Source organism: Lithobates pipiens, unplaced genomic scaffold, assembly GCF_037356315.1.
Source record: "Lithobates pipiens isolate NorthernLeopardFrog02 unplaced genomic scaffold, aLitPip1_a1.2 Scaffold_25, whole genome shotgun sequence".
In the NCBI taxonomy this organism is placed as follows: domain Eukaryota; kingdom Metazoa; phylum Chordata; class Amphibia; order Anura; family Ranidae; genus Lithobates; species Lithobates pipiens.
Window position 1 is genome coordinate 38,405,558 of NW_027507787.1, and position 144,179 is coordinate 38,549,736.

The 144,179-nt window shown below is 43.7% G+C and overlaps 1 protein-coding gene across 1 annotated transcript; it reads right to left on the reverse strand.

Moving 5' to 3' along the window:
• Positions 1-2,804: 2,804 nt before the first annotated feature.
• LOC143930210 (hexokinase-1) lies at positions 2,805-110,956 on the reverse strand. The gene is made up of 18 exons (XM_077454278.1): positions 110,707-110,956; positions 80,027-80,189; positions 51,783-51,931; positions 47,071-47,190; positions 44,639-44,734; positions 41,054-41,153; positions 40,792-40,975; positions 38,406-38,561; positions 34,291-34,524; positions 26,131-26,435; positions 25,539-25,687; positions 25,064-25,183; positions 20,369-20,464; positions 17,805-17,904; positions 11,274-11,457; positions 9,451-9,606; positions 6,191-6,424; positions 2,805-4,426 (listed from the first exon to the last, which is right to left on the reverse strand). The coding sequence occupies exons 1-18, from the start codon at positions 110,767-110,769 to the stop codon at positions 4,282-4,284; spliced, it is 2,754 nt and encodes a 917-aa protein (XP_077310404.1). The 5' UTR covers positions 110,770-110,956; the 3' UTR covers positions 2,805-4,281.
• Between the last annotated feature and the right edge of the window lie 33,223 nt (positions 110,957-144,179).

Consider the following 144,179-nt stretch of genomic DNA (forward strand, 5'->3'; position numbering starts at 1 on the left):
CAGGGTTCCTCCAGAGGTGGCTAGGGATTCCTTGAGCTGTGGCTGGTTTACCACCTATTTGATGGTGCCTACATAGTTTTTAGCCAATGCCACTTGGAGGAGCCAGTGGTATGACGCCAATGATATTTATAGCTCTCTGTAAGGGGGCCATTCTTACCACCACTGTAAAAAAGGGCATTCTTCTCACTGACCATCAATGTAAGGGGCATTGTTCCCACTGACCCCCAATTAATGGGTTTTTATCAGGGGTTCCCCAAGACCTGAAAATTACTTTAAGGGTTCATCTGGGGAAAAATGGTTGAGAAAGGCTGCTCTAGGGTCTCTGCTAAAAAAAAGTATATAATATTTGGGGCTAATTTTCTAGCAGAAAAAGGTTTAGCCTTTGTGGTTAAACTTCCCTCATTTATACACCAAAGTTCATTCCTTTCATCTAAAGGACAAAAGGTCACAATGTTTATAGTTAGTTTAGCGGCTGAGCAATGTTGTGATACTTGGCAGACTGCCTGTTTTTTTTTTTTTTTTTGGATGGCTGTCAGATTCAGCAGAGCAGAGGATTCTCTGCATAGAAAGAATCGGGAAAATGCTTTGTCACGATCCTAAGGGGGACAAAATGGTGATAACGATTCTTAACGATTAATCATGCAGCTCTACTTCCAAATGTGTTCACAGAGACTTTCTAGAGTGCGTATTGTGGAGAATAGAAATAGGGGCCATTCCTGGCAAAGATAATAAAAGTGTAATTAAAGTGTATTAATGTGTATCTAAAAGCTCACTTTTTTTATTTGAGATAGGGAAGGATTAAAACCCTTTTTTAGGTTCTTTTCTACAGCCTATGCCTGCTTGGGAGAATTCCTTGAACTTTCTATCCTGGAGACGCAGGAAATCTTTCCAAAAAGAATACAATTCCCGTGTCTGTCCTGATTGTTATTAATCTAAACAGAGAGGGTGAATCTCCACAGTAAGAGCACAGAGAGCATTAAAAAAAAAAAAAAAAAAAAAGACAAATGGGTCTAACCCCTCTCTATGCTATTCAAGCTAAAACAAAAATTGTCTTCACATACATTTTACCCTTTCCAATGACCAAGCATGAAAACACCAGTGTTGAGATGCACCACCGAGGGTAACTGCTCCACACCCAATGGACAGACCCAAAACAGGGTGCAGGCCCAGCTTGCAACTGAGGAACACTGTAGAAAAAAATGGATGGCCACACAGTAGGGATTCAAGTAGAAGTCTTTATTGCAATAAAATCCACCATACACAGTCACAGGAGCTGGGAACAAATGTTAACACGTTTCACGCTGATTTGCAATTAATGATATGATTAACATTTGTTCCCAGCTTCTGTGACTGTGTATGGTGGATTTTATTGCAATAAAGACTTCTACTTGGATTTCAAATCCCAGTATGTGGCCCTCCCATTTGCTCTCAATCAGTGATTCTCAACTCCAGTCCTCAAGGCATCCCAACAGGTCATGTTTTCATAATTTCCCTCAGATGAAACAGCTGTGGTAATTACTAATGCAGTGAAACTGATCAAATCAACTGTGCAAAATAATAGAAACCTGAAAACATGATCCGTTGGTGTGCCTTGAGGACTGGAGTTAAAGCAGGAGTTCGCCGGGAGTCCGCCGTTTTTTTTTTTTTAAAAGCCAGCAGCTACAAATACTGCAGCTGCTGACTTTTAAAATAATGACACTTACCTGTCCAGCGCGCCCGCGATGTCGGCCCCCGAAGCCGATCTCTCGATCGTCTCTCGGGTGCTGCCGCCGCCATCTTGGGTATGGGAATCAGGAAGTGGAGCCTTTCGGCTTCATTTCCCAGTTCCCTACTGCGTATGCGCGAGTCGCGCTGCGGAATAAGGATGGTCCCCGCTGTCTCTGGGATCCGTGTGTTTCCCAGCAGGCAGCGGGGGACCTTCGGAAAGGGGCGTAGATTCTGCGGAAAGGGGCGTACCTTCTGCAGAATCTACGCCGGAAGTGGGTGCAGATACCTGTACTGTACAGGTACCTGCACCCCCCTCCCCCCTGAAAGGTGCCAATTGTGGCGCCGGAGGGGGGGAGGGTTCCAATGAGCGGAAGGTCCACTTTAGGGTGGACCTCCGCTTTAAGAAACACTCTTATAAAGTATGAAAACACAATACCTTCAGCTGTTTCAAGCACATTTTTGTATATATTTACTTGAATCCTGGTGTCCTTTGACTATTTGTAGATCTTTGCAGTAATCCACCAAAAAACATCTCCTACACTGTGTCTCTGAGCAGGAAAAGAGACAGGTCACTGCTGCTCTCCCTCCTTGTGCAGGGTGACCGGTCTTGTGTCCACCCCTTCCTGCGGATTTCTACAGGCAGCCTGTAGTACGAGGCCCTGCTGAGAACCATCAACAGATCTTCTCTCTGCACAGGTTATGTATGGCACACTGCTGATATCACCACTACTATTACAGGGTAATATCTAAGTTTTGTAAAGGCACTTGGTGAACAAACAGTGAGTTTATATCCATTAGGCTATTGAGGAATATATCTAAATGAGTGTTTTTGTTCTAAAAGTAAAGCTTTAATTAATTTTACAAAAGGTCAAAAATGAACGGGTTTACTCTTATATATGCCCAGAAGACTATTGTCACTGGCATCCTTCTTTAATGTTATAGTCATTCCAACGGCTGATCACATTCATTCAGCTTTAAAATTCTGGAATTAATTTGCCTATTTTTTTTTTCTTTTTTTTACTTTTTTGGAATTTCTTATCATACATAGAGAATTTTTTTATCATACATAGACATGATCAACAGACTAAACCAAGGGACACATATTGGAAAAGTTTAATAAGTTGATAAATAACATTAGTGACTCTAGTGTGGCATAATATGGTTCTCTGGGCTAAACTGATTCTGTCAGTATATTTTTTTTGTTTCATACAGAGACATTTAAAACAGAAATGCACACATATCTCAACACACCCAATCACAGTGCAACAAAATATTCATATAAAAGTGTACAATCTCTTTGATTGTGGGGTCATGGGGCTGTTAAGCATAGCAGCTACAAAATAAAAATCTGACCCCCCCATGAGATGTAGGTTGATTCTTGTCTGACATTAAGAACAAAACACACGTGGAATTGATGCATACTAGTAACACAACACTATTCATACAAGCAATGAGAAATGCCACTGACACCAGAATTACCAGATGTCTACTGTGCCCTATGCAGCTTTGTTCTATAAGCTCTCTGTTGTCTAAACCAGTACTGCCCATAGTATCCCAAGTCCCAGTACTACATCAAACTATAAGATGCTTTTTATGATAGTTTGCAGTACTTCAAGCCAAACTGTTATAAAAAAAAAAAAATCCCCTCCCCCAACTTACGCTAGGTACCTTTATTACCTTTACTGCTTCTCCGCCGCATCTTCAATCTTTGTTGTTGCACTGTATAAATACCAGTACTTTTAGATATGGAGTGTGAGACAAGCCATATGTCACCCACAGTGCAGCACTTGGTGCCTGAGTGGCCAATCGCCAACTTGGTGCCTGAGTGGCCAATCGCCAACATGGGGCAGGGAGCCTGCGCATTTACTTTCAACACTAGATATTGTTGACAACTGCTGGTGAATTTGCAGGGATGGTGAAGGGGGTGTGTATAGGTAAGTAAAGCAAAATCAGGGTGTCTGGAGGGTATGGAGTTTTATTTTCCCAACAGGTTTTGTTTAATTAAGAAAAAAACATAATACATGTAGATGCGGAGGTTGATTTACTGCTAGAGAAGGTTCACTTGACAATCATTAGCTATGTGTGCTGTGGAATTTAACAAAATGCACACAACTGGAGGACTAAATACAGATTTACTTTATTACTAAGCTAAGTAAAAAGGATGAACTTTGCAAGCGAACATTCTGTTTTGGAAATCAACCCCTATGTACTGTGTAGACTTGCTTTTACTGCATGGTTGGTAAAATCCAGTCTCAGAGTTAATGGTAAAGCTGGTGGAATCAAAAAAATGTACGGATGTCTCTACAAACTAATAAATAATGTATAAAACAACAGAATAAATTAGAAACATATTCCAATGGTATACAGTATGTATTAATAGATGGAGATTGATGCAAAGAGGAGTCCAGAAGCAGCCGTGGCTGCAGGTAACACTCTTTCCTACAGTGGTCTCCTATCTCCCCATGGTTAGAATCCTATGGACAGTGCAGCTGGAGGGACCCAGCCTTATTACAGTTACTGCTTGAAATGAAAGTGCTAAAAAGGCAGGAAAACACAAGCAAGATGATTTGATCCTTAATTCTGCTCATTCTCACGAAGTCTGCATCCTACAGCAGTGATAAGAGCTGCTCCTTTCCCGCTGCCGTCCTCGGAGAGAAGGAAGGAGACGTTGCACTTGGGAGCGAGTTCTACCACTGTCTGATGCATGATTCTGGAGAAACTGTAAGAAGGAAATATATAGGTAAGAAATGGGAAAGTACAAGAAGCTTCAGCTATAGAAGTCCACAAAATTGTCCTGACAGGTAATTTTTTTGATGTTCTCTTAAAGCAAATCCTCACTGAATCTGAGCATAAAAAACACTATTTAACGGTAATTTATTTTTAATATTCAAAGCAAACTCCCCCATCCATCCTTGTCTCCATGCTTTATTTTGGTCAGAAATCACTTTGAAAAAACAACCCCTAGCATTTCTGGCTTTGGCCATCTCGAATAAGGGTAGATGATTCAGGTAGCATATGCTTCTGGAAATCAATCTGCCCTCAGTTCAAGCATACATGCAGGAGAGTATCCTTATGCCACGTACACACAACTAGACTTTCCAGCAGAAAAGATCAGACGGTCTTCCCAACGGAATTCCGACAGAGTTCCGACCAAACGGACTTGCCCACACAAGGTCACACCAAAGTCCGTTCATTTTGAACGTGATGACGTAAGACAGGCCCACACACGATCGTAATATCTGACGGAATGATTCCGTCTGACCTTTTCTGCCAGAAAGTCCAGTTGTGTATACGCGATATTAGATGAGAAAACCCCTCCTCCCCTCCTGAAGACTCCTGGGATGTACAACATCATTTGCCTAAGCAAGAATACAGGAAGTAACTAAAGAAATGTAAAACAAAGTTTAAAAATAAGTAAATTATATTCTTTCCTATCTATTTACTAATGCTAGCAGCAGGAGGATTAAAAATAATCAATGTTGTTTGGGAGAGTTGGGTTCCACTTTAACAACAAGAAAAATACCAAGGGAAAAGATGTACACAAGTAACTTAAAGCTCAAGTACCGGAACACTAGAGAAGATCACCGAACACTCATTCTTTGATCAAAATTTCAGACAGTGAGATTTTAGTGTTTAAAGCCCAGCTTCAGGAATTTTGCTAATTATCCCTTGCAGTGGGGCTATGCTGGCTCATTTAGTCTTGGAGAGAGGGGAAGAACTTTAAACTAATCTGGTGCTCCGCATTGATGGACACCGGTGGCAAGAAAAAGCACCCAGAGGCGATTCAGTTCGTATAGGTAGCGCTATATAAGTCATTCATTCATTCATTCATTCCCCATGCTTCGGCGGTGGACAGTCCTTCAGCATCATCAGATCCATCGCAGGGCTATGAACCCTGGATTGGCCTTGATGACATCAGGATCTTAGGCCACTGGAGTGTATGGGAGAAGTTACTGTGGGGACCGGTCTAACAGCACAGGGGATTGGGTAAATAAATATACTTGTATCATAGACCTAAACAAGCAATTCATTCTTGAGTGCAACCCTCCCCTGCAAGGGATCATTTTTACATTTCCTGGAGTTGGGCTTTAGCTTGAACTCTACTTCTATGATAGAAAGAACATAAGGTTGTGTTTAGACTGAGCTGTTGCATTGGGGTGCAATACCGCAAGCATTTTAACATGCACTGCAGTAAGCCAGGCCATTTATTTTGAATGGACGGCCCAAGCACCACAACAAATATTTTAACAGATATGCATTTTTTTTAACAAATCACACCACAGTGTAGAGATGGTTCACATCTCTGTGTTTTGGTGTTCTGTGTTGGTGCATTGGGGTAGCACAGACAGTCATGCATTAATGCAGTAAAGCATGCATTTTACAATGCTTTACTGAATAAGGACTAGATCCATGTCACTTTGCACCAATATTGTATCAATATTAGCGTATATACAAGTAAAATGTTTGAAATTTCAGCACTTACTGTGGATGAAGTTTATAGAGTGTTCCATCAACGCCAACCGTAACCTCCAGATGCTCCAGGCCTCTGTTTTCCCTTATCTTATCCACTACAGCTGCCATCCCAGCACCACATAGCTGTGCTGCCCTTCTTGATACCACACCACACACCTCTTTAACAATTATACTGTCATCACAGGTGCTGTTCAGACCCAGCTGCTGAAGGATAGCTCGCACTTGCAGCAGGGCTAGTCTGTCACTGAAAGAAGGAAGACATGTTAGGTTAGCATCCCTTAAATCTGATCTTTACTGCATCTGAGCACCACAAACCAAAAACAATATTTGAATCATTTTTAATATTCAGAGCAAACACCCTCATCCATCCATGTGTCCATGATTTATTTTGTTGGAAAAACACCTCCATAGCATTTCTGGCAGAAGCCATCTCTAGTAAGGGCAAATGATTCATGTAGCATTCACTTTCTGGAATCCATCTGCCCTTAGTTTAAGCATGCATGCAGGAGAGTGTGCTTAGCTGAGAAAACCCTCCTCCTCTCCTCCTGAAGACTCCTGAGATGTATGACATCATTTGCCTAGGCAAGAAACCAGAAAATGACTGAAGAGATGTAAAAAAAAGTTTTAACTCCTTCCTGAGCAGAGCACTGTTTACAATTTGGCAGGCACTGCGTCGCTTTAACTGACAATTGCGCGGTCATGCAATGCTGTACCCAAACAACATTTTTTCCCACAAATAGAGCTTTCTTTTGGTGGTATTTGATCACCTCTTCGGTTTTTATTTTTTGTGCTTTAAACAAAAACGATTACTGTGTAAATGTGACTGGAAGGGGCTAAAACAAGTAGATATGCTATACTTTCCTATTTATTTACTAATACTAGAAGCATGAGGATTAAAAATTATCAATGTTGATTGGGAGTGTGAAGTTCTTGCAAGAGTGGTCATCTCTTCTGCTGCCGATCAAAGTGATCTTGTGGCAAATCTGCCAAGGAGACCTCTTTTATTTTAAAGCGGACCGCCCGCCGTTTACGAAAATACCAGGGTTATGGCCATAACCCATTTTTTTTCCTTACTCATGCTTTTATTGGAAAACTGTGCTGGAACAATCAAGGGCTGTTTCAGTCCATATTTCAAAAATGAATTTCTTGATAACATTTTCTACAAAGTATTCTGAGCACAGGGAGTTGTATAACTGTCTGGCTGTCAGTGATACAAAGAGGCATCTATATTTGAATGGATGCCTTCTTTCATTTATTGTCACAATACTGTATATTTTCTGTCTCTTCTTCACTACCCTCAACACATTTGTTTATGTCTCTAGGCAGTTTATCAGAAGAACATGAAATACGGAATGATAAGTAGGTCTGCTGGCACTGAATTATTCAGGTAAATGTTTCATATCTTATCAACTTCCAGTTAAAGTGGTAGTAAAGTCATTGGGGGAGAGGAAGAAAGGGGGAGGAAGTCAAGTATAAAAGTAATAAAGAGAAAAAATAAAATAAATACCAAAACAAAAACAACCAGCACTATAACTGAGAAAATGAATGATAATTTCAGAAATATTCCATGGATCTGAGCAAGTATGCCCCAATCTTTAACAGAACTAAGCTAAATCAGTTCCCTAACTATAGGGATGTAGAGGACCCAGAGGCTGATGGCTATGGGGTCTGTGAGGCACTGGAAATGTAATGTATCCATGTGGCCCAAATCCCATAGAACTTTTCATGTCGGCCCTTATACATTGCCACCCACTCCTCCGCAGCCAAGATGTTGTTTACCAAGTGGATCCAATCGACTCGCCCAGGAAAATTAGCTATTTTCCACTGAATGGGGATCAAATGCCTAGCTGCATTCAAAAGATGAGGTAAAACTGAGTTACGGTAATGGCTGAGAGGAATAGATGGCACGTGGATCAAAAACTCTAATGCCGCGTACACACGACCGGACTGTGACAGCAAAGGTCCGACGGAACAAATCCGTCGGACAATTCGATCGTGTGTGGGGTCCATCGGACCTTTGCTGTCCAAAAATCTGATGGTCTTTAGAAATAGAACATGTTTTTAATTTTTCCCCCGGAACTCCGCAGGCCCAGTTCCTATGGAGAAATCCGTTCGTCTGTATGTTAGTCCGACAGACGAAAACCAACGCTAGGGCTGCTATTGGCTACTGGCTATGAACTTCCTTATTCTAGTCCGGTCGTACGCCATCACGTTCAAATCTGTTGGACTTTGGTGTGATTGTGTGTGGCCAAGTCCGTTCATTCGGAAAGTCCGTCAGAACTCCGCCAAAAGTCAGTCGGGAAGACTGTCGGACCTAGTCTGCCGGAAAGTCCGGTCGTGTGTACGCGCCATTAGGGAGAATCAGACATCTCAATATCTAGATTCACTTTGATCTGGGCAATAATATCTTGCCAATACGGTTTAAACTTTGGGCACGCCCACCAAATATGTAGGTAAGTGCCCCGCAGCCCACAACTTCTCCAGCAGTCATCAGAGATTGCTGGAAAAATCCTAGCCAGGTTAGCAGGTACCCTATACCAGTGGGTTAATAGCTTGAAAACGACTTCCTTGCATCTTTGTATGTACAGAACTCGCATGGGTAAGGCAATACAGATGGTCCAGTTGAGCCTACATAAACGTATGCTGCAAAGTCTCTCTCCCACTCCCGTATACAGACTGGCTTACCCCTGCTGACTGAAACATCTCATAAAGGACTGAGATAGAGTGGGGAATGGGGACAGCTGACATACATAGTTACTTAAACAGAGTCAGGGAGGATGGGGGTCTGATGGCCTGAGGCAAGCTGCGGACAAAATGGTGTAACATCCAGTGAGAACTGGCCCAATTGGTCACGGAGCCAATCCAAGGACCAGACCCTATTCCTGTATGAACCTTTCACAGCACACCTCTCCACCCCTTGCCCATGTATGAAAATAGGAGAGATGTTCCCCAGGAGTGAATCAGGGTAAGCCCCCCAAAGGCGCAGGGGTTGACCTCTACTAGTTCCCTTGCTGTCACGCTGATCCTCAGCCAGAGATAGCCAAGCAACTAACATGTTAAGAAGCTCAGCAATCACAGCTTCTCTCAGTGGAGTTTTCCTTAAACTCTCACCAACCTCCTCAAAAACATGTGAAAAATGCCTATATATGAAACAAAGTTAATCCTAGAAAATGTGTAGAATAGTTTATCAATGTCAAAAAGGTTCAACAAAAATAATTGATAAAATAACAGATGATATGAATATAATTTGTGGTTATATCTGTTACTTACCTCTCAATCTGTGAAAGAAATTTGGTTTCAAAGATGCTTGTTGTTTTCAGTGCCTCTGAAACCTGACCTCTAAATAGGAATCCTCTTTTTGTAAAGTCCATTAAAATATTACGTACAATTTCACCTAAATACATTCCACTGATCATCTTCTCATACCTAAAATCATAACAATAGAAATAAATTATATTTAAATACTGTACATGACAGCTGTCTTGATGAAGGGATCCTTAGATGGCTCCAAAACATTGAATGTGTTTATTGTGACTGAAAAGCTTTATTTGTCATTCTGCTTTCACATGTCCTAAATGAACTAGATTTATTCAATGACCACAGCTGATCACAGTTAAAAGTCAAATGGCTTTGTGTGCCATTGAGAAGGTGATTAGCTAAACCTGACTGAGTTTACAGGTCATTTTTAGTAGAGGGGTGATCCTTTTTCCAACTCAGTGACTCTGTTTTTGATTTTTTTTTTCTGACATGTTGGTGTTATATCTTTCACTTGGATGTTATAAGTTGCACTAAGTAAATACAGCTGGATAAAACAAAAACTTGTCTGTCTTCATTTCAGACTGCAAAGCAACAAAATGTGATTATTTTAAAGGGGGTGATTCTTTTCTATACCCATTGTACTTAGATCCTTTGGTCTGGCAAAATAAATTTTATTGTAACACCCATTTTTGTTGTATGTCACATTGGATTTAACTATGATGTAGATTTATTTCTGTATATGTCTTTATTTTTAATGTAAGGAAAAAAATATATCAGCTGAGATCATATGGTCATTTCCAATTCAGAAAAGCGCACTCATCCAGCACTCGTTAGGATGGCTGTTGTAGTCTTTCCTCCTCAATAAACAGTAAGCTTAGGTTCACTCTTGTGTGGACCGGGAACGATCCCAAACCTGCTGTTTAGCAGACACGCAGGGGTGCCTTTAATTCTTAATGGACCCAAAGCATCAGCAAACTCTGCGCGTTTTTATTTGTGCAAAACCACATATGCAGCAGCACCAAGCGGATTATGTGCGGCCGTGTTTATAAGGGTCCATGCACACTGGTCTTAAAAAAACACCAGTTCTTTTTGGCAAAGAAAAACTCTCATATACAGGCATACCTCCCTTTTATGTACACAATGGGGTTTATTTACTAAAGATGGAAAGTGTAAAATCAGGCTCACTTCTGCATAGAAACCAATGAGCTTCTAACCCCAACTTGTTTAATTAAGCTTTGGTAATAAAACCTAGAAGCTCATTGGTTTATATGTGAGCCTGATTTTGCACCTTCCAGCTTTAGTAAATAAACCCCATTGTGTACTTAAAGGTGGGGTATGCCTGTAGATTATTTTTGTACAGGCTTATATCTTTGGAGCCCTTTCACACCACACTGCCCATAGCGTTGGCGGTAAAACGCCGCTATTTTTAGTGGCATTTTACCGCCGGATTTGCGGCGCATTTCGGCCGCTAGCGGGGCGCTTTTACCCCCGCTATCGGCCGAGAAAGGGTTAAAACCGCCGGCAATACGCCGCAATAGCGGCGTTTTGCCGGCGGTATTACAGCGCTGCCCCATTGATTTCAATGGGGAGCGGCGGTGGAGGAGCAGTAAACACACCGCTCCTTCACCGCTCCAAAGAAGCTGCTGGCAGGACTTTTCCTGAGGTCCTGCCAGCGCACCGCTGTAGTGTGAAAGCCCTCGGGCTTTCACACTACAGACAATGGTGCAGCTTTTTTTGGGCGGATTGCAGGCGCTATTTCTAATGCTTTAGCGCCTGCAAAACGCCCTGGTGTGAAAGGGGTCTTAGTCTTTCCTTCTAATAACTGTATAACGCACCTTTGTTTTCCTGAGTTTAGTGAAAGTTCATCAACAGCTTTGTCATATTTTGTTCTAATGTCATCCAGACACCCATTATCACCGAAAGCTCCCCATTCCATATTGACACACATTCTGCCTTCATCTCCATCCACCATTTCTATGTTTTTTGTCTCCTCCATGTAGCATGCATTGCTGCCAGTACCTGGAATGTATGAAGACATGCACATTTTATATAAAAATACATTAAGGTGATTTATAGTATACAGCTATATATAAATAATTGTCTTGTAATCAAAAACATTTGTCAAGGAACGCCTCATTTGATCAGAGGGCACATTTTCTTTAAAGCGGAACTCTGGGAAAAGTAGAAGTCCTCCTTTGCAGTGGGGCTGTGCCTGCATTGCAAGGCTTTACTGCTGTTCATGTGTAGGGGACTGGGTGCTACAAATTAAGCATACGTCTATTATTAAAGTGCTACTCCAGTTAAAACTTTTTGCAAGCTTCAAATAGCATGAAGAAGAGTTACGCCGCATACACACAATCAGACTTTTCGACGGACTTGGTCCAGCGGACAATCCGCCAGACTTTCAAACAAACGGACTTGGCCACACATGATCACTCCAAAAGTTAGACGGATTCGAACATGATGACGTAGAATAAGGAAGTTCATAGCCAGTAGCCAATAGCTGCCCTAACATTGTCCGACGGATTCCAGTCCGCCGGACCAAGTCCTTCGATAAGTCCAGTATATACAGTAAGCCACTTAGCAAAACACAATCAAGGCATATCTAAAACCAAAATCAGAAATTTTATATACAGGTATACCCCAATTTTAAGTACAGAATGGAGTTTAATTTAATAAAGTTGGAAAGTGCAAAATCAGGCTCCCTTCTACATAGAAACCAATGCGCTTCTAACCCCAACTTGTTCAATTAAGCTTTGGTAATAAAACCTAGAAGCTCATTGGTTTATATGCAGATGTGAGCCTGATTTTGCACCTTCCAGCTTTAGTAAATAAACTCCATTTTGTACTTAAAAGTGGGGTATGCCTGTATTAGAGCTTACCAATCCTTAGATGTAGTGACTGCATTTGTTTTGTTTTGTTTTTTTAGGGCTAGTTCACACCAGACGCAGTTCCGTTCAGTTCAGTGCACTTTTTTTCTGCACTAAAAATGCAGGCACAGTGTTTTCCATGTATTCCAACGGTTCTAGTTCACACCATGCAGTCAGTCTCTGGTCAGTTTCCGGTGCAGAAACTGACCGGAACTGACTGTATTGGTGCAGAAAAAACGGAACTGCACAGAACTGCATGGAACTGCATGTGGTGTGAACTGGCCCTTATTAGGGTTTTTTTTTTAAACACACACTTTCTGTTCCTATGGGTCTACACTGATTTCTTCACTGTAGATGTTTTTTATGGGTCAGGGTTTTTAATTTTATGTACTAATAATTTCCATATAGCAATACATCTTTTGATACACAATATATACTCCTCATATTTTTGTAAATATTTTATTATATCTTTTCATGTGACAACACTAAAGAATTGACACTTCACTACAATGTAAAGTAGTGAGTGTACAGCTTGTATAACAGTGTACATTTGCTGTCCCCTCAAAATAACTCCACACAGCCATTAATGTCTAAACCGCTGGCAACAAAAGTGAGTACATCCCTACGTGAAAATGTCCAAATTGGACCCAAAGTATTAATATTTTTGGTGGCCGCCGTTATTTTCCAGAACTGCCTTAATCCTTTTGGGCATGGAGTTCACCAGAGCGTCACAGGTTGTCACTGGAGGCCCCTTCCACTCCTCCATGACAACATCACGGAGCTGGCGGATGTTAGAGACCTTGCGCTCCTCCACCTTCCGTTTGAGGATGCCCCACAGATGCTCAATAGGGTTTAGATACAAACAAACCCAAGGATAAACCGAGGAAAAAACCAAGCTTTACTTACCACCAGCCCACAGACAACCTAACAATTAACCTGTCTAACAATATGCGTTAAAAACAGGGGTTTAGTCTGCACACATTTGCAAATGCATGCGTAAGCCACAGAGCCCCGCCAAGGCACCCCTATATCTGTGGTACCTAACACTAACTTATGAGTGTCCCCACAGTGGAGGCACATGCATTCTGATGGATAGGTGAGAGCAGGTGGACTGAAGGGGAGCCACCCCTTCTTAAAGGTACAGGAGCACACTGAACACCCAGCACAATGGCAACACAGGTGTCAGTGGGATGCCTGACCAAAAACGCAACCTGTGACGCAAAAAGACGCCACCCGCTCACACCTTTCTTACTGCGATAGCCAGCTATAGGTGTGAGCCGGTGGCGTCTTTTTGTGTGTGCTCCTGTACCTTTAAGAAGGGGTGGCTCCCCTTCAGTCCACCTGCTCTCACCTATCCATCAGAATGCATGTGCCTCCACTGTGGGGACACTCATAAGTTAGTGTTAGGTACCACAGATATAGGGGTGCCTTGGCGGGGCTCTGTGGCTTACGCATGCATTTGCAAATGTGTGCAGATTAAACCCCTGTTTTTAACGCATATTGTTAGACAGGTTAATTGGTTGTCTGTGGGCTGGTGGTAAGTAAAGCTTGGTTTTTTCCTCGGTTTATCCTTGGGTTTGTTTGTATCTGTTGTTAGCCTTCCAAGTTTCTTACTGCGATAGCCAGCTATAGGTGTGAGCAGGTGGCGTCTTTTTGCGTCAATAGGGTTTAGGTCTGGAGACATGTTTGGCCAGTCCATCACCTTTACCTTCAGCTTCTTTAGCAGGGCAGTGGTTGTCTTGGAGGTGTGTTTGGGGTCATTATCATGTTGGAATACTGCCCTGCGGCCCAGTCTCTGAAGGGAGGGGATCATGCTCTGCTTCAGTATGTCACAGTACATGTTGGCATTCATGGTTCCCTCAATGAACTGTAGCTCCCCAGTGTTAGCAGCACTCATGCAGCCCCAGACCATGACACTCCCACCACCATGCTTGACTGTAGGCAATACACTTGTCTTTGTCCTCCTCACCTGGTTGCCGCCACACACACTTGACACCATCTAAACCAAATAAGTTTATCTTGGTCTCATCAGACCACAGGACATGGTTCCAGTAATCCATGTCCTCAGTCTGCTTGCAGGCTTTCTTGTGCATCATCTTTAGAAGAGGCTTCCTTCTGGGACGACAGCCATGCAGACCAATTTGATGCAGTGTGCAGCGTATGTTCTAAGCACTGACAGGCTGCCCCCCCCCCCCACCCCTTCAACATCTGCAGCAATCCTGGCAGCACTCATAGGTCTATTTCCCAAAGACAACTTCTGAATTATTATTATTGTTATTATTATTATACACGGTCTATATAATGCCAACAGTTTACGATACACTCTACAATGTAGAGGGGGGGGCAGCACAATTACAGAACAGTTCAATACAGAAGGGTACAAAAGGGAATAGATGCAGGGAATGATTTGATGGGGGTTGCTCAGGTACAGTTGTTAGGTGGGTGTGGGATAGGCTTCCCTGAATAAGTGGGTTTTCAGGCACTTCAGGAACAGGTTAGGGGCTGATCGGATAAACTGGGGCAGGGAGCTCCAGAGGATGGGAGAGGCTCTAGAGAAGTCCTGAAGGCGAGCATTGGATAATAAGGGAGCTAGAGAGCAGGAGGTCCTGGGAGGAGACGAGGGGACGATTTGGGCAATATCTACAGATGAGGTTGGTGATGTAGGTGGGGGCGATCTTGTGGATGGCCTTGTATGTTGTGGTTAGCATATTACATTTTATACGGTTGGGTAGGGGAAGCCAGTGAAGGGATTGGCAGAGAGGCAACAGTCATGGATCGATTAGTGAGGTCTAGAAGCAGCATTCTTAATAGACTGAAGGGGGGATAGCCTGCGTAAGGGTAGGCCATTAAGGAGAGAGTTGCAGTAGTCAAAGCGGGAAATAATCAAGGAGTGAATAAGCTCAGTTTTAGAAAGATTGAGTTTGAGAAAGTGATGTGACATCCATACCGATATGTCATTCAGTAAGTTTGAGATCCGTGAGGAGATCGTGGGGGTTAGTTGAGGAGAAGAGAGATAGATCAGGGTGTCATTGGCGTAGAGGTGGTATTGGAAGCCATGGGAGGTTATTAACTGGCCCAGGGAAGAGGTATAGAGTGAGAACAGGAGGGGCCCAAGGATGGAGCCTTGGGGTACCCCAAAAGAGAGAGGAAGAGGAGCGGAGGAGATGGAGTTGTAAGTGACACTGAAAGAGCGCTGAGATAGGTAGGAGGAAAACCAGGATAAAACAGAATCACAGAGGCCAAGGGAGTGTAGTCTGCTGAGGAGGAGCAGGTGGTCTTAGCTTGCTGAGAAGGAGCAGGTGGTCAACTGTCTCGAAGGCAGCAGAGAGGTCTAAAGCCCCGTACACACGAGCGGACTTTTCAACATCCAAAGTCTGACGGAATGATTCCGGCAGACTATTCGATCGTGTGTGGGCTGCAACGGACTTTTGATTCGCAAAAGTCTGACAGACTTTAGAAATGGAACATGCTTCAAATTTTTCCGCCAGAACTCTGCCGGACCCAGTTCCTACCGAAAAATTCGCTCGTGTGTGTGCTATTCCGACGGACTAAAACCGACGCTAGGGCAGCTATTGGCTACTGGCTATGAACTTCCTTATTCCAGTCAAGTCGTACGTCATCACGTTCGAATCCGTCGGAGTTTGGTGTGATTGTGTGTGGCCAAGTCCGCTCATTCGAAAAGTCTGTCAGAACTCTGTCGGAACTCCGTCAGAACTCCGTCGAAAGTCTGCCGGACTTAAGTCCTGTCGTGTGTACGCGGCATTAGAGTATGAGTATAGCGTAATGGCCATTGGTTTTAGCAGTTAGTATGTCATTGGTGATTTTTAGTAGGGCAGATTTAGTGGAATGTTGTGGATGGAAGCCGGACTGTAGGGGGTCCAGAAGGTTGTTGTCCGTGAGGTAGTGACTCATTCGGTCATGGACAGGATATGACGCTGAGTACGTGCACTCAACTTCTTTGGTCCGCCATGGCAAGGCCTGTTCTGAATGGAAGCTGTCCTGTTAAACCGCTGCATGGTTTTAGCCACCGTGCTGCAGCTTAGTTTCAGGGTCTTGGCAATCTTCTTATGGCCTATGCCATCTTTTTGTAGAGAAACGATTCATTTTTTCAGATCCTCAGAGAGTTTTTTGCCATGAGGTGCCATGTTGAACTTCCAGTGACCAGAATAAGAGAGCGAGAGCGATAACACCAAATTTAACACACCTGCTACCCATTCACACCTGAGACCTTGTAACACTAACAAGTCACATGACCCGGGGAGGAAAAATGGCTAATTGGGCCCAATTTGAATATTTTCACTTAGGGTTGTACTCAATTTTGTTGCCAGCAGTTTAGACATCAATGGCTGTATATTGAGTTATTTTGAGGGAAAATCAAATTTACACTGTTATACAAGCTGTACACTCACTACTTTACATTGTAGCAAAGTGTAACTTCTTCAGTGGTGTCACATGTGTACTCACTTTTGTGTGTGTATATATTGTGTATTTTGTTTTTCTTGAAAGGAAGTGAAGGTAAATCAGAAAACATGTCAGATATTTTACCTTTTCTATACTTATATCCAAAACCAAAAGTTTGAGGGGGGGTTGGAGTTACACTTTAAATGATAACTGATTTCCCATTATGATTACTAAAAACTATAGCAAGGAGGAGAGTAATTTAATGCATTATAGAATTTGATAAAATGAAGGATGAATGGGATTATAAATGGTGCTAAAACACTCCCACAGAAAGCAACTTAGAAAGTCATATTAATAAAAACAAAAGTTTTATTACAATTCATTGTTAAAATATTTCTGGGGAAATAATCCCCTAAAATACATGCAAGATAAAATGTAACCAGCACAGGCACCCTGACATGTCATCCTCCCCCTTCAAACAGTCACAGATATAGTAAATGTATAATAAATGTATGATACATAGATAAGGAGGGAAGATGATGAATAGCCCATCACCTTTCCTTACAGCCACCTGGTATCGGCTGGGGTGTCGTACTTTCCACATTTGAAGTGAAAAGGTCATTTGTAATTCAAGGCTACTTGTAATGACTGGATATCCTTGGTTTATAGAAGTGCATCTTTTGAAGCTAAAAGGCTTCCATGGCCTTTTGTGTAGGCTCTATCTCTTGTGATCTTTTGCCACATACCATTTTCTGACCAGGTTCTGCAAGGCTTCCACCAGCTTGGACTATATATCCTTTTCGGGAAAGTGTCTTAGCCCTGCTCAACAACACCCTTTTAAACCCCCGAGGAGGCTACAAGTGTGAAACGCATTGGGTTATTACTGTGACTGTTTGAAGGGGGTAGGATGGCACTTCAGGCTGGCTGAGCTTGTTTTATTTTATCTTGCATGTGTTTTAGGGGATTATTTCCCCAAAAATCTTTTAAATTCTATACATATAGGAATGGGGTGCTGATATGTTCAATTGGACCTAATACTTTACTATTTTATGCGCTATAAAATACATACGTTTATTTTATTTTTTGCAAACTTACCCACAATAAGACCGATTTCACAATTAGGATCTTCATAAGCACAAGTCATCATTGTTCCAACTGTATCATTTACTATGGCAACTACATCCAGGTCAAATTCCTTAAAGGGAGGATTACAGTTCAATTAATCATTTTTTAATGAAGCCAACACGCATCTGCAGTTTACACTGTACATTAAAACTGGCAGCTTTAGAGGTGATTTCTGTACAATGCCCATGTGACCTGCAGCAATTCATGTAACACAAAATCAATCCGCTCCAACCAGAGAAGCCAAAATAATGAGATGGACGGTGGCACAGCTAGTCCAAGTGCTCTGGCTCAGGATGTCCAAAAGCCATAAATATACATGGAAGAGCCAGTACCACTGGAAATTCAGTCTTCAATTTTATTGTTATCATATGACCATGATAAAAGAACACGCATTGCAGCAATTGCCCCTGAAGTTCACTGCTTCTCCGGACTCAACCGCCCATTATGTACAGGTATATACACAGCTGGGTTTTTTAAACTGTACTTTAGTAAATATTGCATTAAATATATTTACAGTACTTTAGTATACTGTATATGGCATTACCGAATATACTCAAGTATAAGCCGAGTTTTTCAGCACATTTCTTAGGCTGAAACCTCCACCCCCCCTCGGCTTATACTCGAGTGTGGGTGCCCATCTGCATCTACAGCATTGTATCAGTGCTCCATCTATCATGAATGAGAAGGAGACGGGGCTTTGTTACAATTGACGCCCGCTGAACAGACTGCATGACACAGCGGGAGACACCCGCTGTTTTAGTTATCACAGGTACAGCTTCAGATTGGCACAGTGAAGCTGCAAATGGGCACAGTGAGGCTGCGGACGGGCACAATGAGGCTGCAGATGGGCACAGTGAGGCTGCAGATGGGCACTGATGATACAGGTGGGCACAGTGAGGCTGCAGATGGGCACAGTGAGGCTGCAGATGGGCATTGTTTACCTAGTAGCTGCTGCATTTCCCACCCTAGGCTTATACTCGAGTCAATACGTTATCCCAGTTTTTTGTGGTAAAATTAGGTACCTTGGCTTATATTCGGACCCGCCTATACTTGAGTATATACACAGTATATATATATATATATATATATATATATATATATTTATTTATTATATGCCATTATTGTAAGGACTGACAACAGTAGGAAATAAAGATTAGTTGGCAACTGAACCATAGTTATAACTGAGGCTATTAAAGGCAGCTATGAATTCTGTGATAGATGCGCCATTGCAAGGCAAGTACTGCTAGTGTGTTGCAATGTGGAAACACTGAAAATGCTGACAAGCCTCTTTCAGGAACTCAGATCTAAGTATAAGCATACACACTCACTCTTACTGTATATCTCATAGATGCTTAAAAGTAGTATGATTTTAAACTCTAACTCCGGACAAAACTTTTCTGTTTTTAGTAGAGTCAGAACTGTCAGGTTTTTATTGCAGTCTACAATAAAGGGTGAACAGGTTTCACCAGATTATGAAGACACAAAAAAAACAAAAAAAAACAGATGTCGTAACCCTTTCACACTCTACTAAATAACTGTGCTTTATTTTTTTATTTTTTTTAGCTGTTCCTGTCCCCACATCTGGGTGATATCTCATCACTCCCTGCCCTGGTGACACCTTGTCACCTGGACAGGATGTGAGGGTAAATCTCCCCTATGGAAACACAGAGAGCAAAAACAAAAAACCCTTACCTACTTTGTTTTAAAATAAAACATATTTGGGCTATACAAAAGGTCTCCAGATGGGACTTTCCCCCTTCTCTATGGGTCTGCCTGCTGAATTTGGTGGAGAAGTTGGCACCTATGGTGGCGGAGCAACTTTGCTGGGACTTCTCCTATACTACACCAGGAAGGCAATAACTCTTGCATGGAAAAAGTCCACTCCTCCAACAGTCTCAGCCTGGATGAGCTCTGCCATACCCTTCTATAAGGACACTTACTATAACAGAGGGTGTCCAAAGAAACTTAAAGTCTGGGATAAATGGCTTAATGACGACTCTATGGTACACATGTCGGATGTTTCTCATTAAGGGATAATTTTTCATGCCTGCTATATCTTGGTCTAGTGGGGAGGTGGACAAGGCCTGACCGGCCTACTGGAGATGTTTTTTGTGTTTGTTCTACAATTTAGTGCGAGGGTGAGCCAAGCACACACACACTTGAGTTGTAATGTTTTACTATATTTTTGTTGTTGATGGCTGTGAGGTGGTGCCAGCAGTCTGCCAAGGTTTGACCCCTACGTGGGTTATTTTTGTTTCTCAAAAAGAAAAAAAAAAGATTTGGGCTGGAGTTGGGCTTTACAATTAGTGAAATACTTTGCCTCATTCTATACATAACTTGCTAATTCTTCTAAATAAAAACACTCAAGAAGTCACATAACTTTGCTACATTTATAATTGTTAGTAAATGGCTCATCATTAAGTGCATTTATGCTGTAATTACAGTAAAGTGCACAAAGCACTGCAAAGAATCAGGCTGTTATTACTTGTGCTCTGGCTGTATTGATGTGACAAATGAGATATAGTCCCACATACCTCTCTCCTCTTGATCCCTTCTCTTAGTAAGCTCACCACATCTTCGCCCACACAGTCAGTTGCCTTGAAGCCTTTGGTCCAGGTTAGCAGGATACCCTGTGGAGTTATGAATCAAATGCCAAGACATTAATAAATTCAGGTTAAGGGCAGATGGAGCGTATTTTATAAAATAAAGAGAAAAGGAGAGGTGTCAAACGGAACTGTCAGTTAGTTTATTGCCACTGAAAATAAGCAATTTGTCGTTCGCTCTGGAAAATTGGAAACTGTACATTTGCTCCAATCATTTAAATTATTGAACAGTAAAGCCCTGCAATCCTAGCAGCACAACACAAAATTCCTCTGTAAATGGTGTTGGTGAACATTGATATAAAGGCATAATTGTAAGCAAACTTTACGTAAATGTAACCAAGCTAGACAGCTGAAATATGTCTAATGGAGCAGAAAAAAATGTAGGCTCCATTCACACTAATGCGATTTGTCATGCGACTTTGGACATCAAAATTGCATGTCAAGTCTCACCCCATTCTTTTCAATGGCAACCGTTCAAATTGGTGCGACTTAAAGTTGGAAATAATGCGATTCTGGAGACACATGTGAATCGAACCTTAATTCTGTCATTCTGTCTTTTTTTTTTAGTCCAGACCTCCCTAATAGGCACCCTAACCAAGACTTGACCATTTTCTCTTTACTGAAGACAAATGAATACACCTTGCTCAAGGCTGTGATTGGATAGTGATGAAGAAGCAGCTCAATGACAGGGTCATCTATTTGCTCTCTCCTCCAATCAACCAGCTCTATTTGTTAGATTCACAATATCTTGCAATGAAGCAAACCCTGACTTGCAAATAGTGCTGACCCTCTCTTTTCCAGCCTGAACACTTATGTGCAGAAGATTACAGACAAAATGGAGGGCATTATTACCTGTCTGTGCTTCACATATATGCATTACGTGTTACCACAATGCATGTAACGCACCATGCATGGGTTAGTGCAGGGGTGCTCAACCTTTTGAAGAGCGAGGGCAATTTAGGTGATTTGATAACCAGTAGCGGGACACAATTAAATAAAATGGTTCTGAATTTCACATATTTAATTTTAAATAGAATAATGAGCATTTTCCTCCTGCAGCCACTAAATGGCAGCAGGAGGAGAAGCCGGTTTGGAGAGGATCGGTTCCTGTATATGCCAACCCGGCTGCACCTCTTGTCCAAGTGTAAGGCTGGGTTCACACTGGAGCGGCTACGAGAACCGGATGTGATTCGCACCGCACTGCAGTGCAAATCACATCTGATCTCTGTGCGATGCGAGTTCAGCCATACAGATAGTATGGCTGAATTTGCATCGCACCCGCCGCAAGCTCGCACGGGACCCTTTTTTTGGTCCGCAGCAGAATCGGATCGCATGGGTGTTCACACCATGCGATCCGATTCCTGTCCGAGTTTGCAGATCGCACTGCGATATGCAAACTGATCTGGGGGTGTCATTAAGGTTTCACTGACACTTCCAGCAGTCCGCATAGGGCAGTGTAAACTGCCGGCGGGAGGTATGCGATGCGGGAACCCGCCGCGGATTCGCGGCGTTCCCGAATCGCTTCAGTGTGAACCCAGCCTAAAACAGATGGTGACTGGGAGGCCACACAGGTCCCCTGGAGAATGGGGCGATGTCCCCATTTTGACCCCTGATGCTACACCAGTGGTTGGAGAGTGTGGAAAAAATACATCTCAACTATGGGGGTTTTACCACCCCCCCAAACCGCAAATGTAAACAAGCCCTTACTGTCCTGAGCCCCCTATAAAGCTGCTTTCACACTGATGCGCTTTCCTGTGGGTTGGCTAAGCTTTGTTATAGACATTTATTATATCTTGTGAGTGTGGTGCACTTTCTGAAAGTGCATCAAACTCGCAGAATATAATAGAAGTCTATGGCTCAGTAAAACTAGCCCACAGGAATCCTGCAGGTGCACTGCACTGCACCCGTGGATCAGTGTAAAAGTAGCCCGATAGTTGTTAACCCTTTTAATAGGTGCTAATAAGCCTATTGCAAAAGCATACTGTATGCGTTGTTTAATACACTGACCTTCTTTTCCTCTTCCAGCTGCTGGTGGCATCATTCTCCAGGCTTCTACATAGGATTAGAGGCTAAGTGAACTTGGTATCACTCTGCCTGGGACAGCACCTGACGCTACAGAGGAAGCATTGCTCCCTCCATGGCCACCTGCTTCCTCTGCTGCTGACGCAGGCTTGATGCACTCTGATGCTGTGGGATGGCAGGTTGGCAACCCCAGATCGTGATCAATGGGTTGCTGACCATGGGCATGTGCTTTCCTGTAAGGGCCACATCAGAAGGCTTCGAGGGCCACATGTGGCCTGTGGGCCACAGGTTGAGTGCCCATGCATCTTTCCCTACAGTACCATTCATTTTCAAGGGAAGGCACATGCGTAGCAGCACACCACAACACATGGTAATGCACTACAATGTGTTGTGGTTCACTGCTAAAAACGTTACATGTCCATTTTGGTGCTTTGACAACTCATTTAAATTAGAGGGCAACTTACTGTAGTGGATGTTAACACATGTCATTACATACATTAAAGCAATGCACTACAACAGAAGGGTGTTTTGCATAGCTTCATTAGTTCCAACTCTCCATCATATATATAAAATGTTGCCTATCTGGTCTTACTTTTCTAGAGTAACATTACTGTGCAGTTACTACATTGTGAAATATCATGTAACTCCCAACCCCCATTTCTAAACATGAAGATATTATGCTACCTTAACATTGTCATACTTCTTTTGGTTTTCTTAGATAATGAGTCAATGAGTAGTGAAGGAAGAGTACAAATAACAGCTCTGGAGCTTTTATCTTGAAAACTAAGTAAGCAATAGCAGCTCCACTATTTGTATAAATAGAAAGGGGGTGTTTTATGTGGCGCTAACTAAAATAACACTCAATGTGTACTAATCAAAACCATAAATATATAAATAAAAAAAATCAATAATAAATGTATACAGTGTAAGGCCCCTTTCACACGGGGTGGATCAGTAATGATCCGCCCCGTGATGATCCGCTCGCTCAGCGGGGATCGCTCCGTTGTCCCCGCTGAGCCGGCTGCAGACAGGGCGGTCTCCGCACACTGTGCGGGGACCGCCCTGTCAGCTCTCCGCTCTCCTCTATGGGGATCGGATGCGCACGGACCGTCTGTAGGTGTTCATCCGATCCGCTCTGCAGACAGATAGAAAAATAGGATTTTCCTCCGTCTGCAGAATCGGACAGTAGTGGAGGCGGACGAAATCGGGTGTCTGCGGATGTTCATCCGCAGACACCCGCTATCCCATAGGGATGAATGTATGCCCGTATTTCATCCGCAAACGGATGGATAAAATACGGACATATCGTCCGCATGTGTGAAAGGGGCCTAAAAAATGTGCAAAAAAGTAGCAAAAAATGTGCACAGCAATAAAGTGCATGAAATATCAATATGGCATAATCACAATAATATAGTGCATCAAAAATACGATCAACAAGTCCATGTAATGGTGCAAAAAGTGCAAGTCGTACAAACGTATTTATACCAAAAACAATCTTCAAAAACTCCAGTAGATATAAGTCAATCCAGTGCAAGGTGCAAAAATATGTAAACAGTCCACTCAAAAAAACATGTGCACTCCGTCCAGTAAATGATGATAAACATGCGGATGTGAGCAATAAGTGCAATATACACCATTCCTTCAACCTTCAGTGCTTTAGGTGCACCCACTGTTTCCCCCAGCCTCTCACCTCTAGTAAAGGTCCCTAAGGACCGGATCACGCTTGAGGGGTGGTTTAGTAAACAATCTTCCACCTCTTATAAATAAAACCTTCGGGTCATCAGTAATTTGTCCAATATCCACACACCGGTTAGTATATATAAGAGAAAGGGGGCTTACAATGAGTAGTACAGTTTAATCCAGTTTATTAATAAAAAATATCCACTTACATTTAAATGTAGCCATTCACAAATACAAGGTGAGAGGCTGGGGGAAACAGTGGGTGCACCTAAAGCACTGAAGGTTGAAGGAATGGTGTATATTGCACTTATTGCTCACATCTGCATGTTTATTATCATTTACTGGACGGAGTGCACATGTTTTTTTAAATGGACTGTTTACATATTTTTGCACCTTGCAATGGATTGACTTATATCTACTGGAGTTTTTTAAGATTGTTTTTGGTATAAATACGTTTGTACGACTTGCACTTTTTGCACCATTGCATGGACTTGTTGATCGTATTTTTGATGCACTATATTATTGTGATTATGTCATATTGATATTTCATGCACTTTATTGCTTTACACATTTTTTGCTACTTTTTTGCACATTTTTTACACTGTATAAATTTATTATTGATTTTTTTTATTTATATATTTATGGTTTTGGTTAGTACACATTGAGTGTTATTTTAGTTAGCGCCACATAAAACACCCCCTTTCTATTTATATTTTGAGTGTAGAGAACACTTATATATGTGTGCAGCTTTCTATATATATATTTTTTACTTAGTTCTTCTAGTGAGGTTGTGCGCAACAGGAATCACCCATTTTTTCCACTATTTGTATGGTGTATTTTAATTCATAATAGTACAGTGAAATAGTAAAAGCATAACACATAATTTCAGAGGTAGATACCTCCACATCATCCTAGTGGACTTACAGCATCTAAGCTGGTCTGCTTGCAGGGGAAGGAGAAGGTGAATCCCAAGGGAAGCCGGGCTCCTTTTATCCCCATGTAGTCAAGGAAATCTGAGATGCAGTGAACAATGTGATCGAAGAGCTGGAAAACAAAGGTAACATTATTAAAGATTTGTAAGCTCATTGAAACAGTTTCAATTACATATTTTTCCATACTGAGACACTGCCAAAACAGCAGACTGTGCATCTTTGTATGAGTGGAAATAATATAACATATGTTTATAAAAGCAGAGAACTGCCAGCTCCAAGATGGCTGCCTCTGGTATACTGCTTTCGCTCTTCCCATGATTGTCATTTATTCCACATATGTAAAAGAAATCACAACCAATTTATAAAGTATTTAAAAAGGTAAATTGTAGGGTGGGATGCCAAGTAATGTGACAAGTATAAGCTTAAACCAGAAGAAAAATGATTTATAAATAATATATGTGACATACCTCCTCTCCAGTGCCTTGCATGACATCTACAGGAATGGCATAAATTTTATTATGCATTTCCACAGTTCTTCTTTTACCACTTCTTATCTTTACAAGTAATACTCTAAAGTTTGTTCCTCCAAGGTCCAGGGCCAGAAAATCACCATTTTCTAAAACAAAAAATAAACAAAATGATGACATTTATGATTAGCAACTCCTTAAATAGCACATATACTTACTTATAGAAAGTAGTTAAGAGTTCCTATCTTTTGCTAAATGAAGCTTCCCATTGAATAAGTTCAACTAAAATGTAATCTTACAATTATAAATGTGTTGTTTCTGTATGCTGAACTATATCATTGCTCAGACACTCTACAAATAGTTATGGAATGACACCACAAGAGGGCACCAGAGAAAGCAATGGGTAACTGTAATGTACTGCACTGGAATCGTTTGCCTGTGTCAAACATCACAACTGCGCACACAGCTACCTGTTTATGAAAAAACTTCCATTAATGGTGGATGTTGCTCTTCAGGTTTGACAGAGCTTTGAGAGCCTTCTCTGTATTTCCCTTGCTTTAAGTTTCTTAGGCATTTAAATATTAACAAGTACCTGTGCCATCTGGTGTGCTGCGAACAAATGTTGGCAGCATTTTCACTTTAGCAGTTTCGTGAGTTTTTTTCTTCAATCCACATTCTATCTCGATTCGCATCCTCTTCTTCACCTCCTGCAATTGCTCTTTAGTTAGATTGAATTCCTCAAGCGTCTCATCAATCTGTCGCCTCTGCTCAGCCAGCCGATAAGCCACTGCCGTCACCATAGCAGCACCCTTACCACTGCCACTTTCTGACAGCAAAAAACGCACATCACAGTCAGGGACCAAGCGTCTCACTGTTTTATGCAGACGTCGGGAATACCTAAAGAGAACATATGAAACATTAAAGAATATAAAAAATAAAAAATAAATAAGGGGATGAATCCAGTTGGCTGCTATGAGTAATGCAGTTACCTTTTTAGGCATGCTTGATACCAAAAGCATATGGGTCCAAGAGAAATTGGGCTAATTTATATATAAACTGAGGGTAAAAAAATGAAAACTATCAAATTCTTCCCATAATTTTTCATCATTGGTGCCTATCAATGGCAGTTCTGTTTGTAACCCCTCCCTCAGGACCAGTGAATAAGTATGCCATTCTGCTATAAAGATTCAGACTGAGGCGGTTACATATGCTGCCAAGGATAGGTACTAGGAAAAGAAAAGTAATGTTTTATAATTTACAATTTTCAATTTTCCTTGTGCCTACATGGCAGCATACTAGTAATACATAACTAATTGACAGTGTGGAATAAATGAAAAATGATAGATTTTAATTGCCTTTCTTCTAAACTCCACTGTGGTCAATGCGCCAGGATCAGTTATATAATGTTTTAGGAAAGAGTGATTCAATGAGCAACTTGTCACTCTACATATCTTATCCATGGGAACTCAAGATGCCGCAATAGCCCTCATAGAATGTGCCCTTGCCATAGAAGGGGAATCCCGATTAACTGCCCTGTATACCCTATACATCAATTTTACTATCCAAGACACCAAGGTTCTTGAAATGGCCTCCCTTTCCCTAGATTTTCCTGCCAGCAAAACAAAATGTCTGCTGTAGCCCATTTCAGACTTCCATACAGAGTTCCTAAAACATTGAGCTCATGCAAGGCCTTGGCCTTCGGGTCCTAGAGTGTAAGCAGAGGCCAACTGTATGCAACTAAATTCCAGGGGCTCTTAGACTCCTTTTTTTTTTCATTCAACCAGTGGGCTGAATGAAAAAAAAAATGAGGCAATTCCCCCATTGACACATTTGAGGTGGATGACAGCGAGGAACCATCCCCCGCCATCAGAATACGATGATCAGTGTTGACGGCTATAGCCAGCACTGACCATTCGGGAAAAACCCTACAGGCTGGCTGTACACAAGTGGATTGATAGACTGACTTCTGTACAACCAGCTAGCCTATACATGGATCAAAATGAGTCCCTGCTGAGCCGGACAGATTTTGATCCATGTATGGGCAGGTTTAATCTTTCACTTTTATATATTTGCTGGTCCTGAGGAAGGGATTAGAGGCAGAGCTCTATCACTAGTATGTAGAAACCGAGAAAGTATCTTTATTGTTAGAAGAAAATGGATGTCAAATTGGAGTGTCATTTATAAATACAGTGGATTAATCTGATGTGTGGTTTCTATAGGAAATACAACGTAATACAGCATTTCAATTTTATACTGAAGAACGCAGATACTGTGAATAAATACGCCTCTCGCCTCTGCATATCTCCTCCATAGCAGAGAAGGCATGCAAAGAGAAAATCTAATAGTGCATTAACATTTTATTATATACACAAAGAGCTAACAACATCCAAAAGATCTGCTCACTAGGGCTGCAACAAACGATTATTTCCATAATCGATTTGTTGGCTGATTATTGTTTGGATTAATCGGATAATAACCTTGTGTGGTGTACAATTTTGTTAATATGTAAAGTCTAAAAAAAAAAAATTTTAAAAAGGCAATTTATTCTTGAAAATCTCTATGCAGTGGTAAATATAAATAACCAACTATATGTCTAGGGAGCAAAATCTCTAAACCACTCTGAGAATAACAGACAGAAGAGATATACTGTATATACTATTGGAGGTTGAATCTGGTAAATATAATCAGACTCAGACTGTGAAACAGTGAAAGTAATAATATATATTACTTATATTTTTTACAAATAAATATCTGAAAAGTGTGGCGTGCATTTGTATTCAGCCCCCTTTACTCTGATACCCCTAACTAACATCCAGTGGAACCAATTGCCTTTAGAAGTCACCCAGTTAGTAAATAGGGTCCACCAGTGTGTGAATTAATCTCAGTATAAATACAGTTGTTTTGTGAAGCCCTCAGAGGTTTGTTAGAGAACTTTAGCGAACAAATAGCATAACAAAGGCCAAGGAACACACCAGACAGGTCAGAGATAAAGTTGTGGAGAAGTTTAAAGCTGGGTTAAGTTATAAAAATATATCCCAAGCTTGAACATCTCACGGAGCACTGGCCAATCCATCACCTGAAAATGAAAAGAGTATGGCACAACTGCAAACCTACCAAGACATGGCCATCCGCCTAAACTGGCAGGCTGGGCAAGGAGAGCATTAATCAGAGAAGCAGCCAAGAGGCCCATGGTAACTCTGGAGGAGCTGCAGAGATCCACAGCTCAGGTAGGAGAATCTGTCCACAGGACAACTATTATTTGTGAACTTCACAAATCTGGTCTTTATGGAAGAGTGGCAAGAAGAAAGCCATAAGAAGTCCCGTTTGCAGTTTGCCAGAAGCCATATGGGGGACACAGTGGAAGAAGGAGCTCTGGTCAGATGAGACCAAAATTTAACTTTTTGGCCAAAAATCAAAATGCTATGTGTGGTGTAAAACTAACACTGCACATCACCCTGAACACTCCATCCCCTTGTAAAACATGGTGGTGGCAAAATCATTTGTGGGGATGCTTTTCTTTAGCAGGGACAGGGAAGCTGGTCAGATTTGATTTTGATGGGAAGATGGATGGAGCCAAATACAGGGCAATCTTAGAAGAAAATCGGTTACAGTCTGCAAAAGACTTGAGACTGGGGCAGAGGTTCACCTTCCAGCAGGACAACATACAGCCAGTGCTACAATGTAATGGTTTAGATATAAGCATATAATAAGCATACAGGCATACCCCACTTTTAAGTACACAATGGGGTTTATTTAGCTGGAAAGTTCAAAATCAGGCTCACATCTGCATAGAAACCAATGAGCTTCTAACCCCAGCTTATTCAATTAAGCTTTGGTAATAAAACCTGGAAGCTCATTGGTTTCTATGCGGAGGTGAACCTGATTTTGCACTTTCCAGCTTTAGTAAATAAACCCCATTGTGTACTTAAAAGTGGGGTATGCCTGTATTCATGTGTTAGAATGGCTCAAAGTCCAGACCTAAATCCAATTGAGAATCTGTGGCAAGTCTTGAAAATTACTGTTCACAGGCGCTCTCCATCCAATCTGACACAGCTTGAGCTATTGTGCAAAGAAGAATGGGCAGAATGTCACTCTAGATGTGTAATGCTGGTAGAAACATCCCCAAAAAGACGGCTGTAATTGCAGTGAAACGTGGCACTACAAAGTATTGAGTCAGGGGGGCTGAATACAAATGCACACCTCACTTTTTAACCACTTTCAGACCGGACCATTTTGCTGGTAAATGACCAGAGGTCTTTTTACACTTTGGCACTGCGCTGCTTTAACTGGTAATTGCGCGGTCATGCAATGTTGTACCCAAACAAAATTTGCGTCCTTTTCTTCCCACAAATAGAGCTTTCTTTTGATGGTATTTGATTGCCTCTGCGATTTTTATTTTTTGCGATATAAACGTAAAAAGACCGCAAATTTTGAAAAAAAATGATATTTTCTACTTTTTGTTATTAGAAAAATCCAATAAACTCAATTTTAGTCATACATTTAGGCCAAAATGTATTCAGCCACATGTCTTTGGTAAAAAAAAAGTCAATAATTGTATATTTATTGGTTTGCGCAAAAGTTGTCACATCTACAAACTAAGGTACGTTTTCTGGAATTTACGCAGCTTTTAGTTTACGACTGCCTATCTCATTTCTTGAGGTGCTAAAATGACAGGGCAGTACAAAACCCCCCCAAATGACCCCATTTTGGAAAGTAGACCCCCTAAGGAAATTGATAAGAGGCATGTTGAGCCCATTGAATATTTTATTTTTTTGCCTCAAGCGATTGAATAATGACAAAAAAAAAATTTTTTTTTTTTTTTTACACAAAGTTGTCACTAAATGATATATTGCTCACACATGCTATGGGCGTATGTGAAATGACACCCCAAAATAAATTCTGCTGCTTCTCCTGAGTACGGGGATACCACATATGTGGGACTTTTTGGGAGCCTAGCCGCGTACAGGGCCCCAAAAACCAAGCACCGCCTTCAGGCTTTCTAAGGGCGTCAATTTTTGATTTCACGCCTCACTACCTATTACAGTTTTGAAGGCCATAAAATGCCAAGATGGCACAAAACCCCCACAAATGACCCCATTTTAGAAAGTAGACACCCCAAGCTATTTGCTGAGAGGCATGTTGAGTCCATGGAATATTTTATATTTTGCCACAAGTTGCGGGAAAATTACAAACTTTTTTTTTTTTTTTTTTTTTTTCACAAAGTTGTCACTAAATGATATATTGCTCATGCATGCCATGGGCATATGTGAAATGACACCCCAAAATAAATTCTGCTGCTTCTCCTGAGTACGGGGATACCACATATGTGGGACTTTTTGGGAGCCTAGCCGCGTACGGGGCCCCGAAAACCAAGCACCGCCTTCAGGCTTTCTAAGGGCGTAATTTTTTGAGTTCACTTCTCACTACCTATTACAGTTTTGAAGGCCATAAAATGCCAAGATGGCACAAAACCCCCACAAATGACCCCATTTTAGAAAGTAGACACCCCAAGCTATTTGCTGAGAGGCATGTTGAGTCCATGGAATATTTTATATTTTGCCACAAGTTGCGGGAAAATTACAAACTTTTTTTTTTTTTCACAAAGTTGTCACTAAATGATATATTGCTCACGCATGCCATGGGCATATGTGAAATGACACCCCAAAATAAATTCTGCTGCTTCTCCTGAGTACGGGGATACCACATATGTGGGACTTTTTGGGAGCCTAGCCGCGTACGGGGCCCCAAAAACCAAGCACCGCCTTCAGGCTTTCTAAGGGCGTTACAGTTTTGAAGGCCATAAAATGCCAAGATGGCACAAACCCCCCCCCCCCAAATGACCCCATTTTAGAAAGTAGACACCCCTAAATTTAGGGGTACACTAGTGAGACTAGGTAATAAATGGCGGGTGCCCTGAAACTATAAAAAAATAACTAACCAACCAGCGTCACCTGTAACAGTTATATGGTGATCACTGGTGAAAGGGTTAACTAGGGGGCAATCAGGGGGCTTTATTCGGTAGTATATGGGGGTCCCTGGCGCTATAAAAAGCTGCGGCGAACCTAAATACCTACCTGCCTAACTAGCGTCACCTGTGACACTAATACAGCGATCAGAAAAACGATCGCTTATTAGGCTGGGTTCACACTGGAGCGATGCGGGAACGCCACGAATGCGCGGCGGGTTCCCGCATCGCATGCCTCCCGGCGGCAGTTCACACTGCCCTATGCGAACTGCTGGGAGTGTCAGTGAAATGTTAATGACACCCCCAGATCAGTTCGCATATCGCAGTGCGATCTGCAAACTTGGATCGCATGGTGTGAACACCCATGCGATCCGATTCTGCTGCGGACCAAAAAAAGGGTCCCGTGCGAGTTTGCGGCGGGTGCGACACGAATTCAGCCATACTATCTGTATAGCTGAACTCGAATCGCACAGAGATCGGATGTGATTTGCACTGCAGTGCGGTGCGAATCACATCCGTTCTCATAAACCGCTGCAATGTGAACCCAGCCTTAGTGACACTGGCGACGGGGGGTGATCACGGGGTTAAACCTTTATTGGGGGGGTTAGGGGGGTACCTTAGAACTAAAGGGGGCTAACCCTAACTGCCCTAACAGTTATTAGTCACAAATGACACCTGCCGGGTGATCAGGGGGTTAAACCTTTATTAGGTAATAAATGGCGGGTGCCCTGAAACTATAAAAAAATAACTAACCAACCAGCGTCACCTGTAACAGTTATATGGTGATCACTGGTGAAAGGGTTAACTAGGGGGCAATCAGGGGGCTTTATGCGGTAGTATATGGGGGTCCCTAGCGCTATAAAAAGCTGCGGCGAACCTAAATACCTACCTGCCTAACTAGCGTCACCTGTGACACTAATACGGCGATCAGAAAAATGATCGCTTATTAGGCTGGGTTCACACTGGAGCGATGCGGAAACGCCGCGAATCCGCGGCGGGTTCCCGCATCGCATGCCTCCCGGCGGCAGTTCACACTGCCCTATGCGAACTGCTGGGAGTGTCAGTGAAATGTTACTGACACCCCCAGATCAGTTCGCATATCGCAGTGCGATCTGCAAACTCGGATCGCATGGTGTGAACACCCATGCGATCCGATTCTGCTGCGGGCCAAAAAAAGGGTCCCGTGCGAATTTGCGGCGGGTGCGGCGGGTGTGGCGGGTGCGGCGGGTGCGGCGAATGGCTGAACTCGAATCGCACAGAGATCGGATGTGATTTGCACTGCAGTGCGGTGCGAATCACATTCGTTCTCATAAACCGCTGCAATGTGAACCCAGCCTTAGTGACACTGGCGACGGGGGGTGATCATGGGGTTAAACCTTTATTGGGGGGGTTAGGGGGGTACATTAGAACTAAAGGGGGCTAACCCTAACTGCCCTAACAGTTATTACAGTCACAAATGACACCAATGCAAAAAAAAAAAAAAAAAAAAAAAAAATGACATTGGTGTCACTGTGACTGGGGGGCAGGGGTAATTGGGGGGGTGATCGGGGGGTAAAGGGGGGGTGTGAGTGTGCCTGGCATGTTCTACTGTGTGTGGGATGTGTTGGTGCAACTCACTGATCCGCTCTCCTCCGTGTCGGAACGAAAAATACCGACACGGAGGAGAGAATACATCACTTCCTCTCCTGTGTTTACATTACAGGAGAGGAAGTGATGTCACCGGGGATTTCCATTCGTCGGGAGCGATCGCGAGGGGGTGGCCATGAATGAATGGCCGTCCCCTCGTCCGGGATCGCTCCCGAACGAAAACCGACCGCCGCAGGCACCGGGCGGGGGCCCGATCGGGCCCCCGACCCGCGGGAGGCAAAGGACGTACATATATGTGCTTATGCCTGCCCGTGCCATTCTGATGACGTACATCGGCGTGAGGCGGTCGGCAAGTGGTTAAATATGCATTTGTAAAAAAAATTGGAAACCATTTATCATTTTCCTTCCACTTTACAATTATGTGCCACTTTGTGTTGGTCTACCACATAAAAACCCAATAAAATACATTTACATTTTTGGTTGTAACATGACAAAATTTGGAAAATTTCAAGGGGTATGAATACTTTCTTAAGGTACTATAGGTAGTAAGAAAAAAGGTTAGGTAACAGACAGTGGGTACTTAGCAGTTTACCAGAAAAAAAACATGTACCAATAGAAAGTGCACCAGATGAGATGAAAGATAAGTCCAAACTGATTCATTGGTTTGCACTAAAACCCATCCAACATGTTTCAAGGGACAGAAAAAAACACCCTTCCCACCTTTTGTCAGAGCTTCAGTTAAAGTCGGCAACTTGAAAGAACTCAAATTAGGGCCTTCTTCTGTAAGTATATGCAAGGAAGTTATTTGCTGGGAGTTACTAGCCAGAAGCACTTGTGTGAGCAGCAGTATAGATTGGACACAGCACTATAGTAAACAGCGTGTGTATTCACCAGGATAAAAAAAAAACACGTCTCTCTCTGTTTACCAGACAGCATCTCCAGAACAGTTCCAGCGTGCATGGGATGTCACGGCGCTACATGCTGACATCACCTGCTTAGTCCCACCAGCAATGAAGTGTGCCTCCAGCACAAACACAGAAGAGCATATATGCACAGCCATAGAAGAAGGCCTACCTCCATGACTCTGCATATATATGTGTGTTGCTGGTAGAAACAGGTTAAGAGATAACTTTGTTTTGAAAACAAAATGGGTACATCAGTAGGTGACATTGACACTACAAACATAACCATAGCACTTACTGTGGATGCATCTTGTAAAGTGACCCATCAATGCCTACTGTGGTTCTCAACCTTGGAACTCCTTTATTGTCCCGGAGACGAGCTAAGATGCCACCCAGTGTAGACGCTATCAGGTTGGCAGAACGGAAGGAGACGATTGTACACACATGTTGTACGGCAATACAGTCTTCATGGGAAGGTTCCACCCCTAACCTTGTCAGTATATCTTTGGCTTTGCTTAATCCTTCTTTACTCCTGAAAACAAAAAGACAGGATTGTGTTTATGCAGCAGTGTTAGTTACCAAACCATAAATCCTGATTTAAATCCTGAAATTTGATATACCGTAATCATAATTCTCTTTTGCATTTTGGCATATTCTTTGTATTTCTGTTGTGCTGGATATATGTGATTTACTGAATATACAACAAAATACTGTAGCATCTTTGAACATAGAAAGCACTGTAAATTTTAAATAATTCTGGGAACTTTTTTCAACTTTTTACATAGAAAGAAAAATGCAATAAAGTACTTTGCTAAAAGATAGGATCACCTTTAGTAACATGTTTCTAAGTTCCCTTCCTCCTGATCCCCCCCACCCTGTGACAGTTGGCAGGGGATCTTCTCCCCAAACCCGCTGTTACAATTTAAAAACAGCAGGGCCATCAGAGCCACATCATTCATTTACAGGGCTACATGAATGAATGAACTACAAGTCCTGTCTCGCATTGTGGCACACCATTTGTAGTTCTAAATGAATGGTGAGGGCACTGGTGAGCATTCACATAGTTCATTGACACATTCTACAACTTCCAGATAGAAGCTGTATTCAGTGTTTGCAGGTATCTGACATTGCACCCATGATCTGCTGTTTTTGTTTTTTAACATGCAAAAGTACGTGCATTTATTTTATTTGTTAAAAGGTGAACTTAGCCTTAAATCATTATATTCTTCTGTGTGCATTTTTACTATGCTATGAGGAAGCTTCCCCTCAACCTGCAGCTCTTTTATACCATGTAAAATAACTTTAGTTGCTGAAAGAGAGCAGTACTAAAATCATGTGAAAAATGGTGGCAGGAAAACTACATGTTGGTATTTGCAGGTTATAGGGCTGATTTACTAAAGAGGTAGAGAACGTTCACTTCAAAGTGGTTGTAAACCCTGTAAAAAAAAAAAAAAAAAAAAACAAAAACCTGCAAGACAAAGGCATAATGAGCTAGTATGCATAGCACATGGGAGCCGCTGGTAACGGCACAGTACAACTGAAGCAATGGCATGTACTTTGCTTCAGTTTGCTTAAGTGCGCATGTGCCGATGATGTCAGCACATGCAAATACAGGGATATCTCCTAAACCATGCAGGTTTAGGAGATATCCAGTGTAGCTACAGGTAAGCCTAATTATAGGCTTGCCTGTAGTATAAAGTGGTTGTAAAGGGCTTACAACCACTTTAATGTTCAGTTTAATGAATAGATGTGCTTAATAAAATCCCCAATCCAGATTATAATAAAAACTTTACAAAGATTCTAATCATTCCCTGAGGAAAAACATTTCAAATAAAAAATGAAAGAGAGAAAACCCCTAGGGTGGGATTTTGATGGCACAACCAAAAGAAAAATAGAAATTTACAAATATCATATAAATTTATTGTAGAAAAATACATAGAATATAAAGCTTGTTTCCAGAATTCAAGCTTATGCCTCATACACACGATCAAACAATCCGGTGGAAAAGTATGGCGGACTCAAGTCCGCCAGACAATCCGCCCATGTGTAGGCTCCGGCGGACTTTTTTTTACCCAAAAGTCCGGTGGACTAAGAAAGTAGTTTTGCAGTCCAATCTGTCCACCGGACTCGCATTTCGGACGGACAGTACGGGCGTGTGTGTGCCAGTCCGCCATACTTTTGAAATGAACGGACTTTTCCCACCCGGAGAAAAGTCCGCTCATTTTGAGCGCGTCTCCAGGTAAGGAGGCGTCGCTGGCCCCATCACCTGGTATGGACTTAAAGGGGAATCCCTACGCCGAAAAATCGGCGTGGGGGTCCCCCCTAGGTCCATATCAGACCCTTATCCGAGCACGCTACCCGGCCGTCCAGGAAAGGGGTGGAGACAAGCGAGTGCCCCCCCTTAACATGGCCCTCAACATGGGGGGGTGCCTTGGGGAAGGGGGGGCTGCCCCTCCTTCCCCAAGGCACCCCCCCATGTTGAGGGCACGTGGCCTGGTACGGCTCAGGAGGGGGGGGGCACTCGCTCGTCCCCACCCCCTTTTCTGGCCGGCTGGGTAGCGTGCTCGGATAAGGGTCTGATATGGACCTGGAGGGGGCCCCCACGCCTGAAGGGATTCCCCTTTAAGTCCATACCAGGTGACGGAGCCAGCGACGCCTCCTTCACTGGTCCCGGTTACCTGGAGACGATTTCAAAATGAGCAGACTTTCCTCTGCGTGTGTGGGCGAGTCCGTTCATTTCAAAAGTACGGCGGATAGTCCGGCGGACTTAGTACGCCGTATTAGTCCGCCGCAAAAGTACCGTGTGTGGGCAGGTAGCTCATTCGGAAAGTCCGGTGGACAGTCCGGCGGAAGTCCGCCAGACTAAGTCTGCTGGATAGTCTGCTACGTGTGTACGCGGCATTAGTCTTGCCGACATAAAAGCAGCCCCAGTCGCATCTTAGCATATAGATCACACCAAACAATGCAATTTGCAAAAGCCTGGAGATATGACCATGCCGGTGGGACGTGGGTGTGTTGCGTCACTCAGCGGTGCGCATGAAGTTTGTTGCGAATGCGTCGTGGTGAGGAGCGACGCAGGCGCGACTCGGTTGGCCCATCTGGAGCCCTGGGCAGTCTCCGGCCACATTGATGTGCATTAGATGGGCTGCACCAACTGATTTTTACACAGATACTTAAACCCCAGTTTCGCGGCAGACAGACATGGCGACTGGGGAGACATGTCTCGAGATGCTGAAACCTGATACAACACATTCACACTAACATGGAGCACCCTCTTTTTTCTTGCTCTATTATCAAATGCAATCAAAATACCTTACCTTTAGGGATGGCCATTGACTCAAATATTTAAATATTTTTCTGTTTTCTTCTTATGGAGGAATTTACATAGTTTCAACTACATCAGTGAATGTCCGATTGGACCGATCTACAGCATCTCCTGATTTTTTCGATCCCCCCAACCTGTCTGCCGTCTGTGATGTGACTGTACATTCTGGGTATGATTAATCTAAGTCATTTGTTTTTGATCATCAGAGATATACAATTATTTCTTTATTGACATCTTTTTTATTTTAGATACATTCTCAATTCAGTGCATGTTGGTTCCTCTCTTCCGTCCCATTGGCCCCAGTACATGAGTTTTTTTGCTGCATTTAAGAATACAATTGCCCGTCTTCATTGATCTGGGGTTCAGTCCACATATATAGATCCTTTTCTATTACCATCATATCTTGGGCTGGAAAACTTTCACCCATGGAGGTTTTGGGCGAGCAGTCATAACATGGGCGGGACAGGTGGAGGACTTCATGTGACAACATTTTCCCCTTTTTAAACAATTGTGGATATTTCTATGTTTATGCAATTAATCAAGATGTAAGTAATCAAGAATTTATGGTCTTTATTTTGGTCATTTCTGATTGAATGGAGATATTAACTCATTGTTAACCATTTATATTTGAATCTTTTAGATACTATTTTTCCTGTTAACCCCTGATGAAGGAGAATACACTCATCCCCGAAATGCGTTGGGTATAGGATTCTGTATCCTCAATATTGTATATGCCTGATTTTTTGTATCCATTATCATGTTTTATATTCTATGTATTTTTCTACAATAAATTTATATGATATTTGTAAATTTATATTTTTCTATTGGTAGTGCCTTCAAAATCCCACCCTAGGGGTTTTCTCTTTTTCATGTTCTATGTGGGATGTGGCACACATTTGAAATCTTTCTATATCAGAATTTTCCTTTCTTTAAAATAAAAAGGGATAGGGAGATAGAGAGATAGATAGGTAGATAGATAGATAGATAGATAGATAGATAGATAGATAGATAGATAGATAGATGGGTAGATGGGTAGATGGGTAGATGGGTAGATGGGTAGATGGGTAGATAGAAAACAGTGCACTTACTTCTCAATGGCAGACACATGCTTAGTCTCAAACTTCCCTCTAGTTAAGAGTTCTGGAGTGATTCTTCCTTCAAACAGAAGACCTTCTTTGGCCATTTTTACCAATATAAGTCTGACTAATTCTCCCATATACATGCCACTCACCATCTTTTCAAATCTGAAAAGAAAAATGACAACGTCAATTACAATCCCAAGTTGAATACATTAAAAAATGCCCAATTGTCCCTGGTTATTCTTACAATCAAACCTCATAATTGTGATAATGGTAGTCACAGCTGCCAAATTATATATAGGCAATCGTGGAAGCTTTAAAAGTAATTAAATGGCTGCTGGAATTATCAGGAGTATAATTAGCACAGTAGCAATAAGCTGCTGTCATATCCGCATATCCACAAAGTCTAAAATTACAGAAATCAGTCGGCCTTTTGAGGTAACACTCCCAGACACAAAGGATTTCTTTTTATTGTAAAAGCAATATATTTGTATTGTACATAGATTCATAAAATTGTAAAACAGGACTATTTAAAAAAGCGAAGCAGACAATTAGAAATTAATTTTGTATTCTCATATAATTATATTTATATAATTATATTTATCTATAACAGTGGTCTCCAAACTGTGGCCCAGGGGCCAGATGCGGCCCATCACTTGATCTTATCTGGCCCTTAAGGCATAGATCCTCCCACTGACACCAATGATGGGGCACAATTCATACATGTACATGTCCCACGTTGTAAACCAGTCCTATGCCTCAACATTTGCAAAAATCATGACAGTGAAACAAGTCCTAACAATTTCTAATCTAATATACTTTGCATCTCTATGATTTTTCCTCACAATGTGTGCAGAAGTAAGCTAATATCAACAATAAAAATTGTTCAGTAGCAGTTCATCTGTAGAAAACATAAGGATATCTGTTACATACTAAAGCTAACTTTTTTAATGCTCTGCTTCTGATGTACATGCTTTATGCATAAAAGTAGTGTAAAAGGCCATAGAATATGCTACTGACCCATAATCAGCTGTTTAAAAGCCTTTTTTTTTTTTTGTAAAAGCTAAATATAAGACATTAGTATGCAATCACTAATGTTTTTAAACTTAAGTGGGGGTAATCACATGCAGGCCGGAGGCTTCATTGAAAAGATAATGCTACAGTGTGCAGATGGCATTCTTTGGCCATCCTAAGTATCAGCAGCACTGGATGAACCCAGTTCAAATAGTGTCTTCTAATATAATATTAACCAAAGCTTGATAAACCTTTTCCACATACATAAAAGGGAATAAAGTGTTGGTTATAGTGCAAAGTGGAATTGAAACCTTCCAAATGCCTGTAAATTCTTAGTTTTCTATCTACCGTCGGGGGTCTCCAAACTCTCTAAACTAAGGGCCAGTTTAGTGGCCTTGAAACTTTAGGGGGGCTGGACTATGGACAGTGGGAGTATAAAATGTGCTGGCGTCAGTGGGAGTAAACAGTGTCCTCTCTTTGATATTAGAGGGTGGAATAGTGTACCATCATCGTTGGTGTCAGCGAGAAGAATAGTGACCCATTTTGGTATTAGGGGGAGGAATAGTGACCCATCTTTGGTATCAGTGGGAGGAATTTTGCCCCATCATTGGTGTCAGTGGGAGGAATAATGCCCCGTTGTCGGTGTCAGGGGCAGGAACTATGGCCCAAGGGCCAGAGTAGATCACGTGAAGGGCCACATCTGGCCCCTGGGCTGCATTGGAGACCACTGCTCTATCCCAATGCTATGCAGAATCGTCAATATATACCTGTTGGGCACCTAACTCAGACCCAGCGGGTTCATTTCTAAAAAGAAAGAACAATTACATTATCCGTAATAACCAAATCATTTTACATTTTCGTTTTTAGAAACTGAAGTAGAACAATATTTATTGAACAGTCACTCAAATGGTTACCTTGGGTATTAATGTATCACAACATATTCATCATCCTGAAATTATTCCCTAGAATATGACTAAAGTGAACGAAAACAGGACAACAGTTGTTTAACCTTACTCATGGACCAATAACATAATTAGGCTGTCATTCCAGAGCTCTCCTTTTGAAAGTGCTAGCTGCCTGGCTTCAATACTTTCAGACGCACAGACCCAGGCTCTGGAGTTCTGACTTCTCTGACTTTTTAGTTGTACGCTCTTTCCGGGTGAATGAATCAGAAAATAATGAGGTCAGAGACAAGCAGGCACCTTTCCAGAAGGTGGTTAACAATGGCAACCTCATCATTGGCTTCATCTCAGACCATATCCTCTGCTTACTGTTTGTGTAGAAAAGTCTAAATGTCATAGTAATTATAACTGGACAAATCATTTTTACACTCAGCAATAGGTGTATATGTAAAATGATCTATATAGGGGTAAACGCTTACAATTGTTTTCCTGGATTCAAAGAGCCTCGGTCAATCTCTCGATCAAACTCTGTCCTAATGTCCTCCAAAGAGCCATCATCTCCAAATGCTCCCCATTCAGTGTTAATTAACATCCTGCCCTCATCTCCTTCCACTAAATCAATGTGCCTCAGCTCCTCCATGTAACAGGCGTTTGTTCCGGTACCTGAGAAGACATATCACAATCAGTTCTTTGTGCGTGACACTCACGGCACTGTTTACACAAATGGTTTTGTTTCCTTACCAATGATTATGCCAACCTCACATCTCTGGTCATCAAACGCACAGGTCATCATGGTGCCAACTGTGTCATTCACTACAGCCATAATATCTGCATCATAGTCCTGGGGAATAAGAACATGAGATTTTTGTCATGTACATAGTTGGGATATATGCAGTATAGGGCCCATTTGCACCACAATGCAAAGTAGGATTTTGTGCGCTGAGACGCACTGTGTTAAGCATCTCACTCATTTTAAATAGACTTTGAACGTACCTCAAGGCACAAAAAAATATGCCCAGTCCTATTTTTAAAAATGAGAGAATTTGCATCTGTGCACTGTGGTGCGCTAAAGTGCAGATACACTGCAAAACACACTGTATATGTGCACTAGTGTGCAATTAGTCAATGAATATAAATGCATTGCAACACACACATAACACACATTATACGTATGTTGTGATGAGAATGACCCCTAAAGTAGTTGACGTATAAACAGAAATGACAGGAGTCAGGTCAATAAAATTCATGTTCAGTTTGATACGCCATCCTTTTATAAAGCACTGACCTATTATGAGCTCTACACACACAGTAAGCACAGAGGCAGACTGGTGCTGTAGTTCTGGCTCTGCCTCAGTAAATTTCTTTTTTTTTCTGTTTTAATAGTATTTATTGAAAGTGTTTTACAAAGGTTAGAAAGGTAGACATAAACATGGATAAATAAGGCCTACAATCGTCCTTGCTTGAATCAACCAAATGGGAACAAAGTGTAAAACCGTGACGCATACTGTTTTAACTTGGAGATTACAACAATAGTAAACCGTGGGAATGCATACTGACAGTCACAAGATCACCAGTAGGCATCTGTATTAATGTTACAAACTTGAAAACAAGAGTTGCAAGTGAAATTATAGGCTATGCAGTGAAAGGAAAATCGAGCGTCCCACAGAGAGAGACCCCTTCTCTCTACCCCTGCCTCTTGGGGCTGGGAGAGAATAGCAAATTCCATCAAACACAAAACATTGCTCCCCAACCACACAATAATCGAAAAGCACTTTGTTTAAAGGGTAACTACACTTTTGTTGAGAAAAAAAACATTCCCCCGGGTGATCTATGTACATTGCAAGGATTATAACAACCTTTGTTGCAGACGCCTACCTTTTGTTATTCTGAAGCAATCTATGTGTGTTTGTCTGTGCCTCTGTTCTAACTAAGCCTAACGGGAGTGGTTTCATAATTATCAATCAGCTGTGGCAGCTGCAGGGCACTAATGAGGAAAGTTGCTGGGCCTGCATCCCTTTAGACGTGTTCCTATTGGAAATACCTCATCAAAAAAGACATGTTTGTTGCAGGGGATGCCTGAAATCTGATTTGTAACTTATGCAGACTTCTGGGAAAATTGGTGAGCCAATCACACAAGCAGTAAATTATGTTTTTGGGAGTGGTCAGTACACATTCTGTGTACAGAACAACTCCATGTAGCCATATTAAGTTGCATTTATAGAAAATGACAGTGGCTGCAGATTGTAAAGGTAAGGAATTTGTTAATAGCATTCAATTACAAAAGGACTTGTATTGCAATTTTACCCACTATATTATTTTTTCAGTGGAGTTACGCTTTAAGAGGAGAAACAGGGATAGAGGGCCCCCCAAATCAAACCATCCCCAAGGTATAGATGGAAAGGGCAGGTAAAGCCAGAAAGAAAGGGGGACAAGAAGAAGGGGAAAGATATGAAGAAGGAATAAAAGTAGAAGGAAAGAAAGAAGAAAAAACTAGAGAAAGCAGAGAGAAGAAATCGGGATCACCACTCTGTCCGCACTCCTGGCCACCATCAGAGTACCTCCTATTCGGGAGTCTGAAGATATTGAATCCAAGTATTCCAGACCCTTTCAAACCAAACAGCAGTGTCACGAAGTGTGCTGACCAATTTTTCATTAATCATTATCCAGGTAAGCTTACGCTTCATTACCGCCAGCTCAACCATAGGTTTCTTCCCGGGAGTGGCAACTGCAATTTTGGCTGCCAGAAACATGAAGTAGATTAGAGCCTGCGAATGTCAGGGTATCCTCTCCATAGGTTCATTAAGTAGAGCTGTTCTGGGGTCAATGACAACATTCACCATGGTCACAGAGTATATGAAGTTATGGGCTCTGATCCAGAATCGCCGAACCTTGCCACATGACCACCACATGTGGAACATTAAACCAACCTGCCCACAACCTCGAAAACAAAGGGCCTGAAGAATCTGAGTACATTTGGTGCAAGCGCTCGCACACCAAGTACCAACGAGAGACCACCTTAAAACCTGTGTGTCCCAAAAACCCTATTTTTTACCATATGTGTATTTTGTGACTCCAACAAACCTGATCAATATCAATATCATGTGGCTTTTCAACAATGTAAATATTTGTGAAAGACAAAAGCGAAAAAAAAAAAAAAAAATATATATATATATATATATATATATATATATATATATATAAATATATATTTCTATACCATAGATACAAAAGACTGCTCCACCACCAGTGATGCTATTATTGCACTCACCAGAACCATGAGGCCCCTGGGCTAAACACGCTTTATTAATTATGCCAACCAGATGGAGATTTCAGAACCGTTTTCCTTCCTCTATAAACTGTGTTCTCCCATCAGAGGATAAGCACCGTTCACCAAAAAGGAAAAATGACAGGATAATTGTGCATCACCGTTTTATTAAAAATTAGCTCATTAAAAATTTGTCCCACAAATATTGCGCTTACACATTAATGTGCCCAAACCTGCACCAGCTCTATCAGCCTTTTGTATGAGTAAAAAACCCTTGGACCACCTTAAAGTAATTCAACCTGCACTGCCGCTTCTCTCACCTCTGATCGCTGCTCGTATACCTGTGGACCCCCAAGTGACGTCACATCAGTTTGCCAAGTGGAACGCACGCCATGGTTTGGTGAGAGAAGCAGCAAAATATCTAAAGATATCAGCGTAAATTTCCATCAAAACTTTATATCATTTTAAACCGTTGGTGGAAGTTGTTGGTGATACATTTCATTATTGATATGGTGTTTTTTAAGAACAGAAGCTGGCTAAAATGGGTGAAATTGCCGACACATTGCCTAACAATGTCAATACACTTATCAGTTTGTTCATTTCTATCTACTTTCATACACAAAAGGTTTTAAAGTTTCCAAATGATAAAAATTTGTAATGCGGATTAATTTAAAATGTCTTCTGGCATAAGTCAGTTTCAACTACAATTCGATCTTTTGGCACCGGGGAACAAACTGTGATTGAAAAATGTTTGGAATTCACCAATTTACCACAACATTGCTGTTGTATGGCCCCCGATGGTACCTGTAGTACTGTTTTGTAGAGAGGAAGAAAGAATGTGTAATAAAGCAGGATTGACTTACAGTGCCCCTTACTCTCCCAGAACGAATCCTGCTGAAGACTGGGTTACAGGAGGCTAATATAAAGGTAGACTGAGGTACTGTTTAAAAATAAGTCTAAATAGTACGCGTGGGTTAAATTGGGGAATTGCATATCTGTCTACATTTTTTCTTTCAAAGAAAACCTTTCGGAAAAAAAAAGAGACGATCTATTTTACTTACTCCTCGCTTCTTGATGGCCTTGTTTAACAATTTGACGACATCCATCCCTTCCACCCCACTAGCCTTGAATCTTTTAGTCCAGGTCAGCAAAATGCCCTGTAAACAAATAAAAATGATTAAGTCCGCATGAGATCATAGAGCTTCATTCAATAAAGATGAAAATAGAAAATCAATAAATCAATGTAAAATACGATTTCTACACTCATATTTGACCATAATTTCAAAAATCTGCCTTGATAAAGTTGACAGTTTATAAAGACTTTTCATTTTTTTGTGAACATGATGCTTAAAGTGGGAGCTTTAGCTTTAAAATATTGTATACAGGAAGTTTTTTTTTTTTTTTCACAAAAGACATACTTTGTCTTGTATCTTTTTTTTGCTGCAGGTTGAAGTGTACCCCAAGATCTACTGAGTCCTTGTTTAACCTCCCTGGCGGTATGATTCAGTCCGGTTTTAGGTGCTGAAAGCGGTCCAATTATTTTGCATGGGAATTTGGCGTTTTATTTTGTAGTCCTGTAATTCTTAGGAATAACTCTCTTAAATCTCTTCAAACCAGAGTCTAGCAGACATCCCGGGTATGATAAAGTTTATAATATAATAAAGAATAATAAAAATTATTCAATAATGTAATCAAATCCTAAAACACTGAAAAAGGGACACTTTTTGGTTGCTATGGACAATCTCCAAATTCCAGGCAGAAAAAACAGTATTTATAATATAAAAGTGCATGCAGGGCATTGCACAGACCACTAGGGACAAAGGGTGTGTGTCATTTTTTAATACAGTACTGTAATCTGTAAGATTACAGTGCTGTGTGTGTTTTGTGTCTTTTTACTTTTTTGAATTTGCCGCCGTTCTCTGCTCCCGTGCGCCGTAACGTCGCAGGGAACGGAGCCCGGCGGCATTCGGCACTGTGAATCGAGCGGAGGACAGCTCGATCACACAGCGCGGGGGACATCGCTGGATCCAGGGGACAAGGTAAGTAACTCTCCCTGTGTCCTCCCCTGCATCCAGCGATGCGATCCCGAGTCTGGCTCGGGGTTACCGCTCCTATCAGTAAATTCCTAACCCGAGCCAGACTCGGGATTACCGCTAGGGGGGTTAATATGATGAGCTTATGCACACAAGGGGGATTGGCTCCTACAGCATAAAAACCTGGCTATTTGGCCACCTGGAAGGCACATATGTACGCTACAGCCCTAAATGAGTACACTGCTAAGACAACAGTGTATTGCAGGCTAGTTTTGACTTTGACAGGTTCCTGGCAGTGGGTTGCACACTGCACCTGTGCCTTTTGGGCATCCAAACAAGCCAGGTTTTTACGAGCCGAACCCAAGTACATGAGCCTTTAAAACCCAACATTTCTCCCTTTTTATGCCTGTGAGACCAGGACAAGAAATTAGAGGACATATGGAAATGAATTCAAGAATGCATAAACAGCAAATAAAACTGGGTTGGACATTTTGTCCTTTCCTCATATTGATTAGTGTTTCCAAATTAATAATAACTACTGCAGTCAGGAACAGCCACAAAAGATACACTCAGCATCTTTCCAAATAACTGTTCTGCTTTATTATGACGCAACTGAAGGTTTTTATACACATGATTACGTAGGTATCATATTAATATTACAATTGTACGTTTATGGTAACAAGGGGCGTTACATAGGCAGGCTAATTCTAATCAGGACTTTGAAAGAATGCAAAACATGTACTGAAAACATTTTTAGTGCCCAGTGTGCACAGTGAGGGCATCGTGCAATACATATAATATAGAATACAATTATATACAGAACTTACAAATTTCCATTACAAAAAACTCATAGAGCCCTTATGGAAAAAGCAATTTCTCATCACCTCCTGTTTCTCTATTCTGGGACAGGAAGTGAGGGGAAATCTCTTCACTGGGGACGCAGGCCACAATAAAAACAGAGATTTTAATTCTTCCCCAAAAAAACTTTATATAAATATATATTTTGCCTGGCGTCATATCAGTGACTTCCCAAACAAATTTCCAACTTGTGATTGCCCAAAACCTCATACACACTAATAGTTTTTTTGGGTTGAATGCAAAAAAACTGACAGCTCGCTCGGGCTGCTGTACTAACAATCTGATGTTAGTACAATGATCTCCCCTGCTGTGCTATTGTGTTGTGACAGGGGGGACGGCCCCCCTTGCCAGAACACTCCATAAGGGATCGGGAGCCGATCAGCAGACCTTTTTCGGGCATGCCCCTTCGATAGAAGCAGGCCGAACGTGTGTGCATGTGCATTCGACCTGTGTGTATTAGGCATAACACATCTAACAAAGTAAAGGCAGATCAGACCATTTTTTTAAAATCATTCCATAAGGTAACTGGGTTTTTAGATGTACAGCCTTTCAATAAGGCTTCAGTTTATATGAATATTTTTCACAAACAGGGCACATCTTACTTCATCTAATTTAGATTGTGCGCATGGGAAGGAAAAGGTGAATCCGACCGGCAACTTCTTGTCTTTGATCTGCTTCTTCTCCATGAAATCCCCCAGGCATTCGGCAACGTGGTCAAAGAGCTTTTGAAAGACAACAATGTTCTTCTATGAGTCACAAAAATAATAGTTCTACATAAAAGACAGTTTACATAGTTTGGAAGCTTTCTGTTATACTCCACCTTCCAGTGCTGGTAAGAATGGGCACCTTGTGTCATTATGGGCCTTGTGTATAAAAATTGTAGGAAAGGAATAAGGAAGACAAGCTGGACTCAGCTTCGGGCCACTCATGCGGGCGTGCTCCTATGAATGAATGAATGAATGAAATACTTGTATAGCGCACAATGCGAACTGAATCGCCTCTAGGCGCTGTCCTTGTCCATTGACACAGACAGCTGGACTCAGCCCCAGGAGCCAATGGCTGCGCTGCTATCAATCTATCCCATCAGGATCCAAGACACTGGCTGGAGCTGGTGTGCTTATCCCCGTCAAAGACCGGGTTCAGTTAAGTAAAGGGGGGCTCGGGGGGGGGGGGGGGGCGGCTGCTGCATCACAGGAGGTTTTTCATCTTAATGCATATAATGCATAAAGATGAAAAACCTTGAGGGTTTACAAGCCCTTTAAAGCCAAAGACAGCCCAGCAACTAGAATTCTTAGAAGGAAACCAACAATGGCAGCTATGGCATAAAGGATATGAGGACAAAATCTGTATTCATGTCTATTTTATTTGTTTAAACAGGCATGGATTCATATCTAAATTAGTGTCAACTAAGTGCTTCAATATACATTTCTAGTTCCATTTAAAAGAAAATGAATGGTTACAAATTTGGGGATCAGTGCTAATGCTGTTAACAATTTTAGAGTATTACAAGTAATGAAGGAAAATAAACACCAGAGGTGGATCATTCCATTTAAACAAAGCCACATCCATTTTCCAGCAGAGCAGATGCTGCATTCAATTGGATGCTGAAGGGTTTAGAAGGGTAAAGAGAGAACACAAAGGTCAATTGTATTCATCAGCTTATTACTGGCTTTTTGTTTCTTTAACAATCCTATATAACCTTCCTAGAAGTGGCGATTAATAGCCAGCTGACTAGCTGCAATTTGCTATTATTCTTTCAGATGAGGTATGTATGAGAAACACTGAAGGCCATCCCTTTGCATCTGTTAGCTCAGACCACACAGCCATTGGGATAGAATATTACTAATTGGGGCTACCAGGGCATTCTAGAAGCCAGCTGAAGCTACTGGTAGACCCGCTATGCATGAAATCAGTGGATTACCAACAAATTGATTACTATAGGTTTGCTTGCCATCAATGTATAAAACTGATATCAGAACATGGAGCATAAAATACAAGTAGACATCTACAGAAAACCTCTACTATAAATTAACCTTTACTAAATCATACAGTGCCTATTAATACCCCTTGATATTTTCCACATTTTGTCCTGTTACAACCAAAAACGTAAATGTTTTTTATTGGGACTTTATGTGATAGACTGACACAAAGTGGCACATAATTGTGAGGTGGAAGGAAAATGATAAATGGTTTTCAATTTTTTTTACAAAATTTTACATATAAATATTTGAAGTGTGGCGTGCGTTAGTACTCAGCCCCCCCCGATACAATACTTTGTAGAACCACCTTTCACTTCAGTTACAGCTGCCTTTTTGAGAGTCTCCATCAGCTTTGCACATCTAGAGTGTGACATTTTTCCCCATTCTTTGCAAAATAGCTCAAGCTCTGTCAGGTTGGATGGACAGCGTCTGTGAACAGCAATTTTCAAGTCTTGCCATAGATTCTCAATTGGATTTAGGTCTGGACTTTGGGCCATTCTAACACATGAATATGCTTTGATCTAAACCATTCCATTGTAGCTCTGACTGCATGTTTAAGGTCATTGTTCTGCTGGATGGTGAACCTCCGCCCCAGTCTCAAGTCTTTTGCACTCTTTCAGATTTACTTTTAGGATTGCCCTGTATTTCCATTTCTTATCAACTCTGACCAGCTTCCCTGTCCCTGCTGAAGAAAAGCAATTTTCTGCCACCACAATGTTTTGCTTTTATGACAAAAAGTAAAATTTTGGTTTCATCTGACCAAAGCACCTTCTTCCACATGTTTGCTGTGTCCCCCACATGGCTTCTCGCAAACGGGACTTCTTATGACTTTCTTACAACAATGGCTTTCTTCTTGCCACTCTTCCATAAAGGCCAGATTTGTGAAGTGCACAAATAATAGTTGTCCTGTGGACAGATTCTCCCACCTGAGCTGTGGATCTCTGCAGCTCCTCCAGAGTTACCATGGGCCTCTTGGATGCTTCTCTGATTAATGCTTTCCATGCCCGGCCTGTTAGTTTAGGTGGACAGTCATGTCTTTGCAGGTTTTCAGTTGTGCAATACTCTTTCCATTTTCGTATGATGGACTGAACAGTGCCCCGTGAGATGTTCAAAGCTTGGGATATTATTTATAACCAAACCCTGCTTTAAACTTCTCCACAACTTTATCCTTGACCTGTCTGGTGTGTTCCTTGGTCTTCATGATGCGGTTTGTACAATAAGGTTCTAACAAACCTATGTGGGCTTCACAGAACAGCTGCATGTATTTATACTGAGATTAAGTTACACACAGATGGAAGGCAATTGGTTCCACTAGATTTTAGTTAGGGGTATCAGAGTAAAGGGGGCTGAATATAAATACACACCCCACTTTTCAGATATTTATCTTTAAAAAAAATTGAAAAACTTTTTTCTTCAACTTCACAATTATATGCCACTTTGTGTTGGTCCATCACATAAAATCCCAATAAAATACATTTACGGTTTTGGTTGTAACATGACAAAATGTGGGAAAGGGGAATGAATACTTTTTCAAGGCATTGTATATCTCCAGAATTAAAGGATGTCCTATGTACTTTGTCCACATGGGACATTTTTTACCTGTTGACATGTGCTTTATTAGCAACAAAGTAGGGAAAACTCAGGATCTATTTTTGGGTAAGAAGCTACTAAGCTGACAGATAAATAAGGCTACCCCTGTGATTTAGCAACAGGATGTAATCAGCATTTTCTATCATAAAGTGACAGCTTATGTGCAACATACAGTGCCATTGAGTGTGATGACACACTTGTACTTGCACATGCGTAAGCTGGCCATACACTAAAAGAACATAGTTTGAAAACGTTTGTTTCAGAAAAATTCTTTCAATTTTAGAATTGTTAATGAAGTCCAATTGACATTCATTTTTAACTGCAGTTTTGAGAAAATTCGAAGAAGTATGGAAAATGTTTCTTGAACAAATCAATTTCTAAACATGAATGTAATTTTCATTCAGGCAATTACATTAATTCCCAAACTGACTACTAAAATCAGAACCTTTGTTCATCAACCTACTAGTGTAAAGCCAGCTTTAGACTTTATTTGTCATTTATTAAGAAGGATCTTGTCATGGTTATGCAATAGTTTGTCTGCTTACCTGTTCCCATGTGTTCATCTAGAGACCAGCCGACCCTCACCTGTCTGCTTTTGTAATCCATCCTCTGGCATGGCTCCACCCTAGCTCCTATCAGGGAGCTCTATATTAACCTATGCACTGCAAGCCAACCCTGCTGATCAACCTTTGTGTGTTAGCTTCCTGTTACCTGCCGTGTGCTCTTCTGGTGTTCTGGCGTGTCCTTGACTATCCCTGTTTGCCTGTGATCCTGACCTTTTGGCGTGTCCCTGACTATTCCTGTCTGCTTGTGGCCCCGACCTTGGCTTTGTCCCTCACTATCCCTATCCTCCTGTTGCCTACTGTGGGTGTGAGCTGGGGGACCCTGGGGGTCGCGACCTGGAGCCAGTTGCAGCCAAGTCCATCCTCACCACTAGAGGCGCTGGTTAACACCTGCTGGCTCTTAGACTCCGCGCCCCAGGGAATCTTACGCTCTAACCCCAGTGGGATCTGTCCCCCATCTGCAGCAGTCAGCCGTAGGGTCCACAACCTTGCGGTGCACTTCTGATCCCTACAGTGTGCATCTGTCACCTCGCCTCAAGGTGACCTGACAGATCTGATGACCTCATTATCATCAAAAGTCAAACGAAACCTCTTTACGTAGAAGAAACTAGTACAAAAACACCTGGTGCCCAAACAGTGGTGGCAGTTTGGCCCAAGAGGTTTACTCTGAGGCCCATCTTCTCCATCATCTTGATAGTCACACCTAAGGCTGTCCATACATGGTTCTTTCTTTTTTCATTCGGCCAGTGAGCCCATGCTGCTGTCAGATTACACTGATCATCCTAAAATTTTGCAACAGAAGGCAATTAAATAATTAAGTTCTGTTGAACAGGGTGGGCCATGCACTGATCCTAGAAGAAATTGGCCACATTTTGATTGGTGTATGAGCAGCTTTAATGGACTTTACTGTATCTGGTTTTCCTTCGAGTGCTTTAGGCATTTATATTTCTGCAAATGTGTTAATAGCAAAACTGAGCTAATAAATATGTAGAGCCACCAGGGAGTCTGGATATGAAAGCGACTCCACATACAGAGGGAAAGGTGTGCGGAGGCCCAGCAATGGCCTCCAGGAGGGTCTGCAGATCTGGCCTTACATCACTGCAAATACTCATCAATGGTAAACAATGTTAGTGGCACCTTGGACTCCATTAGGTGTCAGGTCCAAATACTAGAAGCACTTACCCTGGTGCCTGTGCCATGGATAATGTCCTCTGGTGTATCATAGATCTCACTCTCCATCTGCACTGTTTGCTTCTTTTCATGTGAAACCTTTACCCGCAGGATTCGAAAATATGACCCACCGAGATCCAGAGCGATGAAATCTCCCTTTTCTATTAAAAAAGACAAGAATTATGTATATCTGTTGACAGCCACAAATGCTTCCATATCCTATATACCGTAGTTAAAAGACATTAAGGATAGCTTGTTAAAGAATTAGAGTCATTTCACTTCACCAATAACACAAAGTAAACACTGCAACAGATGTCCATTCATCCTGCCGGAGTGATCTCAGAGATAAGGTTTAGCTAAACACTTCATAATTCCAAAAGCAAATATTAAATTTTCACTTTGCAAGTAATGTGGTGACAATATCATTACATGCTGAACAGTAAGCTAAACATCTGTTAGATCAAGCCCCGGTTCACACTATACCTCGCATGTAAATCGCACAGGAACTGAACTGCATTTCTGTGTAATTTGCATGCGATTCAGTGTTGTGTGATTTGAGCCCATTCATTTTGAATTGGTTCAAATCACACCACACTGCACCAAAAAAGTGCACCTTTTGTGGAGCCGCACTGCAACAGTATCACATGGTCTTTTTGTATCATGCAATTTGATGCTGGCAAACCACACTGCGTTTGCAAACCTTTTGGGGTTGTCATTAACTTTGTATTGACACCCGCAGCAGATTGCAAACAGTGCGATTGCAATATGGTGAGAGAAACGCGCAGGGATTGCTGTGATGTGGCTCTCTGATGTGGTGCGCAAACCAGGGAAGCACATGCCCATGCTCTGGGATGGCGGGTCAGCAAGCCTAGATAGCGAGCAACAGGTTTCCAGTCCACCAACCAAGAGCATCAGGGTGCATGATGCTGGCGCCGGTAGTGGAGGAAGTAAGCAGCTGTGGAGGGAGCAGGAGCCGCATAAGCCAATGCTTCTTGTGTAGCGCTGGCTCCTTTCTCAGGCAAAGTGATGCCAAATGCACTTCGCCTGGGATCTTTCTAGTAGCCAGGAGAGCGATGCCAGCAGAAGCCGAAAAGAGGAAAAGGTCAGTGTATTAAACATCACATACACTGCACTTTTTCAATGGGTATATTAGCACTTATAAAAGGCTTATTAGGCTGCTTTCACAGTGATTGGCAGGTGCAGTTTGCTTTCCTGCAGATCAGCTGCACTGAGCCATAGACTACGTCCACAAGATGTAATAGAAGTCCATGGCTCGGTGCAGCTGACCCGCAGGAAAGCCGCAGGTGCACTGCACTCGCGGTGCGAGTAAACTGCAGCGCATCAGTCAGAAGGCAGCCTTATAGGGGGCTTAGGACAGTAAGGGGGCTCTTTTTAAATTTATGGTTTGAGGGTGCATTAAATCCCCATAGTTCATTGTGTCCTGCAACCAGTTACTAAATCCCTTAAGTGGCCCCCACTCTTCAAAAGGTTGAGCACCACTGGTCTAGAACAATGGACAAAACTAAAGCAGAGTTTTTTTTTTTTTTAAAGTCAGCAGCTACAAATACTGTAGCTGCTGACTTTTAAAATACGGACACTTACCTGTTCAGGGCATTCGCGATGTCCTCACCTAAATCCGATCTGTCCCTCAGCTCTCGGGTGGAGGCGCCACCATATTCGGTAAGGGAATCAGGAAGTGAAGCCTTACGGCTTCACAGCCTGGTTCCCTACTGCGCATGTGCGAGTTGCGCTGTGTGCCCTCACTGGTCCCTGCTGTCTTCTGGGACCTGTGTGGGTTGAAGGAGGGGCCGGACATAGCGTAGATCCCCGCGGAGCCTGCGGTGATCTATGCCCGGAAGTGAGAACAAATACCTGTATTATACAGGTACATGTACATGTTCCCCCCTTCCCCCTGAAAGGTGCCAAATGTGACGCCAGAAAGGGGGGGGGGGGGATCCGAAAAGCAGAAGTTCTATTTTTGGGTGGAACTCCGCTTTAAGTAGGAAAAGTACAAAAAAAAAGGAATTTGTCTTGATATCAGTCCTCTGTAAATTCCTGTAGAGGCAGATAGCGCTACAAAGATATTTAGCTGTACATGTAGTCAGTGGTGGCTGGTGCCGGGGCTGGGCGCATGGATAGGGAGGCGATAGCAAGGAAAGGGGGGATGGCATCCGTGCGCACATGTGATAAAAACATACTTCTTGACAGGAGAAAAGAGCAAAGGTCACATTTAGCTTGGCCGCCTGACACTCACCGGCCACTCGGATACCAGTGATAGAAAGAAGAGCATACAACATGGGACGTATTTGGACACATATGTATTTTAATTACATTTTTGAAATAAAGTTGAATAATTCGGAGTGCGGCTATCCAGCTACATCTTTTCTACTTCAGTTCCTGTTGCAAACAGAGCCAGCACCCTGTGGGATTGTGGAGACAGCTGTTTTGGGAGAAGTCATTACCTTAGAGCGGTAATTCTTTGTACATATGTATTGTACACAGGTGGCAAAAAAATAAATAAAACCTGACACTGGTATTATCTATTCTCTACTCTATCTAAAATGATATTTTGAAAACTGATGTGTTGTTGTAGATTAGCGCGCACTTTGTGCTGCCTTATTACGTGAACTAGTTTGTGAGACGATGGTGAATAAAACTCCTTTAATGCCATTTGAAAAATATTACATATAACTCTTATCTACACTTCACAGATCCATCCTTGTGGTTTCTGCAATGAAACTCGAACATTCTGTAGTGCATACAGTAAGTTACAAAGTATTTCACATTGTATTTCTGTTTTACCCCGATTAGAAAATTATTTAAAATACATTTTTAAAAACTCTTACAAAAGATGGAGCTGGAGCATTACTATTGTACATACTATTGTATGTTCATACTATTAATTATTATATATTATTTATTAATTACATACTATTGTACATACCATTGTATGTTCATACTATTAATTATTATAATTATTTATTTATTAATTACATACTATTGTACATACTATTGTATGTTCATACTATTAATTATTATTATTAATTATTTATTAATTACATACTATTGTATGTTCATACTATTAATTAATTATTATTATTATTTATTTATTAATTAATTACATACTATTGTACATACTATTGTATGTTCAATTATTATAATTTATTTATTAATTACATACTATTGTACATACCATTGTATGTTCATACTATTAATTATTATAATTATTTATTTATTAATTACATACTATTGTATGTTCATACTATTAATTATTATAATTTATTTATTAATTACATACTATTGTACATACTATTGTATGTTCATACTATTAATTAATTATTATTATTATTATTTATTTATTAATTACATACTATTGTACATACTATTGTATGTTCATACTATTAATTAATTATTATTATTTATTTATTAATTACATACTATTGTACATACTATTGTATGTTCATACTATTAATTAATTATTATTATTATTTATTTATTAATTACATACTATTGTATGTTCATACTATTAATTAATTATTATTATTATTATTTATTTATTAATTACATACTATTGTATGTTCATACTATTAATTATTATTATTAATTATTTATTAATTACATACTATTGTATGTTCATACTATTAATTAATTATTATTATTATTATTTATTTATTAATTAATTACATACTATTGTACATACTATTGTATGTTCAATTATTATAATTTATTTATTAATTACATACTATTGTACATACCATTGTATGTTCATACTATTAATTATTATTATTATTTATTTATTAATTACATACTATTGTACATACTATTGTATGTTCATACTATTAATTAATTATTATTATTATTATTTATTTATTAATTACATACTATTGTACATACTATTGTATGTTCATACTATTAATTAATTATTATTATTTATTTATTAATTACATACTATTGTACATACTATTGTATGTTCATACTATTAATTAATTATTATTATTATTTATTTATTAATTACATACTATTGTATGTTCATACTATTAATTAATTATTATTATTATTTATTTATTAATTACATACTATTGTACATACTATTGTATGTTCATACTATTCATGAATTAATTAATTATTATTATTATTATTATTATTAATTATTTATTAATTGCATACTATTGAACATACTGTACATTACTATTATTGTTTAAATGTACTTTGTATCCTTGTGACTTTTTCGATTATCGTAGTGAGATGGATACAGAAAATATGTTATTTGTTTCTACAAAACAGAGTAGATATAAGTAAAAATTGTGAATGTTAACCACTGCGGCTTCTCGGGTGAACACACACGGAATGAAGAAAAAAACACAAATAGTAGAAGCATGCTCGCTGCTCACAGATAAGTCATTGTGTAAGTGCTTACTGGTTGCAACAAGAGGTGGCAAGGCCACTGGGCATTAGACCCATGTGAATAGCAAGTTAATACAAAAAGACAGATGGGCGAGTCCCAGAGGTCATTCCGCATCCGTATATTGCACACAATCGAGGTCATCCCTAAAAGGTGAGAAACTCTTGTTTCTTTATGTACTAAATGTGTCCCACTAATACCACTGCTTGTGTTGTTGCTGCGCAAGTTACTTATGTGTTCATGTTACAACATGCCAAGTGTAATAATCCCTGTCAAGCAAATCGAAATTCCTGTATGTGGTTAATAAATGTAATAAATGTAGTCTGGTTATTAATTCCTTTTCTTTCTTTTTTTTACTTTACATGCCTTTATTTAAAGTTTTCTCTGCATTTACAGTACATGCCCACCTACCTATCCAGCAGAAGTGACAGGGACTGGGAGAAATTGCTGGGGGGGTGATTACATTAGTTAACGATTATTCATTGTTTTAAGGGAACCTGTATATTATATTACACTTTAGGGCCCCAGTGCATGAGGCTCTGGTGTTTAAAGTGGGGGTGAGAGGCACAGGTGCCCCACCCAGCTCTGCTGCCAACAGCCTGTTCAGTTCTATGATAGGCTGGCAGCTGCCGTGGCTGGACAGTGCACAGAGCGCTATTAACCACTTCAGCTCTGGAAGAATTTACCTCCTTTCCTGACCAGAGCACATTTTGCGATTCGGCACTGTGTCGCTTTAACTGAAAATTGCGCAGTCGTGCGATGTTGCACCCAAATAAAATTGACGTCCTTTTTTCCCCCCACAAATAGAGCTTTCTTTTGGTGGTATCTGATTTTTATTGTTTGTGCTATAAACAAAAAAAGAGCGACAATTTTGAAAAAAGAAAGCAATTTTTTTTTTTTACTTTTTGCAATAATAAATATACCCCAAAAAATATATAAAAAACGAATTTCTTTCTCAGTTTAGGCTGATATATATTCTTCTTCATATTTTTGGTTAAAAAAAAAATCGCAATAAGCATATATTGATTGGTTTGCGCAAAAGTTATAGCGTCTACAAAATAGGGGATAGATTTATGGCATTTTTATTATTCTTTTTTTATTAGTAATGGCGGATACCTGCGATTTTTTTATTGTGACTGTGACATTATAGCGGACACATCGGACACTTTTGACACTATTTTGGGACCATTGTCATTTATACAGCGATCAGTGCTATAAAAATGCACAGATTAATGTGTAAATGACACTGGCAGGGAAGGGGTTAAACTCTAGGGGCGATCAAGGGGTTAAGTACGTCCTAGGGAGTGATTCTAACTGTGGGGGGGGCTACTACAACATGACAGAGATCACTGCTCCTGATGACAGGGAGCAGTGGATCTTTGTCATGTTACAAGGCAGAACGGGAAAATGCCTTGTTTACATAGGCATCTCCCCGTTCTTCCGCTCCGTGACATGATCGCGGGCAACCGGCGGATATCAATTCTGCGGGACCCACAGTCACGGAGCACAAGGCAGGCACGCGTGCCCACAATGCCGCATCTTCAAGGGGACGTACCCTACGCCCATTTACCCAGCTGTGCCATTGTGCCGACGTATATTGTTGTGCGCTGGTCGGCATGTGGTTAATGTTTAGGGCAGTATGTGCCTAGGGACAAATGCCTGGGAGTGTGCCCGGAGTGCACAGGGCTTTAAACGCTAGTACCACACAGTAACGTGTTCGGCACTATCCAGCTCCAGCCTGCTACAGCTTTTGACAGGTTGCCTGCAGTGGGGTGGATGCTACACTTGTCCTTCCCCAGCCCCACATTCAAGGGACCTAAAAGTTCTGCCTGAGTCCTCATTTTCTCTGCCACTATCAAACCTGCTCAATTTACTCAATGGGTAGCCCTGTATCCCTTGATTGAAAAAATACACTATTTTGTCAAAAGTATTGGGACACCTGCCTTTACACACTTGAACTATAATGGCATCCCAGTCTTAGTCCGTAGGGTTCAATACAGGCATACCCCACTTTTAAGTACACAATGGGGTTTATTTACTAAGCCTAGAAAGTGCAAAATCAGGCTTACTATTGCATATAAACTAATGAGCTTGCAGGTTTTATTGCCAAAGCTTAATTGAACAAGCTGGGGTTAGAAGCTCATTAGTTTCTATGCAGAGGTGAGCCTGATTTTGCACTTTCTAGCTTTAGTAAATAAACCCCATTGTGTACTTAAAAGTGGGGTATGTCTGTATTGAGTTGGCCCACACGTTGCGACCCTCAAGTCTTCTGGGAAGGTTGCCACAAGGTTTAGGAGTGTGTCCAGTGCTTCATAAATTCAAAGTCGCATATGCGAAACTTTATAAGGCAGATAGTTTGCATATCAAAGCACAGCCGAGCGATCCGTTCGTATCTCGGGCGTCACTTCCGGTGTCCTAATTCCTCCTTTTTTTTTAGGAATTAGGAATATCTGGAGAAGCACCTTATGAATCACGTGTCACTTTACCTTTTTATATAGAGACTCTTGCTATTTATCTATTTTTTTGTTTATTTGCTGCAGCTGCACTGTGTGATTCACGTGTGTGTCATTATTGATATATGTGTTTATTTTACTGTGCTAACCTTTACCGTGGAAGGAGTTTGTTTGCACTGTATGATTTCACTGGCTTGAGTTTCGCATATGCGACTTTGAATTTATGAAGCACTGGACACTTTAATATTGTTTATATATTTTATATGTTTTATTCCAGCACTTGACACTTTATTCACTTATTGTTTTATTTGTGGTTGTAATAGTTGGTTTACACTATTGTCTATTTGTAGGTAATTTGTTTACCCTAGGAATAACCTATTAAAGGGTCATAATTTAATTAATAGTAAGCACTAGGCACTTTAGATTGATTTATTATTTTTAAGGTAGCGCATCACCATTTATTTGATTTTGATATACGTTTAGGAGATATTCACCCTGCATGCAGCAGCTGACATCAGCGGCACATGTGCTCTGAAGGTCCGGTGTATCGTGCTGGAACTTCAGATCTTCTTGCCGGAACTGAGGGCTCCAGCGCGCATGCATGGGAGAGACGTCATTGTGGTCTCGGACACTCACGGGGCTGTAGCCCACCAACTCCGAAGTAACACCGGGGGGACATATCAGCCCCCTCAGCGGTGACCGGGTGTGTAGGTGGGGGTCGGTATAGAGCAGAGCAAAAGTTGACATGTTTCGTTCCTCGGATACCGGAACTACGAAGTTCCGGTATCAGAGGAACGAAAAGTAAACTTTTACGGTGGGACAGCACCCCTGCTCTATACCGACCCCCGCCTATACCCTGCTCTATACCGACCCCCGCCTATACCCTGCTCTATACCGACCCCCGCCTACACCCTGCTCTATACCGACCCCCGCCTACACCCTGCTCTATACCGACCCCCGCCTACACCCTGCTCTATACTGACCCCCGCCTACACCCTGCTCTATACCGACCCCCGCCTACACCCTGCTCTATACCGACCCCCGCCTACACCCTGCTCTATACCGACCCCCGCCTACACCCTGCTCTATACCGACCCCCGCCTACACCCTGCTCTATACCGACCCCCGCCTACACCCTGCTCTATACCGACCCCCACCTACACCCTGCTCTATACCGACCCCCGCCTACTCCCTGCTCTATACCGACCCCCGCCTACACCCTGCTCTATACCGACCCCCGCCTACACCCTGCTCTATACCGACCCCCGCCTACTCCCTGCTCTATACCGACCCCCGCCTACACCCTGCTCTATACCGACCCCCGCCTACACCCTGCTCTATACCGACCCCCGCCTACACCCTGCTCTATACCGACCCCCGCCTACACCCTGCTCTATACCGACCCCCGCCTACACCCTGCTCTATACCGACCCCCGCCTACACCCTGCTCTATACCGACCCCCGCCTACACCCTGCTCTATACCGACCCCCGCCTACACCCTGCTCTATACCGACCCCCGCCTACACCCTGCTCTATACCGACCCCCGCCTACACCCTGCTCTATACCGACCCCCGCCTACACCCTGCTCTATACCGACCCCCGCCTACACCCTGCTCTACACCGACCCCCGCCTACACCCTGCTCTACACCGACCCCCGCCTACACCCTGCTCTATACCGACCCCCGCCTACACCCTGCTCTATACCGACCCCCGCCTACACCCTGCTCTATACCGACCCCCGCCTACACCCTGCTCTATACCGACCCCCGCCTACACCCTGCTCTATACCGACCCCCGCCTACACCCTGCTCTATACCGACCCCCGCCTACACCCTGCTCTATACCGACCCCCGCCTACACCCTGCTCTATACCGACCCCCACCTACACCCTGCTCTATACCGACCCCCGCCTACACCCTGCTCTATACCGACCCCCGCCTACACCCTGCTCTATACCGACCCCCGCCTACACCCTGCTCTGTACCGACCCCCGCCTACACCCTGCTCTATACCGACCCCCGCCTACACCCTGCTCTATACCGACCCCCGCCTACACCCTGCTCTATACCGACCCCCGCCTACACCCTGCTCTATACCGACCCCCGCCTACACCCTGCTCTATACCGACCCCCGCCTATACCCTGCTCTATACCGACCCCTGCCTACACCCTGCTCTATACCAACCCCCGCCTACACCCTGCTCTTATGTGGAAGCCTTCACAAAAGAAAATGATGCACCATCTGAAACAACTATAATACCTTGCTGGAGACTTTTCCTGTGTACCAGAATCCTGGACTTTGATTATTCTGTCTGTTGGATTATTATCAACTTGCTTTTCATAGTATTGAAATACTGCACAAACTAAAAATCCACAGAAAAATGAGATGAGAAACTCTTTGCTGAGGAATTGTATGCATTACACATACACTCACAGATCGATCTCCACACAGGACTAGTGGAGATCTCTGTGTTACCAGCTGGAGTTGTGAGTAACCACTATTGTTTAAAACATGGGGGGTTATTTACGAAAGGCAAATCCACTTTGCACTACAAGTGCAAAGTGCACTTGAAATTGCACTGAAAGTGCAGTCGCTGTAAATCTGAGGGGAAGATCTGAAATGAGGGGAAGCTCTGCTGATTTTATCATCCAATCATGTGCAAGATAAAATGCTGTTTTTTTATTTTCCTCACATGTCCCCCTCAGATCTACAGCGGCTGCACTTCCAAGTGCACTTTCAGTGCAATTTCATATGCACTTTGCACTTGTAGTGCAAAGTGGATTTGCCTTTCGTAAATAACCCCCACTGCATCATTGTATAAACTGCCTATGGGAGTTTACCTGCACGCTGCGGGAAACCTAGAATGTGGTTACATTCAACCCATCTCTGAATATATAAATGTGGCTTGAAAAAATAAACAATGGGGGTTATTTACGAAAGGCAAATCCACTTTGCACTACAAGCGCAAAATACAAATGCAAAGTGCACTTGGAAATGCAGTCTTTGTAAATATAAGGGGTAGATCTAAAATTAGGGGAAGCTCTGCTGATTTTATTATCCAATCATGTGCAAGCTAAAATGCTGTTTTTTTTTTTTTCCTTGCATGTCCCCCTCGGATCTACAGCGACTTTATTTCCAAGTGCACTTTCAGTGCAATTTCAAGTGCATTTCGTAAATAACCCCTAATACCATTTCGAATTGCAGTAGAGACTTATACTATCTCCCTGGTACATGGATATATATCTCAGTGCTCATCATTGCATTTTAACATCAGGACAAAAACTATGGGGACTCATTGTTGCCTTTTGGAGAATTTATACATCTGCCCCTGGAAGAGTTTCTTACCATGCAGTGTCTTTGGACTAACATTGCTTCTTACGCCGTGAAAACTGATGTTTTTGATCTACCCCAATTGACTGACTGACTAATATATATTTGAGTATATCAGAATAGTGCTGGATGTGCATCATTCCATGGTGGAACAGTGTGACTTATATCTGTATTCTCGGAAACACACTGCTTCCTATTTTATGCTACTTATTTGTTTACAGGTGGCATGGGGGATTCTTATAAGTATTATAGGGGGTGCTCTCATTTGGGGGAGGGAGGAGTCTGTGGATCGCTGATTTTACCCCATCTTTCCCCTCATTTTTTTGGGATAAAGTTTAATATTGTAGTGGGTTGTCTGTTCATATATATATATGGAAATATAGAATATAGAACATCGGGGAATTGTTATAATACCTCTGCTCTATATACGGGAAATAAGCGGGAACTTTGTGCTTGCTGTGACTTTTTGAATCTTTTCTGTTTTTTTAAGCAATAAATTATACTGTAGTTAACTCTTTAGGGTGTGCATATATATATATATATATATATATATATATATATATATATATATATATCATTCATTTTTTATTTTTTATATCAGTGCCCGACCTTGCAAATACGCTTCTGGAAGAATGATCAAACCTTCCCATAGACACACTCCTAAACCTTGTGGACAGAAGAGTTGAAGCTGTTATAGTTGAAAAGGGAGGGCCAACTCCATATTGAACCCTATAGACTAAAACGGGGATGCCATTAAAATTCATGTGTGTGTGTAAGACCCCTTTCACACTGGGGTGTTTTTCAGGCGCTTTAGCATTAAAAAAAAAGCATCTGTAAAGTGCTTGAAAGAAGCCTCATCTGCAATCCCAATGTGAAAGCCCGAGGGCTTTCACACTCAGATCGCTTTCACACTGGGGCGTTTTTCAGACGCTTTAGCTTAAAAAAAAAAGCGCCCGAAAGAAGCCGTAACTGCAATCCCAATGTGAAAGCCCGAGTGCTTTTACACTGAGGTGCTGCGATGGCAGGGCATCAAAAAAAGTCCTGCAAGCAGCTTCTTTGCAACGCACCGCTCCTAAAGCGACCCTTCCCATTGAAAGCATGAAAAGCGTCTGCAAAGCGCTTTTGGCAGCGACGCTTTGTGGGCTCTTTTAACCCTTTATTTAGCCACTAGCAGGGGTTAAAAGCGCCCCACTAGCGCTTGAAAAACACTGGTAAGGTGCGGCTAGTTTAAGCGGCATTTTTTGAGTGTTTTTCGGGCGCTGGCAGAGTGAAAGGGCTCTTAACCACTTTCAGACCGGACCATTTTGCTGGTAAATGACCAGAGGTCTTTTTACACTTTGGCACTGCGCTGCTTTAACTGGTAATTGCGCGGTCATGCAATGTTGTACCCAAACAAAATTTGCGTCCTTTTCTTCCCACAAATAGAGCTTTCTTTTGATGGTATTTGATTGCCTCTGCGATTTTTATTTTTTGCGATATAAACGTAAAAAGACCGCAAATTTTGAAAAAAAATGATATTTTCTACTTTTTGTTATTAGAAAAATCCAATAAACTCAATTTTAGTCATACATTTAGGCCAAAATGTATTCAGCCACATGTCTTTGGTAAAAAAAAAGTCAATAATTGTATATTTATTGGTTTGCGCAAAAGTTGTCACATCTACAAACTAAGGTACGTTTTCTGGAATTTACGCAGCTTTTAGTTTACGACTGCCTATCTCATTTCTTGAGGTGCTAAAATGACAGGGCAGTACAAAACCCCCCCAAATGACCCCATTTTGGAAAGTAGACCCCCTAAGGAAATTGATAAGAGGCATGTTGAGCCCATTGAATATTTTATTTTTTTGCCTCAAGCGATTGAATAATGACAAAAAAAAAATTTTTTTTTTTTTTTTACACAAAGTTGTCACTAAATGATATATTGCTCACACATGCTATGGGCGTATGTGAAATGACACCCCAAAATAAATTCTGCTGCTTCTCCTGAGTACGGGGATACCACATATGTGGGACTTTTTGGGAGCCTAGCCGCGTACAGGGCCCCGAAAACCAAGCACCGCCTTCAGGCTTTCTAAGGGCGTAAATTTTTGATTTCACGCCTCACTACCTATTACAGTTTTGAAGGCCATAAAATGCCAAGATGGCACAAAACCCCCACAAATGACCCCATTTTAGAAAGTAGACACCCCAAGCTATTTGCTGAGAGGCATGTTGAGTCCATGGAATATTTTATATTTTGCCACAAGTTGCGGGAAAATTACAAACTTTTTTTTTTTTTTTTTTTTTTTCACAAAGTTGTCACTAAATGATATATTGCTCATGCATGCCATGGGCATATGTGAAATGACACCCCAAAATAAATTCTGCTGCTTCTCCTGAGTACGGGGATACCACATATGTGGGACTTTTTGGGAGCCTAGCCGCGTACGGGGCCCCGAAAACCAAGCACCGCCTTCAGGCTTTCTAAGGGCGTAATTTTTTGAGTTCACTTCTCACTACCTATTACAGTTTTGAAGGCCATAAAATGCCAAGATGGCACAAAACCCCCACAAATGACCCCATTTTAGAAAGTAGACACCCCAAGCTATTTGCTGAGAGGCATGTTGAGTCCATGGAATATTTTATATTTTGCCACAAGTTGCGGGAAAATTACAAACTTTTTTTTTTTTTCACAAAGTTGTCACTAAATGATATATTGCTCACGCATGCCATGGGCATATGTGAAATGACACCCCAAAATAAATTCTGCTGCTTCTCCTGAGTACGGGGATACCACATATGTGGGACTTTTTGGGAGCCTAGCCGCGTACGGGGCCCCAAAAACCAAGCACCGCCTTCAGGCTTTCTAAGGGCGTTACAGTTTTGAAGGCCATAAAATGCCAAGATGGCACAAACCCCCCCCCCCAAATGACCCCATTTTAGAAAGTAGACACCCCTAAATTTAGGGGTACACTAGTGAGACTAGGTAATAAATGGCGGGTGCCCTGAAACTATAAAAAAATAACTAACCAACCAGCGTCACCTGTAACAGTTATATGGTGATCACTGGTGAAAGGGTTAACTAGGGGGCAATCAGGGGGCTTTATGCGGTAGTATATGGGGGTCCCTGGCGCTATAAAAAGCTGCGGCGAACCTAAATACCTACCTGCCTAACTAGCGTCACCTGTGACACTAATACAGCGATCAGAAAAACGATCGCTTATTAGGCTGGGTTCACACTGGAGCGATGCGGGAACGCCACGAATGCGCGGCGGGTTCCCGCATCGCATGCCTCCCGGCGGCAGTTCACACTGCCCTATGCGAACTGCTGGGAGTGTCAGTGAAATGTTAATGACACCCCCAGATCAGTTCGCATATCGCAGTGCGATCTGCAAACTTGGATCGCATGGTGTGAACACCCATGCGATCCGATTCTGCTGCGGACCAAAAAAAGGGTCCCGTGCGAGTTTGCGGCGGGTGCGGCGGGTGCGACACGAATTCAGCCATACTATCTGTATAGCTGAACTCGAATCGCACAGAGATCGGATGTGATTTGCACTGCAGTGCGGTGCGAATCACATCCGTTCTCATAAACCGCTGCAATGTGAACCCAGCCTTAGTGACACTGGCGACGGGGGGTGATCACGGGGTTAAACCTTTATTGGGGGGGTTAGGGGGGTACCTTAGAACTAAAGGGGGCTAACCCTAACTGCCCTAACAGTTATTAGTCACAAATGACACCTGCCGGGTGATCAGGGGGTTAAACCTTTATTAGGTAATAAATGGCGGGTGCCCTGAAACTATAAAAAAATAACTAACCAACCAGCGTCACCTGTAACAGTTATATGGTGATCACTGGTGAAAGGGTTAACTAGGGGGCAATCAGGGGGCTTTATGCGGTAGTATATGGGGGTCCCTAGCGCTATAAAAAGCTGCGGCGAACCTAAATACCTACCTGCCTAACTAGCGTCACCTGTGACACTAATACGGCGATCAGAAAAATGATCGCTTATTAGGCTGGGTTCACACTGGAGCGATGCGGAAACGCCGCGAATCCGCGGCGGGTTCCCGCATCGCATGCCTCCCGGCGGCAGTTCACACTGCCCTATGCGAACTGCTGGGAGTGTCAGTGAAATGTTACTGACACCCCCAGATCAGTTCGCATATCGCAGTGCGATCTGCAAACTCGGATCGCATGGTGTGAACACCCATGCGATCCGATTCTGCTGCGGGCCAAAAAAAGGGTCCCGTGCGAATTTGCGGCGGGTGCGGCGGGTGTGGCGGGTGCGGCGGGTGCGGCGAATGGCTGAACTCGAATCGCACAGAGATCGGATGTGATTTGCACTGCAGTGCGGTGCGAATCACATTCGTTCTCATAAACCGCTGCAATGTGAACCCAGCCTTAGTGACACTGGCGACGGGGGGTGATCACGGGGTTAAACCTTTATTGGGGGGGTTAGGGGGGTACATTAGAACTAAAGGGGGCTAACCCTAACTGCCCTAACAGTTATTACAGTCACAAATGACACCAATGCAAAAAAAAAAAAAAAAAAAATGACATTGGTGTCACTGTGACTGGGGGGGCAGGGGTAATTGGGGGGGTGATCGGGGGGTAAAGGGGGGGTGTGAGTGTGCCTGGCATGTTCTACTGTGTGTGGGATGTGTTGGTGCAACTCACTGATCCGCTCTCCTCCGTGTCGGAACGAAAAATACCGACACGGAGGAGAGAATACATCACTTCCTCTCCTGTGTTTACATTACAGGAGAGGAAGTGATGTCACCGGGGATTTCCATTCGTCGGGAGCGATCGCGAGGGGGTGGCCATGAATGAATGGCCGTCCCCTCGTCCGGGATCGCTCCCGAACGAAAACCGACCGCCGCAGGCACCGGGCGGGGGCCCGATCGGGCCCCCGACCCGCGGGAGGCAAATCACGTACATGTACGTGCTTATGCCTGCCCGTGCCATTCTGCCGACGTACATCGGCGTGCGGCGGTCGGCAAGTGGTTAAAGCACTCGGGCTTTCACATTGGGATTGCAGATGAGGCTTCTTTCAAGCACTTTACAGGTGCTTTTTTTAAAGCTAAAGCGCCTGAAAAACGCTCCAGTGTGAAAGGGGTCTAAAGGCAGGCATCCAAATACTTTTGACAACACAGTGTATATTTGTATGGCCAGCTTTAGACAGAAATCTTCATTTTAACAATTTAAAATGGACTACAGGTTCCTTTTAGAGGGCTTGCACACTGCGCCGCCCATAGTGTCGGTGGTAAAACGTTGCTATTTTTAGTGGCGTTTTACCATCGGATTTGCGGCGCATTTCCACTGCTAGCGGGGCACTTTTACCCCCCCGCTAGCGCCCGAGAAAGGGTTAAAACTGCCCGCAATAGGCAGCAATAGCAGCGTTTTGCCGGTGGTATTGCTGCGCTGCCTCATTGATTTCAGCAGTAAACACACCACCACTCCTTCACCACTCCAAAGAAGCTGCTGGCAGGACTTTTCCTGACATCCTGCCAGCGCACCACTCCGGTGTGAAAGCCCTCAGGCTTTCACACTGGAGACAATGGTGCAGCAGTTTGAGGGCGGATTGCAGGCGCTATTTCTAACGCTATAGCGCCTGCAAAACGCCCTGGTGTGCAAGGGGTCTTATATCCCCCCAAAAAAAACTGTTGCTGCAACTGCTCAAGCACCTCTGACAGTGCTACAACGTGTCCCAAATGTCACTGCCACTTTTTTGGACAGATTGGTAAGCATGTTAATATGTTGAAAAAAATAAATAAACAAAGGCATGTTAAATAAAAAATACTGAATACTTTCATTTTATATAATATTCATACCTTAATATTAATATTTTATGTTTGTGGTCTTTTATATAACCCTGCTATACTGTTAATCAAGCATGTAACTATATACAAAAGCTTAAAGGGGTTGTAAAGGTTCGTTTTTTATTTTCTACATAGGTTCTTCTAAGCTAGTGCATTGTTGGCTCACTTACCCTTTCCTTCGATTTCCCTTCTAAATGTTTTTTTTCGTTGTCTGAATATCTCACTTCCTGTTTCTCCTCAGTAAACTTCTCACCATCATCCAAACTGGTGGTTAGTCAGCCAGAACAGCTTACTGAACAGCTTACTGAGGAGGAACAGGAAGTGAGAAATTCAGACAAAGAAAACAAAGAAAAAAAACATTTATAAGGGAAATCGAAGGAAAAATAAGTGAACCAACAATGCACTAGCTTAAAGGAACCTATTTAGAAAATAAAAAATGAACCTTTACAACCCCTTTAATAAACAAGGTACCTACAAAATAAGTTGTTTCACTGAGTTCAAGGAATGAACAGGTGCTGGTAATGCTATCAGAAACAGACTGAATCAATCTCACACACTCCGTCCTTCTCATTTTTTTAGCGCCCTGTATTTTTAACCAGTGTATATCTCAGCTGTCATTAATCTCTAGCTAAATATAGGAACAGAAGTAACCAGAGACGCAGGCTGCACAAATTCTGTCTTTGAAATGTCACAGAGCGGGTGTTATCAAACTGCTCTAATGAGCTCACCGCTCTAAAGTACCCATAAACAAAAGACGGAGATTTCATGACTGGACCCACACAACATTGTCCTTTAGAATATCTGTGGCCTAATTATGTATGACAGTACAGGGCATGTGTGCCTCTTCATGCCCAGTGCCAGCCTTTTCCCTGTAGAAGAATAGTGATCATCATGAGCATTTTATCAATTCTTCCCCCAAGATTGGTCAGCCCACAAGTTTCTGCACATGTCACGGTGGTCCTCAGACATAAAATCATTCCCTAACTCAACCCTAAGACCTCAGATACTCTTATCCAAAATGGAGAAGAAAAAAAAGGTTTGGCTTTACATTTTAGCGATCATCATAAGCAATTTATCAATTCTTTCCCCAAGATTGGTCAGCCCACAAGTTTCTGCACGGGTCACTGTGGTCCTCAGACATAAAATAATTCCCTAACTCAACCCTAAGGCCTCAGATATTCTTATCCAAAATGGAGAAGAAAAAAAAAAGTGTTGGCTTTACTTTTTAATGATCATCATGAGCATTTTATCAATTCTTCCTCCAAGATTGGTCAGCCCACGAGTTTCTGCACAGGTCACTGTGGTCCTCAGACACAAAATCATTCCCGAAGAGGGCTTTCACACTGACGTGCCCACAGCGCCGGCGGTAAAACGCCTCTATTTTTAGCGGCGTTTTACCGTAGGATTTGCAGCGCATTTCGGTCGCTAGCGGGGCGCTTTTACCCCCCGCTAGCGACCGAGAAAGGGTTAAAACCGCCCGCAATACGCCGCAATAGTGGCGTTTTGCCGGCGGTATTGCAGTGCTGCCCATTGATTTCAATGGGGAGCAGAGGTGGAGGAGCATTAAACACACCGCTCCTTCACCGCTCCAAAGAAGCTGCTGGTAGGAGTTTTCCTGACGTTCTGCCAGCGCACCGCTCTGGTGTGAAAGCCCTTGGGCTTTCACTGGAGACAATGGTGCAGCAGTTTGAGGGCAGATTGCAGGCGCTATTTCTAACGCTATAGCGCCTGCAAAACGCCCTCGGTGTGAAAGGGGTTTAACTCAACCCTAAGGCCGCGTACACACGGGCGGACTGTTCGCCCAACTTTGTCCGCTGAACAGTGTTTGGGCGGACAGTCCGCTCGTGTGTGGGCTTTCAGCGGACAGTTTCAGCGGACAGTTGGACGGACAAGGTTTTTCGGAAATTCCGAAAAACTGTCCGCTGAAACCTTGTTTGAGCGAACAGTCCGCCCGTGTGTAGGCTTGTTCGTCAAACAAAGATGCGCGCATGCTCAGAAAGGATTTTCACGCCGAAAGCTATAATGCAGTGTATAGGACGTCGTATTTTTCGTCCCGTCGTACGTGCCGTTCACGTCATCGCGCACGGTTTCAGCAAACTGTTCGTCCGTCGTGTGTGGCCATGTCCGTCCATGCTAAGTTTGAGCGGACTGTTTGCCGAAACTGTTGGACGGACAAAGTTGGGCGAACAGTCCGCGCGTGTGTACGCGGCCTAAGACCTCAGATACTCTTATCCAAAATGGAGAAGAAAAAAAAAGGTTTGGCTTTACATTTTAGTGATCATCATGAGCCATTAATCAATTCTTCCCCCAAGATTGGTCAGCCCACAAGTTTCTGCATGGGTCACTGTGGTCCTCAGACATAAAATCATTTCCTAACTCAACCCAAAGGCCTAAAAAATACTCCTATCCAAAATGGAGAAGAAAAAAAGGTTTGGCTTTACTTTTTGGTTCTACGTATTCCAATACAACCTTTGAATCTATTGAGATTGATGTTCATCATTCACGCTGACAAATAAGGTCTCATTTACATAGGCTAACTGTTCCATGCATCTGTGCAAGGGGCGGTCTTCAGCCTCAGGTGTTCCATGCAGGGGTGTGCAGGCAACCTGTTGAAATCAAGAACAGGCGTCTGGCCACACAGACCTGCACAGACCTCCCAGAGTGCACATCAGTGGATTTGATGCACAGGCAGTGGCCTCGCCAGGGTTGGTGTCACCTGGTGCGGTAAAAACATAGTGTCACCCAGTGCGGTAAAACATAGTGTCACCCACCAGGCCTTATTTGCAAGGTTGGATGATGAACATCTATCTCAATGGGCTCAAATGTTTTCTTGGGTTAAAGAAGATCTAAAGCCAAATTTTTCTTTTTCATTTTGGGGGAGGGTTATAATTTCTGTTAGTTTTTTTTTTTTTTTCTATATGTGTCCCATCAGGGAGATTTTCTTTCACTTCCTGTCCCATAGCCACAACAGGAACTAGTCAAAAGTGAGAGAAGTCCCTTCTCAGATGGTTGTTACCAGTACTAGGGGACCTGTGCCAGTCTACTACTACTGTCTCTGAAACAGAAGATCTTGAAAAACAGACTATCAATAAAGTGAGGATAGTTGGTGCCCCTAAGAAAATTGAAGGCTCGAATGCTACCTCCTTAGAAAAAATGGGTACTTGATACCAGGTATGAGCTTGGGTTCAGTCCGAACCCAGAAGTTAGCTGTATTGCTGAGCCAATGAGCAGCAGGCAGGAGAATCCCAGCCCTGTAGCTGCATGTAGACAAAGGGATGGGGATGCTCTTGACATAATTGAACTTGTCACAGTGGTCAATAACGGGATCAAGAGCTGTCTTTCACAGCTTGGTCTCTGTGCTGGGAGCGTGCAGTGAGTGCACTCCTAGCACAGAACCATCGGCCGCCCAGTAAAGTGTTTGTGCGGCACGCGGTCCTTAAAGCCCACCCTTTTGGCACCACACATATGTGTTATGCAGGTAGCAAGGGGTTAAGCTATAGATGTATATTCCCGAGTGCATAATGATAAGAGCTCTTCGGAGTTCTGTTTGTGACCTGAGCAAACCAGTTTGTATGGGAAGTACTTGGATTTCCTCACTGGGGCAAAAAATCTGGGGACACAACAGTATCAGGAATATAATTACATATAAGGCCTCATTCAGAGGGGCTGTGCGGCTCAGAGTGAGTGGCCCCAAACCCAGACAGTCTACGTTTGGGGCTGCTCACCCGCTGAACTGCATGGCTGTCACATTGGGATTAGCCGCTGTGTCCGTGCGACCTAGGGATGCCACCTTTACTTCAAGCCAAACCCCAACACTTTAGAGGCTCACATCAAAAAACAATTTAAGGGGGAATGCTGTGTAACGTGTAAAGGGGAACTCTGATGTAAAGGGGTTTCTGCTCACCAAACCTCCCACTTTCATCAGAGTTCTGAGCATTCCCCTTAAATCAGGGTTCCCAAATCCCCCCTAAATCAGAGTCTATAGGGCATCCCTTACAGCTGAATCCCTCTTACCTCAGTGTATTGACTCGCTTGGAGGCAGGAGACAGAAGGGAGGGTGGGGGCAGACTTCAGTCACAGACATTGGATGGTGGAGGCTCAGGTATCGACACCTTTCAACCACAATGTATCTGCCGGTTGCTGAACTTCAGATTTACAGCCCACACATCCTTTTCCTGAGGACCAGAACATCGGGGATTGGAGTGTGTGTGGGCAGACAGAGGGGTAGAGGTGGGCGGAGCAGGAGCAGATCAAGCCCACTCTCCTCTCCTGTCTATGTATGGGAATGGGTCCTATGCACTTGGCGATTGTGGTACTCAGGTACTTGGGGAGCCTGGTTCATTATGAATAACGTGTCCGGGTTTCAGGAGGCCTGAAACCCAGACACACGATTCAAAGACCTAAGAAGACCCAATAGGAAAGTCACACTATACTGATATCACTACACTGGGAGTTTGGGATGTGGGTTTTTCTAGTCAATATAAATTACTTTGACCTGTGTCTGACTAGGTGACCTCTGACAAACATTCTGCAACTGTTACCCTTCAGCTGAGACTAATGCACAGTAACCACAAAAAAAAGATGAGTCTAAATATGTGACGCCCTTTTTAGAAGTACATCTTTGCGTGACCTTTAAGATATTGTATTTGTCAAAGCCCAGGCTTATCACTTTTCAGAGGCTGTGCCCTTCACTGTCAGGGTAACAGCTTGTTCCCAACATTGTTTCCCCTTCAAACATCAGTAACCTAGGGAACCTTTCAAGGATTTAAACACACTGTTCCCCTTGCAGTTTAAAGGCATGTAACCCCCCCCTTAGAGATACACAAGCCCCTCAGAGAAGTGAGCAGTGATATCTCATACCACACGCTATAGACTTCACCACCTCAACTGCTGTCCAATAAAACCTGTCATGACAGACATATATAGGCTGCCATTACTGACACCGTCTTCTGAGAATGCTAATTGTCTGGCAATCCTGTCATGTTTTGGCTTCAATGTTTTTCTAAGCTAGCCAAACAATTTTGGCCCCCCCATTCACACGCTCTACTTTTTTTTTGTCTATGCCTGACTAGGCCCGACTAGGCCTGACTAGACAGAATCCTATTCTTTCTAATTGTCTCTGTTCAGACTTGAATGCTCAGTCACTGTATGCTCAAAAAAGTACATAGTTTTTTTTTATTTAGTGTATTTAGGCGTTTTTGGTCCCATAGAAGTCAATGGCAGCACATGTACAGAAATGTGCGTTATGCATGTTTTTATGCTTGTTTTTGCACCCGAATAGCTCCTCTCCTCCTCTAGAACTGCTCTCCTCCTTTTGCCCAGCCCAGGAAACAAACTCTTGAAGCTTTATACATATAGTTGCCATCTGTTTGGTATTCACCCGGACAGTTTGGGTTTTGAATTGTGTGCCTGGGTTTCAGACTGCCTGAAACCCAGGCACAATATTTATAATGTACTGTGGCTCCCAAATTAACCGAGTACCACAACTGTCACGTGCATAGGGGTACGTACGGGCCCCATCCGCACACATGGGCAGGAGAAAAGAGACAGCTTGATCTGCTTCTCCTCCTCCCACCTCTACTCCTCTGTCTGCCCACCCACACTGCAATCCCTGGCATTCTGTGCCTCAGTAAAAGGACGTGTGGACTGGAAATTTGAAACTCAGCAGACATATCGTGTATGAAAGGTGTCAATGCCTGAGCCTCCATCCCCGGGTGAGTGAGCTCACCATCCAGTGTCTGTGACTGTTTCCGCCCCTCCCTTTTCTCTTCTGCCTCTGAGCGAGTGAATACACCAAGGTAAGAGGGACTCAGATGTAAGAGGTGCCCTGTGGTCTTTTTGACCCCAGATCTCATATTTAAGAGGTCCTGTTATGCTTTGTTTACATTCCTTGTAACAGGAATAAAAGTGACACAATTTTCTTTTTTTTTTAAAGAACAGTGCAAAAATAAAAAATAAAAGGTAAAATAAATAAGAAAAAATAATAATTGTTTAAACATCCCGCCGAGCTCGCGTGTAGAAGCAAACGCATACGTGAGTAGTGCCCGGATATGAAAACAGTGTTCAAACCACACATGTGAGGTATCGCCACGATTGGTACAGCGAGAGCAATAATTCTAGCCCTAGACCTTCTCTGTACCTCAAAACATGCAACCTGTAAAATTTATTAAATGTTGCCTATGGAGATTTTTAAGTTTGTCCCCATTTCACGAGAGGGCGCAATGTTGAAGCGTGACATGTTGGGTACCAATTTACTTGGCGTAACCTTATCTTTCACAATATAAAAAAAAATTGGGCTAACCTTACTGTTGTCTTATTTTTTAATTCAGAAAAAATGAATTTTTTCCAAAAAAAGTGCACTTGTAAGACCGCTGCGAAAATACGTGTGTGACTGAATGCACTGCAACAACCACCATTTTATTCTCTAGGGTGTTAGAAAAAAAAATGTATAATGTTTGGGGGTTCTGAGTAATTTTCTAGCAAAAAAAAACAAACTGTTTTTAACTGTAAATAACAAATCTCAAAAGAGGTTGAGTGGTTAAAACGATAAAGCACCATGTAGCTTGTCTTTCTATATATGCACTGAGGATATACCCATAGAACAGCTCAGGAACCTGCAGAGTCCAGACATCACAGAACCCAGGGGTGGATCAACAGCGCTGTCTGACCAAACTGTGCGATGAGGCGAGGAAAATTACCTAGGCACCTTCACACTGCTGGCGTCCGGGCGTCAGCGGTAAAGCGGCACTATTTTTAGTGCCGCTTTACCGTCGTTTTAGCAGCGCCATTTGGCTGCTAGCGGGGCTGTTTTAACCCTCGCTAGCAGCCGAGAAAGGGTTAAAAATCTGCCACGAAAGGGTTAAAACCACGGCAAAGCGCTGCTACAGCAGCACTATGCCGGCGGTATAGCCGTGCTGCCCCATTGATTTCAATGGGCATGGAACAGTGTGTACACCACTCCTTCACCGCTCCAAAGTTGCTGCTAGCAGGACTTCACCTTTCTGCACTACAACCCGGACTCAACAATAAAGATTAGAGGGACCATTGGACTGGACTATGCAATTAGTAGACTGGTCTTGGGAAGAAGAGGACTGGAGAGGAAGATTCTGGAATTAAAGATGGTGCCTGGTTAAGTCGGAAGAAATAAAAAAGGAAGGACACTAATTCCCCGTACACACGATCGGACTCACCGCCTACAAAACCATGGATTTTTGTTCGAAGGTTGTTGGTTCAAACTTGTTTTGCATACACACAGTCACACAAATGTTGACCAACAGTTACGAACGTGAGAACGTGGTGATGTACAAGATGTACGACGAGCTGAGAAAAAGAAAGTTCAATAGCCAGTGCTGCTCTTCTGCGTGAACTTTTGTGAGACGGACTTGTGTACACACAATCGACCTTTCCAACAACAAAGTTTTGTTGGCGGAAAATTTGAGAACCTGCTAGCAAACATTTATTAGCGGAAAGTCCGACAGCAAATGTTCGATGGAGCGTACACACGGTCGGACTTTCCGAAAACAAGCTCACATTCAACATTTCCCATCAGAAAATGCGATCTTGTGTACGGGGCATTACATTTGCTTTTATAAAACTGGCAATATTATTATTACTATTATTACTTTTACTGTACATGACTACCACTGTCTCTCCAATGTTTTTTCACCATAGATTCTGGCTTTAGCTTCTCTCCCATACCATGGAGTCTCATTACCTTTGCTGCATCCTCCACAATGCTTTTGTAATAACCACAATATCTGGTTAGACCTGGCAACTCAGGGATAGAGAGCATAATGCCAGAAAATTCCCTGGATGTATAAAAATAAAATAAAATAGGTATCTATCCAGAATGTAAATAGAATTGTGACATGATCCTTTACATATCTTATCTGTTCATACTTAGACTTATGCCGCGTACACACGATCAGAATTCTCGTTGGAAAAAGCTCTGATGGTTTTCCCAACGGAATTCCGACAGGATTTCGCTCAGGGTGTCTTGCATACACACGGTCACACCAAATTCTGACCGTCAAGAATGCGGTGACAACCCATACGACGGGACTAGAAAAAGGAAGTTCAATACCCAGTAGCCAATAGCTTCCATCTCGTAGTTGAATCTGAGCATGCGTGAGTTTTTGCGTGTCGGAATTGCATACACACGATCGGAATTTCCGTTGGGAAAATTGAGAACATGCTATCAATTTTTTGCTGGCGGAAATTCGGTCAGCGAAATTCCGATGGAGCCTACACACGGTCACATTTTCCCATGAAAAGCTCTCATCGGTCTTTTGCTGGCCGAAATTCAGTTCGTGTGTACGCGGCATTAGGAAACATATACGTTGTGCGCACAGGTCCTGATCATCCTGCAAAGGAGAATAGCTCCCGGTTAACAAGCCCTTTCTCTACCCTACTTACGGGTGAAAGAGAAAGTGGGTCATTCAAACTCACAATGAGATCAGAGAATGTCATTTGCACATATGCAGATCCACAGTCTCTAAAAATGTGTGCCCATTCGAGTATATTCAAACCAAAATGAATATGAACAAAGCTGTATTTACTGTATACTGTATATTATGCTAAATTATAACACTACAGAAGTGAATGTTTTGAAAACACAGATGTCTTATATTAGATATATTGAATGATCACTATAGTGTATATAACCTTAAAATATTACCATTATCCTTTATGTGTTTTATTAAATAAGCTACAAGTACAGATACAAATTATTAGAAAAAGCTACAAAATATTGTATCCGTGAAATTCAAACAATTTAGTGCAAAATGGAGATTCCTAGATAAAAGAATATCCAAGTATTTCAAGATTGTTGTCATTTAATTGGTCATATCTATGAGCTATGAAATATTGGGGCTGATCTAAAGAAAAAACTGTGTATTAAAGTTTTAAAGCAGAACTCCACCATTTGATTGAAAGAATGGAAATTCAATGCATTTGATAGGTGGGCCAGGGGCAGTCAGACTGGGGAGTGAGCTAGATGATACTGATCATCCTTCCAGGAAATGAGGTTGGCTCTATCCAATGTGCTGCAGCTACTAATGCACACTGTGAAAACATCACAGTGTGCAGTGAATTCAAAATAAGACATTTCTATACAGGAGAAGAGGCTGTACAACTGTTCAAGACTGAAAGTTTTATTAAACCCACAACAGTAAGGCTGGGTTCACACTAGTGGGAATTGGATGCGGGTTTTCCGCATCCAATTCACATGACAGGAGAGTGTGCCCGCCTCTCAATGGAGCCAGTTGACATATCTCAGTGGCCCCTGCGAAGCAAATTGCACAGGGGTCCCTTGCGTCTTTGGCTTAGTTTCGGGTCTGAATTCAGGCAAAAATTCGGGCCTGATTCGGTCCTAAAACGGAGAACAGGGACGCACCTGGCCCTTGCTGTGAGCCGCATGCTAATTAGGTGTGAACCCAGCCTCAAATCAGTCTGCATATGCAATACAGCATACTTTTTACTGTATACTCACTGTGAAACCTAAGGGGTTAAACCCTGCGCATTGTGTAAAAAGGCTCCTTGATCCTGACTTCTCTGATCCTCACCTTCTTCCACAGTCCCCAATCCATCTTTTGATAGTAAATAGCCTTGGGGCACTCTGCACATGCTCAGTTTGGTGTGTATTACTAGAGAGTTTTTTTTTTTCTTGGGAGGGTGCATGTGATCATCACAGGTCCAATCAGCTCTGTATAGACAGAGGTTTAGGGGTCATGGAGCTTCATAGGACAATCAGAGGAGAATGAAAATTCCTCCTACAAACTCTAATCAGTGCTTGGCTGGACACTGATAGAAGTCACAAGACTGCTATATACTGCTGATGGGAAAAAGTAATTAGCAGTTTATATTTACAAAAATAATTGCATTAACATGTTCTGTGCATAGGCGTGCGCAGGGGGCCTGGGCACACCCTAATCACTCTGTGGAGAGTTGATTCCCCCTACTGTCCAGGCTCCCCCCACCGCAGTGCTGCTGGCTTCCATCCTCTCGTCTCCCCCCGACTGCTGCGGAGGATGTTTCAGGATAGAGAGCGGGGGAAGGGGCTAATCAATATGTCATTTACAGGCCCCTTCCTTTTCTAAATGAAGACAGTGAACACACTCACTCACTGTGTTCAGTCATAACTGAAACATAGTAAATGGTGTTTACTATGCTTCCGTTTTTAAATGAACAGGAAGCTGCTCAGCACTGAGCACTTCCCATTCATTCACTGTCCAGTGCAGCTGAAGCTGCAGAGTCAGGCATGTGTGTTTGAGCTTTGGGGTGCACGCCCTAATGCAAAAGGCTGCGCACACCTATGGTTCTGTGTACTGTGGGAGACCTGATACAGTGAATGCAGGATCCTGGGTTTAGTAACACTTGAAGGGAAGGCTGAAGTTCAGCTTTAATACAGGGCACACCTATGACATTTAACTTGTAGTGGATTATGCAAGCTTACTGGAAGCCTGAGTACAATTAATTAAGAGTTTCTGTCTCTGCCAATAGAGAAGTGGTATAACCCTCCTTGGAGTCATTTTGAGATCATTGCCTGCCAGCTGCAAGTGGCGAATATGAAATATCCATCTGCAATATTTAACTACTTCCCACCCTGCCAATGTATATATACGGCCGGGTGGGAGCCCTCTACTTCTGACTGGATGTTCCTGAACATCCTTCAGATGTAGGGGGATCGCACGCGTGCAGCGGCGCAATCCCAATGCGCTCGTGTCCCCCGGACATGGTGTATCTTGGATCGGCAGGAGGGCTCTGTGATTGACCCTCCTGATCACATGACGGCCGTGTCCAATCACAGCTGTCATGTGATGTAAACAAACAGCCGGTTGCTAGGCAATCGGCTCTCCTCTCCTGACATGGAAGTCGTTGCTGAGGAGAGGAGAACGGATCGCTGCAGCCGGCTGGTGATCAGTGAGTATGAGCTTTTTACAGCTTTTTACTCACTGATCACCAACCTAGTCTAAAACAGTGTAAACACACATGTCCCCAAAACACACATGTCCCCAATAATAAAAACACATGTCCCCCACATATGTCCCACTAAAATCACATGTCCCAATGATTATCTGCACACATATGTCCGTGATGACCTGCACACATCTGTACATGATCATTTGCGTACATATGTCCGTGATCACACAAACCAATTATTATACACTAAACTGAATTTTTTTTACCAAAGACATGTAGCAGAATACATTTTGGCTTAAATTTATGACAAAATTCGATTTTATCGGATTTCTTTTAAAATAGAAAGAAGAAAATATTTTTTTCCCCCAAATTTATGCTATTTTTTCGCATATATCGCAAAAAATAAAAAACCGGAGTCGTGAATAAATACCACCAAAATAATTTGGGTATGGCGTAGCCTGACCACGCAATTGTCATTGAAAGTGTGACAGTGCTGAAAGCTGAAAATTGGGCTGGAAAGGAAGGGGGCGAAAGTGTCCTGTATTGTAGTGGTTAAATATTTATCTGATTTAAAAGAAAATAAATGTGTTATTACTGAAAAAAAAAAAAAAAATTGCACATTCGATTTCAATTTGTTGTGCTGTTGCTTTTCCAGTCTATGCATATACATTATAATAACAATAACCTATACCAGTGATGGCGAATCTTGGCACCTCAGATGTTTTAGAACTACATTTCCCATGATTCTCATGCACTCTGCGGTGTAGTTGAGCATCATGGGAAATGTAGTTCCAAAACATCTGGAGTGCCAAGGTTCGTCATCACTGACCTATACTGATTGCACAGCAATACCAAGAATCAGCAAATGATCACACTGAGCAATGGAAGGTAAGTATACTCGGCTTTTCAGCTTTATGGCAAAAAAAAGAGAGTAAATGAACCGGCACAACAAACATAATAAACAGAGAAAAAAAAAACACACACACAGTACAATGAAACTCTATGGATAATAAAACTGTGCACATAAACAATGGAATAAGGTCGGTTCTTTCTGTTTTCTTTCTACTTCAGCTTTATGTCACACTGTCATAAATGACTCCAAAAATGTCCTATATTAGGGAGAGACTGGGAACAAGCCATCATTGTCACCTTATCATTATAAGAAGGGAAAAGATTTTCCTTCTACGAATAGTCTGATCCTGACAATGGCTAACTCAGAGGCCAAACAAAAAGATTAATCTCCCACAAATCTGCTTAGTCATAATCTGGACAAAACCTGAACTGAAAGTGTGGCCAATCTGTCCTCAATGCCTCTCCGCCTGATCACGACAAGCCGTTCCCTGAACATACCTGTCCCATCGGGGATGGATCTCACAAAGGTGGGGAGCATCTTGATAATTGCTGTTGGGTTTGTATCCCTTGATAGGCCATCTTCCATTTCCTTTTTGAAGCGAGACATAATATCCAATAAGGTTTCATCTGAGAGCCGCATTGCGTACAAATACTTGTCGATCTGCAAAGTTAAAGTAAAAATAAATATGTGGTTGTTACCAAAAAAATGCTTTTAAATAAGAAAAGGCAAATTCAGATAGTATATTGCACTGTATATATGAATAAAGATGGACACCCAGCACAAAAACGTTAAAAATATTCCACACAAAGAAAATAAATCCGCTTTGCATTCACCAAATATATTTACAAACCCAGATATTAGCTTGGAAAAGGTAGCAGTGACATCATCACTGTACTGTATATAGCCTGTGCAGAGAACTGATTTGGGGGAGGGGCCCAGTAGTATAACCCTTTCATGACTAAGCCTATTTTTGACATTTGGTGTTTACAAGTTAAAAATCTTATTTTTTGCTAGAAAACTACTTAGAACCCCCAAACATTATGTATATGCTTTTTAGCATGGAATCTAGAGAATAAAATGGTGATTGTTGCAATATTTTATGTCACACGATATTTGTGCAGCGGTATTTTAAATGCAACTTTTGGGGAAAAGGGACACTTTCATGAATTAAAAAAAAAACAAAGCAGTAAAGTTAGCCCAATTTTTTTTATAATGTGAAAGATGATGTTACGCCGACTAAATAGACACCAAACATGTCACGCTTTATAATTGCACGCACTCGTGGAATGACGACAAACTACGATACCTAAAAATCTCCATAGGCTTTACATTTTTTTTACGGTCACCGGGTTAGAGTTACAGAGGAGGTCTAGTGCTAGAATTATTGCTCTTGCTCTGACGATCGCAGCGATACCTCACATGTGTGATTTGAACAGCATTTACATATAAGGGCGCGACTTCTGTATGCGTTTTCTTTGCTGCGCGAGCTCACGGCGACGGGGGCGCTTTAAAAAAAAATTCTTATTTATTTTATTCATTTTTTATTTTTTTTTAAATGAACAGGATGTTCTTTTATTGAAGAAGCATGTTATTACACATTACATGAAGTACAGTATGATATCTTTGAAAATTACAGTGAAGGTTTCTGACATCAGTAAAGGGTCACGTATACAAAACAGTAGTATATCAGAACTACTGGCATATCCATGAAACCCCCAGTCAGGGGTAGCAAGATTCTCTCTAGAGAGCTTGGCTAACCCGGTGTCTGGACTCGTATTAAGTTCCTGAACCCCTTATGTGGTCCAGGGCTGCCAAACCCTCTCGTATTTCGCCGGGCAGTTCCTACTGATGTAGGTCAGCTTATACATAGGAAGAGCAGAGCTAATGGATTGTTCCCAAGAACCCACGGGGGGGGGGGTTTCCGGGAATTCCACTTGAGTATGATTTCTCGTCTTGCATAAAATAACAACAAACTTATGAGTATTTTAGTGTACCTTGGTCTTTGGTCATCCTCATGTATTCTAACGAGCAACAGTTTGGGGATAATTGGCAGCGCCAGCTGAAGGCGGTAATTTATGAGCTCTACCACCTGTGCCCAGAACTGAGTCACCATGGGACAGCTCCAGAACTTATGCATATAAGCGCCCTCCTCCCTCCCACATCTAGTACAGTTGGCAGATCTGTCTGAGTATATGTTGTGTAACCTCTGAGGTGTGAAGTAAACTCTATGTAGGAATTTGACCTGGATCAGCCTGTCCCTAGAGGAGATCAGTGTTTGGGCACTTTCTCCCAGACAGTCATCCCAGTCATCTCTCTCCAGGTCTGGTATGTCCGCCTTCCACTTCTCCCATAATCGTTCCATTCTGGGTGATTTGCACCTTAGCAGGCCAAAGTACAGCGTGGACAGGGGCTTAGAGAGCTTCTCCAGGGCCAGTCTACCTTCTATCGGGTCCATGCCTAGCTGCGGGATGGTAGGGAACTGGACTCGCATGGCGTGCTGGAGTTGGAAATATCTAAATGCCATCCATCCGGGGATATGGAATCGAGACTAAAGTTCTGTCAGGGAAAGTAGTCTAACTGCAGTTAGGATATCATCTAGGGTCTTTATCCCATACTTGGCCCATAATTGGGGAACAGGGATGGTACGGAGATGCGGGAGATTAGGGTTCCCCCACAGGGGGGTAAAGGGAGACCACCTATTATGGCAGGTAAACCTTACTCTCGCCATCGCACACACCCTGAGTGTGGTTTTTGTAGCCTGAGGCAGCGCACCGTATGCTTTGGGCCCCCAGTATTTAGATTCCCCAGTTCCTGTAGCGAACCCACAATAGCGGCTTCAAAACAAACTGCTGCGTTGGATGGAGACCGCATGAACCACCAGCGGACAGTGACCATTACTGCCGCCCAGAAGTAGACACGCAGGTCTGGGAGTGCCAGGCCTCCGCATCTTACTGGTAGAATCAGGGTAGCCTTGGCTATTCTATATAACTTCCCTCCCCAAATAAAACCATTCATACACTTTTCCACCTCTTTGAAAAAGGAGTTGGGCACCCAGATCGGGCAGTTCCGGAACACAGAGGAACTTGGGCAAAAAAAATCATTTTAAGGAGGTTAATTCTGCCCATAAGATTTAGAGGTAGGGATGTCCAAGTGACACATTTCTCCTTAAGTTGGGTAACTATAGGTATGATATTTAGGTCAGAGTAGCTGGCCGGGTCTCTCCTAACCTGGATGCCCAAGTACTTGAATTGTTCCACCCACACCAGCTGTGTATCTGGGGCTGTGGCCAGCGCTTTGGAATCAAGGGGGAAGAGAATCGACTTCTCCCAGTTAATCCACACCCCAGAGTAATGCCCAAATTCGTCCAGGGCCGCCCTAAGAGAGCCATTTGCGTCCTGAAGGTAAAGCAGAGCATCATCTGCGTATAGCGAAAGCTTCTCCTCCAGTGGGCCTATCCTAAGCCCCTTAACCTGTGCAGATTCCCTGATGAGTATCGCCAGTGGTTCCAAAGCTAGGGCAAAAAGGGAAAGGGAAAGAGGGCAGCCCTGCCACATGCCTCTCTGTAATGGGAATGATTCCGATAATCTGTCATTAGTTTGTATTCTGCCCTGGGAGAGCTATTTCATTTATTTTAATATTAATAAATTGTTTTAAAAAAAACAAAAATGTGATCACTTTTATTGCTGTCACAAAGAATGTAAACATCCCTTGTGACAGTAATAGGTGGTGACAGGTACTCTTTAAGGAGGGATTGAGGGTCTAAAAGTTCTCCAATCCCTCCTTTGCATTTCATATTATTCAGATCGCCTTTTTCAGCGATTCTGAATGATGTATATTTTTTTTAAACCGGCGTCATTGGCAGCCAAGTAAACGAGAAGTGACGTCATGACGACGATTCTGTGTTTACAATCAGGAGACTGGAATGAGGCCACTTACGGCTTCATTCCAGTCTGTTTCTAGCCGCCGGAGGCATCGAATTGTTGATTGGGCCTTCCAGTGAAACGGGGGGGGGGGGGGCGGTAAGAGCGGCGGGGGGGTGTCCCCTCCCGATCTTCAGGTATAACAGCCGAGCGGCTTTTAGCTGCATCGGTTGTTATCACTGGAAAGCCGATCGCTAGCTCTAAAAACCAATACTGGGATCATGCCTGCCTGCAGCTACGGGCATCATCCGGGTATAACCCCCGAAAGCCGAGTACGCACATCTGCGTACACTCAGCGGCAAGGGGATAAACAGAAAAGTCAGTGCTACTACCCATACACCACATAGATAGGTCAGTGAAAAATTTAGTGCTAAAAATATAAAACAATAAACATTGAACAATATATCAAGTATTGTGTGTAAATAATAAAAATTTGGTGATAAAATTCAATCTTAAAGAGGAAGTAAACCCTGATGAGTTTACTTCCTCTTTCATTCCCTGTAAAGGCAAAGCATAATAGACTACTATGCATCGCATAGTAGCCCATTATGTGTCACTTACCTGACACAGGAGCCAGCGAAGTCACCGCTGTCCCCTGTAGTTCCGAGCGTCCATCTTCTTGGTGGGTCTCCGTGGGTCTCGCTACTCCGGCGCTGTGATTCGCTGGAGCAGCGATGACGTCACTCCCGAGCATGCGCACGGGAGCCGAGACTCGCGGCATTGCCATCATCGACGATGCCCCGCTCAGTGCACCTGCGCGCCGCTGTCTACGGCGCATGCGCCGTAGATAGCGGTGCCCGTCTTCGGGCAAATATCTCCTAAACCGTATAGGTTTGGGAGATATTTCTTGGACCTACAGGTAAGCCTTAATCTAGGCTTACCTGTAGGTCAAAGTGGTTTGTAAGGGTTTACAATCACTTTAAATATAATGAATATAAAACAGAAAACGTATATAATGAGAAGAAACACAGGTCAGAAAGTCCCAAAGGTGAAACCACATAGATAGCAGATCTCCCAGGTGCTCGATCCACAGTCACTGGCTGAGTAGAGTAATGTAGAAAAAATGATCCGCACTCCGGTTGTTGCTCTTAAAATGTCTTCATTATATTGAATAGCCAGAGTGAACAAAGGCAGATTAAGTCAGTTGACGCGTTTCAGCCTATAAGACCTTATTCATAATGACTAAGGCCTTATAGGTTAAAACTCATCAACAGACTTAATCTGCTTTTGTTCACGGTGACTATTCAATAAAATTAAGAAATTTTAAGAGCAAGAACCGGAGTGCAGACCATTTTTTTCTACAGGGGGCCCAGCAGGTCCTCCCACTAAAGGCTGCCTACAGAAAACGACAGGAGGGGTGCATAAAAGACCAGTCACCCTGCACAAGGACAGAAAGCAGCAGTGACTGGTCTTTATTACAGGAAGCTCAAAAACCTTGCAGACAGCCTTCCCAGAAGAATTGAAGCTGTTATAGATGCAAAGGGTGGGCCAACTCAATATTGAACCCTATGGACTAAGACCGGGATCCCATTAAAATGAATGTGCGTGTAAAGGCAGGCATCCCAATATATTTGACATCATAGTGCACATTACTATGTAACCATTTTTATTGAATACCAAATGATCTTTAGCTTTTTTTTGGACTGTTGTCTTTAAAGTCTTGATTGACATGGGTTGTGTTTTCGTATTTACACTAAAAACATTGATAAAAAGATTTAAAAATATTTTTTTTTTTTTCAACAAAAAAAAAAAAAAAAAACGTACAGAAGACTTTGAGTGTAAGCAGTTAGGGATTGTAGTACAACTTGCTATTATACAGTATATAACAAAATGCTTATAATGACTTTTGCAGGATAGTCCTTTTATGTCATTTGAATGGTCAGGTGAAATAAATGACGTATGCAATGTATGTAATGCTGCTGTAATATGAACCAGTGCTGATATTTAAGTCTCTAGGAGTCATTTCCGCTCTCTACAGAAAAGAATGCAGCAGAACAGGCAAGAAATGTTTACATATATAGTGGGGGAGGGGGGTTTTGGCACCGGAGAACTATAAAATCTATTCAAGGAAAAAAATGTACACCTCTCTGTACACTGAATATCTACAACCTACACAGTCTTGTTTTGTACAGATATTCAAGTGTGTATATTTCGTACTTTTGTACATTATGAAACTTTATTATTGAAAAATGTCCTTAAGGCCTCATTCACATCTGTAAAACTGTTACTGTTATTACACGTATTTTTCAGGAGAAAATTTCCTACATAATGATCAGTAAAATATTTGCGCCTAGATGCATTTAAATGCGTAAACTCATACGAGTATATGTGCATAATTTGTTTTTATCATATTTTATTTTTCCTCCTTGTTTAGACTTAATTTACATACTTAAGCCTCGTACACACAATCGGATTTTCCGATGGGAAATGTCCGATGACAGGCTGTTGGCAGAAAATCCGACCGTTTGTAAGCTCCTTCGGACAATTGTTGTTGAATTTTCCCTGCGAAAAAATGTTGGATGACAGGCTTTAAAATTTTCCGCAGACAAATGTCTGTCGGATTTTCCGATCATGTGTACAAAAGTCTGTCGGACAAAAGTCCAAAGTACAAACACGCATGCTCGGAAACAAGGATGAGCCAGAAGTGGTCGGTCTTGTAAACTAGCGTTCGTAATGGAGAATTAACATTCGTGACGTGGTAAATTATGAAATGTCGAAATGCAGCGCACATTCTCTTCTTTAATGGGATAATAATGAAGCTGCTTTGCTGGTAATACTGATGGAGTTATTGCAAACAAATTTTCAAAGGCTTTTTTTTCTAGTGATATCAAGAATAATATTATTATGTTTTTGTTTTTTTTGGGCAAGGTATCACAACACCATCATCCCATAGTATTTAAGATCAAAGATACAACTATGTTGTTGTCCCTTGTCATTTTTACATTGTATTTTTTTAAATGTAACTGCCTACTCCCAAACTGTCATTTGAAGTAAAACACAGTGGAAGGTGTCAGTGTGTGTTTTATTTTATTTTTTATTATTTTTACAATTTAACCTTTTCAATATTTATTTATTACAATTTTTTATTATTATTATTATTTTTAGACCCCTGACATCTCCCTTTTGAGATAGGGAAAGGGACTGAGGACATAGATTCTCCAGTCCCTTTCTCTGTAGCCTCAGCTACACTGAAGATGAATGGAGAGGAGACAGAGGCTCCTCTCCATTCATAAACTGAAGCATCGTAAACACAGTTTACAATGCTTAGTGACAGTTATGAATGGACAGAGTCAGTGATCACATTCGCATTCGGAAAAGGAAGGAGGCGGTAAATTACATATTTACCAGCTCCTTCCTCTGCTCTCCATCCCGACAGATCGAGGACAGAGGGAACAGAGGAGAACAGAGGGGGACCGGCGCACAGAGGGGGACCGGCGCACAGAGGGGGAGCGGCGCACAGAGGGGGAGCGGAGCATGGGGGAGGACTGGAGTATGGAGGAGGACTGGAGCACGGAGGGAGACAGGAGCATGGAGGGGGAGCGGAGCACAGAGGGGAACAGGAGCACGAAGGGGGACTGGAGCATGGAGAGGAACAGGAGCACAGAGGGGGAGTGGAGCACGGAGGGAGACAGGAGCATGAAGGGGGACTGGAGCATGGAGAGGGACAGAGGCACGGAGGGGGAGTGGAGCATGGTGGGGGGCAGGAGCACGGAGGGAGAGCAGAGCACGGAGAGGGAATGGAGCACGGAGGGGGACTGGGGCATGGAGAGGGACAGGAGCATGGAGGGGGAGCGGAGCACGGAGGGGGAGCGGAGCACGGAGGGGGAAAGGAGCACGGAGGGGGACAGGAGCACGGAGGGGGACAGGAGCACGGAGGGGGATTGGAGCACGGAGGGAGACCAGAGCACAGAGGGGAACTAGAGGAGGATATGGGGGACAGTCAAGGGACGATCGATGCGGTGCTGGAGAAGGGAGTTAGTTACTCTCAGCTGCTGTATACGGGGAGATTGGTGATTGCAACTCGCCCACAGTGCGGCCCGCCCCCGATTGTCCCTGACTGTCCAGGTAACAGATTAAGCATCAGAGCATTTGCCCAAGTACAAGTACTAGTATCGGTATCGGTGCAATCCTATTTGTTTTCATGAATTTATGAAATATAATGCCATTTTGTGGCTATAAGCAACCCAACAATTTAAATCTTTCACTTGATGAAAAAAAAGGTACCGCATATCTAGTGTATTTTTCATAGATATGCGGTGAAACTAATACACACACTAAACAGAACGGATATGCAGATTCCATTATACAGTATGTAGGGCACCATATTGAAGACTGTGGTTGCTTCCTCTGGTCTACCCCCACCTGCATTTTGCCTACACAACTGGCCCTATAATGTGATGGATGGCCTCATTACACAATAGCTGGGGGGGCACTCAAGAGCCAGCAACCACATAAAGATGTGCAGAACAGGGCACCCCAATTTTTAGTCTCTGGGGTGAAGGCAACTGGAGGTACCAACTATTCAGCAGCAGCAGTTTCACTGCCTAAAGTAAACCATATAGGACAAATATATTTTTACATATGTATATTTATGGCAGCATTAGAGTTGTCGGTATGAATTCAAACCACCACACTCCTTGCACTGAGGTTGCAAGCGTAGTTTTCCTCCCACGCGCCAATGACATGCTGGTAGATTAACTGGCTCCTGTCTAAATTGGCCTTAGTATACAGTATGTATGAATGTGAGTTAGGGACTGTAGATTGTAAGCTCCTTGAGGGCAGGGACTGATGTAAATATACATTATATATATATATATATATATATATATATATATATATATATATATATATATATATATATATATATATATATATATATATACAGTGGTGTGAAAAAGTGTTTGCCCCCTTTCTCATTTCCTGTTCCTTTGCATGTTTGTCACACTTAAGTGTTTCGGAACATCAAACCAATTTAAACAATAGTCAAGGACAACACAAGTAAACACAAAATGCAATTTGTAAATGAAGGTGTTTATTATTAAAGGTGAAAAAAAATCCAAACCATCATGGCCCTGTGTGAAAAAGTGATTGACCCCCTTGTTAAAACATACTATAACTGTGGTTGTCCACACCTGAGTTCAATTTCTCTAGCCACACCCAGGCCTGATTATTGCCACACCTGTTCACAATCAAGGCATCACTTAAATAGGAGCTGCTTGACACAGTAAGGTCCACCAGAAGATCCTTAAAAGCTACACATCATGCCGAGACCCAAAGAAATTCAGGAACAATTGAGAAAGAAAGTAATTGAGATCTATCAGTCTGGAAAGGGTTATAAAGCCATTTCCAAAGCTTTGGGAATCCAGCGAACCACAGTGAGAGCCATTATCCACAAATGGCGAAGACATGGAACAGTGGTGAACCTTCCCAGGAGTGGCCGGCCGCCCAAAATTACCCCAAGAGCGCAGCAACGACTCATCTAAGAGGTCACAAAAGACCCCACAACAACGTCCAAGGAACTGCAGGCCTCACTTGCCTCAGTTAAGGTCAGCGTTCATGCCTCCACCATCAGGAAAAGACTGGGCAAAAATGGCCTGCATGGCAGAGTTCCAAGGAGAAAACCACTGCTGAGCAAAAAGAACATCAAAGCTCGTCTCAATTTCTCCACAACACATCTTGATGATCCCCAAGACTTTTGGGACAACATTCTGTGGACCAATGAGACAAAAGTGGAACTCTTTGGAAGGTGTGTGTCCAAGTATATCTGGCGTAGAAGGAACACTGCATTCATAAAAAGAACATTATACCAACAGTAAAATATGGTGGTGGTAGTGTGATGGTCTGGGGCTGTTTTGCTGCTTCAGGACCTGGAAGACTTGCCGTGATAAAAGGAACTATGAATTCTGCTGTCTACCAAGAGATCCTGAAGGAGAATGTCCGACCATCTGTTCGTGTACTCAAGCTGAAACGAACTTGGGTTCTGCAGCAGGACAATGATCCTAAACACACCAACAAGTCCACCACCGAATGGCTGAAGAAAAACAAAATAAAGACTTTGGAGTGGCCTAGCCAAAGTCCTGACCTGAATCCTATTGAGATGTTGTGGTATGACCTTAAAAAGGCCGTTCATGCTCGAAAACCCTCTAATGTAACTGAATTAGGACAATTCTGCAAAGATGAGTGGGCCAAAATTCCTCCAGGACGCTGTAAAAGCCTCATTGCACGTTATCGCAAACGCTTGGTTGCAGTTGTTGCTGCTAAGGGTGGCCCAACCAGTTATTAGGTTTAGGGGGCAATCACTTTTTCACACAGGGCCATGATGGTTTGGATTTTTTTTCACCTTTAATAATAAACACCTTCATTTACAAATTGCATTTTGTGTTTACTTGTGTTGTCCTTGACTATTGTTTAAATTGGTTTGATGTTCCGAAACACTTAAGTGTGACAAACATGCAAAGGAACAGGAAATGAGGAAGGGGGCAAACACTTTTTCACACCACTGTATATATATATATATTATTTTTTATAAAGCGTTGGGTAAATTGACGGTGCTATATGAATACCTGTATAAAATAATAAATATGCATTTTTACACTGGTATTCTGTAGAATCAATAAACTCAAAACACCAAGTGGCTAATATGAGTAGTATGTGCAAAAATAATAAAATAAAGTTTTGAGGGCTTATTAAAAACAGGTATATGTCCAATAAAGTTGTGTCTCTCAGGAGAATACTCAGGAGAATATTACTACAGAAAGCTGACTTCCTGTTTAACAATCAAGTTGAAACCCCAACCTATTTCCTGTGTGTGACTCAGCTGACTATACTACTGGTTACACTAAGCTCCACAATAAATGATAACGCCACATATTTTAAAAAAAGCTGCTTCACCACTTTTCTGGCATTAATTCCTCTCATTAATGTGCTGCACCAAATTTATGAAGCATCTGCAACACTTTTGGCTCTGACTGACTTATTCACCGAATTCAGGTAGTTCTAAAAGGTGTCACTTTTACATTGTGGCACAATGCCTAGGCCAAATTCAAAATAAAGTACTGACACTTTGTATCCTACAAAAGCGGAGCTCATTAAAACCATCTCTCTTTGGTGTACTGAGAGAGACCCTGGCTCAGGCAGATTTTGTGTCTCACATGCAATCTAAATGTGGCAGAGCATGCGCCAAATTGAAGAACATGCTCTAGTCAAGTTACATGAATTTGGAGCATGCTACACCACATTTAGAACGCACACAAGACACTTTTGCAAAATCTGCCAGTCTTGAATGCCAAAGAATGGGTTCTACATAGGTAAAGGAAGTTTTCCATACGAGACTGTGAATGTCATTCAAATATTCCTATTACAGTAAATGGGTATAAATTCGCTTCTTACATTTAGGGCCCTTTTACACTGAAGAGTTTTTCAAGCGCTTTTCTGTTAAAAAAAAAAAAAAAAGCGCCTGAAAATCTCAAGAAAAATGCTTCTCTTTAAAATCACTAAATGTTTTCACGCTGGAGTGGTGCGCTTTCGTTGCAGTGAAAAAAAAATGCTGCTTGAAGCATCTTTGGAGCATGTTTAGGGAGCTAAAAAAACAACACCAAAAACGCTCCTCTCCATTCACATGAATGGGAACCTCCTCAAAAACACCCCCACTAAGCATTTTTGGCACTGTCTTTGAGTCACATGTCCTTTAATCACTTCCCACCCAACCAATAGCAGATTGACGGCCGGGCGTTGGTTCTGTTATCCTAACTGGGCATCATATGACATTCAGCAGGATAACATGCCAGCACACGCCCTCGGGGGCATACTGTGCGGTGATAGCTAGTGCGGCGTGTCAATCTGACACACCGCATCTCCGATCGTGGTAAGGAGCCTCTGACAGGGGCTTCTTACCACGTGATCAGCTGTGACCAATCACAGCTGATCATCACGTGAACCAGAAAGTGCCGGTAAACGGCATTTCTTGGCTTGCGCTGACAGGGAGAGACGATTGGCGGCTCTCTCTGTCAAGGGGGGGGGGGGCTGTGCTGATAATCAGCACACTGATTTTCAGCACAGCCCCATCAGCTGCCAACAGCTGCCAGCAGTGCCCCATCAATAAAGTCTGTCAGTGCCCATCACAGTGCCAATCAGAGCCCACCACACTGCCAATCAGTGCCCATCCCAGTGTCAATCAGTGCCCAGAAGTAACACCTGTCAGAACCTCATCATTAGTGCTGCCCATCAGTGCCATCTATTAGTGTCCATCAGTGTGATCTGTCAGTGCCCATCAGTGCTGCCGTTCAGTGCCCATCAGTGCCACCTGTCAATGCCCATCAGTGCCCCTGTCAGTGCTCATGAGTACCACCTATCAGTGCCCATCAATGCTGCCTATCAGTGACCATCAGTGCTGCATATCAGTGTCTCCTGTAGAATATCAATTCTACATATCAGTCCCTCCTCATCAGTGCCACCTTATCAGTGCCCATCAGTGCCGCCTCATCAGTGCCCATCAGTGAAGGAAAAAAACTAATTTTATGATAGAAAAACTTTTTTTTTAAATGTCGGATTTTTTAGTTTGTTTAGCAAAAAATAAAAACCCCAGAGGTGATCAAATACCACCAAAAGAAAGCTCTATTTGTAGGAAGAAAATTATACAAAATGTGTTTGGGTACAGTGTTGTATGACCGTGCAATTGTCATTGAAAGTGTGAAAGCGCTGAAAGCTGAAAATTGTCTTGGGCAGGAAGGGGCGAAAGTGTCTGGTATTGAAGTGGTTAAAAACCGAACTGAAAACGCTGCAAAAAGGGTCCATTAATGCATGGGCATTTTACTGGTAGTTTTGAAGCTAGCCAGTGTGAAAGTGCTCTTAGTGTTGTGGTAAACTGTTACGCAAGACACACAGCTGAAGACCTGTCCCTTTAGCGCCTGTCCCTCATCCCCCCCAGCGCGCACGGTCCAGCGGTCTTGTGCAGTGGACTGTTCCTGACGTCATCACACTCATGGACGGATCAAAGGATCGGTTGAGTATAACCTCTATGTTCACCCCTAGACAAAACGAGCAGTTAACCCATGCAGTGCAGGCATAGCCCCCACTGCATGGGAAAACATTTTTGCCTGGAGTTGGGCTTTAACCTCTAGGGATCCACGCACGAGCGGCCTGCACGCCCCCTGAAGGCTGCGCGCGGCGCGCTCTGTGATCAGCGAGTCTATGAGACTCACTGGATCACAGATCAGAGTAAGGGGTCGATCCCGACCCCTTAACACGTGATCAGCTGTCAGCCAATGACAGCTGATCACGTGATGTCAAGACAGCCAGTAATCGGCAATTTTTTCTCCTTGCACTGTCAAAAGCTGATCACCGGCTATCAGTGCCACCTATCAGTGCCCATCTGTGCCACCCATCAGTGCCATCTTATCAGTGGCCATCAGTGCCGCCTTATCTGTGCCCATCAGTACCGACTTATCTGTCCCCATCAGTGCCACCTTATCTGTGCGTATCAGTGCCGCCTTAACTGTGCCTATTAGTGCAGCCTATCAGTGCCCACCAGTGCAGCCTGTCAGTGCCCACCAGTGCAGCCTGTCAGTGCCCGCCAGTGTTGCCTCATCAGTGCATATCAATGAACCAGAAAAATTACCTATTTGCTAAATTTTATAGCAAACTATCTTTTTTTGTTTGTTTAGCAAAAAATAAAAACCCCAGCTGTGATTAAATACCACCAAAATAAAGCTCTATTTGCGGGAAAAAAATGATAAAAATGTCATTTGGGTACAGTGTTGTATGACCGCGCAATTGTCATTCAAAATGCATCAGCGCCGAAAGCTGAAAATTGGTCTGGGCAGGAAGGGGGGTTTAAGTGCCCAGTAAGCAAGTGGTTAAATTAGGTGGTTATCCACTTTCACCAACAAAAAAAGAAATCCATTCTCCCACCTTACTATAGACCAGGGGTCTCAAACTGGCGGCCCTCCAGCTGTTGCTAAACTACAAGTTCCATGATGCATTGCAAGGCTGACAGTTACAAGCATGGCTCCCACAGTCAGAGGCATGATGGGACTTGTAGTTTTGCAACAGCTGGAGGGCCACCAGTTTGAGACCTCTGCTATAGACCATCAGTAGAGCTGGTCATGCACTCAAATTTGTTCATTTTTTTCTTTGTTTTAATGAACTTTCGTTTGATTTTCTCATTATTAGTCGAATGTCATTTGTTTTCTACAATGGTGATGAGAAAATTTGAAAGATCAGGTTGGAATTTTTTTTTTTGTTCACGCAAATTTCTAACAGTAAATGTGGCTTTTATTCAGGAAAAGTTCATTCATTCCAAAACCGAATGTTAAAAGCAACGAAATTTCAAACGATGTGTCAATTTATCGAATGTACTGACAATTTTGGATGAATGTATGTCTATACACTCAATTGTAAATCTACCAGTGTATGGCAAGCTATACTGCTGTATATTATTAAACAAATACAGAAAGTATGTTTCTTTCTATTATATAATGATGAAATACACGTGTAAAATAAAATAAACTGTTAGCTGATATTACAAACTGCTTTATCATAGTAATCTCAGCAAGGACAAATTATAGGTTTTTTTTTTTGTTTGTTTAACTAGTGTGATTGGTAGAAATAAGTAATCTAACCAAATGCAAGTCATCTATGCCCTAGGAATATAATACACTATTTTTAACCCCAAACTAAAATAACATGCAAAATGATCGATTTATTAAAAGCAGCCACTGTCATAGCCAAAGTACAGTTCTCAAGGACGCCAGTGATTGTTCACATAAATGATTCATGCTTTGTAGGCTACATAATGTGAAGGGGGGTAATAAGGGCCACGGGCCCCAGAGGTGGCAGCAAGCTGCGTATGGTGTGAGCCAAGCAGAGAGGCACCGAGTATGGAAAAGCCACAGCTCAGATACAAAGAAGGGACACTGAACCCCAGAAGCAATATCATTGCAATTCTGCAGGCTGTACACAGCATATGAGCTCCAAATCATATAGAAAATGATATTATGTAGATGTCTAGTAAAAATGTAATTCATTTGGAACATTTATCATAATAAATTATCACAAAGGTCTTATAATTTTCTCTTGCCCTTCAAAAAAATGCTGCATGTAGCTCTCATGGTCACCAGTCACCTGACCAATGGACTACGCATTTGCTCACAGTTTTTACAAGGCTGAGGTCTCCTGACGTAATGCCTAGGCAGATGGTTATTTGTTGTAGTAAACCAGAGCTGCATTGTCTGCAAGACATTAGAGCCTTTTTTTTTTTCAAAAATGTATTTATTAAAAGCCAGAATGCTCAATATGGAGGCTAGGAGGGTATTTTACAACATAATTTACCCATAAACTTTAGACATCAGTCTCCTGATGCCATGTACACAGAACCGGCAGACTAGGTCCGATGGAATAAGTCTGTCGGACAATCTGATCATGTGTGGGCTAATCCGATTGTTTTTCACATAAAAAATCCAACGGACCTAGAAATAGAACGGACTCAATTGCTATCGGGAAAACGGTTCGTCTGTATGCTGGTCCGACGGACCAAATACAACTCAAGGGAAGCTATTGGCTACTGGCTATTGAACTTTGACCTTTTTTAGTTCCGTCTTACGTTATCACATTCAAAACGAACAGACTTTAGAACGGACTTAGTCCGTTCGTGGGTGGGCAAGTCCGTTCATTCGGAAGGTCCGTCCAAACTCTGCCAAAAGTCAGTCGGACCTAGTCTGTAGTCCAGTAGTGTGTACGCGGCATGATACTACATACTGTATTCAAGAGTAAATAACAATTACGATGTCTATGGCTAATAAAGCTATAATGTACACAGGAAAAAGAAGTCTATCGGGTTGGCATGTCCTGACAGGTGTTGTATGATCACCACTCCCAGAGGAGCGGTTCTTTTAGTGGACAATAACTGTTTTATCTTCATTACATGGACTTGAGGAATCCTGAAACACTGGCAGTCTGTGCTTGCCCAGAAACGATAGTAGAATGGAGGGCTAACAGGATCAAGTAAAACTTATGTGGCAGAGTAAATTCATTTTATAGAGGAGGAGTGGGTAACTCTGCCACTTCAGATGTTGTGGCACTACAATTCCCATGAGCTATTATTGCAAGACTGACAGCAATAGCCATGATCCCAGGGGCAGAGACATGATGGGATTTGTTGTTTAACCAAAGTAATGCCGCGTACACACGATCATATTTTCCAATTTGAAATGTTTGATGGGAGCTTGTTGTCGGAAATTCCGACTGTGTGTAGGCTCCATCGGACATTTTGCATCGGAATTTCCGACACACAAAATTTGAGAACTGGATCTCAAATTTTCCGACAACAAAATCTGTTATCGGAAATTCTGATTGTGTGCACACAATTCCGACATACAAAGTTCCACGCATGCTCGGAATCAAGCAGAAGAGCCACACTGGCTATTGAACTTCAATTTTCTCAGCTCGTCGTACGTCACCGCGTTCTTGATGTTCGGAATTTCCGATAACATTGTGTGACCGTGTGTATGCAAGGCAAGTTTGAGCCAACATCCGTCGGAAAAAATCCCATGGATTTTGTTGTCGAAATGTGCGATCATGTGTGTGCGCGATATTAGTGTGTCGAGGTTGCCTATTCCTGTTGCAGAGTAAATAACAGGGTCATGCTAAATTTCAGTTGTAAATGTAACTTATCTTTGAGGCAGCGGATCAAAGTCCTCTGCTTAGAAAAGGAAATAAAGCTTCCATTTACTGGGCAACAATGGGTGTATCTGTTCTTGCTTCAATAAACAAAGCCAAAACTACAAATGTAAAGCAGAAGTAAACCAATAGATTTAACAGTTCAAAAACCAGTTATATTTCCGGCACGCACCAGGAATGTAACTGTCATATTGGATGTGCTCTCAACCAAACTGTCAAACCATCCAATGGCTGATGTCATAACTGATCACATGTGCAGCATCTTGGCAGTTGAAGATAAAACACAGGCCAAGATGGCGAGCTTCCTTGGCTTAAAATGATAGGAGGGTTTACTCCAACTTTAACGGCTTCTGGACCGCCCACCCCACATATACTATGGCTGCGCAAAACAACATACCTATACGTTGCTTCCTGTTGTCAGCTCTGGCTCGGCACCACCGGAACTGTGCTCCCGCTGTGATTGGACACAGCAGGAGCCAATCAGGGGGTTTGGAAGCTGAAAAAAGGACGCCAGGGCCTGCCGATCGTTCATAGGAGAAGCAAAACGGTGGCCTGCCTATGTATACAAGGCAGGCTGTCGTTCTGTCACAGAGGGAGATAGAGATCTTTTGTTCCTGCTAATCAGGAACACAGATATCTCTCTTCCTCCAGTCAGTCCAACCCCCACACAGTTAGAAATCACTCCCTAGGAACACACTTATCCCTTTGATCGCCCCTGATGTTAACCCCTTCCCTGCCAGTGTCATTTATACAGTAACAGTGCATTTTTTTTTTTAGCACTGATCACTATATTAGTGTCACTGGTCCCCAAAAAGGGTCACTTAGTGTCCAATTTGTCCGCCGCAAAGTCGCAGTCTGGCTAAAAATTACTGATCACCGCCATTACTAGTAAAAATAAAAATGCCATAAAAATATCCCATAGTTTGTGGACACGATAACTTTTGTACAAACCAATCAATAAATGCTTATTGGGATTTTTTTTTTACCAAAAATGTGAAGCACAATACATATTGGCCTAAATTGATGAAGAGATTATATTTTTTGACATATTTTTATTGGATGTGTTTTATAGCAGAAAGTAGAAAATATTGTTTTGTTTTTTTAAATTGTCACTCTTTTTTTGTTTATAGCGCAAAAAATTAAAACCGCAGAGGTGATCAAATACCACCAAAAGAAAGCTCTATTTGTGGTAAAAAGGGACAAATTTTATTTGGGCACAGGTGTTGCATGACCATGCAGTGCCATATCGAAAAATATTGGCTGGTCATTAAGACTGGTCATTATCAATCCCTAACTGTAACCTGTACTGACGATTCTCTTTAAGTTGTCCCTGCGACGGAGATGCACCAAATCTGTGGCATAGCAAAGCAGTACAAAATAGGTGCACCTCCAGGCCGACCCCGTCAAAGAACTTTTGGCCCCAGGGGACCATACTAAACCCCTCTCCACTTTATACGGTGCACTCCTGGGTACCGACTCCCCCAAGTTGGAGAGGCTGTGGGACACTTGGAATAGGGATATACCCTCACTGGACAGAGAGAGTTGGGAGAACTGCCTCAAATACGGCCCCAAACTGGTGATTTCCTCCAATGACAAACTCATCCAAGTGAAATTTCTACACAGAATCTACTACACACCCCAAAAACTCCATAGAATGTTCCCGGACAGAGACCCCATATGCCCTAGATGTAAAATACATACAGGTACTTTCTTTCACATGTTTTGGGACTGCCCTATTGTTTCAACCTACTGGTCGGTGGTATTTAGACCCCTTTCACTTTGCTGGCATTTTTCAGGCGCTACAGTGCGAAAAATAGCACTTGTATAGCGCCTGAAAAAAGCGGATCCATTCACTCCAGTGTGAAAGCCTGAGGGCTTTCACACTGGAATGGTGCGCTGGCAGGGCATCACAAAAAGTCCTGCCAGCAGCTTCTTTGGAGCGGTGAACTCACCGCTCCTCCACCTCTGCTCCCCATTGAAATCAGAGCAGCGTTTCGCGGGTGGATTTAATCCCTTTTCGGCCACTAGTAGGGGGCAAACTTAGCTGTACCCCAATATACAATATGGCCCTAACCACATCTAAGGCCTCCTGCACACAGTGCTGTCCAGCTGGGTGTTCCTCGCTGCATTTTAGTGCACCCGAGAGGGACAGGTGCGGTGTCAGGAATGCCCGATTTACCCTTTATATGTATCTGGGTTTCTTCCAGATTGTTTATTTCTTTTCACATGTCAAGGGTATACGGACACAGTGATCCTAACAGCTGCCTTGGTCCCAATGACATCCCCATGCAGAATGTGCTGACATACACACAGATAAGTAACATCTCAGTGACAGTGGTGCAGGCTCCAATGGTTACAACGATCAAAAACCCCAGACATAGTACATTCTTGGACAGATAGTCAACATGTATCCAGCCTGCAGTGATCTCTACAATTCCTACACCACGGGCTCCTGTGTGTATAGCTGCAGTAGCCGGGAGAGACATTACCTGTATAGACAACATTTGCATTGCTAAATTCTTATTTTGAAAAGGCCAATTGCCTTGCTGTCAAGTTGACCTTCGGGGCCTGACAAGTCACAAAAGGTTTCTAGAACAAAGGACCGAATGCTGCTCCAAAGGCTGCATCTGCTTCTATTGTTCCCCGAACACTCTAATGGTGGCCACACACATTTCACTTTTATTATCCAATCGCTGTGCAATTCAATCAAAATGATCAAAAATCTGCAATCAATCGAATATCCACAACTTTAATTCCAATTGATTTAGACTCAATTTAGATCGGATTTGACTAAACTATGTTGATTGTCCAGGATTAAAAATTATTGATCATTTTGCATTGATTTGCAGCGCCGAGGTACTATGGAACAAATCCCCAAATCCCTGATCCTTTACAGCCAAGGAAGTTGCCATTTTAGCCTCTGTTTGATCTGCAGTTGTCATGGTGCTCCATATGTGATCAGTTATCACACCAGCCATTTGATGGCTCGACAGAACAGGAAACCATTACATTTATGGGTTTAGTACCGCTTTAAACAGACATTTTCAGTTCATACTACTGCTTATATAATTACCTGCTTGATGTTTAGGAAACCCCTACCTTCTATCTAAAAATAGACAGTATAATTACAACACAATTGATTATAGTGTAAGGCCAATCACACGAAGCATTAATGCCTTGCATACATAGTTCCCATGAGGTTTGGCATATGTGCTTGGTTCTGTCACTTCAATCTGTTTCTACGGTTACAGTTCAATAGGGGAAACACTTGAATAATGTAACAACAAATATATAAATAAATAAATATATATATATATATATATATAAAAATATATATATATATATATAGAGATAGATATATACCGTATTTGCCGGTGTATAAGGCGACCCGGCATATAAGACGACCCCCTAATCTTACATGACAAAAACGCTTTTAAAACTGTACTTACCGTATAAGACGACCCGGCTTTCGAGGCTTCATATTTCTTCCTTCTTCCTGCATTTGCTGGAGCCAATCACGGCGAGCGATGTATTCTATTAATGAATACAAAGCCTGCTTGGATTGGCAGAGGCTGTAACATCATCAGCCCGCGCCTCTCTGACTCTCCAAGCCAATCCGAGCAGGCTACAGAGTAGCCTGCTCGGATTGGCAGAGGTCGTTACTCCAATCCGAGCAGGCTTTGTATTCATTTGAATACATCGCTCACCAGGATTGGCTCAGCGGTATATACTGTATGTAGCCGAAGCTACATACAGTATTACCGAACACCAAGCAGCCATCCGAGGGGCTGACCCGGCGTATAAGACGACCCCTGCTTTTTGGCCAATTTTTTTACATGTAAAAGGTCGTCTTATACGCCGGAAAATACGGTATATAGATAGGTAGATAGATAGATATTTATTTATATATACACACACATATATATATATATATATACATACACGCACTATATTGTATTTTGACGCCTGCCTTTACACACACATGAACTTTGTTGGCATCCCAGTCATAAGCTGGATACACACTACACAATTTTCTGTAGATTTTTTTCCTTCAGATTTACCAAAACCATATAATATGAGGTCAAAGGTTAAGAGCTTCAATTTGTATGCAACCAGGCAGGCCCTTGCACTACGTGGTTTTGGTAAATCTAAAGGGAATCAGACAACAATAGTTGTATAGTGTGTATGGGGTCTCAGTCCGTAGGGTTCAATATCGAGTTGGCCCACCCTTTGCAGCTATAACAGCTTCAACTCTTCTGGGAAGGCTGTCCACAAGGTTTAGGAGTGTGTCTATGGGAATGTTTGACCATTCTTCCAGAAGAGAATTTGTGAGATCAGGCACTGATATTGGACGGGAAGTCCTGGCTCGCAGTCTCGGCTTTAATTCATCCCAAAGGTGTTCTATTGGGTTGAAGGCCAGTCAAGTTCCTCCAGCCCAGACTCGCTCATCCATGTCTTTATGGAACTTGCTTTGTGCACTGGTCCAAATTATTTGGTGGAGGGGGGATTATGGTGTGGGGTTGTTTTTCAGGGTTTGGGCACTTGGTCCCTTGGTTCCAGTGAAGGGAACTCTTAAGGCATCAGCATACCAAGACATTTCGGACAATTCCATGCTCCCAACTTTGTGGGAATAGTTTGGGGGTGGCCCCTTCCAGTTCCAACGTGACTGCGCACCAGTGCACAAACAAGGTCCACAGAAACATGGATAAGCGAGTTTGGGGTGGAGGAACTTGACTGGCTTACACAGAGTCCTGACCTCAACCCAATAGAACACCTTTGGGATTATTTAGAGTGGAGAAAGCGAGCCAGGCCTTCTCGTCCAACATTAGTGCTTGACCTCACAAACGCACTTCTGGAAGAAAAATTCAATATAAAAAATAAGCATATTTCCCATTAGTGCTACTGCATTTACAGCCTATTTTCTCCTCCATTACTACATGAAGAGTGGTGTATCTATAATCGGTATATGTATTATGGTATTCTTACAAAATTATGGATTTATTTCTTTGCAGCCATCAATCAGATGCAAACTTTCTGAACAGATAAAATACTCATTGTATGAGAAAACCCAACCACGGGTCTGAGTAAGAGCTCACTGGTGCATAAAGCACTTCATGTTAAGATTATCTGATAAAGAACAATGCATACCGGTAATAGGACTCAGACTGCATCATGCCAGCCAAGAAAGTCAGTTGATGTCATGGTACCCGGAAGTAGTATGTAGAAGGAAAGGTTCAGCTTGTACTAGAAAATATTCCATTGCCTGCAATCCTTTCCTTAAGCTTAGCAGTGCCCTTTAACACATACGCCGTGTGCCTTTCTGTGGAACTTCTTAGGGACTTATTACATACACACGATGAAACTGCACCTTATGGTATCAAATATAATAGATGTAGGAAGTAAAAAATAGTTATTCTCATCATTTTTTCCTGGCTTTCTTCGCCTTGCTGTAATCCAACCCCACTTTTTTTTTTTTTGTGGATAAACTTTATTTTTTTTATTCATTTAAACTGTTCTGTATAATGTACCCTGTATGGCAATTATCCTGCATGACAACAATAAAGCACCTTTGATTGAAAAAAAACAAAACAAAACAAAAAAAAATATTTAAAATGTGTAGGGATTATTGGATTATGAAATTATGGGACTTTAACCACTTAAGCCCCGGACCATTTGGCTGGCAAAAGACCAGAGCACTTTTTGTGATTCGGCACTGCGTTGCTTTAACTGACAATTGCGCTGTCGTGTATCGTGGCTCCCAAACAAAATTTACGTCCTTTGTTCCCCACAAATAGAGCTTTCTCTGAGGTTTTTATTTTTTGTGCTATAAACAAAAAAATGCATAATTTTTTTTACTTTTTGCTATAATAAATATCCCCAAAAAATATCTAAAAAAAAATTGTTTTTCCTCAGTTTAGGCCGATATGTATTCTTCTACATATTTTTGTCAAAAACAAAACAAAAGCAATAAGCGTTTATTAATTGGTTTGCGCAAAAGTTATAGCGTCTACAAAATAGGGGATAGTTTATGGCATTTTTATTAATAATTTTTTTTTTACTAGTAATGGTGGCGAACAGCGATTTTTATCGTGAATGCGACATTATGGCGGACAGATTGGACACTTTTGGCGCTATTTTGGGACCATACACATTTATACAGTGATCAGTGCGATTAAAAATGCTAATTGATTACTGTGTAAATGTGACTGGCAGTGAAGGGGTTAACCACTAGGTGGCGCTGTAGGGATTAAGTGTGTCCTAGGGAGTGATTCTAACTGTGGGGGGAGGGGCTGTGTGTGACACAACACTGATCACCACTCCCGATTACAGGAAGCTGTGATCAGTGTCACTAGGCAGAACGGGGAAATGATTGTTTACATTAGCATCTCCCGGTTCTTCCTCTCCGTTAGACGATCGCGGGTATCCCCCTCGGACATCGAGTCCGCAGGACCCGCGATCACACTCATGGAGCCCGCGGCTGGTGCGCGCGCGCCTGCAAACCGCTTCTTAAAGGGCAACGCACAGGTACGTTAATATGCCTGTACGTGCCCTTCTGCCCGACGTATATTGGCGTAAGCTGCTCAGCAAGTGGCTAAAGTGCTGTTTCTGATGGTGCAATACAGGAGAACCACCTCCAGAAATACCAGCTAAAGCTGACCACACACATTACAATTTTATTGTCCTCTCCTATTAGGTTTGTCATGTTCAGTGTTCTGGCCCAATGCTGGCCACACATAGGATTGTATAATCTCATTTACAACAACCAATAGCCAGGGAGCATGTGGGCCTATGTAAAATAAATTGAATAGATTGTTTAAATCTCATACCCTCTACTACACAATTGTAGTCCTCATGCACACAGATGTTTAAGAGCTTTTCAATTCTTGAGTATAAAATCACACAGGGAGCTGCGGGTGGACGCATACAGCCGCCAATACAAGTGACCGGCTGTACGCATCCACACTTGAGTATATGCTGATCACTTCTGCATTGGTGTTTACCCATGCATATGGCATATATCCCCAATCGCACCACTTTTGCATTTGTGGAAATATGCTGTGTGTGCATGCACGGATATATGCTGATGCAATAGCAATCAGCATTTAAGCGAGTGCAGTCATAGACGGTCATTCACTTGTATTGGTGGCTGTAAGTTGATGCTGTGAATGAAAGCTGTCACAGTTGCTTGTGCTCTCAACCTAACTGTCAAGCCATTAAGTAGCTGATGTTATACGTGATCACATGTACAGTACTATGGCAACGTCAGATCAAACAGAGACTAAGATGGCAGTTTCCTTGCCTGTAAAGAATAGGAGGGTTTAGACGTTAAGCTATATTAAAGTACATATACTTTAGTTGTGCATTAAAGTGGTTGTAAAGGCAGAAAGTTTTTTTTAATCGTAATGCATTCTATGCTTTAAGATAAAAAGCCTTGTGTGTGCAGCAGCCACCCTCAGCCCCCCTAATACTTACCTGAGGTCCTTCTGTGTCCAGCGATGTCCACGAAAGCCTCGACCGCCCAGATTCTCCTTCCTGATTGGCTGAGACACCGCAGCGGTGCCATTGGCTCCCTTTGCTGTCAAAGTCGGTTAGCCAATCAGGGGAGAGAGGGGACGGGGCCCCATGTCTGAATGGACACAACCAGTTGGGACTTGGTTCGGTTGCCCCCATAGCAAGCTGCTTGCTATTGGGGCACTCGACAGGAGGGAGGGGTCAGGATCACAGAAGAGGGACCCGAGAAGAGGAGGATCTGAGCTGCCCTGTGCAAAATCACTGCACAAAGGAGGTAAGTATAACAGGTTTGTTATTGTTATAGGAAAAAAAAAAACAAGGACTTTACAATCACTTTAAGCATTATCATGTAATAGATGAGACAATAAATATGCTTATTTCACTTCTTTACTGAATTCCCTACAGAGCTAATCAGTGAATTATCTAAAAGATAAGTATTATCATATTTATTTAGCACTCCTCAATAAACATTATTACACATTAAGGAATGAAATAAAGAACATTTTACTGAACAGGGCTGCCAGTGTTCAAACTAACTGAGATTTACAATGTCATAAGGAGAGCAGAAGGAAATCACGAAGCCCCTTTAAATTTCCCACCTATCCCCGAGCTGCACATCCATCCCCAAATCCTTAAAATCCATTCCAGGATTCCAAGCAGACACAAGTGCAGTTTTTCTCCATTGCAATGATGCTGTGATATAATTGGCCCTGTAATGAATTGTGTTGTGAAATATCTGACACGTCCTTCCACTGTATATATCCAGATCTATGCAGGGAACAAGGTGAAATGGACACAGCAGTATCCGAATGCTTATATCCCAAATGCGTCTTTCATAAGCAGAAATCTGTATATAAAACATCTAATTAGAATTGAATGACCTTACTTGCAGAAATGGTTTGGATAAAAAGGGAATTTAATCATTAGCAGGTCCATTATTATCAACAAGTGTGCACACAACCCAGAGAGCAGTTCAGTAATGGCGGATCCATATGAAATGATTCGAGTGGTTTGACCTTCCCTTAGGACAAGCCCAGGACATAGACACAGCAGTGGAGGTCAAACACATAATCTGTTCCATTTCCTAGGAACTGGTAAAGTCCCGGTCAGGCTGGTTATGTGGGTTGGGTCAGTAAAGTGTAATTAGCATCACTAAGTAACTAGGGAGCTCATTCAAGGTCCAGACATCCACACTAAGGTGTGTCCTTGGACATAAATCCACGCTTCTCCAGGGAGTCAGGATGAGGATTAACAAAAGCAATTGCTGAATATCTTCAACCAAAAAATCATAGTAGTAATACTCACTTACATAGAAAATTGAATTACTTTTTAATAAACATCCTGTATATTAAAGTCTGATCATAACCCGTCCTATTAATAAGTCTAATCATATCCCATCCTATAAATAAACTTCTGAATATAACCATTCCATAAATAAAAGTCTAATCATATCCCATCCTATAAATAAACTTCTGATTATAGCCATTCCATAAATAAAAATCGAATCATAACCCATCCTATAAATATAATACTGATCATAACCATCCTATAAATGCGTTTGATCATAACCCGTCCTATAAATACAAGTCTGATCATAACCATAAATAAAAGTCTGATAATAATCTATCCTATAAATACTATTCTGATCATAATCATTCTATAAATAAAAGTCTGATCATAACCCAGCCTATTAATACTATTCTGATCATAACCATCCTATCAATAAGTCTAATCATAACCCCTCCTATAAATATGTCTGATCATAAACATTCTATCAATAAAAGTATGATCATAACCATCTTTTAGAAATGCAAGTCTGATCATGACCATGCTAACAATAAAATGTTGATCATAATCATCCCATAAATACAATTCTGATCATAACCATCCTATAAATACAATTCTGATCATAACCATCCTATATCTAAGTCTGATCATAACCATCTTATCAATAAAAGTCTGATCATAACCATTACACAATAACTTAGCACCTCCTGGATTGACAGTAATGTATCTGAGAACTATCAGAAAAAAAAAAAAGATAGAGAGGAGATCCTTGGGAACTCATAAAACCAGTTTTTCTATGTAATATTTCCAGTGAAGGTTAAATAATGCTGACATCTGATTGGCTGCTCTCAGCAGCATCTCTCCTTCCTCTTCTCCAGACTTCATCATTTTCATAATTCACAAGGAAACCAAGTCCTGTGATGACCCATGTACCCGTCCAGATGAATTAGTGACACACAATGATCTGATCCTGTAGTATTAAATGAAGAGTAACCCTATGAAAAGGAGTGTCAGCTGGAAGGGTGATGGATGAATTATTAGTACATAATCATTATAAAGTTGTGATTCTGGAGTGGAGGGTGGGAGGTGGTGGTTGTGGATGATCTGGGTATATGACAGTATATGGGGAGTGGGAGGTGGTGGTTGATCTGGGTATATGGCAGTATATGGAAGGTGGGAGGTGGTGGTTGTAGATGATCTGGGTATATGATAGTATACGGAGGGTGGGAGGTGGTGGTTGTGGATGATCTGGGTATATGACAGTATATGGAGGGTGGGAGGTGGTGGTTGTAGATGATCTGGGTATATGACAGTATATGGAGGGTGGGAGGTGGTGGTTGATCTGGGTATATGGCAGTATATGGAGGGTGGGAGGTGGTGGTTGTGGATGATCTGGGTATATGACAGCATATGGAGGGTGGGATGTGGTGGTTGTAGATGATCTGGGTATATGACAGTATATGGAGGGTGGGATGTGGTGGTTGTAGATAATCTGGGTATATGGCAGTATATGGAGGGTGGGAGGTGGTGGTTGTGGATGATCTGGGTATATGACAGCATATGGAGGGTGGGATGTGGTGGTTGTAGATGATCTGGGTATATGACAGTATATGGAGGGTGGGATGTGGTGGTTGTAGATGATCTGGGTATATTACAGTATATGGAGGGTGGGAGGTAGTTGTTGTAGATGATCTGGGTATATTACAGTATATGGAGGGTGGGAGGTGGTGGTTGTAGATGATCTGGGTATATGACAGTATATGGAGGGTGGGGGGTGGTGGTTGTCGATGATCTGGGTATATGACAGTATATGGAGGGTGGGATGTGCTGGTTGTGGATAATCTGGGTATATGACAGTATATGGAGGGTGGGATGTGCTGGTTGTGGATAATCTGGGTATATGACAGTATATGGAGGGTGGGATGTGCTGGTTGTGGATAATCTGGGTATATGACAGTATATGGAGGGTGGGATGTGCTGGTTGTGGATAATCTGGGTATATGACAGTATATGGAGGGTGGGATGTGCTGGTTGATCTGGGTATATGACAGTATATGGAGGGTGGGAGGTGGTGGTTGTGGATGATCTGGGTATATGACAGTATATGGAGTGGAGGGTGGGAGGTGGTGGTTGTGGATGATCTGGGTATATGACAGTATATGGAGTGGATGGTGGGAGGTGGTGGTTGTGGATGATCTGGGTATATGACAGTATATGGAGTGGAGGGCGGGAGGTGGTGGTTGTAGATGATCTGGGTATATGACAGTATATTGAGTGGAGGGTGGGAAGTGGTGGTTGTGGATGATCTGGGTATATGACAGTATATTGAGTGGAGGGTGGGAAGTGGTGGTTGTGGATGATCTGGGTATATGACAATATATGGAGTGGATGGTGGGAGGTGGTGGATGATCTGGGTATATGACAGTATATGGAGTGGAGGGTGGGAGGTGGTGGTTGTAGATGATCTGGGTATATGACAGTATATTGAGTGGAGGGTGGGAAGTGGTGGTTGTGGATGATCTGGGTATATGACAATATATGGAGTGGATGGTGGGAGGTGGTGGATGATCTGGGTATATGACAGTATATGGAGTGGAGGGCGGGAGGTGGTGGTTGTAGATGATCTGGGTATATGACAGTATATGGAGGGTGGGGGGTGGTGGTTGTGGATGATCTGGGTATATGACAGTATATGGCGGGTGGGAGGTGGTGGTTGTGGATGGTCTGGGTACAGGGCCGGTGCACCCACTAGGCAGATTAGGCAGCCGCCTAGGGCGCACTGCCACCTAGGGGCGCAGCCGACCCTTGCCTTCCCCTTTTTTCCTCTTCTCCCACCCCCAAGCTCCCGGCAGAGCCGCTTATAGGGGACCCGGAGAGTTCAGTGTGGCGGGTGGGTGGTAGCCTTGCGCTGTGGTGTGCAGCTTCTCCCCTCTCCCTCCCAGGCTTTCACAATGCTGGAGGGAGAGGGATGTCTGTGTAACAAGGCAGGCAGCCAATAGCGCTCCTCTTCTGAGTGGGAGGGCGTGACTGCTAAGTTGCTCCGCCTGCCACTGACTCCTTAGCCAATCATATTGTCCAGCCCGCCACATTTGACCAGAAGATGTTGGCCAGAGCAGGATGGGATAGAGAGGACCTCACCCCACATACCTGAGCATGGTGAAGGTATGAGATAAAAGCTGTCACAATGCTGGCTGCATTGTGACAGCTTTTATCTCATATGCTCAGTGTTCTCCTTCTCTGGTGCTGTGTGTAGGATATGCAGAGATCACACTGATTGGAGGACTTCCCCTCCTCTTCTCACCCTGCTTCTTATCTGTGTTTTTATTTACACTTAGGAAAGGAGAATGCTGATTAGACTTCTGCAAGACCTGCAAAGACTGCTGTTTCTATAGCTATATGTGCCCATATGAGTCCATCCAGGATTTGTTTGACTTTTTTTATCTTTGAAGGAATTAGGTTGGTCAGGCTGGGAGCTTCTCAGACCTGTTAACCATTTACTGTCCTCCTTTGCTTGAGAAATTACTGTTAGTTTTTTTGGCACATTGTTATATCTTGTAAACTCCTGATTACACATAGTGCAGTGATCAATGTTTTTCCACACTGGTCACTGCTAGCCTAGGAAACACTTGTATTATGTCGCCAGTCTCTGACCCTCTCCTGTACCATGTCCCCAGTCTCTGACCCTCTCCTGTACCATGTCTGCAGTCTCTGACCCTCTCCTGTACCATGTCTGCAGTCTCTGACCCTCTCCTGTACCATGTCTCCAGTCTCTGACCCTCTCCTGTACCATGTCCCCAGTCTCTGACCCTCTCCTGTACCATGTTCCCAGTCTCTGACCCTCTCCTGTACCATGTCCGCAGTCTCTGACCATCTCCTGTACCATGTCCCCAGTCTCTGACCCTCTCCTGTACCATGTCCCCAGTCTCTGACCCTCTCCTGTACCATGTCTGCAGTCTCTGACCCTCTCCTGTACCATGTCTGCAGTCTCTGACCCTCTCCTGTACCATGTCTTCAGTCTCTGACCATCTCCTGTACCATGTCCCCAGTCTCTGACCCTCTCCTGTACCATGTCCCCAGTCTCTGACCCTCTCCTGTACCATGTCCCCAGTCTCTGACCCTCTCCTGTACCATGTCCCCAGTCTCTGACCCTCTCCTGTACCATGTCCCCAGTCTCTGACCCTCTCCTGTACCATGTCCCCAGTCTCTGACCCTCTCCTGTACCATGTCCCCAGTCTCTGACCCTCTCCTGTACCATGTCCCCAGTCTCTGACCCTCTCCTGTACCATGTCTGCAGTCTCTGACCCTCTCCTGTACCATGTCTTCAGTCTCTGACCATCTCCTGTACCATGTCCCCAGTCTCTGACCATCTCCTGTACCATGTCCCCGGTCTCTGACCATCTCCTGTAACATGTCCCCAGTCTCTGACCATCTCCTGTACCATGTCCCCAGTCTCTGACCATCTCCTGTACCATGTCCCCAGTCTCTGACCATCTCCTGTACCATGTCCCCAGTCTCTGACCATCTCCTGTACTATGTCTGCAGTCTCTGACCCTCTCCTGTACCATGTCTGCAGTCTCTGACCATCTCCTGTACCCTGTCTGCAGCCTCTGACCCTCTTCTGTACCCTGACTGCAGTCTCTGACCCTCTCCTGTAGTACGTTTTGCAGTCTGTGACCCTCTCCTGTAGTATTTCTGCAAAAAAGGGGGGATACAGGTATGTTGGGTGGTGAGGGAAGAGGGCTGTGGGGGGTAAAGCAAGGGAGGCTGCAGGCACAGTAGATGATGAGGAAAGGGGTCCCAGATGCAGTGGGTGGTGATGAAAGGCATGCCTAGGCCTATCACATAAGTGATGGTTAAGGCGGGCCTGTAAAGAAAATTTTAATGTATAATACAGGGCAAGGGGCTTCATAATCCAGAGCCCACCAAAATCTTCAGCACCAGGCCCATAATGCTTGTAATCCAGGCTGAACGGTCGCACTTGCAATTGGCCCTGGTGTTCACAGTGAAATAATTAAAAAGTGCACTGACAGATTGTCACACAATACACACTGGGATCTGTGATCAAAGAGTGTGTTGTGCTATTATTTAATGACACTTCACAAAGCCATGTTTTTTTTTGTTTTGTTTTGTTTTTGGGGGGGGGGGGGGTGCAAGTAGCTGGTCTTGCCTAGGGTGCAAAATAGTCTAGCACTGGCCCTGTCTGGGTATATGCCAGTATATGGATGGAGGGTGGGAGATGGTGGATCTGGGTATATGACAGTATATGGCGGGTGGGAGGTGGTAGTTGTGGATGGTCTGGGTATATGCCAGTATATGGAGGGTGGGAGATGGTGGATCTGGGTATATGACAGTATATGGAGGGTGGGAGATGGTGGCTCTGGGTATATGACAGTATATGGAGGGTGGGAGATGGTGGCTCTGGGTATATGACAGTATATGGCAGATGGGAGGTGGTGGTTGTGGATGGTCTGGGTATATGCCAGTATATGGACGGTGGGAGATGGTGGCTCTGGGTATACGACAGTAAATCTCAGGCGATCTCTGTACACATGGGTGCGAGGCCCAGGGACATGGAATGTCACCACATCCTGCTTTCAAGGACATTGCAGGCAGCTCCATGCATTCTCTGTTTTCCTCTCATCCTCCTCCCCACTAATGGATCCCATTGATGAGTCCTGATGATGAGGACTGCTCAGGATGTGATCAGTCCCTGGGATGGATCCAGCACTCTATGCCCACTCATTAGGGGTCTCCCCTCCCCCCCATGTCTCCCCCTCTCTCACCTTTTTGACCTGATCATCTTTGAGCTCAGTGAAGAAATAGGCCAGGAGCTGGGCAGCTATCATTTTGCAGGCTGGCTTCAATCCGAGGTGCCCGGGAAAGGTGAGATGTGGCGCTGGATGTGGAGGGTCAGTGTAGCTGAGCTGCGATCCAGCGATGACATACAAGGCTCCTCTCCTCTCTCTCCTCTCCTCTCCCTTACAAGCTCAAAGATGTCATCGGTTTTTTTCCTTTCCTCTCTAGCTGTGACATGTCAGACCAGCCCACTTCCTGGACTCTGATTGGCTGAGGAGGGAGGGCTCGCTTACTGCATCGAAGAGAACAGCTTACCAGGAGGGGGCAGAGAGAGATCTCCTGTATTGAGGAGGGAGGAGGGAGGAGGGTACAGGTACTGGGAGGATGGAGGGGGGGGGGGGGGGGGTTATATACTGGAAGAAAGGGAGGGGAGCAGGTACTATGGGGAGGAGGGGGGGGGGGGGGGTCAGGTACTGGAAGAATGGAAGAGGGATCAGGTACTATAAAGATGGGGGGGGGGGGGGCATGTACTGTAGATATGGGAGAGGGATCAAGTACTATGGGGGGGGGGGGAGGTCCGGTACTGGAAGAATGGAAGAGGGATCAGGTACTATGGAGATGGGGGGGGGGGGGGGGAATCGGGTATTATGGGGGTGGGGGATCAAGTACTATGGGGATGGGAGGAGGGTCAAGTACTATGGGGATGGAGGGGGGGTCATATACTGGAGGGTTAGGAGGGGGTCAGGTACTATGGGGATGAGGGGTCTTATACTGGAGGTTTGGGCGGGGGATCAGGTACTATGGGGATGGGGGGGTCATGCACTGGAGAGATGGGTGGGGGATTGGGTACTATGGGGGGGGGGTCAGGTACTGGAAGAATGGAGGAGGAATCATGTACTATGGGGAGGGGGGGGGTCATGTACTGGAGGGATGGGAGGAGGGTCAAGTACTATGGGGATGGGGGGGTCATGCACTGGAGAGATGGGTGGGGGATTGGGTACTATGGGGGGGGGTCAGGTACTGGAAGAATGGAGGAGGGATCAGGTACTATGGGGATGGGGGGGTCATGCACTGGAGAGATGGGTGGGGGATTGGGTACTATGGGGGGGTCAGGTACTGGAAGAATGGAGGAGGGATCAGGTACTATGGGGATGGGGGGGTCATGCACTGGAGAGATGGGTGGGGGATTGGGTACTATGGGGGGGGGTCAGGTACTGGAAGAATGGAGGAGGGATCAGGTACTATGGGGATGGGGGGGTCATGCACTGGAGAGATGGGTGGGGGATTGGGTACTATGGGGGGGGTCAGGTACTGGAAGAATGGAGGAGGGATCAGGTACTATGGGGATGGGGGGGTCATGCACTGGAGAGATGGGTGGGGGATTGGGTACTATGGGGGGGGGGTCAGGTACTGGAAGAATGGAGGAGGGATCAGGTACTATGGGGATGGGGGGGTCATGCACTGGAGAGATGGGTGGGGGATTGGGTACTATGGGGGGGTCAGGTACTGGAAGAATGGAGGAGGGATCAGGTACTATGGGGATGGGGGGGTCATGCACTGGAGAGATGGGTGGGGGATTGGGTACTATGGGGGGGGGGTCAGGTACTGGAAGAATGGAGGAGGGATCAGGTACTATGGGGATGGGGGGGGTCATGCACTGGAGAGATGGGTGGGGGATTGGGTACTATGGGGGGGGGGGGGGTCAGGTACTGGAAGAATGGAGGAGGGATCAGGTACTATGGGGATGGGGGGGTCATGCACTGGAGAGATGGGTGGGGGATTGGGTACTATGGGGGGGGGGGGGTCAGGTACTGGAAGAATGGAGGAGGGATCATGTACTATGGGGATGGGGGGGGCCATGTACTGGAGGGATGGGAGGAGGGTCAAGTACTATGGGGATGGTGGGGTCATGCACTGGAGAGATCGGTGGGGGATTGGGTACTATGGGGGGGGGGGGTCAGGTACTGGAAGAATGGAAGAGGGATCAGGTACTATGGGGGGGGAATCAGGTATTATGGGGGTGGGGGATCAAGTACTATGGGGGGGGGGGGTTCATGTACTATGGGGATGGGAGGAGGGTCAAGTACTTTGGGGATGGGGGGGGTCATATACTGGAGGGTTAGGAGGAGGATCAGGTACTATGGGGATGGGGGGGTCTTATACTTGAGGGTTAGGAGGGGGATCAGGTACTATGGGGATGGGGGGGTCATGCACTGGAGAGTTGGGAGGGGGGATCGGGTACTATGGGGGGGGGGAGTCAGGTAGTTGAAGAATGGAAGAGGGATCATGTACTATGGAGATGGGGGGGGGGGTCATGTACTGGAGGGAGGAGGGATGGGAGGGGGTCAGGTACTATGGGGGGAGTCAGGTACCGGAAAATGGAAGAGGGATCAGATACTATGGAGAAGGGGGGATCAGGTACTATGGGGGTGGGGGTTAGGGTACTAGAAGGATGAAGAGGGGGTCAGCTACTGGGGTTGGGAGGGAATGGGGGGGTGGGGTAAGGTGATAGAGGGATGGGTGGGTGGGGGGAATCAGGTTCTAGAGGGAGGGGGATCTGGTACTATACTGAAGGGATGGAGAGGGGGGAATCAGGTAAGTCGGATGGGGGGGGGGGGGGGTCAGGTACTGGAGGAATTAAAGGAGGAGTTATATGGGGGGCAGCAGTCAGGTACACGAGGGATGGGGGGGGGGGGGTGTAAGATATTGGTGGGTGTGTTGATCGATCAGGGGAGATGAGGTACTAGATGGAGTGGAGGGGGTGTCCCGTTGTGTGTAGTGGTGGGTGTAGAGGGGGAGGGGGTGTGTAGATCTTGCAGACAGAATGGATGATGTGTAGAGGAAGGGGGCAGGTCCCTGGCATGCAATGAGTATATGATGGGATCACGTCTATCACGTAGCACTGATGCCCTGTTGGAAGGAATGCCTCAGCCAGCCTTGTATAGGAATAGTCCCTCTAAGGACTGCTGATGGCAGCTCCTGCCTGCACTGTGCAGTGTGATAAGGGTGCACAGGGAGGACACAAGTCATGATAATCTATTACACACGGTGATGACCCTCCCCCCCACCCCATTGTGTAAATCACACCAGCAGCAATTCGAAGAGCCCTTCGGATTAGCAGGTTGGAGGGGTGAGATTGGGGCATTTCTTCTAATATCCGATCTATGACTTTGGATTGTAGGTATATAGAATTGTAGGATACAGTATTCTGGGTAGAAGAGGGGACATCCCACCATATCTGTATCAATAAAATGTGTGTATGGTCTATTGGACGATCTGCTCAAACTATCTTTTTTTGGTATGTTATGATAGATCTAATGTTTCTGCCAATCATATGGAAAACGGATACATGTATGACCACCTGCACAGGACATGAGAGCTGCAGCCCCTGTGTAGTTCATGTAGGAGGTGCGCCTTCTCCTCTCTGCTAAGAAAAAGGAATGGAATTGGTTCTGCTGGCCATAGACAGTGAGAAATTGTTCTGATTCCCATCGTGACCTCAGTGAGGAATTTTCACACTGCACTTTTCATAAAAATGTAACCCTTAGGGCCAGTTCACACCATAGAAATGCAGTCCGGATGCACTCCAGATGCTTTTTTGAATGCGCATTTTTGATGCGTTCCAGTGCGTTTTTGGTGCATTTTTGATGCGTTCCAGTGCGTTTTTGGTGCATTTTTGATGCAGTCCAATGCATCCCCCCCCCCTTTTTTTCCTTAACATTAACCACTTCAGCCCCGGACCAATAAACACCTTAAGGACCAGAGGTCTTTTTCCAATTTCGCACTGCGCTGCTTTAACTGGTAATTGCGCGGTCATGCAATATTGCACCCAAACGAAATTTGCGTCCTTTTCTTCCCACAAATAGAGCTTTCTTTTGATGGTATTTGATTGCCTCTGCGATTTTTTTTTTTGCGATATAAATGGAAAAAGAGCGAAAATTTTGAAAAAAAAAGATATTTTCTTCTTTTTGTTATAAGAAAAATCGAATAAACTAAATTTTAGTCATACATTGAGGGCAAAATTTATTCAGCCACATGTCTTTAGTAAAAAAAATGTCAATAAGCGTATATTTTTTGGTTTGCGCAAACGTTATAGCGTCTACAAACTAGAGTACATTTTCTGGAATTTACACAGCTTTTAATTTATGACTGCCTATCTCATTTCTTGAGGTGCTAAAATGGCAGGCAGTACAAACCCCCCCCCAAATGACCCCATTTTGGAAAGTAGACACCCCAAGGAAATTGCTGATGGGTATGTTGAGCCCATTGAATATTTATTTTTTTTGTCCTAAGGGATTGAATAATGACAAAAAAAAATTTTTTTTACAAAAAGTTGTCACTAAATGATATATTGCTCACACATGCCATGGTTATATGTGGAATTGCACCCCAAAATATATTCCGCTACTTCTCCCAAGTATGGGGATACCACTTGTGTGGGGCTTTTTGGGAGTCTAGTTGCGCACGGCACCCCGAAAACCAATCACCACCTTCAGGATTTCTAAGGGTGCAAATTTTTGATTTAACTCCTCACTACCTATGACAGTTTCGAAGGCCATAAAATGCCAAAATAGCACAAAACCCCCCAAAATGACCCCATTTTGGAAAGTAGACACCCCAAGCTATTTACTGAGAGGCATGTTGAGTCCATGGAATATTTTATATTTTGCCACAAGTTGCGGGAATATTACAAACTTTTTTTTTTTTGCACAAACTTGTCACTAAATGATATATTGCTCACACATGCTATGGGCATATGTGAAATGACACCCCAAAATACATTCTGCTGCTTCTCCTGAGTACGGGGATACCACATGTGTGGGACTTTTTGGGAGCCTAGCCGCGTACGGGACCCCGAAATCCAAGCACCGCCTTCAGGATTTCTAAGGGCATACATTTTTTTATTTTACTCCTCACTACCTATCACTACCTATCACAGTTTTGAAGGCCATAAAATGCCAAGATGGCACAAAACCCCCCCAAATGACCCCATTTTGGAAAGTAGACACCCCAAGCTATTTGCTGAGGGCCATGTTGAGACCATTGAATATTTTTTTTTGTCCCAAGGGATTGAATAATGACAAAAAAAAAAAAAAATTAATTAATTAAATGATATATTGCTCACACATGCTATGGGCATAAGTCAAATTACACCCCAAAATAAATTCTGCTGCTTCTCCCGAGTACGGGGATACCACATGTGGGGGACTTTTTGGGAGCCTAGCCATGTACGGAACCCCGAAAACCAAGCACTGCCTTCCGGATTTAAATATAAAATGCTACCAAAAAAACGGTTAGCGATCGCAGGGATCAGGCCTGACTCTGCGATCGCTGCAGTTATGTGTTTTGTAAGTGACAGTGATCGATCGATACTGCACTTGGATGGGCTGGGCAGAGGGGCAAAACGCAGGTGCTAGCAGGTATCTGGGCTGATCCCGCTAACAATGCGTTTTTTTGGAACCCTGAACTGCTGGGGACGCTAGTATAGATCTGATCAGATCAGATATTGATCTGTTCAGATTCTATACCACTACGGGAGGTGTATGCTTTGCGCGTGGGTGTTAGCGGTACTGGCACTAACCTAGCGCTGCCTGGGGCGACGCAGACCCTGCCCCTAAAACCTAATTGATATCACCCACCGGGTGATCAGGGGGTTAAACATTTATTGGGTAATAAATGGTGGGTGCCCTGATGCTATAAAAAGCAAACTAACCAGAGTCACCCGTAACACTTATACGGTGATCAGTGGTGAAAGGGTTAACTAGGGGCAATCAGGGGGTTCAAATTTTTATTAGGTAGTATATGGGGGTCCCTGGCGCTATATAAAAACCTGACGGGGAACCTAAATAACTAACTGGCTAACCAGCGTCACCAGTGACACTTATACTGTGATCACTGGTGAAAGGGTTAACTAGGGGCAATCAGGGGGTTAAAACCATTATTGGGTAGTATATCGGGGTACCTAGCGCTATAAAAACCTGGCGGTGAACCTAAAAAAATAACTAGCTACCTAGCGACAGTAGCGACACTGATGCAGCGATCAGAAAAATTATCGCTTAGTGACACTGGCAAAAGGGGGTGAAAGGGTTAACTAGGGGCAATCAGGATGTTAAAACCATTATTGGGTAGTATATTGGGGTACCTAGCGCTATAAAAACCTGGCGGTGAACCTAAAAAAATAACTAGCTATCTAGCGACAGTAGCGACATTGATGCAGCGATCAGAAAAATGATCGCTTAGTGACAGTGGCAAAAGGGGGTGAAAGGGTTAACTAGGGGCAATCAGGATGTTAAAACCATTATTGGGTAGTATATCGGGGTACCTAGCGATATAAAAACCTGGCGGTGAACCTAAAAAAATAACTAGCTACCTAGCGACAGTAGCGACACTAATGCAGCGATCAGAAAAATGATCGCTTAGTGACAGTGGCAAAAGGGGGTGAAAGGGTTAACTAGGGGCAATCAGGATGTTAAAACCATTATTGGGTAGTATATCGGGGTACCTAGCGCTATAAAAACCTGGTGGTGAACCTAAAAAAATAACTAGCTACCTAGCGACAGTAGCGACACTGATGCAGCGATCAGAAAAATTATCGCTTAGTGACAGTGGCAAAAGGGGGTGAAAGGGTTAACTAGGGGCAATCAGGATGTTAAAACCATTATTGGGTAGTATATCGGGGTACCTAGCGATATAAAAACCTGCCGGTGAACCTAAAAAAATAACTAGCTACCTAGCGACACTGATGCAGCGATCAGAAAAATTATCGCTTAGTGACACTGGCAAAAGGGGGTGAAAGGGTTAACTCTAGGGGCAATCAGGGGGTTAAATCTTTATTGGGGGGTGATAGGGGGCTACCCTGGACCTAACACTAACTGCCCTGACAGTTTTTACTTTTACAACTGACACTGAATGCATTGATCAGTAAAGAAATGATCAATGCAATCAGTGACACTGTGACTGGGGGGGGGGGGGGCGGGGGGCGATCGGGGGGGGGTTTGTGTGCCTACATGTCAGTGTAGTGTTGGTGCACACTTACTTTTAGTTTTCTTCTCGTAGTCCGGTCAAAAAGACCGCCCCGAGGAGAATGACATCACTTCCTCCTTCCTGTGTAAACAATACACAGTGGGAGGAAGTTCGTCATTGGCCAGGAGCGATCGAGAGGGGGTGGCCAGAAACCAACGGCCATCCCCTCATCACGGATCGCTCCCGGAGGGAAACGGACCGCCGTATCCAGCGGGAGGGGGTCCGATCGGACCCCCCACCCGCTGGAAGGCAGGCACGTACATGTACGTGCTTGTGCCTGCCTGTGCCATTGTGATGACGTACATTGGCAATACGGCGGTCCTTAAGTGGTTAAATAAGAACATAGGTGTTTCAGTATGTTTTTGGTGCATCTAGATGCGTTCCGGTGCATTCCCGTGAGTTTCTGATGCTTTTTACAGCGTTCCAGTGCAGTCCAGTGCAGGAAAATTGAAGCATGCTTTACTTTTTTCGAACTGGAATGCACTGGAACTGCAAGCACTGGTGTGAACTATGCCATTGAAAACCTTCTAACCTACTTTCTATGCGTTTTCAATGCAGAAAAAAACGCACTGGACTGCATGTGGTGTGAACTGGCCCTTACTGGGCACTGTAGGTTGTCGTCATTTACCTAGGATGGAACTGAAGGCTTTTAGAAAAAAATGGGAACAGGCACTGTATTTATTACAGAAGAGGCATGTAATGTTTCTTCTGCAATCAAATACACCTACCCACCTACCTGCTCACAGTCTTCTGCGGAATGTAGCTTTGCATGCGCAGCTCAGCTCACATCACTAGCACAGTCCTCTGCTGGGATGACAGTTTCCTGCGCATACACAGGAGTTACATCATCCCATGCCAGCTAATGGAGATCCACTAAGACTGGCACTGCTCCCTCCCTTCAATTTTGCACTGTCCCACTTGTCCTTTTTTTTTCCGTGCTTTAGGCTAGGTTCACATTGTAGCAATGCGGGAACGCCGCGAATCCGCGGTAGGTTCCCGCATTGCATACCTCCCGGCGGCAGTTCACACTGCCCTATGCGAACTGCTGGGAGTGTCAGTGAAACGTTAATGACACCCCCAGATCAGTTTGCGTATCGCAGTGCGATCTGCAACCTCGGACAGGAATTGGATCGCATGGTGTGAACACCCATGCGATCCGATTCTGCTGCGGACCAATAAAAGGGTCCTGTGTGAGTTTGGGCCACGTTCGATGCAAATTCAGCCATTCTATCTGTATGGCTGAAATCGCATCGCACAGAGATCGGATGTGCGGTGCGAATCACATCCGGTTCTCGTAACCGCTGCAGTGTGAACCCAACCTTAAGGTTTTACTCAATTTGATCCAACTGTCTGATCCTCTTACTGATATATAATGTACGCTGATAAAGAGCTTTTTATGCTTACTGCAATCTATATTGTATGATGTGAACTGTGTGCCTTACAGTTTCACTGCCAGTGCCTCGGGCTCCTCACAGCGCTGTCTGACACTTCAGTTGCGGAGAGGGGAGGGGGGGCGCTGGCCTGACACCCCCCCAGTGTGTGGCCCCCCCACTTAGTACGCCCCTGCTGCCACCACCATATTTCACGGTGGGGAGGGCGTGTTCAGAGTGATGTGCATTGTTAGTTTTCTGCTACATATTAGCGTTTTGCTTTTAGGCTAAAAAGCAAAATTTCTTTCTCATCTGACCAGAGCACCTTCTTCCACACATTTGCTGTGTCCCCCACATGGCTTCTGGCAAACTGCAAATGGGACTTCTTATGGCTTTCTTCTTGCCACTCTTCCATAAAGGACAGATTTGTGAAGTGCATGACTAATGCCGCGTACACACTATCAAACAATCGGGTGGAAAAGTCAGACAATCCCCCCGTGTGTAGCCTCCGGCATACTTTTTTGACCCGAAAGTACGGCGAACTTAGAAAGTAGTTTTGCACCCCAATCTTCCCGCCGGACTCGTATTTCGGCGGACAATCCGGCGGTGTGTATGCCAGTCCGCCGTACTTTTGAAATGAACGGACTATTCCCGCCCGGAGAAAAGTCCGCTCATTCGAACGGGTCTCCAGGTAGGCGGGGCCCGCGAAGGAGACGTCGCTGGCCTCGCCACCTTGTATGGACTTAAAGGGGAACCCCAACGCCGAAAAAAAATCGGCGTGGGGGTCCCCCCAGGTCCACATCGGACCCTTGTCCGAGCACGCTACCCAGCCGGCCAGGAAAGAGGGGCGAGAGAGCGCCCCCCCCTCCTGAGCCGTACCAGGCCGCGTGCCCTCAACATGGGGGGTGCCTTGGGAAGAGGGGGCCACGCAGCCCCCCCACCCCAAAACACCTTGTCCCCATGTTGATGAGAACAAGGGCCTCTTTCCGACAACCCTGGCCGTTGGTTGTCGGGGTCTGCGGGCGGGGGGCTTATCGGAATCCGGGAGCCCCCTTTAATAAGGGGGCACCCGGATACCGGCCCCCCACCCTATGTGAATGAGTATGGGGTACAATGTACCCCTACCCATTGACCTGTAAAATAAAGTACAAAAAAAAACACAACACACAAGATAAAATAGTTTATTGCACAGCTCCGGGGGTCTTCCGTCTTCGGGGGGCTTCTCGCCGGACTCCTCCGCTATCTTCTTCTAGCTCTTTTGCTAGCGGAGGAGCCCGGCTTTCTTCCTCGCCGTGGCCTCTTCTTCCGACTTCGAGGGTCTTGTCCCCCTCTTCGGTTCTTCTGCCGGGCCACCGCGCCTTCTTATAGCTCTTTTACAGGCGGTGGCCCGGTCTTCTGTCGCTGTCGCTGCCGCCTTCCGTTCTTCTTCTTCTTCTTCTTCTTCTTCTCCTGGAGATGTTGACTCGATGCTCTCTCCGGCCGCCATGCCAGGGACACGCTGCGCGGCGACTTATATAAGGACAAGGGGCGGGGTCATCGGTTGATGTCACATGGGTTGATGTCACATGGCGACAGTCCCAGCATCCTCCGGGACTGTGACATCGTGTGGGGGCGGGGTCACCATGTGACATCAACCCATGTGACATCAACCGATGATCCCGCCCCTTGTCCCTATATAAGTCGGTCTTCTGTCGCCGCCACCTTATTAAAGAGGGCTCCCGGATTCCGATAAGCCCCTCGTCCGCAGACCCCGACAACCAACGGCCAGGGTTGTCGGGAAGAAGCCCTTGTCCTCATCAACATGGGGACAAGGTGTTTTGGGGTGGGGGGCCGCACGGCGCCCCCTTCCCCAAGGCACCCCCATGTTGAGGGCATGCGGCCTGGTACGGCTCAGGAGGGGGGGCGCGCTCGTCCCCCCTTTTCATGGCCGGCCGGGTAGCGTGCTCGGACAAGGGTCTGATGTGAACCTGGGGGGACCCCCCACGCCAATTTTTTTCGGCGTTGGGGGTCCCCTTTAAGTCCAGGTGGCGGGGCCAGCGACGTCTCCTTCGCGGGCCCCGCCTACCTAAAGACGCGCTCGAAATGACACCTCCGCGTGTGTGGGCGAGTCCGTTCATTTCAAAAGTAGGGCGGATAGTACGGCAGACTTAGTACACCATATTAGTCCGCTGAAAAAGTGCCGTGTGTGGGCAAGTAGCCCGTTCGGAAAGTTGGCTACGTGTGTACGCGGCATAATAGTTGTCCTGTGGACAGATTCTCCCACCTGAGCTGTGGATCTCTGCAGCTCCTCCAGAGTTACCATGGGCCTCTAGGCTGCTTCTCTGATTAATGCTCTCCTTGCCCGGCCTGTCAGTTTAGGTGGACGGCCATGTCTTTGTAGATTTGCAGTTGTGCCATACTCTTTCCATTTTCAGGTGATGGATTGAACAGTGCTCCGTGAGATGTTCACAGCTTGGGATATTTTTTTAATAACCTAACCCTGCTTTAAACTTCACCACAACTTTATCCCTGACCTGTCTGGTGTGTTCATTGGCCTTCATGATGCTGTTTGTTCACCAAGGTTCTCTAACAAACCTCTGAGGACTTTACAGAACAGCTGTATTTATACTGAGATTAAATTACACACAGGTGGACTATTTACTAATTAGGGGACTTCTGAAGGCAATTGGTTCCACTAAATTTTAGTTAGGGTTATCAGAGTAAAGGGGGCTGAATAGAAATGCATGCCCCATTTTTCTATTTTTTTGGGGGGAAAATTTTTCAGAAACCATTTATTATTTTCCTTCCACTTCACAATTATGTGACACTTTGTGTTGGTGTATCACATAAAATCCCAATAAAATACATTTACGTTTTTGGTTGTAACATGGCAAAAGGTAGAAAATGTCAAGGGATATGAATACTTTTTCAAGGCACTGTAACTATAACAGTTGCTTGTGCGGTCAAACAAATGGCCAAGTCCTCCATTAGCTGATGTCATAACCAGGGGCGGACTGACAACTCATGGGGCCCCCGGGCAATAGGAGATTATGGGGCCCTCGGGCAATAGGAGATTATGGGGCCCCCAGGCAATAGATTATGGGGCCACACAGACACACAATATACACACACAGCATACACACATTGAAAAGGTACTGGAGAAGTGGGGCAGCTATAATCTTGGGATTTAAAAAAAAAAACACAGATTTTTGCATACTGTCCCTGGTTTTATTGAGGCTGGCAACCCTGATGGGGCCCCTTAGTGGCATGTGGCACTCGGGCAGTGCCCTAGTGCCTGAATGGTCAGTCCGCCCCTGGTCATAACTGATTATATGTTCAGCACCATGGCAACTGCAGATCAAAGAGAAGAGCAGATGGCATCTTCCTTGGCTAGAAAGGGTAGAATGGTTTTGCTCAGTTGTAATGCCCATCTCTGGGCAAAACCTAAAGTACCCCTCTCCATCCCACCCCCTGATCCCACTATTCCATCCTGAGGATTAGAGCTGCACAATTAATCATCAAGAATCGTTATCACAATCTTGAATAAAGTGTTTCACAATTCTGTGCAAAGAATTCTCTCTGCTCTTCTGAAGCCACAGCAGTCAAAAGAAAGGAAGAGAAAAACTGGGCAGTCTGCCAAGAATCAAAACATTCTTTATCAGTTGAACTTAAAGAGGGATTCCACCAAAAAAAAAAATATATTAAAAGCCAGCAGCTATAAATACTACAGCTGCTGACTTTTAATAAATGGACACTCACCTGTCCCGGGTTCCAGCGATGCCGGCAGCCGAGGCCGATCGATCGCTCGGCTCTCGGCTGCTGCCGTCACCATTCTAGGTGAGGGAATCAGGAAGTGAAGCGAATCGGCTCCACTTCCCGGTTCCCTACTGCGCATGCGCGAGTCGCGCAGCGCAATAGGAATTCTCCGCGCTGTCTCTGAGACCCGTGTATGTCCCAGCAGACAGCGCGGCAGGACAGGAAATGGCGTAGACTCCCACGGGAGTCTATGCCCGGAAGTGGGTGTAAATACCTGTCTTTGACAGGTATCTCCACCCCCCTCCCCCCTGAAAGGTGCCAATTGTGACACCGGAGGGGGGGAGGGTTCCAATCACCGGAGGTTCCACTTTAGGGTGGAACCCCGCTTTAAGTATAAACATTGTAACAATTTGTCAATGGAATAGACTTTTAAGGCTCGGTTCACACAGGGGCGACTCAGATCCGACTTCAGGTCGCCCCTAGTCGCCTCAGGTCGGACAACATTTAAAAATCAATGTAAGTGAATGAGAGCCGTCTTAATGCACGCTACTGAAGTCGCTCCGACTTCAAAAGAAGTTCCTGTACTACTTCAATCCGACTTGTAGGCGACTTGTACCCATTGATTTCAATGGAGGTCGCCTCCAAGTCGGATCTCTGTCTATACGGAGACGATTTTGACAGAATTATTAGCTCTGAAGGGGGAACTCCACGCCAAATTTATGAAAAAAATTTGGCGTGGGTTCCCCCTCCGAGAGCATACCAGGCCCTTAGGTCTGGTATGGATTCCAAGGGGAACCCCCTACGCCGAGAAAACGGCGTGGGGGTTCCCCCCAGATCCACACCAGACCCTTATCCGAGCACGCTACCCGGCCGGCCAGGAAAGGGGGTGGGGACGAGCGGGCGCCCCCCCTGAGCCGTACCAGGCCGCGTGCCCTCAAGATGGGGGGGTGCCTTGGGGGAGGGGGGGTGTGCGGCCCCCCCCACCCCAAAGCACCTTGTCCCCATGTTGATGAGGACAAGGGCCTCTTCCCGACAACCTTTAAGAAGGGGGCCCCCGGATACCGGCCCCCCACCCTATGTGAATGAGTATGGGGTACAATGTACCCCTACCCATTCACCTGTAAAATAAAGTACAAAAAAAAACACAACACACAAGATAAAATACTTTATTGCACAGCTCCGGGGGTCTTCCGTCTTCGGGGGTCTTCTCGCTGGACTCCTCCGCTATCTTCTTCTAGCTCTTTTGCTAGCGAAGGAGCCCGGCTTCCTTCCTCGCCGCCGCCCTTTTCCTCCGACTTCGGGGGTCTTGTCCCCCTCTTCGGTTCTTCTGCCGAGCCACCGCGCCTTCTTATAGCTCTTTTACAGGCGGTGGCCCGGTCTTCTGTCGCCGTCGCCGCCGCCTTCCGTTCTTCTTCTTCTTCTTCTCCTGGAGATGTTGACTCGACGCTCTCTCCGGCCGCAATGCCAGGGACGCGCTGCGCAGCGACTTATATAGGGACAAGGGGCGGGATCATCGGTTGATGTCACATGGGTTGATGTCACATGGTGACCCCGCCCCCTCACGATGTCACAGTCCCGGAGGATGCTGGGACTGTCGCCATGTGACATCAACCCATGTCACATCAACCGATGACCCCGCCCCTTGTCCTTATATAAGTCGCCACGCAGCGCGTCCCTGGCATTGCGGCCGGAGAGAGCATCGAGTCAACATCTCCAGGAGAAGAAGAAGAAGAAGAACGGAAGGCGGCAGCGACGGCGACAGAAGACCGGGCCACCGCCTGTAAAAGAGCTATAAGAAGGCGCGGTGGCCCGGCAGAAGAACCGAAGAGGGGGACAAGACCCCCCAAGTCGGAAGAAGAGGGCGGCGGCGAGGAAGAAAGCCGGGCTCCTCCGCTAGCAAAAGAGCTAGAAGAAGATAGCGGAGGAGTCCGGCGAGAAGACCCCCGAAGACGGAAGACCCCCGGAGCTGTGCAATAAACTATTTTATCTTGTGTGTTGTGGTTTTTTTTGTACTTTATTTTACAGGTGAATGGGTAGGGGTACATTGTATCCCCTACTCATTCACATAGGGTGGGGGGCCGGTATCTGGGGGCCCCCTTATTAAAGGGGGCTCCCGGATTCCGATAAGCTCCCCGCCCGCAGACCCCGGCAACCAACGGCCAGGGTTGTCGGGAAGAGGCCCTTGTCCTCATCAACATGGGGACAAGGTGCTATGGGGTGGGGGGGCGCACGCACCCCCTCCCCCAAGGCCCCCCCATGTTGAGGGCACGCGGCCTGGTACAGCTGAGGAGGGGGGTACAGCTCAGGAGGGGGGGTGCCCGCCCGCTCGTCTCCACCCCCTTTCCTGGCCGGTGTCTTGTCAAATAACGTCCCCAATCGGATAGTGTCCGCTGTGTACTGCGCATGCCCAAGTGGACATAGAGTAGGAATAAAAAAAAGCCGAACGCAGCGCGGCCGAGCCCGAAGCGTGGCGAGCGAAGCTCGCCCGCGAGGGGCCCTTTAATACTCACAACCCTATGTCCGCTTGGATGGTGGGGCTACCACCTCCACTCACGGCGCAGGCGCCGTTCAGCTTCGGAGATTTTCCGAAGCTTCGTCTGCTCCGTACTGCACATGCGCAGTACGGGGCGGACACTATTTCATGGCCGGACACTATACGGCAGAACACCGGCCGGGTAGCGTGCTCGGATAAGGGTCTGGTGTGGATCTGGGGGGGACCCCCACGCAGTTTTTTTCGGCGTAGGCGGTTCCCCTTGGAATCCATACCAGACCTAAGGGCCTGGTATGCTCTCGGAGGGGGAACCCACGCCAAATTTTTTTCATAAATTTGGCGTGGAGTTCCCCCTTCAGAGCTCATTCTCTGATTGGCCACAGCAAAAGTCGTGTTCAAGTCGTCTCCAAGTTGCCTCACAAAGTCGTCCTGAAGTCGTGTCACCCCTGTGTGAACCGAGCCTAAGTGAAAAAAGTTTAACCACTTAAACACTAAACCTTTTTCTGACATTTGTTGGTTTCAAGTTAAAATCTTTTTTTTTTTTGCTAGAAAATTACTTAGAACCCCCAAACATTATATATATATATATATATATATATATATATATATATATATATTAGTAGACACCCTAGAGAATAAAATGATGGTTGTTGCAATATTTTATGTCACACTGTATTTGCGCAGCGATCTTTCAAATGCAATTTTTTGGGGAAAAATGACTTTAATGAATAAAAAATAAAAAAGAATAACCAGTAAAGTTAGCCCATATTTTTTTTGTATAAAATGAAAGATTTTATGTTGCGAGAATCGTGATCTTTTTATTCTATTTCTATTTATTCTGGATGACATGGAACGGTCCATGTCACCCATGCAGTGAAATGGGCACCTAATGAAGGACCTTTCCACTCTACAGGAGCGAAGACACTGGACCTGATACATGACTACAGCTTTAGGCAGGTAAAAGGAGCTTTTGCCTTTTTTTTTTTTTAAAGCAATTAAAAAAAACAAAACAAAAAAAACACTTGCAAGGCAATGGCATAATGTGCTAGTATGCATCCTATAATGGCGTGTTGCCCATTGAGAGAGCTGTGTCGCGTCCATGACGACATCACAGCTCAGCCAATCAGATGACCGCAGCCTACAAAACACATAAGGAAGACCGGGTAGGATGGAAGCCCTATCAATGGTGAAGCGCGCCGCAATAGGGCTTTATTTTCAGGTAAGTCTTTCATGATGTGCTAGAATGTGATGCATACTAGCACATTATGACATTAATGCCCCTTACACGCGGTCGGACATTCCGACGGCAAAATTTGTCTGATTTTTTCAGATGGATTTTGGCCCAAACTTTTCTTGCATACACACGGTCGCACAAAGTTGTCAGAAAATCCGATCATTCTGAACGCGGTGACGTACAACACGTACAATGGGACTATAAAGAGGCCAGTAGCCAATAGCTTTTGTCTCGTAATTTATTCTGAACATGCGTAGCACTTTGTCCGTCGGAATTGTCTACACACGATCGGAATTTAAACGATCGCACTTTGTTGTCAGAAAAGTTTAGATCCTGCTCTCAAACTTTGTGTGTCGGAAATTCCAACGGAAAAAGTCAGATGGAGCCCACACACGATCGGATTTTCCAACAACACGATCCAATCGCACATTTTCCGTCGTAAAGTCCGACCGTGTGTACAGGGCATAACTTGCAGAGAGACTATTTTTTTTTTTTTTTGTTGTTGCGGATTAGTACCACTTTAAATGACCAAAGCTTTTATGGCCATTCTTCTCTTTTGGGTCACAGGGGTGCACAAATTTTTGCTCTCCTGTGACCAGAATCAGCTGACAGCGGGTTAAAGCCTGTTTTTGGCTGATGTCACAACCATATTATTGTATATATGAAGGATCCCAATCATATTATTGGTATCCACCCAGCTGACAGACAGCTGGCTTCAGTTCTCCAGCCTGGCAATCCAGTGGGTGCTGGAGGGGCCAAGCAGAGAGCTGTAACTGACAGTCACCACTCTCTGTTTCATGAAGACCTAGGGCTGTGCGATCAGCGGTCATGTCATGTGATTGCTCAGTCCTCGGGCTTACACCCAGCGGGGGGGGGGGGGGGGGCAGGTTCAGCATGGAGGTAAGTACTGTATGAGTGTGTGTTTTTTTTCCCACATACTTCTTCAACTTCACAACTTAGTAAAGCAGCCCCTGGGACTGATACTGCAGAAGTATGCAGAGAGCATATCTAAAGGCGACCATACACAATACAATTGTGAGATCTTTACCATCAACTATGTAGTGCAAGGATCTGCCTGATACAATTGAATGGATTGTCAAGATATATCCTCATATTATATAGTTTTCGTAAACCTAAGGCTCCCTATACATGTTAAAATCTGATCGTAAAATTACCATAGATTTACTAAAACTATATAATATAAGGACCTATCTAAACTATGCCATCATTCTATATCTGGTCAGGCAGATCCTTTTCTCTTTATTCTTGTCGGTAGATCCAAAGGAGATTGTGCAATCAGATTGTAACCTGTGCGGTGATCTTAAGGCTGGGTTCACATTGTGCGACTTCAAAGCAACTTCAGGGAATACCTGTGTAGTCTTCCTGTAATGTCGGATCGAAAACACATCAATTTAGAAGAGGATCCGACTTCCATTCAATTCTATGGGCTGAAATCGGACAGGAGTCGGACCAAAGCAGTGAAGGAACCTTTTCCAAAGTCAGACTGACACAAATGGGACCAGTTAAGATGGTGCTCATAGGGAAACATTGATTTTTACATGTCATGAGCTCTCAAAGTCAGAGCGTATGTTGCAACAGTGTGAACCGGGCCTAAAGGAGATTTCAGAGATTGTACAATCAGATTGTATAGTGTATGTTCAGCTTTGGATACATTTGATGGACATGCATCTTTTCCAAGCTGACTATGTAACTAGTGCTACTTCTGAGTGTTGGGTAAGGGTAGCCTCCAGGATGGGCAGCTTAGTATAACGTTTTCCCTGTAATAAGGTTTGTATATAGAAATCCTGAAAATCAAGACTGAGATAATGCCATGAATTGTGACTCTGACTGCCTCACTAAGCCCTCTAGTGGCCGAAATCATAATACTCACACATGAGCATTAAAACAGAATACAAATTATATCCCTATACAGTGTATAGTATACACACATAATGTATGCATAAAAAAATCTGAGCAAAAGAAGCATTATGATACAAAACTGTCAACTCACTCAATGCCAATCAATATATATCCTGCCAGTCTACCTATTACAGTAATAAAGTGGCTGTGACAGGCTGGTTTTCAGCTTTACCATGATTTGAAATTGTACTTCTAATGCTAGGAGTAAATCAGGAGCATATAGGAGTCTGTTAGATATTGTTTGTGCTGGCTTATCTACACAGCATATACTGCATCTTTATGATATAACAGTGTACCTAAAAAGACTGAAAAGGTTGCATGTGATTTTAGTTTACAGTTGTGTCAAATCCCTGGCGGTTTCTGAGAGCTGGCTGCAGATGGAGCATACAGCCTTCAGTAAAGCCACTGTGAGCTAGAAAAACGAGGGTCTATAAGAAACTCACAGTAGAGCTGCACGATTAATCGTTATCGTGATTTTTTTTCCCCTTGCGATCTTGACAAGGTATTTCCCGATTCTTTCTATGCAGAGAATTCTCTCTGCTCTGCTGAAGCTGACAGCCATCAAAATAAAGGGGAAAAAAAACAAAAAAACGGGCAGTCTGCTAAGAATCACAACATTCTTTAGCAGTGGAACTTAAGTATAAACATTGTAACAATTTGTCCTTTACATCAAAGGAATACACTTTGGTGTGTAAATGAGGGAAGTTTAACCCCTTAACCACTTGCCAACCGCCTCACGGCAGAATGGCATGGGCAGCCGGAGTAACTTATGGGTACGTTACTCCCCACCCGTGGGCAGGGGGCGCGATCACGCCCCCCCGGTGCCTGAGGCGGTCGGCATCATTGCAAGATCGATCCGTCCTGAGGGGGAGGCCACTGTTTCATGGCCTCTCCCTCACGATCGCTCCTGACGAATGAGAAGCTTCCTCTGCTTCTGAAATGTAAACAGAAGCAGAGGAAGTGATGTCATCTCTCTTCATGGATCCTTTTCGTTTCGGCTCCCGAGAAGAGAAGACATCAATGTGAGTTTGCACCAACAGCACACTAACACCAGTACACATAGGCACACAAACCACCCCCAATCACCCCCCCCTGCACCCCCTGTCACAATGACACCAAAAGCCGTTTTGATTTTTTTTTACTAATCACTGCACTGGTGTCATTTTGTGACTGTGTTAGGGCAATTAGTGGTAGGCCCCTTTAGGTCTAGGGTACCCCCTTAACCCCCCCTAATAAAGGTCTAATCCCTTGATCACCCCCCCCCCAGTTAACCTTTTCACCCCCTGTCGCCAGTGTCACTAATTGATAATTTTTCTGATTGCCATAGAAGTGTCAACCCTAACCCCCTGATTGCCTCCTAGTTAACCCTTTCATCCCCTGTCACCAGTGATCACTGTATAAGTGTCACGGGGGACGCTAGGTAGCCAGTTCGTTATTTAGGTTCATCGTCTGCCTTTTATAGTGTCAGGTACCCCCATATACTATCTAATAAAGGTTTTAACCTCCTGATTGCTCCCTAGTTAACCCTTTCACCAGTGATCACCGTATAAGTGTAACGGGTGACGCTGGTTATACCCGCCATTTATTACCCAATAAAGGTTTAACCCCCTGATCGCCTGGCGGGTGATATCATTTAGGTTTTAGTGTCAGTCAGGGTCTGTGTCACCCCAGGCAGCGTCAGATTAGTGCCAGTACTGCTAAAACCCACGCACGCAGCATACACCTCCCTTAGTGGTATAGTGTCTGAATGGATCAATATCTGATCTGAACAGATCTATACTAGTGTCCCCAGCAGTTTAGGGTTCCCAAAAACACAGTGTTAGCGGGATCAGCCCAGATACCTGCTAGCACCTGCGTTTTGCCCCTCCGCCCAGCCCAGCCCACGTGCAGTATTGATAGATCACTGTCACTTACAAAACACTAAACGCGTTTGATACAGTTGCTGACAGCATAGGACCTTTTTTTACCTGTGAGCAGGACCGGATTAACATAGGGGCTATTGGAGCTGCAGCTCCAGGCCCCTTTCTCAAGCTAGGCCCATTTGCACAAAAAATAAAAATGAAAAAGATTGACTTTGAGGATTGTAGCTTGGCAATCAGGAGTCACAGAGACCCCACATTACTACATGGGGTATAGGTAGTTTAAGACCCACTCCAGCACTGGTTAAAATATGGGGCTGCTATCATCTATGGCTCCGGAGATACAGGGCTGCTTGCACAGCCTGTCAGAAGCTACATACAGAGCGGCCAGTTTAAATACAAGCTGGAACACTCTGCAGCAGACTGAGAGGATGACCTCACAGTGCTTATAATAATTATTTGTATATTACTTATGATAATTAACCCCTTACCACCCAGGCCCATTCTGAGACTTCTCTCCTACATGTAAAAATCATCATTTTTTTTTTATGCTACAAAATTACTCAGAACCCTCAAGCATTATATATTGTTTTAGCAGACACCCTATGGAATAAAATGGTGGTCTTTGCAACTTTTTATGTTACACTATATTTGCGCAGCAATGTTTAAAAAAATTTTTTGGAAAGAAACTGTTTCATTCATAAAAAAACACTAAAGTTAGCATGATTTTTTGTTGTGTACTAAGCGATGTTTTATTTTTTTTTACAGGTTATGTGTTTAGAGTTACAGAGAAGGTCTAGTGCTGGAATTATTGCTCTCGCTCTAACGATCATGGAGTATGTAACCTGTGTGTATCTGGCTCTGATACTAACTAGTGCCTACCCAGGGACTGACTAGTATCTCTCCCCAGCCTGTCCCCACACACCCTCTCCCCTGCTGACCTGTGAATGGGGCAATCACTCCCGCAGTGTTATTGTGTTCTGCCAGTGAATACAATGATTAGTGTTGCTAACTATAGCTGACAGCACTGATTGTTTTGGGGAAAACCTGACAGGCTGGTTGTACTCAAGTCGTTTAATAGGTTGACTTGTGTAAAACCAGCTAGCCCATACATAGATCGACTATGGCTGGTCTCTGCTTAATTGGTGTAATTTCAATCCATGTATGGTCCGCTTAACCACTACGCAATCCCTAAACATCCTTCCACAAACCTTTACATTTTTCCTTCCCAGATTACTTTATCCTCCTCTCCTATACATAGTGCCCACTGTCATACTCTCCACACTTCTCTCCTGTACATACAGCTCAATGTCATACCCTCCACACTTCTCTCCTATACATAACGTCCGCTGTCATATCCTACACACTCCTCTCCTGTACATAGTGCCCACTGTCATACACTTCTCTCCTGTACATAGTGCCCACTGTCGTACCCTCCACACTCCACTCCTATACATAGTGCCCACCGTCATACCCTCCCTCCACACTCTTCTCCTGTAATTACTGCTTACTGTCCTACTCTCCACACTTCTCTCCTGTACATAGTGCCCACTGTCATACCCTCCACACTCTTCTCTTATACATAGTGCCCAATGTCATACCCTCTACACTCCTCTGCTGTAGATACTGCCCACTGTCATACCCTTCACACTCTTCTCCTGTACATAGTGCCTTCTGCCATACCCTCTGCACTCCTCTCATGTACATAGTGCCCACATTCCACATTCCTCTCCCTCACCTGCATATACTTCCCACTTTTATACCATCCATACTCCTCCCCTATGCCTCTTACCCACAAAAACTGTTCTTTAAAATTATACTGAATATCCTCAATGTTACCAGCTCTAGAATGGGCACTTTTGTTAGTTCAACTAAAGGAAACCTCACAGTCCTCATATTTGTTCTGCCCCATTATTAGTACTTATTTAATTTTGTAAGTACTATTGTGATGTATAGAGGAACACAGGGGGTGTCAGCTACTCTAAATATAGCACTTGTAAAAAAAAGCATCCCTGAAAATATTTTTGAAATGTTGACAACTATGCACTTAGGCACTGCCCAAGGGCCACAGGGTCAGTAGGGGGCATTCCTACAGGAAGTAAAAAACAGCACACACAGTACATAGAAAAACATGTTGGCCACAGATTTAAGCCCTTGATCACCCTAGATGTTAACCTCTTTCCTGCCAGTGTCATTAGTACAGTGACAGTGCATATTTTTAGCACTGATCACTGTATTGGTGTCACTGGTTCCCAAAAAAGTTTCAGTGTCTGATTTGTCCGCCACAATATCACAGTCCCACTATAAGTCGCTGATTGCTGCCATTACTAATAAAGAAAATAAATAAATAAAAATGTCATAAATATATCCCATAGTTTGTAGACACTATATCTTTTGTAAAAAAACAATCAATATACGCTTATTGTAATTTTTTTTACCAAAAATATGTAGCAGAATACATACTGGCCTAAATAGATGAAGAAATTCGATTTTTAACATTTTTTTATTGGATATGTTTTATAGCAGAAAGTAAAAAATATACATTTATTTTTTTCAACATTGTCAGTAATTTTTTTTTTTTCAAATATAAGTTTTATTATTATTATCCCAAACCTGGGGTGGGAACCCCGTGATACAGACAGTGGCACAGTTATCAACAAAAAAACAAGACAGAACAAAATGCAGATCAATCAAATATGTGAGGTAAGAACAGTGCAGAATACAGCATAACTGTCAGTAACAATCTCCTATGTCTCATGGACCACATACAGGGCGGCTATACCGCATAAAGGAGAGAGAACTCTCCGCTAGGAGAATGAAATTCCAGGGTCCACCCCCCCATCACCACCCCCCCCCCCCAAAGGTGGGTGGGCACGAGTCTACGAGGAGGACCTAGTGGAAAGTACCAAGAGGGGGAGGAAGACAAGTGGGGGGGAGAAGGGGGGGATGGGAGGGGGAAGACAGAGAAGGAAAGGGATGGCGGAGTGCAGACGAGAGAAGAGAAGGGAACAGACAGGGGGGGGACGGGGCTGAGACATGGCGGTGGTCATCATACCTAAAAAGGATTGACAGAAGGCACATGGGCAAAGAAAGATCCTAGCAGGGGAGGGTCTCGTCATCGCCCCAGCAGTCGCTGACCCTCTGCTGAGTAGATGAAGGCATTCCAGATATCCCAGGTCTGTTTGTGGGCTTCCTGCTTATGCTGTGAGGTGAGGACCAAGTCCTCCATTTTCTTAACCTCCTCCACCTTCCGCAGCCAATGTACCACTGTTGGGGGAGCCCGTTGCTTCCATCGCAAGGGGACGCAGGCTTTAGCTGCATTGAGCAAATGTCGCAATAACGACTTTTTGTAGATGTTAGCAGAGATTGTGGAATGGTGCAGGAGGAAGAAAGCCGCGTCATCAGGTATAATGTATTCCGTGAATTGCTGGGAGATGCGACGGACCTCCCCCCAAAACTCCCTTATCCTAGGACAGGACCAGAAAACATGGAGCAGCGTTCCCTCCTTCTCGTCACAGCGCCAGCACCGATTCGAGGCCGAGGGAAAGCATCGCTGCAGCCTGGCTGGTGTTAAATACCAGCGTGTAAGCAGCTTGAAGTTAGTTTCCTGTGTCTTCGTGCATCGCGAAGACTTTAGGGCAAATGAGATAATACGCTGCGCCTGCGTTGGTGTGAATTTACATGATAAGTCCTTCTCCCAGTTGGCGAGACACGGCAAGTGTGGCTGTTCTTTCGGTGTATTAAGCAAAGAATAGGTGTGGGACAGAACATGGGTCAGAGGGCCTTCGTCCGCGCACAGTCCCTCGAACGTCGTTGGCTGTCGGGCAAAGTCCTGGGGTGCTGGAAGAGAATGCAGGAAATGGTGCAGTTGCAGCGCCTTCCAGAAAGGTAGACAGAAGGGACCCGCGGGGTCGGTCAATCTCGATAGGGGTGGCCACCGCCCGTCTTCCACAAACCGACCCGCACAGTCAAGTCCACCCCCCCCAAGGGTAGGGTAGGCCGTGGGCTGTAGACCTGGTAGAAATTTTGGATTGCCTAAGATGGGAAGCAGTGGGGAGCACCCCGACGTCAGGGATGTCTGAATAGCAACCTGGTGGCTGTCTCTCAAAGTAACCCCCAGTAACGGGTGCAGTTTCAGGTCACGTGGGAGGTCGTCATAACACCACAGCGCACCCTTCAACGGTATAGGGGATTGGGCTTGCTCAACCTTCGTCCACAGTTTGGTAGACCCATTTCGCCTCCAGTCCAGAATGCGCCCCAAATGGGAGGCTAGGTAGTATCGGCGGATGTCGGGCAAAGCCAGACCCCCGCAATGTTTAGGGAGCGTCAGCTGTGATCGTCGTAATCTGGGTTTTTTATGGGCCCATACAAACCTGGTAAAAAGGGCTTGGATTTGCTTAAAGAAGGAGGGTGGAATCTGAATGGGCAATGTTTGGAAAAGGTAGATGAACTTGGGAAGAATGCTCATTTTGATAAGGTTGCATCTACCAAACCAGGAGTGAAATCCCGAATGCCATTCCTCTAACAGGTCTCTGGTCTTTATCAAAAGAGGTGGGAAATTGAGGTCAAAAGTACGGTTCAGATCGGGAGGTAGTCGCGTGCCCAGATACGGCAGAGCCGTGTCAGTCCAATGAAAACCAAAGTTGTCCCGTAAGTCACGTTGCGTCTGGGGAGAGGTTGCTACACACATAGCCGTTGACTTAGAGAAATTTATTTTAAGATGGGACAATGCGCCGTATATCTTAAATTCTCGGAGCAGGTTCGGTAGAGAGATTCTGGGGTTGGTCAAGGAAAAGAGAAGGTCGTCAGCATACGCCGAAATCTTGTAGCCAACATCACCGACCACAAGGCCCGAGACGTCCGGGTTCAACCTGATAGTGTTTAGAAATGGCTCTAGTGAAATGGCAAAGAGCAGGGGGGACAGCGGGCATCCCTGCCTTGTTCCGTTCCCGATAGAAAATGCACCCGAGAGGACCCCATTAGCTTTTACCTGAGCTGAGGGGTTGGAGTACAAGCTGCCTATCCAACGAAGCATCCTGGCACCCAGGCTCAAATGACGGAGGACAGAGAACATATACCCCCAGCTCACTCTATCAAATGCCTTCTCGGCATCGGTGCTCACAAAGACACATGATGTCTTAGTAGAGTGCGCCACCCGAAGTAGATTAAGCACCTTGATGGTATTGTCTCTGGCCTCCCTATAAGGCATAAACCCCACCTGGTCTAGGTGTATCAAGTCCTGCATGTGTTGAGTCAGTCTCCTGGCCAAGATCTTCGAGAAGATCTTCAAATCAATGTTCAGTAGGGAGATGGGCCTATAACTGCCACATTGATTCGGGTCCTTCCCCTCCTTCTGTATTACCGCAATATGGGCTCTAAGAGTGTCTCTTTGGAAAGCAGTCCCCGAACCCAAAGCATTAAAGAGCGTCACCATACGTGGGCCTAAAATAGGGAATAGGGACTTGTAGTACTGAGCGGTGAAGCCATCCGGTCCCGGGGCTTTGCCAATCTTCAAGGAGTCAACCGCCTCCTGGATTTCGGTCAAAGTTATGGGTTGTCAGTAATTTTTTTGTTTATAGCGCAAAAAGTAAAAACCGCAGAGGTGATACCACCAAAAGAAAGTTCTAGTTGTATGGGAAAAAAGGACACTTTTTTTTGGGTACATTCCCATACGATGGCGCAATTGTCAGTTAAAGTAACGCAGTGCTGTATTGCAAAAAATGGCCTGGTCATGAAGGGTGGTAAATCTTCAGAAGATCAAGTGGTTCATGGTTATCATGCTTTTTAACTAGGAATGTTCCGCCTATGAGTAGACATCACAAGATGACCACAAAGCTTCTTCTTTGTTCCTCTTGGGTTTAGTTTTAAAGGGGGTCTGGGGCCTGACCTTTCTTGCCTTCATGATTATGCCCATTGCCATTCCACTGTCCAATGACAATGGCTTAGTAGCCAGTAACTGCACTGTCATTGGACAGCTGAATAATAGTGGATCTTAGTTTTACAAGCTTTGTGTTCCTTTTACAGGCCACAGAATATAGCAAAAAGTGTTAAATGATATGAGTACCTGAAATAATAAATTATGGGGAGCCCATACTTGCAATTACCATCAGAGTAGTCTATTATTTATTAGTCCCTGTGATAGCACTATTATAGCCAGCTAATAGTTTATTTTTCATTTGCTCTGACAAGTGTCACAAAATCGATATACTTATCATACATAATTTAGTGACACAATCGGCATGAAGACTAATTGTGTCATCTGATAAGTGACATTGAACAGGTCACTGTAATGCCACTAGTGCTTCCTTATGCTATGGGAATTTTTTTTTCACATCAGTTTAAGTCACCTACACTTTGTTTACTCCTAGGAGTTAATTTTTGCTATTTTTTTTTCTTTAAGGCCTCTTTCACACTGATGTTCCGTTCAGGCCCGCCTGTCAGTTTTTCAGGCGGACCTGAACGGGTGCTCCATAGAGGTCTATGGAGCGTCGGATGTCAGCGGTGACATGTCCGCTGACATCCGACCCGCTCTGATCCGAAAAAGTGTAACGGAGGAAAAAGCTATTTTTCCATCCGTCTGCGGATCGGATCGGATGACGACGGGCACTGCGGTCCGTCGTCATCCGATCTCCCATAGGGGAGAGCGGCGCTGTGACAGGTCCGTCCCTGCGCAGTGTGCAGAGACGGAGCTGTCATCTCCCTGCTCAGCGGGGATCGGCGGAGTGATCCCCGCTGAGCAAACGGATATCCACGGGGCGGATCAGAACTGATCCGCCCCGTGTGAAAGGACCCTTAGACAACAAAATTACAATATATGTTAAAAGTGTCTTGTAGTGAGATAAGGGCTCACTCTTTTAGGAAAAGAAGTAATCTTATTAAAATTAACCTAAGGCCCCTTCAGCTTTTGAAATTTGGTAATTTGTAAGATCATAAAATATTTACTTTTTATATAAACTATTTTATTTTCTTATGCTTAGTTCATTAGGCACAGCAAATGTCAGCAAAACAGGGGTTCCCATAAGATACTATATGAGGTTGTGCCACTTCCATATGTAGTACCCTAATGTTTAGGCAGGGTTGCTAGTAAATTTACCTGCCAGGTATTGTTACCTTGGTCAATTGATAGGAGATCAATTGATTCCACCCTAATTCTGGAATTGCTGCACTTCTCTCTTCTGTCACTAGATGGCCGGGTATCTGGTGACATTAGATAAGACAAGGGCATTGCAAGAACAAATTAGGAATAGATGGGGTATCTCAGCCAATGGGCAGGGATCTTCTTGGGTCTCTTGGCCTGCTGAGAGAGCCTATTTATTTGGGTGAGGTCAGATGATTGGGGTTCTGTACTACCTGGACAGCTGTCTGGGTGGGCGTGTGTTGTGCTGTCCCGGGCTGCTAGGCCAGAGCCTGAGGCCTATCCCAGGAACATCTGGCTTCTAGGCTGAGGGCCTATCCAAAAGAGCAGCCTAGGGTTGGGACTGCGGCCAGAAGTGACGGCTCTGCCGGCCGGAGAACCTGTTGTGGTCGGAGGTAGAGGGGAAGCTGTTGCCACTAAGGGACCATCCACCTTGTTACCGGGGACCACTGTGAGTAGTTGAAACAAGTACCAGAGCAGTATTCTCACCAACAGGGGATGGTGAAGAATTGGGAAACTTCAGCAGGAGTCAAGCCAGGGACCCAGCCAGTGGAGGTGATTCTTGCAAAGCAGCCTTGTGTGTCAAGCTAGTTACCGAGCAGGCCAGTGGGGTGATGCTTGAGGAGTATTTTGGATGCCAAGCTAGGGACCCAGCAGGGGTGACGCTTGAGGAAGATACTGAGTGATAAGGTTGGAAGAGCTCAGGGGATCCAGTGGCAGTGGATCAGTAAGTCTAATGAGAGAGACTGGGAGCTTAGTTGAGTGAAGATCTACAATAGGAGACTGTAGAGGAAGTGAAAGAGTTCATTGTAACATTTGTTAGAAACTGTTCAATATTGTTGCCATAGGAGACAGCTTGTGTAAACATGCTGATGTGGTGTCCGATTGGGTGCCTTTCCCTGCATGGCCGTCTACCTATAGAAGTCTCGGAGACTGCCAATTAACATTGCACCTACTAATGGGTGTCCTTGCCCTAAACCCTCTCTCCCACAGTTCTGTTTAAGCGAGAATAAATCTCTTTGCATTCAAGAAGCGTCTGGCTCCCATGAATCAACCTTATATTAAATTACACCCACCATGCCTCGTAACCCACTCTACATAGAAAGATGTCAGCTATCCATAACTCTGGAGGTTCTCATTAGACCAAAGGGGACCCGGGACTTGGCTACACATATTACTACAGATTGGAGTCACATGCATATAGGGAGTTTCCATTTTTTTGGAAATTGCTAAATAATATGTATTTTATATTGATTGTGGTCCTAAACCTATACCTTCATAAAATAATCAAGGAGCTGGAAGCAGCTAGTTCCTTTACCTAAATTGTAAAGCAGGCTGTAAAATCTCTTCTAATGGTGGAGCTGCTCAGATGTCTAAATATAACTTGGGAACACTTTATTTCTCAGTCTGGGTTGTGGCTGCCAGTATGCAGATAAGCTGATCGCCTAAACCAGACAAATTAGAAAATTCACTGACTGTGGATCACTGGGAGTCAGTTGGAGGATGTATTGGGTTTGTGCCCATCCCCATCATTTATAACTGTAATAAGTTTAGAGCGGGGGGATTCTAATTTTGCAACCTCTTCCACCGTTTATGACATGTTTATGCCACGTACACACGATGGGATTTTCCGACAACAAATGTTGGATGTGAGCTTGTTGGCACTGTGTGCTTCATCAAACATTTGTTGTCGGACTTTCCAACAACAAATGTTGGCTAGCAGCTTCTCAAATTTTCCGCCAACAAATGTTTGTTGTCAGACAAAAATCCACACATGCTCGGAATCAAGTACGAGCTGGAAGCGCTCGGTCTTGTAAAACCAGCGATTGTAATGGAGATATCATGTACGTCTTGTATGTCACTAGATTCGGTATTGTTGGCCAATATTTGTGTGACCGTGTGTATGCAAGACAAGTTGGAGCCAACATCCTTCGAACAAAAATCCACGGTTTTGTTGTCGGAAAGTCTGATCGTGTGTACAGGGCATTAGAGTCATGGGAATCCCAAACTTTTTTCCATGATTGGGGTCCTATCTTTAGATGCAAATAGCACTTTGCGGATTTGTGTAGGAACTAACTTGATGGGTACTTTGGGATTTTTGGCTCTGCCCCTTACTGCATCTTTTATCTGACCTTGGCTTTAAACCAAACTGTGATGTCAGTGATGAAGATTCCTATGTAGCATAAACCCGTACACAGGGACGTAGAGAATAAACTGAGATTAGTGTGGGGGTACTTCCCTACCAGGAAGCCAGTAAGTGATCAACTTGTGTGAACATACCCTTTACCTAATGACCAAGTATTTAGGCATGGAGTTCTCAGCCTCATTCCGGGTATGTAATGTACTGGGTTGTGTAATCATACAGAATCTAGAAGAGTTTACACTTATTACAGACATTCTCTAGAGACGTGTGACTGCAGTGAGCATTTTTCCTTTCCCATTGAAAAGGACATTGAATGCATAGCATTGAACCTGGTGTCTGCTTTATTAATAATGCATGATAATGTAGTGCAAACTAACAACGATTAACGAAAAAAGAACAACTTCAAAAAATACTTGGAAAGTAACACAACCACAATATGGGGTGCTAATGACTTTGATTATTTATAATAATAGCACTGAGAGCTTTTTTATGTAGAAATTGGAATTTTAATTTCCAATTAGTCAGTAATGGTCTGTAATAATAATCAGTGATAATGGGCATACTCATCTGTATTTTTCACTTACGTATGCATGACAATATATTAATTATATATATATTTTTTAGGAATTGACGTGGAAACTTTCCCGAATTACAAGGTGGGACAAAGCAAGCCACACTATTGTCAAGCCAAATTCCAGATCTGACAATATCTAGTACACTGCTGAAGCCCTCCAGATGATCCCATGTAAATGCATGCAAGACTCTCCCTTCTTTTTACTGTATAAAGCATGACAGCTGAGCATCCATGAGGGGGACCCTTAGCCTTATGTAAACATAAACACAGACTGACATTGAGCTTATACAGGGTTTTCTACTTGAGGGCGGCACTCAAGCAGGGCAGCACAGGGCTGCAGGGAAGGTATTATTAGAAGAGCTAGAAATAGAGCTTGCAAACCAGTGAAGTTTCAACTCCCAACCTTAGTGACCTTTACTAGGGCACCTAGCACTTGCATTGATGGCCAGTGACCGGTGTTGTAGATCTAATAATAGCCCCAATTTATGATATTTACTCTTAAAACAATTCCCCATAAATTCTGGTGGCCAGCAACTTATATACCTTTTATAATAATAGCATTGGTAGCCATTCTCCTACTAATTCTAATGACAGCGACATCATGCACATGGCTACCTGACATAGCTAATTAAATGAGCCCAAAATCTACCCAGGCTCTGCTTTCTATTCGGCATGGTTCCCATTGCTGCCTGTGTCCTTCACCAATACCCCTCACCAGGGCTTTTTTTCTCAGAGAATAGGTGCAGGAACTCAACCATGCCCGCCACACACACATACCTGCCAAATGTCCTCTGCATACAACCCCTCCCTCCACTGCCCTCATCTTCTTCCCCCTCCTTAAAAGCTCAGCATCTGCCACGTGTCTTACCTTTGTTGCAATATTAAGCTGAAGCACCCATCCGGCTGTAGTTACTCCCAGCATACTATACGATACTACAGTCACTTACAAGGGAGATCGTGCAGTAGGAGTAGCAACAACTGGTCACCAGGGAAAAAATGGAGACCACAGAGGATGCAGCCTTCCAATGCGCCCTCTCCTGCCCATGACTGCACTGAACCCTGGGCATCTATTCTGTATCTCCCTTGTCCCTTTCCTGCTATCACTTGTAAATGCAGAAGCTGGACTTCTGTGTTACCAAGTGCTAGTGGTGAGCAGGGAGCAGAAGACCTGAGCCAGAAGTGGTGGAACTGAGTTCCCCCTAGTTCCTGCTGAAAAAAAAGTACTGCCCCTCCCTCCTTCATAGTAGCTAGCTATAAATAGGCTGGCTTGAATGGGTGGATCAGTGTGCAGTAAGTCTAAGCTTTTCAAAGCCAGCTTTGATATTTTTTTTTTACATGGAGACAAACCAATGTTTTCATAATCCAATTGTCACAGCGACAGAAAGTGAGGTGAAATCTTCTGAAGAGGGGCACAGACAGCAAAATAAACCCTTCACTAAAAAAAAAAAAAAAAAAAACGCTCTAAAAAAACGTAAGAAAACTTTTTTTGGCTTGGATTACGTTAAAAAATCTACCTGTTCCAACTTACATACAAATTCAACTTAAGAACAAACCAACAGAACCTATCTATTTTGTTTGTAACCTGGGGTCTGCCTGTACTAGCTTCAAGGCCTATAACATGTTCAGCACAGACCTCCTTTACCCCATTGCTCTTCCAGCCCTACTGCCTGAGCCACACACTGTGTCTGGTCACAATAGGGCTGTGTGCTATAGTTTCTGGTACTAATTGCAGTGATTACATTAGTTTATTGACACAGCAGAAGCGGGAGGGGGATATGTTCGCCAACTTCTATACCAGTCCCTGGTGAATTTGTAATTAAGGACAGGTGTGCTTTTATAATTTTAGGTAAATTTCTTCTTACAAGCACATTTCTAGCAGTTATTAGTTTTGATTTGCTAAGATTTTCTGTGCAATATTGCAAGTCAATTTGATTATACAACATACAAAATCTAGGTTAAGTCATTAAAAAAATATGAACATTTCATGCAGTTGTCACTTTGAAAGTAGAAAAGTACAGAATCAAAGATTGTGATCTAACCTGGAAGCAGTGGCGACTGGTGCTAAAAATGTTTTTTTTGGGGGGGGGGTGCGGGGGAGATTGCAAATTAAACCTCTCCAGGTCTGCACTTGCCCTACAAACTGAGCTATCCAGTGGTCACGGCTCCCCTGATACCCGGCGATGCGGCTTCTGTGTTAACCTTGTCTTCTTTCCGGGTTCCAAATCTTCAGCCTCCTGTCCTGATTGGCCGAGAAAGTAGAAACCGATGGCGAATATCGCTAAAACCACAAAATGGGAGGGTTCGGGGCACCCCAAAGACAACATAAGCCAATTACAGCCTCAGGCTCTAATCATGTGCTTGTAAAAAAAAATTACGGACCTAATTGAAACCCATTAGTCTGGTGCCCCGCACAATCACACACATAGAACAAATGATTTTTAAGTAAATGATAATATGACTAACATTTTTAAATTTTAAGACGTTTAAAAAAAAGTTAGTCATTATCAGTTATTTAAAAATAAGTTGTTCTATGATAAGATTATGCAAACCAGGTGGGCAGCACCCCTGCGCCTGTTATGGACTGGCCGCCACTGTCTGGAAAACATTACCCATTAGGGGTATTTCGAGATACATTTTAAAAATAATGTTGAATTTGTAAAATTTTTGTGTCTGGATAATTGACCACTATAAACAGTTTAGAAATAATTAACAAGAAGGGCCACCTACCTTCTGTGACATGTGACAACCTGTCGTTTTCCCGAGTCTTTCACAGCTCAAAGACAACCCAGTCAGTTACAGTATCAGTCTGGAAATAACATTTTGTTTGGTTCAAAGTGACCTTATTGAATAGGCAGAGTTCATTCCTTAACAATTCGGCTGTTCAGCCCTTTTCATGGAATGGCATTTTCCTTTTTGTATAAAATAAATGACCTTGCAAATTATCCAGATTTCATCCTCGCTGTGAATACAATTTATAACAACAACAAGACTCATGCCCAGTGCTGAGGAACTTTACTGGGCCTGAGGGTTTTGCAATTATTATCTTATGATCAGTTCTGTTTGGGAAACACAGGCTCAGAATCCCGACTACAATTCTGTCTAATCAGGAACCTAGACATTCACGATGGGTATTTGTAGGGTGTTAGGCCATCTGTCCCAATATAGTGTAACGCTAAAGGGCCACCAAGTGTAATAACTAGAATCTTGCCTGCCACATCCCATTTTATCAGGCCTGTATATTTGCCAAATTGCTGATGAAAAAGGGGACATTTTTAAATGCCAATGTTTGAAAAGGAAATACACGCCCTGTCACAAAAATGAAAATATGAAATAAGCTTTTGGAGACCTAGCTCTGGAAGACAGGTAAGTATTTAGGGAATACAGAAGAACTAATGTTTATTTTAGACTATAGGTATGCTCTAGGTCAGGGATATGCAATTAGCGGACCTCCAGCTGTTGCAGAACTACAAGTCCCATGAGGCATAACAAGACTGGCATAATGGGACATGTAGTTTTGCAACAGCTGGAGGTCCACTAATTGCATATCCATGCTCTAGGTCCTGTTCACATTATGCTTAGCAGGAACTTGCATTCCCACTTGCGATTTTGTTTACGCTATTCTCACACAGAAATGCATGGGGCGCATAGGGAAGCCCACTCACGTCAATGACCTGCCCTATGAATGATTGTTACTCCAAAGAAGCTCAGGTACCAAATTTTGGCCCAGAGCCAGGAGTGACTTTACACTCACATTTTGGCTAAATTCTCATGCATTTTTTCACGAGATAATTGTGGCAAAATTGCGCCACATTTTGGTGTGCCCTTCAGGATATAGTACAGCTGACATGTTGCCATGATTGGGAATTGTGGAGATTATGCCTGCATTTCCAAGTCCCCTTATGGGAATGGGGCCTTAAAAGCATTACACACTTTCAAATTCATTTGTAGTATTATTGTAGTTATATTGCCTGCATTG

Coding starts and splice junctions, on each gene's coding strand:
- LOC143930210 (XM_077454278.1), bottom strand. CDS start 110,769: ATGATAGCTGCCCAGCTCCTGGCCTATTTCTTCACTGAGCTCAAAGAT. Junction 38,562..40,791: donor TTGAATCCAGGAAAACAATT/GTAAGCGTTTAC, acceptor TTTTCTTTTCAG/ATTTGAAAAGATGGTGAGTG. Junction 25,184..25,538: donor TGCAAGGCACTGGAGAGGAG/GTATGTCACATA, acceptor TTTGTTTTCCAG/CTCTTCGATCACATTGTTCA.